Raw genomic sequence first — 144,179 nt, forward strand, 5'->3', positions numbered from 1 at the left:
GATAATTTAAACTGCTCTTACTAATTGAAATAGGTTAGAAATAGATCTTAATTCAATTAGTGTAAACTGGATGAAGATAAAGGAAGTAGGGTACAGCACAAAGTAGGCAAGGTTATTTTTAAACCATAATGTAGATTTAATATTAGGTGAATTGGCCATGCTAAATTGTCCTATGGTGGCCAGAGATGTGTAGGTAAGGAGGATTAGCTATGGAAAATGAAAAGTTATAGGATAGGTGAATGGGTCTGGGTGGGATGCTGTTCAGAGGGTTGGTCTGGACTCAGTGGATGAATAGCCTACTTCCACACTATAGGGATTCTCTGATTCTATCTCACACAGACAGATGCTGCATCCCTGCCTCTAAGCTGAAAGCTTTTGAGTTACAAACCCATTCCAGGAGCAATTGCTCAATGTCACACAGCCAAGCAGGTCAAAATTCATTCAGCTGGTTCTTTTAGTTTGAAAAGAGTGAGGACTGCAGATATGGAGATCAGAGGCAAGAGTGTGGTGCTGCAAAAGCACAGCAGGTCAGGCGGCATCCACGGGGCAGGCAAATCGATGTTTTGGGCAAAAGCCCCTTGTTGACGAAGAGCTTTTGCCCGAAACATCGATTCCCCTGTTCCTCAGATGCTGCCTGACCTGCTGTGCTTTTCCAGCACCACACTCTTGACTCTGATTCTTTCAGTGTGCCCATTGCAGGCAGAGAGCAGAACAGATTCCCTGTCAATCATTTACTGACAATGTGCCTTGGTAGCAAACCAGTGTATGGCAAAAATCCCTGTTAAAAAAAGCACGAGGAGGTCAACATCCAACACTGGCTAAACATAGCTGCGGAGGTAGAACTCCATAATTATACAATAGAGATTGAACTATTTATTTTGACTTTTATAAACTGAGATCTTGATGTGCGATGGTAGCATTGATACTTCTAAGACAAGGTCTAAATTTGAGACAAACAGGTCAATTATCAATCTGCAAGTGCCCCCAACCTGTGCCAGTATCAGGCAGTAAGAGGAGAAGCGATTCCCCGTCTGCTGTGCGACAGAAAAAAAGTTGGCATCATTTTCTGTAGTTCCACTCTACAACAAGCATGTAATGTTGCATGTTGCCATAGCAACTCAGTGTCCCTCAGTGAGCTGTAACACGCCATCATCATCATTTTATAGCTACATAAAGTATTCTTCATTTCCAATGCATTCATAATACAAGACTTTTTCTTGATTTCAAAGAAGACTGTGCAATATTACAACCAAATTAACGCTTGTTCTTGCTTGGAATTTGAACATCACATAAAATTTTATTGCCTGAGCATGTTCAATCAATGTACATATTCACATTGTCTTTTAAATTTGCAGTGAAAAGAGAATGTATAAAGTCATGAAATATGATACAAGTTGCATAACATCCAGGACATTAAATTCTAATACTTTATAAATTTCTGTGAAGTTTATTGTATATATTTCATTTTGAATGAGATATACCTGAGAAACAAATTTCATCCCTTTGGCACAAAGGTTACTGAGAACATTTATCCCAGAAATAATTGTTCAAAACTACATTAATAGTACAACATATTTTGTAATAAATATGCATCACCAAACAATTTGATTGACTGCTAGTTAGTTACTTGAGCATTTGTACAACAAGTTCTGCTGAACATATAGAGTAAATGAGCACAATGGCATGTATGAAGAAGTAATTGCTTTGTGAATATTAGTGGAAAACAACACTCCAGGTGCATATGGAAAGAAGCAAGTATTTGCAAAACATTCTTTGAAATCATTAGGATGTCTGTTGTCTTCTCAATCTTCTAATTAATTGAGCTTGTGTAGTTCATTTAACTTGGTCTTCCAAAACATTTCCTGACATTAAGACATTACGAAGAACTGTGGATGCTGGAAATCTGAAACAAAAACAGAAATTGCTGGAGAAACTCAGCAGGTCTGGCAGCATCCATGGAGACAAAACAGAATTAACATTACCAGTCCAGCAACCATCCTTCAGAACTGATAGAATCTAAGAAGAAGTATTATTTATGCTGATAACAGGGTGTGGTGTGGGGGAAAGGAATGAGCAGATAGGTGGATATTGTTTTCTGGGGATTCAGCTGCTTCCATTTGTTTTATAGTTTAATAATATCTTTGTTTATACATGTTAATATTTAAATAAATATAACCAGGAAACCTATGAGTAACTGAACCTAAAGGGATTTTCAGATGAAACATTGGCTCATCGTACATCAAAGGAATTCAGGGAAATTGATTCTTAAAAGGATCTTTCAATATGCTCTGTCATCCCAATCATGTATAGTCTAATTTGAACAGATCCTTGTGACCTCCTACCTTCTCAACTATCCAATTTATTAAACTTGTGTCCATACAACACTCCACATCAATATATAACTTATTAAACAGTACAGGAGGAGTAGGGGAACAAAAGAATTCTGCCAGATATACTCGAGTAATAGTCAAATTTATTGGCTGCTTTTTAAGGTTAAATTTATGGGGTCGATTGTTACATGGATACTACTTTTGAGGGGCTGTAATTCATGCCGGTTAAAATTCATAACTGTATCTTTAGCAGAAGCCCAACTAATCTTTAAACAAATAAGGGGGATAAAAAAAGATTTGTGGTAATTCTGAAATCCCGAAGCAGAACACAGCAGCCATTGAACTGGAAGACTACAAGTGGAGAACAACCAGCAAACTGGAAAGCTGGACTCAGGACAAAATGGCCAGCACACTGACTCATAAACGTTGATCTGTTATGTGTAAAGAACTAGAGTCTACATTTACATGAAATATACGGAAAATTCCAGATTATTTGGCCAAAAATCGGTGGTTGATTTTTTCATGAGATCGACTATTACTCGAGTAAATCCGGTAGTTAAAAGTTTAAATTTTTCTTTCCTGAACATCTTTTTGGTAAACATTTTTTTTTAGATTAGATTAGATTACTTACAGTGTAGAAACAGGCCCTTCGGCCCAACAAGTCCACACCGACCCGCCGAAGCGCAACCCACCCATACCCCTACATTTACCCCTTACCTAACACTACGGGCAATTTAACATGGCCAATTCACCTGACCCGCACATCTTTGGACTGTGGGAGGAAACCAGAGCACCCGGAGGAAACCCACACAGACACGGGGAGAACGTGCAAACTCCACACAATCAGTCTCCTGAGGCGGGAATTGAACCCGGGTCTAATGTGCTGTGAGGCAGCAGTGCTAACCACTGTGCCACCGTGCTGCCCTCATAAAGGCAAGAATTTTCCCAGGCCATGATCAACATGAACTGTCAGGTGAGAGGTCATGCAGATGTAAGTCAGAGTGGATACTGTTGTGATTAGAACGAGGTCAGCCAGATGAATCTCATAGAATATGAGTTCCCTGATTGGGGCTGTTAACCTGATCCAATCAGGGAGCCTTGGTTGACAGATATAAACAGGAGGATCAGAGGTCCTGTTCACTTGAGGTCCCACCAGGGTCAGTGTCAAGGACTTTGCACATGTAAATGCTGATGGGATATTGGCCTTTGTGGAGTTATTTCAGGTACCTAGTGAATCCAAATCACTGCTTGTTCTTCCAGACTGCCATCTTGATCACTGTGCATCAACATGGGTAACCACACATCTAGGAACATTGGCATCTGGCAAGTGCTGCATCATCATGTTACAATTCTGGTCCACCTGCAGTATGGCTCTACACTTTGGAGTGCACTAACACTTTTTATTGCAATGCTGCTACTAAGACACTTCACCCACTGGGACATGCACACAGCTCGTCGGCTGGACAAAGGAGCATAATCAGATAGCTCTCTTTGTGCACAACTACTGTGTGTGTACTTGAATGTCTTGTGTCATCTTTTTGCACTTTGCCCCCTCAGCCAGATAGAAAGGGCTTGCAGTAGATCTGTCTTGCCCTGATGTTCAGTGAGGGCAGAAAGGCAGGCAGCTTTTTGAGGTTGTCGACATTAAGGATGCAGGGCAGGTGGGGAAGGTCATGTGGAAACAATTTATTGATGCCAACAGATCTCAATGTCACACCTACAGCATGTGCAAGCAGCCAATGCTCAAACACATGGCATGGCATCAGCAAAATGATTAGATCTCAATGTCAGAGGGGAGTGGTTGGCACTCAAGCCTGGGGAGCCTCCATTCATTATGGAAACCCAAGTCAGCCATTATACAGTCACCCAAGGGACAGTTCATGCTTAGGTTCCTCACCTTGCAGGAGGTGAGGAGGTGAATGTTAGGGATCCTGTCACCCATCTTGGTTTTTTCTGCCTTGCAGTGTTTTTTTTCAACTGGAATTAGACAAAGGGAGGAGTTGAATGAGGTGAAAGTGACCAACAAAGCTGTTCGTGCTCATGTAGCCAGTAAAAAAGATACTAGTGAGTGAACAGGTAGAGCAAAGACCATCCAGAGTTTGGGGAGACTGAGTGACATCAAATGAGGGAAGATGTTGCCTGACCTTGGCAGGAGGAGGGGTGCAGTCACTAAGATAAAGTTTGCGTAGCAGAGACCAAGATGGTAGCACCTTCCAAGGCAGAGTGGCAAAAGTTAATGACCGTCCAGCAGCAGGACTGTGCATGTCTCTACGTTGTTGAGACTGCATTAATTTGATGGCAACTTTGGTCCAGGCTGGCAGTATCTACTGTCATTAATTTATCTGCCAGTCTTGGGAGAGATGGATGGACCTCCTCTACACCATTCTGTTCAAAAGGACTTCTAGGTCACTGTCCATGAATGGAGTGCTACTTATCCCTTGTCTGCCATACACATAGCAAATGGCATAAACCATGGAGGACAGCCACAAACTGACAACACCTGACTGATTGTACTCATGCCTTTTTAAAGGCAGTGCAAGAACCAGGACATCCCATGACATCCCAGCAGTAGCAACTACTTCTGGCTATGGGAAAATCAGGCTGGCATTGGACACGATGGATATCATAGGGACCTGGTAGGTAATTAATGAGGTCAGTTTGGGATGAGCCTGTGAGAAAATACATTGGACACCGCAGAGAAAAACCCTCCATGGAACTCGACAAAAATTACACTTTGCCAAAATATCATAAGATTCAGTCCATCATCCCAAGAATCTAAAGAAAGCCGAAATAATTCTAAAGCTACAAAATAAATTCAGAGAAGAAAACCAACATTAAACTGACCCAATCTCACTGAATAAGTATCTGTTGTACATAAATAATAAATAAACAGTAAGTAATTACCAATTAATTTCAAATCAAATTAATTCATCAGCTAATTAATACTAATCCTCAAGTGAATCAATTAGTTCTAGATATAAATTGCTGCTAATTAATAAATAAAGATTTAAGATTGCTTATTGTGCTATGTGTAGCACAATGTGGGAGGTGATTATCAGCAAGAGTATTTTAGATTACCACATCTGCAGCAAATTCTTCTGGTTTGAGAGATTCTTAACTAGAGCCTTTGAGCAAGAGTGCAAATTAGATTCACTCCAACGGGTGGGTGAAGGAGAAGAACTTTTTGATAGTTATTTTTTCCAGAATGTGTTACACCTCCGAGGAATGATGTGGAGGTGCTGGTGTTGGACTGGGGTGGACAACGTTAAAAATCACACAACACCAGGTTATAGTTCAACAAGTTTGTTTGGAAATACGAGCTTTCAGAGTGCTACTCCTTTGTCAGGTAGCTAGCTGTTTGCCTATAACCTGGTGTTGTGTGATTTTTAACTTTGACCTCCAAGGAAAGCAAAGGTACATGGATTGAAGAGTGTGACTGTTAGACAGCAGGCACTCAAGTAGAGAGAAAGAGTAGGAGAGTCCACAAACATTTACTTTTTCTCTGTTATGCTGACTATGTAGACAGCCAAAAAGCTAACAATGTTGCCACCAAATAGGAGTCAATGCCAGATGTGGGAGAGGGAACAGCAGAGAAAAAAATGTTAAAGTCATTTTGGATTTGATCATTATTGAGGTAGATCATGTCCTCTGCAGTTGCAACTGAGAGACCAGTGGAGTGTACTGTCTTTTTGGTGCATTGGTAAAGATAATTTGGAACAATAGAAAAAACTAAGAAAAGAGAGAGCACACAAAGAGAATTAAGGCACACTAAAGGTGTGAGCAAGAATATGGCAAATGCAATATCATATGAATGAGTATTGTGATATGGACTGAGGAAGGAGATCTTCAGAGTATTTCTTAAGAGGTGAGAAATACAACACAAAAGCCAAAGCAACCCAGCTTTGATTTGAGAGCTAGTACGAAGGTGCAATAAAGAATTTGGAAGACATTCGGAAGCCTTTCATAAGGTGATGTGAGTATAGGAGTGGCAAAATCTTGCTTTTGTTGTATAGAATACTGGTAAGACTGCATCTGGAGTCTTGTGCACAGCCCTTGTCCCTTGTCTAAGGAAGGATATCTTTTCACAAAGCGATTGCAACAGAAGTTCTTTGCTCTGATTCCTGTAATGGTGGGACACCCTGAGGTTAGGGATTGAGAAAATGGGCCTGTATTCTCTGGAGTTTTGAAGAGTGAGCTGCAACCTCACAGAAAGTTCCAAAACATTTGAAAGACTAGACAGGTTGAATCTAGAAAAAAAATGTTTCTCCTGAGGGAGCTGTGGAAGATCAGTTATTAAGTAAGTTCAAAACAAAGACTGATAGATTTAAAGTTCCTGTTGATATCAAGGGATTTGGGGATAATGTTGAAATATGATGTTGAAGTAGATTGTCAGCAATGATCTAGGCTGACTGGCCTACCCCTGTTCCTCCATTCCCATGTTCATTGGGAATATGGAAATACAAGGGAAGAAGTTTAAAAGAAAGCAACGGGAAAGGATAAAATCAAATGATTATAGAAAACAAAAATAGAAAGTAAATTATTCTATCTAAAGCTAAACCAAGATAGGGATTGGGCTATAAAGGAAAGCACATGAAAACCTCAAAGGGTTTGACAACATAAATGTCAAGAAGGTGTTTCCACTTGTGATGAGACATCAGCTATAAACATAAATATGAATAGGTATCATAGATAAAAATAAAAAGTTGTTCCAGCTTTGCGTGAAAGCCATTCCTTTACACATTGCCCGCTAAAGCCTCATCCTCGGTGTTTCCTTGGCAATTTTTTTGTCAGTGGTGGTTTGCCATTACCTTCCTTTCTCAATGGCAGGGGGTCAGGAGAGAGGTCACTAGGCTACTTCAAGAATATAATCCATGCTGTTGGTATTATTTTAGAATACATGTTAGCCATCAAGCTAACAGAGCTTACTAGCCCCCATCATCCCTAATAAATCTATAATCATTAAATACATCACTAATAAAGCAAATTTAGAAGAATCATCTTTATCTAGATAATGGCCAAAACATGCAACTCACTATCACAAAGAGTAGCTGAAATGACTCGAATAGATATAATTAAGAAAATGTTGCATATCAGGAAAGAGAGAAAACAATGGAAGGAAATGTTGAATGAATTATGATTTATTGTCACTAGTACTCTGTAATGAACAACACGTAAAATATACTGAAAGGCTCTGACTGTCACCTCAGTCTGGTCCATTTGAATACTTCAAGAATAAAAAGACAAAGCTGAAAGAAAGTCCATCTTTGCTCTGTTGCCTACAACCATGAGCCCAAGCCCTGAGCCAGCCAACCAATGACTCCTAAACTGGTGGGAGGGGCCTGTTAACAGGCCAACGATGCTGGGTTCCGTGCTGGACCTACACTTGCCCTGCAACAAGGAGCTCCCAACTCCGCTGCCACCGCTGCCTCACTGACAACCAAGAGTCCCCGCTCCGGGCCCACCACAACCATGAGATTTTGACACCACTATGTTATTAGCCAGGAGACCCTGGTCCAGGCCTATCACAATCAAGAGTGCCAACTCTGCCACTAGACCAGGCCACCGCTTCACCAAGAATCCTGCTCCAACTACTCTCTTCCATGGTTTCAGTCCCTCTGCTGTTGCTGACAGAAAGAAGATGAAGAAAGAGAAAAATAAACAGAAAGTAGGCAAAAATGTTAAGGAAAGAAGGGAGAAAGTAGCCACACGAGTGGGCAGGCCCAGGAGCCCAACCACTGCCTACCTTGTTGGCACCACCACCTTGGATGCGCTGATGGGCTTAGATGAATAAAGGAGGCTTGTGTAGATAATACGCATCAGTTTGGACAATCTGTCTATAATATAATTGTGTTGCAACTCATGGTCAGTATGTCAGCGTACCTTATTGAGAGGTATATTCAAGAATTTATCACTTATTGGAGTATATGACCTGAGGGTATACAGGTGTCATATTCCATCTTAGTTCAGATCATGTGCAGCATTAAAGTCTACTGGAAGCATGCTCCTCTGCTGTAACTAGTAGTTTAATATTATCTAGACACTTTGGTGCCTGAGGAATGCTATATTTGTATACAATAATTAGTTGTACTAAATATCTGTTTATGCTTCAATACCATAGTGTCCGCATCCATATTTTAATGTTACAGGTGATAACATAAGCAATGCCACATTAAGTAAAACACCCCTTTGGCAGCACATTCACAGCAATGAATGCCACATCATACAACTATGTGGTCTGACATTCGCGCACATCACCTTTGAAAAATAATAATAAATAAAAACAAGAAGTGTTGGAGAAAGTGTTGGCAGTGCCTATGAAGAGAGAAACAGAGTTACTGTTTTGAGTCTAGTGCTGAAAGGGGGTAGAAAATGAGCATTTTTATCAGGTTGTTAGAGGGGAAGGAGGAGTGAGTGCACACATTTTCTGCTTTTCACACCTTCATTTGCACACATTTTACATCTTTAGCACTCCTTTGCCACTGTTAGCACTCCCTTGGTCTTTGTTTAATGCATCCTCATAATGTGTTCTACTTGCTTCTCCTCTTCTCCTGTCAATGGCATAAAAACAATCATTTTCCACCTCTTTCAGTTCTGAAGAAGTGTCATACTAGTCTTGAAATATTAACTCAGTTTTTCTGTCTTTACAGATGCTGCCAAGGCTGCTGAGTTTCACAGAGCATAGAAAAGTACAGCACAGAACAGGCCCTTCGGCTCACAATATTGTGTTGAGGATTATTCCTAAACTAAAATAAAATAACCTAAGCTACGCACTCTTCAATTCCCTGCTGTCCATGAGCATGTCCAGCAGTTACTTAAATGTCCCGAATGACTTTGCTTCCTCACCCACCGCTGGCGATACATTCCATGCATTCACAACTTCCTGCATAAAGAACCTCCCTCTGGCGTCTCTTCTATACCTTCCTCCTAATCTCTTAAAATGATGACCCCTTGTGCCAGTCAGTCCTGCCCTGGGGTAAAGTCTCTGGTTATTGATTATACCTCAATCAGGTCACCGCTCTTCCTCCTTCTCTCCAGAGAGAAAAATCCGAGCTTAGTCAACCTCTCTTTGTAAGACAAACCCTCCAGTCCAGGCAGCATCCTGGTAAACCTTCTTTGCACCCTCTCCAAAGCCTATCTTTCCTATGATAGGGTGACCAGAACTGGACACAATATCCCAAGTGTGGTCTCACCGTAGTCTTGTAGAGCTGCAGCAAAACCTTGCGGCTCTTAAACTTGATCCCCCTGTCAATGAAAGCCAAAACACCATACGCTTTTTTAACAACCTTATTCACTTGAGTAGCAATTTTGAGGGATCTATGCACTTGAATACCAAGATACCTCTGATCCTCTAGACTGCCAAGAATCCTGTCTTTAATCCTATATTCAGCATTCAAGTTCAACCTTCGAAAATACACCACTTCGCATTTATCCAGGTTGAACTCCATCTGCCATTTCTCAGCCCAGCTTTGCATCCTGTCTATGTCACGTTGCAGTCTGCAATAGCCCTCGATACTGTCAACGGCACCTCCAAACTTTGTGTCATTGGCAAATTTACTAACCCATCCATTAACCTCCTCATCCAAGTCATTTATAAAAACTACAAAGAGCAGAGGCCCAAGAACATGGGCGGCACGGCGGCATAGTGGTTAGCACTGCTGCCTCACAGCGCCAGAGACCCAGGTTCAATTCCCGCCTCAGGCGACTCTCTGTGTGGAGTTTGCACATTCTCCCCATGTCTATTTGGGTTTCCTCTGGGTGCTCCAGTTTCCTCGCATAATCAAAAATGTGCAGGTTAGGTAAATTGGCCACGCTAAATTGCCCATAGTGTTAGGTGAAGGGGTAAATGGAGGGGAATAGGTCTTACGCTTCGGCAGGTTGGTGTGGACTTGTTGGGCTGAAGGGCCTGTTTCCACACAGTAAGTAATCTAATCTAATCTAAACAGAGCCCTGCGGCACACCACTCACTACTGACCTTCAGGCAGAATACTTTCCATCCACAACCACTCTCTACCTTCTGTCAGCCAACCAATTCTGAATCCAAACAGCCAAACCTCCTTGTATCCCATACCTCCTGACCTTTTGAATGGGACTACCATGGGGAACCTAATCAAATGCCTCGCTGAAGTCCATATACACCACATCCACTGCTCGACCTGCTTCAACCTATCTCATCACCTCCTCAAAGAATCAATAAGATTTGTGAGGCACAATCTCCCCCTCACAAAGCCTTGCTGACTGCCTTTAATCACACTATGCTTTGCTAAATAGCCATAAGTCCTATACCTTAGAATTCTTTCCAAAACCTTGCTGACCACAGATGTAAGACTGACTGATCTGTAATTGCCGGGGATTTCCCTATTGCTCTTCTTGAAAAGAGGAACAACATTCTCCTCCCTCCAATCCTCCGGTACGACTCCCATGGAGAGTTAAGAAGCAAAGATCTTCGCCAGTGGCTTAGCAACCTCCTTTCTCGTTTCCCGGAACAACCTAGGATAAATCTGGTCTGGCCCTGGGTACTTATCAGTCTTAATGTTTGCCAAAATTTCCAGCACACATATTTCTTTATATTTCTGGCTTGCAGCATCCTGAAAGTTTTCTTTGATTTATCTTTTAATGCTTTTCTGGAACTGTAATGTCATTTTTAACTGTCTCCAGCTAAGTCAATTTTAAACCAATCTGTTCAGAATAAAGGCTTTAGTTTTCAGTTATCTTGCCAAATGAGAAGAGCATGACTGACACTACCATGTACAATGAGACAATGTATAATGAGACAATGTACACTGTACAATGTACAATGAGACAATGTACAATGAGACAATATACACTGTACAATGTACAATGAGAAAATGTGTAATGAGACAATGTACAGAGACAATGTACAATATACACTGTATCTAAGTAATTGATTAAAATTGAATAAATGATATTAAATTATACATTGTAAATAAATAAGCCAAGTTATTCAACCAATAAATATTGCAACTTCTATTTTTTATCTTTCTGATTATACTAAATTTTAATTTATGACAAACAGTTAGTAAGGCACTTTTTCTGTTTGTTACTGAAGAAAATATTTTTTGCAAACATTGAGTTGTAAAGCACATCGAAGAAACAACAATTTTTGGAAAAATGGATAAAGCTGGTAATTGGGCACTGGGATTATGACACACAATTTATTTCTGCCCAGACCTACCAATACAGGCGGTATCCAGGCTTTATACCCCCGATAATTTAAATAATAATAGTATGCAGTGCCAATGGTTGGACATTGCCACATGGGTCCCAAGCAAGTTGTATTTTGACTGTAGAAAATGCTAAGATTAGTTAAAAACGAGAAGAAAAGGAGTTGAAACAGTGCAATGCTCCACAAAGTGCCCCAAAGGTGCTCCAATGCTGTATTTGTGGCCTTAGTGCAGGAGATGGATTGACAAAGAGATGTCCTTTTCCCATAGGCTGTCAGACAGACAACAGAACAGATCTGCAGAAGGCAGTTTCAGCAGATCGTCATTCCAGTCTAGCTCTGATGATTTAAATGCTGTAAGAATTTCAATCACCTCACACATTTGGTGAAGGCGGTGTATGATTTAAGTCATGTTTTATTGGGAAGTGAGGCTGTACACGGGGGTTAGGTGTCCTTGTTTGATCAATGGAAGTAAACAGACAGGTCAAACAATTAGGAAGGCAAAAGTTATGTTAGCTCTGATTGCAAAAGAATTTGAGTTCAGAGGTAGGAATGCCAGACTGCAGTTACTCAGGGCCTCGGTGAGACTGGACCTGGGGTATCGTGTGCAATTTTTTACTCCTATCTAAGAAAAATTATACTTGCTTTAGAGGGACTGCAACAAATGTTCACTCGACTGATGGCAGGATTGTTGCATGAGAAGAAATTGGTTTGACTGGGACTGTATTCACCAGAGGATAGAAGGTTGAGAGGAGATCTGATTGAAACATATACCCACCGAACTCATCTCCCAATACCTCGACACGGTCCTGTCCCCTTTAGTCCAAGAACTCTCCACCTACATTCGGGACACCACCCACGCCCTCCACCTCCTCCAGGATTTTCGCTTCCCCGGTCCCCAACGCCTTATTTTCACTATGGACATCCAGTCCCTGTACACCTCCATCCCCCATCACGAAGGACTCAAAGCCCTCCGCTTCTTCCTTTCCCGCCGCACCAACCAGTACCCTTCCACTGACACCCTCCTTCGACTGACTGAACTGGTCCTCACCCTGAATAACTTCTCTTTTCAATCCTCCCACTTCCTCCAAACTAAAGGAGTTGCCATGGGCACCCGCATGGGCCCCAGCTATGCCTGCCTCTTCGTAGGATATGTGGAACAGTCCATCTTCCGCAACTGCACTGGCACCACCCCCCACCTTTTCCTCCGCTACATCGATGACTGTATTGGCGCTGCCTCGTGCTCCCACGAGGAGGTTGAACAGTTCATCAACTTTACTAACACCTTCCATCCCGACCTGAAATTCACCTGAACTGTCTCAGACTCCTCCCTCCCCTTCCTAGACCTTTCCATTTCTATCTCGGGCGACCGACTCAACACAGACATCTATTATAAACCGACTGACTCCCACAGCTACCTGGACTACACCTCCTCCCACCCTGTCCCCTGTAAAAACGCCATCCCATATTCCCAATTCCTTCGTCTCCGCCGCATCTGCTCCCAGGAGGACCAATTCCAACACCGCACAGCCCAGATGGCCTCCTTCTTCAAGGACCGCAGACTCCCCCCAGACGTGATCGACGATGCCCTCCACCGCATCTCCTCCACTTCCCGCTCCTCTGCCCTTGAGCCCCGCTCCTCCAACCGCCACCAAGACAGAACCCCACTGGTTCTCACCTACCACCCCACCAACCTCCGCATACAACGTATCATCCGCCGCCATTTCCGCCACCTCCAAACGGACCCCACCACCAAGGATATATTTCCCTCCCCTCCCCTATCAGCGTTCCGCAAGGACCACTCCCTTCGTGACTCCCTCGTCAGATCCACACCCCCCACCAACCCAACCTCCACCCCCGGCACCTTCCCCTGCAACCGCAGGAAATGTAAAACTTGCGCCCACACCTCCACACTCACTTCCCTCCAAGGCCCCAAGGGATCCTTCCATATCCGCCACAAGTTCACCTGTACCTCCACACACATCATCTATTGCATCCGCTGCACCCGATGTGGCCTCCTCTATATTGGTGAGACAGGCCGCTTACTTGCGGAACGCTTCAGAGAACACCTCCGGGCCGTCCGAACCAACCAACCCAATCACCCCGTGGCTCAACACTTTAACTCTCCCTCCCACTCCACCGAGGATATGCAGGTCCTTGGACTCCTCCACCGGCAGAACACAACTACACGACGGCTGGAGGAGGAGCGCCTCATCTTCCGCCTGGGAACCCTCCAACCACAAGGTATGAATTCAGATTTCTCCAGTTTCCTCATTTCCCCTCCCCCCACCTTGTCTCAGTCGGCTCCCTCAACTCAGCACCGCCCTCCTAACCTGCAATCCTCTGCCTGACCTCTCCGCCCCCACCCCACTCCGGCCTATCACCCTCACCTTGACCTCCTTCCACCTATCCCACCTCCATCGCCCCTCCCCCTAGTCCCTCCTCCCTGCCTTTTATCTTAGCCTGCTTGGCTCTCTCTCTCTTATTCCTGATGAAGGGCTTATGCTCGAAACGTCGAATTCTCTATTCCTGAGATGCTGCCTGGCCTGCTGTGCTTTGACCAGCAACACATTTGCAGCTGTGATCTCCAGCATCTGCAGACCTCATTTTTTACTACTAGATTGGCTAGATACCTGGAGCATCTGTGTCCTCGTTGGGGAGTCTAGAACTAGTGGTAATGGTCTCAGGATGTATGGTACATCATTTATGAGTGAGATGAGGAAACATTCCTTCACTCAGAAGATGGCAAATCAGTGGAGTTCTCTATCACAGAAGGCTGGATCACTCAGTCTGATCAAGGAAGAGTCTGGTCTTTTGTTTCAATATTAAAGGCAACCAATCCAGGGCAAGAAAGTGGAAATATGGTGTTGAGATTAAGAATCATCCATAAAAACGCTGAATGGCAGAGCAGGCTCAAAGGGCCAAATGACTCACTCCAACTCAGACTTTCTGTATTCATATGAATGGACCTCCACATGCTATCAGCTAACAAATGAATGATTAGCCCACTAGGCAATACTGTTCCATCCACCACACTTCCTTTTCTCACTCATCAACAATAGCCATTAACTTTAACTCAGCTTACATTTTGGTACAGTTAGAGGCCTCTGATAGACATGCATATAACAATATTTGCTGCATTGGTTGGCCTGCTATTGAAAGCCTGCTGCCATCAATGGCATCCAACTCCAACTTAACATAGGACTTGAAGCAAAGTTTGGCATCTATCCTCTTGATTGTGGAGGTTGTGTCCAACTCCATGTGAGCATTTGTGGACCTGAGCATGAGTAGCAAATGGTAACCAATGTCTCATCATCCCTTAAAACACTAGTAAAAGACACTCAACATTTGAGTGTTGCAGGGAAATTGAAATCTGAGATAGTTGCCATCCAAGCCCAGTTTGGTGTCATTTAGTCTCATCTGACCACCATAGTGGCTACAAATCCCAACAATGTCTTGTCTGTAGAATATGTTTAATGTTATGAAACATCCCAAGATGCTTCACAGACATGTCATATAATAAATCTTGACACTGAGTCACATAAGGCAATGTTAGATCGGATTACCAAAAGCTTGCACAAAGACATAGGTTTTAAGGAATATCTGCAAGTATGAAAGTGAGGTTGAAGTACAGAGAGATTTATTCCAAAGTTTGGGACAATGGCACCTGAAAGCAGCCTAACCAGTGGTGCAGAAATGAAAATCAGGGATGCATAGAGGCTAGAATTCAAGAAGTGCTGGTATTTTGGAATTTGTGGAACTAAAGGCAACTGCAGAAATACGAAGGGGTTAGGACCACTGTGGAATTTCAAAACATGGCTGAGAATGTTCAAATCAAGATATTGCTTGACAGAACCAATGTAATTCAATGAGAATTGGAGTAATAGGCCATGGTTCTCGTGTATTCAAAGGCAGCCATGCTTTTGATGTGCTTCGGTTTACAGAGGTTAGAATGTGGAAGGCCAAGCAGGAGCCCTTCCTGATGAAGGGCTTATGCCCAAAACATCAAACCTCCTGCTCCTCAGTTGCTACCTGACCTGCTGTGTTTTTCCAGGGCCACACTCTCAACTCTGATCTCCAGCATCTGCAATCCTCACTTTCTCCCAGGCAGGAGTGTGTTGGAAAAGTCAAATTGTCATGCGGTAGTGGCACAGACGAAGGTTTCAGCAGCAGATGAGCTGTGATAAGGAGGAAGTTAAGCAAAATTGCACAAATATGCAGTCAGATGTTCATCTTCGGATCAAATATAACACCAAGGTTGCAAACAGACGATAGAATCTCTAACTGTCACAGGGCAGGGATGAAATCAGCAGCTAGGGAATGCAGTCTGGAACAAATGGTTTTAGCATTCTCAATATTTATAAGCTATCTGGTCCTCACAGCTCGTCAGAACTCTGAGCTTCAGCAGAGTAATAACTTTCTTGCTGAAAACCATGGCTGTTTTTGTGTAAACAAGCTGTTCTCTCACAGGATAGCAGTGTTCTTGCTCCTAGAATTACAACTCTGTCTGTGCTTTTGCTGTTGCCTCACTGCCAGCCTGTTGCCACCATGCAAAGGTTATGTTCATGGAATCCCTGTAAGCCATTCAGCCCATCAAGTCTACACTGTCCCTTCGAAGAGCATTCTACCTAGTCCCACCCTATCCCTTTAACCCTGCATTTCTTACGGCTAATCCATCCAACCTACATACGATGGGCAATTTAGCGTGGTCTTCCCACCTAACCTGCACATCTGTGGGAGGAAACCACAGAGGTAATCCGCACAGACCTTGGCAGGGACATCCAAATTCAACACAGCTAGTCCCCTGAGGACAGAATTGAACAAGGGTTCCTGTCGCAGTTAGGCAGAAGTGCTAACCACCGAGCTACTGAGCCACGGTGTTGTTTAAAACTGTGCTTTCTCAGTCTGGAGCTGCTGAGAACATCCCACAAATCATCTGCTGCCTCTATCACTGAAAAGCAGCTTCTGCCTGCCATATTGCTGGGGTAACACAGGGTAGGAACACTAGTCAGGGCAAAGGCACCTGACAGATTGACAATAATGGATGCACAAGGGTGATGAGTTGCCTTTTTAATGTAATCTTGAATTTATTTTATTCTTCCATGGGATCTGCAAGTCTCTGGCTGTTATTGGCCATTCCTAACTGCCCTTAAGAACTATCTATTTGAAATGCTGTCATCCCAATTGCTGTTCGGAAGGGAATTTCCAGGATTTTGAAACAGTGTCAATGAAGGAGCAGCTATGCAGTTCCAAATGAGGATGGTTGTAGCTTGTGGGGGTGATTCTGCAGGTGGTAGCATTCCAATGTATCTATGTATTTGGTGTAGGTCATTGTTTGGAAGGTGTTGTTGAAGGAGTTGCCATAGTGCAATCTCTGGATAGATTCTACTGCCATTATGTCGCTGGTAGAGGGATTGAATTGTGAAGGTAATGGTGGGGTCCCAATTAAATGGGCTGTTATTCCCTGGATGATGCCAAGCATCATGATTATTGTTGGAGCTGCAGCCATCCACAAATGGGCAGTATTCCATTACACTCCTGAGATGTTCTTTGTAGGTGGTGGGCAAGCATCGGCTAGCCAAAAGATAGGTTTCTCTCTGCAAAATACTCAGTCTCAGACAAGCATGCGTACGCCGGATCCATCTTTTATTTCTTTACATGTTCTATTGCCACGTCCTTTTCATTTGGCATAATCACACTTTTTTTGTTGTCTTTGTCTTTCATCCTAACAAAGACCTTCCGTTTTGTTCTTTCCTCTTTCAACTCTTTCCTAGCTCTGGACTTAAATAAAACAGTATGTTTCGAAAATGTTCCCATATTCATTGAAATAAATCAGCTTGAAGGATTGATTTTAGTCTTCTTTTCATATTAACCATCACAGCACATCTCTTCCATAAGACACGCAGGAAAGAGTAAAATTCAGGGTGAAAATGGATAGATACGATTCATGACCCCCAACATCCTGTGTAAATGCCTCTTGTTGTTTGCATGGAAGTCGATTTTGTGACATAAGTTTCCTGCCCTGAAACACATCATTAACATTGAAATCTGGTTGCCACAGTTCAATTGGGAGTGCAATTTATGTTACTATGTGAATTTTCCAGGGAGTTAAGAGACTTCTAAGTATGTAAGATAGAAAACAAAACCAAATCAGGCCTGAAATTGATAAAGGAGAAGTTGGCAATTAAAATAGCATCCAGGTCTAAGTCTAGATTCATTTGTTTTTGCTACCATCTCCTGATATAATTTCAAACTTAATCTATAGCTTTCTATGCCTCCCGTGGTTCTCTGCTGTAAACTGAACAATCTTATCTTTCTGTTGCTAATCAGGTTGCAGGTCTTCTAATCATTACTTTCCCAATTTAGTAAACTCCAACTATATGAGAATTAACTCAGCATCTGATGATGATTTTGCTTTTAATGTCAGAAATTGCTGCCTATGTGTTTCCAGCAGAGTGAGTATTGAGTTGATAAACAGCAATTTAATCACTCTCTTACTTGTTTGCAATTGTATTTTCTGCAGCCTTTCCACCACCAGTGCTGATGTTTTAATGGGGAGGTATTTGTTATATATAGCCAGCCACGCATTTCAAATATGCATATGTCCCTTGAAGCATTTCTGTTTTGAAAATATAGCTCAAATGAGACCACTCAGCAGAACAATAAAATGGGAAGGATCTGCTTCAAAAGATAATACTGTGCTACTGGTTCTTCCATTGATTTTTTGCTTAATTTTCACTTTAATATTTACTGTTCCTTACACACATTGCACAAGCTAAACTAATGAAAGTTTGATTTGTTCAAGTTGTCCAGTTGTTATATACCTGGCTTTGATTTTAAGTGAATAATTGATTCAAAAAAAGCTCCTTTTCTTTATCTTTGTAGTTTTCCTGAATTGTTTTCATGGCTTATAAAGGTACTCAATTACACTTTGCTCAAATTATTGTACTGTATTGAAAACCAAAATTGTTCTCAACTGCATATTGATTTCCTATGAGGTTTATATATTAAAGTGTTTCTTTGAAATAAAAACGTTGGATAGTTAATCTCAAGTCAGGAGTAGAGTGGAACAAATGGTGTTAATTTACTTTTCTATTGAGACCAAATCAACTATATATTGTCTACAACATCTGTGACTCACTTTACAAGATATAAAAAAGGTAAACAAAGTACAAGTCTGTAAAAGCTTGTTTGGGATGCAATATGGATTGAAGCAACAGAATAAAGAAACTGTAATAAAACGTTAAATAATTCATACTTTAATGTCAGTTCTGTATTACTGAAATATGAAGCCAAAGAGACCATATGATGCATATTCCTTTAAGTGTTAACATTTGTTATATTTTAAATATTTAGAAGTGCTCTTTTTATTGACAGGTAAATTGAATTCCATCATTTCTTTGGGAAAATAAATGTAATTTCGGTTGCTGCAATGAAAACCAAGAGACTTGAAAATTGCATGAGATGCATTTCTAAGCATTCAACGTACACTGCCATCTCATGGTAATATTCTCTCCAATCAAACCTTTCTAGACAAAAGGCCAGTTTTTTAGTATATTGTGGAAAAACTATATTTGAAAGAACATATATTATGTTATCTATGTGTGTGAACTGCTACACTTCTTTATTAATTTATTTCTCACATCAAAGAAAGCAATTTGACTCCTCCTAAAAGGACCTGTCAATGCAACAATGGCTGAAAAATATTGCAGTCCATAAAACATAAATGATTTCAATTGTTTAATGAAAAAGGAAGACGTGGATACAACGTACTAGATACTACTGTTTTGGCTTACTGGTGTTCATATGCCTGAAGTCATTTCTGAAAACAGATTTGTCGCTTTTCTTACAACGTTTATTATTGTGTATCATTTCTACTTTATCAGAAAGTTCTGTGGAAATTTTATTTCATTTTTCATCTGTGCAGAAGATAAACACTTGGCAGTTGAACAACAGCAATTCCCAGCCTCCCGATAACTCAGGACTTCGTGAAAATGGTGCCTCACTGAGAGAAATTCTCAATCCTTGTTTGAGTAGCATCAATACCATGTTATCGATAGTAAAAATATTGCAGAATGTTGAAATACAATCGTGAACCTACAATCTTCAACATGTTCTTTGTCTTCAGTAAACTAAAAATTAGATCCAGAGCAAATCTAACATCTTAAGGAATGGCATTGCTGGAAACAAATAAATGTAATCAATTTTTGCCTTTGGAGTTTTTTATGAAAGTTTCCTTTCACAACTGCATAACTTGTATAAACACTGGGGAAGGATTGTGCTAGTTGCTACATAATGCATACCAATACTGTGAGTACTTTTAAATATCCAAACTCACAGCACTGAGACTGTTGTGTATTTTCATGAAAAGAAAGAAAAGCATGTCTTCGTATTGCCTTTCACAGCCTTAAGAATATTCCAAAGATTTTAACTGTCAGTGAAATATTGCTCATTGAAGTGTCGCATAAGAAATGCCTCTACAGTAACAAGGGCAATTCTTCCACCAAAATTTGCTCTGCTCCTCATCTCAACATTACAAAAAATGTTGTTTAACTATCATAATGGACAAAAATAAAATGATGGTACTGTACATACCCTTCTATCTCATCTGATACAATAATGGAAGTAGAAAATCCTGTCAAAGGCAAAGACAATTTTTCATGGAAAGTAAGGAGGAGAGATCACTCAGGCACTTATTCCCTTTATTTTGTGTATTCAACTGACCCAGATAGAGGCCTGGAAATTATTCAACTGTCTTCCTGCTAGTCGTATACTTTATATCTTTGAAATTTGCTGTGATACAGTGTCGACAGTGTGGTTGACCACTTGATCAAGAAAGGCATTGCAGCTACCTCAGCATGAGTGAGCATCAGCAGCAGAGACATTTACCAATGACTAGAAAACAACCACCTACATCCATCATCTTTGACAGGTGGACATGTAACCTTGCAAGCTTGTGAGGAAAAACTATACATATGCTTTGAAGATCACAGCGACAATGAACTTCCTCGTCACCAAATCCTTTCAACTTCAGCTGGGGCCAAATGTAGGATTTTCCAGTCAATTGCCTGTGGACCCAAAGTGCCAAAAGCTGTGGGATTTGCAACCATCACCATTCAAAGGGACCATTGAATGCACCATGCAAAACGCAGAGCTCCGTGACCTCATCCAACCAGATACTTAAACAGGAAGGGTCTTTCTTCTCTCATTGCCTTGCTATTGGCAACCATAGGCAGTAATTCCTGCAAGTGTGCACCCATTATTCACACACAACACTTAGATTCTTCATATGTTCCCTCACAGACATCACCTCTGCACTGGCTTGTGAGTGAAAAATTGTATCCTAAGAAGGCATTACCAATCATCCTTGTGTGAAACCATTGGACTGATAGTGAACAGAGCTATGTTGCTGAAAATGTGTTGCTGGAAAAGCACAGCAGGTCAGGCAGCATCCAAGGAACAGGAGAATCGATGTTTCGGGCATAAGCCCTTCTTAAGGCTCATGCCCGAAATATCGATTCTCCTGCTCCTTGGATACTGCCTGACCTGCTGCGCTTTTCCAGCAACATATTTTCAGCTCTGATCTCCAGCATCTGCAGTCCTCACTTTCTCCTAGAGCTATGTTGCTGCCCATGCATCCCTCATTGAAGAGATTATTGGGCTGTGAGGGTTGATGTCCATTGCCTGGACTGTTAAGGAGGAGCAGGTGAAAGTGAGAACTGCAGATGCTGGAGATGAGAGTCAAGATTAGAGTGGTACTGGAAAAGCACAACAGGTCAGGCAGTTTCCAAAGGGCAGGGAAATCGATGTTTCAGGCAGGAGCACTTCATCAGGAGTGAGGCTGGAAATCTCGGGTGTGGAGAGATAAATGGGAGGGAGTGGGGCTGGGGAGAAGGTAATTGAGAGTGCAATAGATGGATGGAGGAAGGAGTAAAGTTGATAGGTCGGAGAGGAAAGTGGAGTGGATAGGTGGGAAGGAAGATTGACAGGTGGGTCAGGTCATGAGTATGGTGCTGAGCTGGAAGTTTGGAACTGGGGTAAGGTGGGGGGGGGGGAGGGGAAATGAGGAAACTGGTGAAGTCCACATTAATGCTTTGGGGTTGAGGGGTTCTGAGGTGGAAGATGAGGCATTCTTCCTCTAGGTGTCGGATGGTGAGGGAATGGTGGTGGAGAAGGCCCAGGATCTGCATGTCCTCAGCAGAGTGGGTGGGGCAGTTGAGATGTTCAGCCACAGGACAGTAGGATTGATTGATGCGGGTGTCCCGGAGATGTTCGTTGAAGCGCTCTGCAAGAAGACGTCCAGTTTCCCCATTGTAAAGCAAACCGCATCAGAAGCAATCAATACAGTAAATGACATTTGTAGAATTGAAACTTTGATGGATGTGGAAGACTCATTTGGGTCCTTGGATGGAGTTGAGGGGGGAAGTATGGGTGCAGGTTTTGCAATTCCTGAGGTGGCAGGGGAGGGTGCCAGGAGGTGAGGGTGGATTGTAGGGGGGGTGTGGACCTGAGCAGGTACTCACGGACGGACGGGTCCTTGTGGGAAGCAGATACGAGTAGGGAGAGAAGCATATCTCTGGTTTGTAAGTGGCAGAAATGTCAGCGGATGATGTGGTTTATGCGAAGGTTGGTAGGGTGGAAAGTGAGGACCAGGGGTGTTCTGTCCTTGTTACGGTTGGAGAGGTGGGGTCTGAGGGTGGAGGTGCAGGACGTGGATGAGATGCATTGGAGGGCATCTTCAACCACGTGGGAAGGGAAATTGCGATCTTTAAAGAAGGAGGCCATCTGGTGTGTTCTGTGGTGGAACTGGTCCTCCTGGGAGCAGATACGGTGGAGCCGGAGGAATTGGGAATACGGGATAGCATTTTTGCAGGAGGCAGGGTAAGACGATGTGTAATCAAGCAGCAGGTTTATAAAACATGTAGTTCCCTCCGTGACTACCTAGTCGGGTCCACGCCCCCCAACAAGTCACCCTCCCCTCCTAGCATCTTCACTGGCCACCGCAGGAATTGCAAAACCTGCGCCCACACCTCCCCCCTCACCTCCAAGGTCCCAAAGGAGCCTTCCACATCCATCAAAGTTTCACTTGCACTTCCACAAATGTCATTTACTGGATCCGTTGCTCTCGATGCGGTCTCCTTTACATTGGAGAGACTGGATGCCTTCTCACAGATTGCTGCAGGGAACATCTCCGGGACACCCGCACCAATCAACCCCACTGCCCTGTGGCTGAATATTTCAACTCCCCCTCCTACTCTGCCGATGACATGCAAGTCCTGGGCCTCCTCCACCACCACTCCCTCACCACTCAATGCCTGGAGGAAGAATGCCTCATCTTCTGCCTCAACACCCCTCAACCCCACAGCATCAATGTGGACTTCACCAGTTTCCTCATTTCCCCTCCGCCCCACCTTACTCCAGTTCCAAACTTCCAGCTCAGTACCATCCTCATGATCTGTCCCACCTGTCAATTTTCCTTCCCACCTATCCACTCCACCTTCCTCTCTGACCTATCACCTTTACCCCTTCCTCGATCCACCTATTGCGCTCTCAATTACCTTATCCCCAGCCCCACCCACTCCCATTTATTTCTCCACCCCTGAGGCTTCCAACCTGATTCTTGATGAAGGGCTCCTGCCCGAAACATATAATTTCCTACCCTCGGATGCTGCTAAGGAGGAGCACTCCAGTACTTATCAGATAGGGTTCCATGACTGTTTGCTGTACCCTGAACAACCTACTTCACCAATACAAAAGAGAGGAAGTGGACCAGCCAACTGCTTCCTCAAAGTAGGAAGAAGATGATCTGACAGAAATGTTGAGGGAGCCAATACTAACGTGAAGGATGTTGAAGAAGCCAGGCCAGCTATAGGATCAGGCAGATAGGCCCAAGAGAACCTGATACTATCTAGATTTGAAACTGAACAATTTTGTGAGAATATTTGTGGACAGTCAGCAGTAATGGCACATGGTAATGCATAAGCCTTAAATGCTTTTAGGAAACCTTGCTTTATAACAGTGAAACTCTACATTGCTCTACTTACGATACAGTGTGCATTTCTTTGCTCTCTTTGTACCAATGAATTCCTGTTCAGTTTGATGTCCAGAGCATCAGGATGGAGTTCTGTGGACTTTAATGGGTTCTATATCTCAAAAAAGCTTTTGTTGCAAGAGGCATTCGCCAATTACATATAGATGTAGAGCAGCCACAACATGCTGACCGAGTTACACAACACATTAATGAAGCTTCTCACTTGCCAGAGTTACCCCCTCCCAGATGAAGTGTGCGTTTGAGAACATTACTGCTCTTCGCCATGTTGGACCTGAAATGCGTGCAAATGTCAAGGTGATCATCACCTGTCAAGGCATTTCAGAAGATAATGCAACACTATTAAAAATATAAAAAGATTTCAGGAGATTACTGGAATGTAGAAACTATAGCGTATTAAAACCTTGTCACCTGTATACCAAAGTTCAATCTTCTTTAATCCTTCTATTTTTGTCCCTGCATCAGGGTGCCACACTGGAAATTGCAGCAGAGCTGATGGAGACTGTTGACTGTTTTGTCACATTTTAGGTGTCACATGGTACACAGGTATCCTCTGGCAGCCCTAGATAATGATAAGATTACTTACAGTGTGGAAACAGGCCCTTCGGCCCAACAAGTCCACACCAACCCGCAACCCACCCAGACCCATTCCCCTTTCAACTGACCTGACCCGCACATCTTTGGACTGGTGGGAGGAAACTGGAGCACCCGGAGGAAACCCACACAGACACGGGGAGAATGTGCAAACTCCACACAGTCAGTCGCCTGAGGCGGGAATTGAACCCGGGTCTCTAGTGCTGTGAGGCAGCAGTGCTAACCACTGTTGCCACCGTGCTGCCCACTGCTGGATGTCCCAACCTGCTGGAGATCCAGCCAGCAACATGAGCTAATGGAATCATTTGAGTCTCTGACAGAGGGTAAGTGGTGTAACAGACCATCTGCTGAAAGTCCAGAGAGTATAGTTCATGCCTGCCTTTCTGTTGCTTCTCATCCCTGATAGTGTGCAATGGTAGCTCCCTCTTCCTTTGAGTAGCTGGGGAAACTGGAGTGAGGGTAACGTCCCACTGCAGATTCTTGCAAAGCCAGTAAGTACTAGATTCCATGGCTTGAGTGATTGACTGGAGGACCAAGGACATTTCTGGCAAATACTGATCCTTTCTGGTGAATCTGCTAGTCCACAACAGCCACCATCCAGTCCATGGAGGCAGCCATGCACTCTCAGGCTAGAGACATGGCTTCAAGCAGAACCTGTGCAGACTCTTCTGCCCTTCACTGCAGTCTGTGCATGATCTCTAGCACCTCTGCCAGACATTTCAATGTCTGCCTCTGAATTTCTGTCAGCTCATTAACAGCCAGGTCCAGAGCTCACCATCTGTACTAGACTCGTACAAACAATCAGACACACAAGCATACACATTAGAAGCAAGAATTCGACTAACAGCCCCTTGAAAATAGATGTACTGTTTGTGTTGGAGTTCCATTTTGAGATGTACAACATGATTTGGATATGTCTGCATTGTTCACAAGTTTTACTTGTTTTTCCTTTCTCTCTGCTACATCGAGGGCTGGAGTTTAAATATGGTGCTAGGACTTTGGGAGCACACAAAGTCCTAGTGGGGAAGTAGAACTTCCTACTCATCTCCCAATAACATTTGGTGATTACCTACAGCTTTAAAGAACATAATTGCACAAGAAAACCCGATCCACCCCCAAATGGACGGACCTCCTGCTTTTTCATCACAATGTCACAGCCTCAGAAAACACCGATCCTCCCATTGTGTGTAACAGGAATTTGTTCACAGTTCTTTATAATAGCAGCTCTATGCTTACAGCTCTTTGCTACCAGCAATATCTACTATTTGCTTCATTTTCTCCAATCCTACAGCCAAGATTAACCAAGCAAGCACAGTAAGCATCAATAGTAAATTGAAAAATTGAATTCTACACCCTCCATTATTTATATTGTACTTGGTGGTAGGAAATCTAAGAGAAGGGAAGATTTTGTTTTAAGTAACTCATACAACAATTGATTTAAGCTGGAAGGATAAAATTTAATGTTACAGCTCTAAAAAAAATCATCAATTCTCCCATAAATCATTTATCAAGAGTTGTTGAAATCAATTAAATGGAATGATTAGGTTGGAACTAAATTATATTCTTTTCAGAAAGCTACTCATTATCTGAAACATGTGGCAATTCACGTAAATACAATGGACGTTTATGCTTGCCCAATCAATGTTGTCTACAATGGAACGATTATATTGAGAAAGACACATTGAAGTAATGGCTGGATTGTGATGCAAAGTGATGCCAACAGCATGGATTTAATTCCATACTAGCTGAGGTCATAGAGTCATAGAGTCATAGAGATGTACAGCATGGAAACAGACCCTTCAGTCCAATCTGTCCATGCTGACCAGATATCCCAACCCAATCTAGTTCCACCTGCCAGCACTCGACTCGTATCCCTCCAAACCCTTCCTATTCAGATACCCATCCAAATGCCTCTTAAATGTTGCAATTGTACCAGCCTCCACCACGTCCTCTGGCAGCTCATTCCATACACGTACCAACTTCTGTGTGAAAAAGTTGCCCCATAGGTCTTTTTTATATCTTTCTCCTCTCACCCTAAACCTATGCCCTCTAGTTCTGGACTCCCCGACTCCAGGGAAAAGATTTTGTCTGTTTATCCTATCCATGCCCCTCATAGTTTTGTAAACCTCTATAAGGTCACCCCTTAGCCTCTGATGCTCCAGGGAAAAGAAGGTCCCACCTTTTCAACATCACTCCTTAGCTAAGGTGTGGTGGCACTCAGGTTAAACTCACCAGCAGTCATCAAGATTTAAGAAGAAAGCAGCATTGACCTTCTCTAGGTCTAGGACACTACATATAATAAAAATAATTCCCTTGAATTCTTATTCTTGTACTGTATTTCATACAAAGGATGTCTGTTGTGCTTAGACGTCCAAGTCCAGGAGCTGAACTTTACCAATCAGCCCACATATAAAAATAGGTAAAAACAATGACTGCAGATACCAGATTCTGGATTAGAGTGGTGCTGGAAAAGCCCTTGCTTTGGCCTGAAACATTGATTTTCCTACTCCTTGGATGCTGTCTGAACTGCTGTGCTTTTCCAGCACCACTCTAATCCACATATAAAATTGACAAGGTAGATTGACCTCTCATTATGGAGACTGCATGATTATAAATTAATTGATAAAATCTATGTTGTACACAATTTAAATATTCCAATAGACCTTAATGGCTTCTTAAAGAAGAAAAATAGATTGTTGCTCATGGAATTTTGCAATCTCAGCAAGTCTTATGCTAAAATTGATAATATTGCAATTCAAAGTCAAATGGTCAAATACTTTATTGAAATAAATAATATTCATAGTTTGTCTTCAAAGTAACATTGGCAAGAATAACATAATTGATTACATCATACAGAAATGACAAACACATAAATCATGAAATGCTGATTAAGATCAATAGAATATCCTTGTGGGTCTGTGGGTAGGGAGATAGAAAATGGTGCAGGACTCAGTTGTCCTAAGAATCCATCTAGAATTTTCCTTTTTGCTCATTTTTAGTGAAGGATTCTTGCATGAATTTTCTGACTGCCCTCTATTCTCATCCCACCCGATGGTAATACTAATCAAATCAGTTTCCAAAAGCATAGACCATAATAATAGAAGCAAAGTACGTGTAAGATGGTTGATATGAATTAAATGTAGAAAATGTGGAGAAATTCAATTGGTCTGGCAGCATCTGAGGAGAAAGAAACAAAGTTAACATTTACAATCAAGTATGACTATTCATTAGAACCTCAGGTTTTAAGGTGCTAAGCATCTTTGTATGTTATAAGTAAACCAATCTTTTTCTCAGCACATTATAGGATTTGACAATACATCTGGAAAAGTTTTTTTCAATTCAATCATGGGATGTGAGCATTGCTTGCTCAGCCAGCTTTCATTACGCATCCCCAATTGCCCTGAGGACAGTGAAAAGTGAACCAAGTCTATCCCAAGCCAGGCCAGGTAAGGATGGTGGGCTTCCTTCAGTAAAGAACATTATTGAACCAAACAGGTTCAACAGTGGTTTGTGTGAACAAATAAGTAACACAAAGGCAAGACATGAATAGTATTTCAAAGCATGGAATAGTTAAAAAAATGCACAAGGAAATGTTAACAATGATAATACAAATACAGTCTTAGAAATAAAAATAATGTGATTATGCAAATTTCACGATGGACTAGTAGAACACTCCAGAAAACAAATAAGCAGGATACAAGAGTTTGTTGCCATCCATCTGGTTGGATCAAAATATCACAAAATTCAATATATTGTTATATGTAGAGTATATCTCAATCTTTATCACTGCCAAATATCAGATTGGTTTACTCTTGAATTAGCAAATAATGTCCAAGTAACAAATTACTGTTGCTCAGTCCCCACTCCTCTTACTGTTAAAGAGAAAACGCACCTGTCATGAGAAGGTCAGTTTGCAATAGATGGAGAATACTTGGCAGTAAATGATATACTCTGAATATTATCACCAATGAATTGAGGGGAAAACTGTTGGAGTAGGTCAGATATAAATTGAGACAAAAATTGAGGGCCATTCTCTAGGAGATGAATGATCTGTCCCATCAAATAATCATCTCATATGAAGTCAACATCTATCCAAGAAGTCTAAATGTGTGTACCATCATTGTTGAGTAACTTGTTTATCATATATCTCATGATGTCATGATCATACAATTATATTATTACATATTTTACAAAGAAGGCTAATTTCACTTTAAATAATTGATAGAGGATATAAAAAATGGCTGCCAAAGGTTGCATGGCTGCTACTTATTGATTCACATGGGCCATCCTATGAAAAACACAGACTGATACATTATCTCAACAGCAGTTGAGCATACACTACAAAGGTAACAGTTTGGAGTTGGATTATCCCTTTCAACAACATAGTGGGTTTTTGCAGATGTGAAAATTTAAAACCTCTGAGACAAGCAACAGACAGGAAGGATGACCTGCAGAGAATTCCAGCATAATTGTGGGTTAATTATTCATCAAAAGTTACCATTGCAGCACCTTATGTTTGATTTCTATAGAGATATAAAGCCTCATTAAAAGCCAGAATGTCCCAGAAAGAAACTGAGTAGTAACATCTCTTTATCTCTCTCTCAAAACTTGATCTACTTGCTGAGCTTACCTGCAGAAGAAAACAACTGTTCAACGATAGGTGCTGTCACATTTGCTGGATCTGACTTCAAGGGTCAACCTCTTCATTTCAACAAGAAGATACTCAAAAAAGACACAACAATAAGATGCAATGGAAATTTACTGGAACTTCTCATCATAAGCATTATTTCATCTTACCTGTATTTGTTATTATTTTGGTTCGTGTAATTTCTTAGATAATAAATTTATCTCCATATTTTGAAAGAAGCTTCAACAGTAACTTTTAATAAAATAACCTTTTTAAGCAAAGGCTTAACTTCTGGTCCACTTTAATTTAAATGATGCAAATGAGAAATGGTTTAAACAAGCTTTATTAACCACACCAGAAGCATGCTTGATAGCCACAACTAATTATGTTTATGCATCCATATTTTATTGGGATAGAAGAGTGTATTTAAATACAACATTGTACACAAATGAATATTTGCTCTGGTGAGAAGACACATGTCTGAAAACATTTTTTCTCCACAGACTCTGTCTGACTCATTGAGTATTTCCAGCATTTTCTATTTTTACGAATTGATTGCTTGCTTACATTTTCAGAATGCGCTATGTGCTTTCCCATTCTTGTTATCTACAAGGTTGGGCTCTGAAATGATTAATGCTGAGGAGTGCATTAAGTACTACCCAATATATTGATGTCATTCAGATTTGAGTGAGAGAGCAGCTTTTGAATTTGAAAGAGGTATACCAAACATCTTATTCTCCCTCATGGTCATAGTAACAATGTTTATCATACTAACGTAACCTTATCTGATTGTGATCATGACATGAATTACATCTTGATGGATTTGAAAACATTATTTCATTAGACAATCAGGTGGATTTTCCCTACCAACACTAAACCGCTCAGCTCTATGAATCCCAATATGAAAGGACATAGCATAAATATATTGGCAGCAAATCTACCTCATGTACCTTTCAACAAGGTGACTGTTGTAAGGTACTATCATACAACAATGCTTTCTCTTCACAACAAAAAAAAATCTTACTGGTCAACTCTTCAGTGAACATATTGTATGCAACGAATGCTCAATAGTCACTGCAAAACACCAGAAGAAATGGGTGACATGGTGATTAGCATTGCTGCCTCACATCGCCAGGACCTGAGTTTGATTCCACCCTCAGGCACATATCTGTGTGGAGTTTGTACCTTCTCCTCATGTTTGCATACGTTTCTTCCAGATATTCCAGTTTTCTCCACAATCTAAAGATGTGCAGGTCAGGTGGATTGCCCAGAGTGTCCAGGGATATGCAAAGCCCAGTAGACTAGCCATGGGAATTGCAGGGTTACAGGGATGGAGTGGGTCTGATTGCGATGATCTTCAGTGGGTCGGTGTGGACTCAATGGGCTGAACAGCCTGCTTCCACACTGTAGGGATTCTGTGACTGTAAATAACTTAGGTCTTTGGTTAGCATTGTCCCTACTTAGGCTAGCCAGGATTTAAACTAGTAAGGTGGGGTAGGGGTGGAGATGGGGAACAGAAGCGAGTCAGGCAGTCAGGGCAGACAGGGACAAGGTAGGACTAAAAAATTAAACTGCATTTATATCAATGCAAGGGGATAACAGGGAAGGCAGATGAACTCGGCATGGTTAGGAACATGGGACTGGGATCTCATAGCAATTACAGAAACATGGCTCAGGGATGGGCAGGACTGGCAGATTAATGTTCCAGGATACAAATGCTACAGGAAGGATAGAGAGGGAGGCAAGAGAGGAGGGGGACTGGTGACATTTTTTGATAAGGGATAGCATTACAGCTGTGCTGAGGGAGGATATTCCTGGAAATACATCCAGGGTGGAACTGAGAAATAAGAAAGGGATGATCACCTTATTGGGATTGTGTTATAGACCCCTAATAGTCAGAGGGAAATTAAGAAACAAAATTGTGAGGAGATCTCAGCTATCAGTAAGAATAATAGAGTGAGTATGGTAGGGGATTTTAACTTTCCAAACATAGACTGGGACTACCATAGTGTTAAGGGTTTTGATGGAGAGGAATTTGTTAAGTGTATACAAGACAATTTTCTGATTCAGTATGTGGATATAGCTACTAAAGAAGGTGCAAAACTTGAGGAGAAAGTGAGGACTGCAGATGCTGGAGATCAGAGCTGAAAATGTGTTGCTGGAAAAGCACAGCAGGTCAGGCAGCATCCAAGGAACAGGAGGACCGACATTTTGGGCATAAGCCCTTCTTGACCTACTCTTGGGAAATAAGGCAGGGCAGGTGACTGAGGTGTCAGTGGGGGAGCACTTTGGGGCCAGCGACAATAATTCTATTAGATTTAAAATAATGATGGAAAAGGATAGACCAGATCTAAAAGTTGAAGTTCTAAATTGGAGAAAGGCCAATTTTGACGGTATTAGGCAAGAACTTTCGAAAGCTGATTGGGGCAGATGTTCGCAGGTAAAGGCTCGACTGGAAAATGGGAAGCCTTCAGAAATGAGATAATGAGAATCCAGAGAAAGTATATTCCTGTTAGGGTGAAAGGAAAGGCTGATAGATATAGGGAATGCTGGATGACTAAAGAAATTGAGGGTTTGGGTAAGAAAAAGAAGGAAGCATATGTAAGGTAGATAGAATCCTCAGTATAAAGGCAGTAGGAGTATGCTTAAGAGGGAAATCAGGAGGGCAAAAAGGGGACATGAGATAGCTTTTGCAAATAGAATTAAGGAGAATCCAAAGAGTTTTGACAAATACATCAAGGTCAAAAGGGTAACTAGGGAGAGAATAGGACTGCTAAAGATCAGCAAGGCAGCCTTTCTGTGGAGCCACAGAAAATGGGGGAGATACTAAATGAGTATTTTGCATCAATATTTACTGTAGAAAAGATGGAAGATATAGACTGTAGGGAAATAGATGGTGACATCTTGCAAAATGTCCATATTACAGAGGAGGAAGTCCTGGATGTTTTGAAACGCATAAAGGTGGATAAATCCCCAGGATCTGATCAGGTGTACCTTAGAACTCTGTGGGAAGCCAAAGAAGTGATTGCTGCGTCTTTTGCTGAGATATTTGTTTCAATGATAGTCACGGGTGAGGTGCCGGGAGACTAGAGGTTGGCTAATATGGTGCCACTGTTTAAGAAAGGTGTTAAGGACTAGTCAGGGAACTATAGACCAGTGAGCCTGATGTCGGTGGTGGGCAAGTTGTTGGAGGGAATTCTGAGGGACAGGGTATACATGTATTTGGAAAGGCAAGGACTGATTAGGGATACTTTTGTGCATGGGAATTCATGTCTCACAAATTTGATTGAGTTTTTTGAGGAAGTGCCAAATAGGATTGATGAGGGCAGAGTGGAAGATGTGATCTATATGGACTTCAGTAAAGCGTTCAAAAAGGTTCCCTATGGGAGACTGATAAGCAAGGTTCGATCTCACTGAATATAGGGAGAACTAACCATGTGGATACAGAACTGGCTCAAATGTAGAAGACAGAAGGTGGTGGTGGAGGGTTGTTTTTCAGACTGGAGGCCTGTGACCAGTGGAGTGCCACAGGATCAGTGCTGAGTCCCCTACTTTTTGTCATTTACGTAAATGATTTGGATTCAAGCATAAGAGGTACAGTTAGTAAGTTTGCAGATGACACCAAAATTGGAGGTGGAATGGACAATGAAGAGGGTTACCTCAGATTACAACAGGATCTTGACCAGATGGGCCAATGAGCTGAGAAGTGGCAGATGGAGTTCAATTCAGATAAATGCGAGGTGCTGCATTTTGGGAAAGCAAATCTTAGCAGGACTTAATGGTAAGGTCCTAGGGAGTGCTGCTGAACAAAGAGACCTTGGAGTGCAGGTTCATAGCTCCTTCAAAGTGGAGTCGCAGGTAGATAGGATAGTGAAGAAGGCATTTGGTATGATTTCCTTTATTGGTCAGAATATTGAGTACAGGAGTTGGGAGGTCATTCAGCGACTGTACAGGTTGGGCCACAGTTGGAATATTGCATGCAATTCTGGCCTCCTTCCTATCGGAATGATGTTGTGAAACTTGAAAGGGTTCAGAAAAGGTTTACAAGGATGTTGCCAGGGTTTCAGGATTTGAGTTATAGGGAGAGGCTGAACAGGCTGGGGCTATTTTCCCTGGAGCGTCGGAGGCTGAGGGGTGACCTGATAGAGGTTTACAAAATTATGAGGGGCATGGATATGGTAAATAGGCAAAGTCTTTTCCCTAGGGTTGGGGAGTCCAGAACGAGAGGGTATAGATTTAGGGAGAGAGGGGAAAGATATAAAAGAGACCTACAGGGCAACGTCTTCACTCAGAGGGTGGTATGTGTATGGACTGAGCTGCCAGAGAAAGTGGTGGAGGCTGGTACAATTGCAACATTTACGAGGCATTTGGATCGGTATATGGATAGGAAGGGTTTGGAGGGATATGGGCTGGGTGCTGGCAGGTGGGATATCTGGTCAGCATGGACCAAAGGGTCTGTTTCCATGCTATGCATCTCTCTGACTCTGTGACTCTAACTTTGTTAAAAATGATTTGCATTTAACAAATCCACCCTGGCTGTCCTTAATTGATCCATATGTCTCATTGAATATTAATCTTGATCTCAGTAACTAGATGGAATCTTATAGAACCTCTGAACAGTATAGGTTAAGGTGATAAATCTGTGAAAATTGCATCAGAAGTCCAGCAAGTCCTTTTTTAATGTTGGGAACAACTGGCTGCATTTTTCAAGTAAGTTTTGGGTATTGAGACAAGATTCTATCTAAGCAGCAGCGAGATGCCTCTTAAGCGGGATTATTGCCTCTTGTTGGACTCATTAACTATATGTCTCATCCTTTCTATATGCAGCTTCCTATCCTTCCCATCATCGTAGGGAAACTGAAATGAAGAATTCCCAACATTAAAGTCACAACATGTACCTGATGACTCCATCTCGCTGCTTTGCCGTCTTGTACACCCAGCAACATCTCAGGGCAAGCTCCAGGGCACTGGTCGTCTAGTTTCCCCATCTACGGATACCTGTTTGTCAGGACCCTCATAGCACTTCTCTGATTCACTCACATAGAACATAGAAGGGTACAACACAGCACAGGCTGTTTCGCCCTTGATGTTGTTCCAACCTTTTATCCTGCTGTAGAGATCATACAAATTTACCTACCCTTCATTGTACTATCATCCATGTGCCTATTCATATTTAAAAGTCCCTAATGTATCTAACTGTATTACCACCACTGGATGTTCATTCCATACACGCATCACTCTCTGTATAAATAACCGACCTCTGACATCTCTCCTAAACCTTACTCCAATCACTTTAAAATTATGCCCCCTTGTGATAGCCACTTCTGCCCTGGGCAAAAAGTATCTGACTATTCACGCTATCTCAGCTTCTTATCACCCTTATCAAGTCACCTTTCACCCCTCTTCACTCCAATGAGAAAAGCTTTAGCTCCCTAATATTTTCTTTATGAGACATGCCCTTCAGTCCAGGCAATATCCTGGTAAATCTCCTCTGTAACCTCTTGAAAGCTTCCATATCCTTCCTACAATGAGGTGACGAGAACTGAACACAATATTCCAAGTGTGGTCTAACCAGGGCTCTACAGAGCTGAAGCATAACTTTATGGCTATTAAATTCAATCCCCCTGCTAATGAAAGCCAACACATCTTCTTAACAGCCCTATCAACTCTGTGACTCTAAGTTTGTTAAATATGGATATGGACCCCAAGATCCCTCTGTTCCTCCAGCTGTCAAAAATTCTGCCTTTAACCCTGGAACCCTGTATTCTGCATTCAAAATTGCAGGATGCTTCATCATTTTAATGCTGGACTTCAGGGTGCACCTGCAACTAGCATTGCCATGTTACTGCAAGTCACATAGTGGGTAGGCACAGAGACTCAGCTCACACACCGGACAGGCTTCACCTCAAATAAAAGTTAAATACTGCAAACGCTGGAATTCTGAAACAAATACAGAGAATGCTGGAGGAACATCAGCAGGTCTGGCAGCATCTGTTGAGAGAGAAGCAGAGTTAACATTTTGAGTGCAGTGTGACCCTTCTTCAGAACTGAAAGCACTGGACAAACTCTGGGAAGTAATTACGAGGTGCTGGGGCTAAATTCAAAAACAGAACCATAGAAGTAGTCATCTCAGGTTTATTACATGAGTCACATATAGATTAGTATTGGGATACATAAGATTAGAGAGGTGGATGCATGGGTCAAACATTAGTATGGGAGAAATTGGTTCCAATTCTGGGACACTGGCACCAATATTGGGGAAAAAGAGCTGCTTCACAGGGATGGGCATCATTTGAAGCAGGCTGAGATCAGTGTCCTGGTGAATTGGATAACTATGGTGGTAGATAGGTCTTTAAACTAATTAGTGGGAGTTGGAGGTGTGGCAGGTGGATGGAGGGTAGGAGAGAGGTTTAAAATAATCTGAAAGAAACAAGATAGTCAAAGTGAGACAGGAAGGGATAGAAAATATAAGTAGAAGAGAAAAGAAATTGGAACCAGAATAAGTAATAATTGTAAAAAGGCAAAGCTTAAACACTTGATCTGAGTGCGTGTGACATTTGCAACAAGATAGATGGATAGATGCCACAAATAGAAATAAATGAAGACAACTTGTTAGTTGTTACAGGAATATGACTATTAGATGACGAAGACTAGGAACTCAACATTGAAGAGTGTTTGACATTACAAAAAAAATCAAAAGGAGAAAGAAGTGGTGGTAGCTTTGTTATTAAGGGAAAATCTCAGGGCAATCAGGTATCAGTGGTGAGTAGTAATATCGGTGCAATACATCTTAATGAACATAGAACATAGAACATAACAGCAGAGTATACGTCCTTCAGCCCCCGATGTTGTGCCGACCTGCAAAATTAATCTGATACCCATCTAATATACAACATTCCATTATTATTAATATGTCTATCCAGTGCCTATTTAAATGTCTTTAATGTCGGCAAGCCTGATACTGTTGCAGGCAGGCCATTCCACACCGCTACTCCTCTCTGAGTAAAGAACCTACCCCAATATCTGCCCTAAATCTATCACCTCTCAATTTAAAGCTATGTCCCCTTTTGTTAGCCTACACCATCCGAGGAAAAAGACTCGCACTGTATACACTACCTAACCCTCTGATTATCTTATACATTTCAATTAAGTCACCTCTCAACCTTCTTCTATCCAACGAAAACAGCCTCAGTCTCTAAGCCTTTCCTAGTAAGACATTCCTTCCATACCAGGCAACATCCTAGTACATCTCCTTTCCAAAGTTCCACATCTTTCCTAAAATGCGGTGATCAGAACTGCATGAATACACCAGGTGCGGCCTTACCAGTGTCTTTTACAGCTAAAGCATAACTTCATGGCTCGAAACTCAATCTCTCTACCAATAAACGCCAACACACCATATGCCTTCTTAACAACCCTATTAACTTGAATGGCAACTTTCAGGAATTTGTGCACCTGGACACCAAGATCTCTCTGTTCATCTACACTGCCAAGAATTTTACCATTAGCTCAGTACTCTGCACTTCTGTTACTTCTTCTGAAGTGAATTACCTCACACTTTTCCACTTTATACTCCATTTGCCACTTCTCAGCTCAGCCTTGCATCTTATCTACATCCCTCTGTAACCCATAACATGTTTTGGCACTATCCACAACTCTGCCTACCTTAGTGTCATCTGCAAATTTACTGACCCATCTTTCTACGTCCACCTCCAGATCACTTATAAAAATTACAAACAGCAGTGGCCCCAAAACAGATCCTTGCAGCACACCACTGGTAACTGAGCTCCAGGATGAACATTTCTCATCAACCAACACCCCCTGTCTTTTCTCAGCTAGCCAATTTCTGATCCAAACTGCAAAATCACCTCCAATTCCAAAACTCCTTATTTTGTGCAATAGCCTATCATGTGGAACCTTGTCAAATGCCTTACTGAAGTTCATATACATCACATCAACCACTTTATCTTCATCCACCTGTTTGGTCACCTTCTCAAAGAACTCAATAATGTTTGTGAGGCATGACCTACCCTTCACAAAACCGTGTTGACTATCCCTAATCAAATTATTCCTTTCCAGATGATTATAAATCCTATCTCTTATAACATTTTCCAACAGCTTATTCATAAGGGAAGTAAGCTCACTAGCCTATAATTACCAGGGTTGCCCTGACACCCCTTCTTAAACAGGGGAACAACATTTACTACCCTCCAGTCTTCTGGCACCATTCCTGTCGACAATGATGATATCAAAATCAAAGCCAAAGGCTCTGCAATCTCCTCCCTAGCTTCACAGAGAGTCAGAGGATAAATCCCATTTGGGTCAGGTGTCTTATCTATTTTCAGATGTTCCAAAATTGCTAAAACCTCCTCTTTGTCAACCTCAATCCCATTTAATCTTGTAACCTGCATTTCCGTCACATTGCCCTTCTCCACTGCGAATACTGACGAAATGTGTTCATTTAGTGCTTCCCCTATGTCCTCAGATTCCACACACAACTTTCCACTACTATCTTTGATTGGCCCTAATCTTACTGTAGTCATTCTTTTATTCATTATATACATATAGAAGGCCTTAGGGTTTTCCTTGATCCTATCCGTCAACATCTTCTCAAGTCCCCTCCTGGGTTTTCTTAGCCCTCTCTTTGGATCTTTTCTGCTAACTTCTAACTCTCACGCCACCCAAATGAGCCTTCATGCCTCATCCTCACATAAGCCTTCATCTTCTTCTTGGCAAGAGCTTCAATTTCTTTAGTAATCCATGGCTCCCTCTCACGACAACTACCTCCCTGCTTGATAAGTGCATACCTATTAAGGACAGGCAGTAGCTGTTCCTTGAATAAGCTCCACAATTCAAGAGTGTCCATCTCCTGCAGTTTCCTTCCCCATCACATCCATCCGATATCTTGCCTAATTGCATCATAATTGCCTTTCTCCCAGTTATAACTCTTTCCTTGTGGTACATACCTATCCCCGTCCATTGCTATTCTAAACATAACCAAATTATGGTCACTATCGCCAAAGTGCTCACCTACCTCCAAATCTAACACCTGGTCGAGTTCATTCCCCAAATCCAGTGTGGCATCACCCCTTGTTGGCCTGCCTACATACTGTGGCAGAAAACCCTCCAGTATACATTGAGCTGAAACAGACCCATCTAAACTACTTGAACTATACTATTCCCAGTCAATATTGGGAAAGTTAAAGTCCTCCATAACAACTACCCTGTTACTCTCGCTCCTATCAAGAATCATCTTTGCTATCCTTTCCCCTACATCCCTGGAACAATTCAGAGGCCTTCAGAAAATTCGCACCAGGGTGACCTCTCCTTTCCTGTTTCTAACCTCAGCCCAAACTACCTCAGCGGATAAGTCCTCAAACGCTATCTCAGCTGCTCTAATACTACCCTTGATTAACAATGCCACACCCCTCCCCTCTTTTACCATCATCTCTACTCTTACTGAAACATCTAATTCCTGGAATCTGCAACATCCATTCCTGTCCCTCCTCTAGCCATGTCTGTGAAATGGCCACAACATCAAAATCCCAGGTACCAACCCATGCTGCAAGTTCACCCATCTTATTCCGGATGCTCCTGGCATTGAAGTACACACATTTCAATCCAATATCCTGATTGCAGGTGCCCTCTCGCGACCTTGTAAACCTATCCTTGACCTCACTACCTTCAACCTCCCGTACACTGGAACTACCTTCCACTGCTGCATTAGTTTAACCCACCCCCCCCCCCCAAAAGAGCATTAGCAAATATCCCCCCAGGAATTTGGTACCCCTCTGGTTCAGGTAAAGACCTACCTGTTTGTAGAGGTCCCACCTACCCCAGAATTATCCAAGAAACCAAAGCTCTCCCTCCTGCACCAACCCTGCAGCCAGGTGTTCAGCTCCACTCTCTCCCTATTCCTCGCTTCACTAGCATGTGGCATGCGCAACTAACCAGAGATAACAATTCTATTTGTTCTACTCTTAAGCTTCCACCCTAGCTCCCTGAATTTCTGCCTTAGATCCCTACCTTTCTTCCTACCTATGCCGTTGGTGCCTATGTGGGCCACGACTTGGGGCTACTCCCCCTCCCCATCAAGAACCTCAAAAACATGATCAGAACCCTGGCACCTGAGAGGCAACACATTAATCTTGAGTCTCTCTCTCGTTCCCACAAAACCTCTTATCTGTCTCCCTAACTATGGAGTCCCCAATGAAGAATCAGTTTTAGTGGAAATAAGGAAAGACAAAGTATAAATCAGGAAATAAGAAGGGCATTCCAACTGTCACTGACGATTTTAATCTGCTATTTACTAGACATAAAAGGAAACAGAGAAAAATAATTTATGGAGTGCGTCAGGGAAGCAGTGTATTGGACAATCGGCCTAGGAGAAGGCTATATTAGATCTAGTAATGTGTAATAATGTGCTTTAATTAGAGACCTCATTGTTCAGATCCTCCAGGATATAGTAATCACAACATGGCAGAAGTTCTAATTCAGTTTGACAGTGTAGTGATTGTAACAAGGTCAGCCAGGTGAATCGCATAGAATATGAGTTCCCTGATTGAGGCTGTTAATCTGATCCAGTCAAGGAACCCTGGCAGACAGATATAAACTGGAGTGTCAGTGGTCCTGTTCACTAGGAGAGCTGGCTCTGAGGAAGCTAGAGCACTGTCAAGTACTATGCACGTGTGAATGAAGGGTGACTTGATGACAGGATACCAGAGTGAGTGTGACTAAGATCTCAAACCAGTGCCCTCAAATAAAGGCAATAGCAGAGTCATGAAGGAAGAGTTGTCAAAAGTGAGTTGGGAAACAGATTAAGAATGAAGGGGTTTGTAACCTGAGTCTGTGGATCATATTGTGAGCTCCTGTTTGATTGTGCAAAACATGGAGGACGTTCAGAACAAGTAGTGCCTTACTACTGGCTCTGATTTTCATGTCAATCTTTCTCAGTGTCTAGTTTGTTTGGTATGATTTTGAGATAGACAGCTGAATATTAATGAGACAGGTTAGGCCATTAACAAGGTGTTTAATGAGGAATAATTCCCCTTTATTGGCAACTCACTGTTGCCGAGCAAGAAGCTCGCCTTGCCTCTCAGCAAAAGCATGAAAGATGTAGGGAGATGTGTCTGATGTCAAGGTCAGCCTCACCAGATATATCATCTGATCTTGTTATAAACCTCACCATAGCCCACATTGCTCAGATCCTGACAAGATTCGGCCCATAAAATTAAGCCCTTTATTTCTGAAGCTTTCCCACCACTGAGATGAAATTGACTGCCTTTAATTTCAGGAATAGACAGGCAGGATGCTGGAAGACCACAGCAAGCCAGGCTGCATCAGGAGGTGGAGAAGTCGATGATTCAGATGTAACCCTTCTTCAGGACCCTTCTTCTGTCGACTTCTCCTCCTCTTGATGCTGCCTGGTTTGCTGTGCTCTTCCAGTCTCCTGCCTGTCTATTTTGGATTCCACCATGTGCAGTTTTTTTTTGTCAGTAATTTCAGGAAGGCATCCTTCGGAGAATTGCTTTCTCCTTGCTTTTTGTGCATCCATTCGAAACACATCTTTGGTTTCTTCAAAATCCATTTCTCGATTGTTCCTGTAAAGAGAGGGCGTTGCATTGCATCATGCATGTTTTCATCACATGTCCTGCAAAGATTGGAAATACAAAGCCCAGAAGTCAAAAACTAATGCCTCAATCAATCTGCATTTGACCCATTGACCTACTTAAGATTTTGTGCAGGCAAATCATCAATCACACATTCCCCCATCCCTATCAGAAAAGCACCTTCATGCTAATATCTGCCCAGAAGTGACTTGCTTTATATTTTCTTGAAACATTAAGCGCTTTTTCTAATCTTGAAATGTAATTGCACCATAGCTCCAAGGCTCCACTACTTATGACTTGTATAATTGGAATAAAACATGCAGTATTTCAAATTATGCAAAGTGAACTAATGGGAAAAGTGAATAATAATGTCATAGGAACAAGCAAATCTTGCTTGAATTTCACAAATTAAAGCTGTCTTTGTAATTCTGAAGGCAGTTTAGAGATGTGATTAATAAATCCTTTAATCACTGTGGCCTGTCTTTTGAATATTTCCTCACTGGTGTCCAAACTTATAAAATGAAGTCATAACATAGCAGTCATGTTATGGACATGGGTGAGAGGGCATACCTTGGCATGAGGGCCATGGGGGTGGATTGAGAGGCACATGGATAGGGAATAGTTTTGTGTGTGAAGGCTGAGGACTCCAGAATCTTGCTTTTTCTAATTAAAACTGGGATGATGTCCCACAGCACTAAGACAAGCCTTATAAAGAGCCCACCTCATACCTAGTAGCGTCATTGTGGTTGCCTGTAATCTCTTTCTGGGTCAGATTGCCTAAGTAGAGCCTGCAGCCAGTTCCTCAGAATGGAAAGTGTGCCTCTGAAGCCACTTTCTACTGAGGATGGCACTTGAAGCAAGGGATTTTCTGAGCTTCCACTACCTCCCTCTAGGATGAAAATCCAGGCCCAAGTATATTTTGATATTTTCACAATAGTAAAGATTACAAATGTGGCATGGAACAATTGTGAAATTGATACTCTGCGACTTTTATTTTAATTTACAACTGTATAACCATACTAATACTTTTTTCTTAAAGAGCAGTATCTGGTCTCAATCAAATTGCAAATTTGCTGTCAAAATTGATTCAATGCCTCTATGTTTAATTTCTGACTTGCAGAATTAAATAAGGAGGATTTACAAAAGGTTCAAATGCAGACTGAATAGTAATGAAGCCAAAGTATTGGAAATCCACTATGAAAACGTTTGTCTCAATGCCATATCAAATTTTGAATTGAAATCTAGTCTTAATGATGGTGATCATGAAACTGTCAATAATTGTTGTAAAAACTATCTGGTTGACTAACATCTTTTAAAGAAGGAAATATGCCATTCATACCCATCTGATTTGAATGTGACTTCAGATCCACAACCAAGGTTGACCCTTGATTGGCCTCTGAAGTAGCTGAACAAGTCACTCAGTTCATGAGCAGTGAGGGAAAGGCAATTCCAGCTTTCCCAGCAATGCCCACATCCCTTGAAAGAATAACTTAATAGTAATGACAGCTAAAACACAAAAGCCACCAGACCCCCATATTAAAAGTCTCCATGTGCAGGTTCTTGCCATAATAAGTGCCATCCTGATTCTGAGGGACCACTGCACACATAGACAAACACAAATAGTGGGCATAATTCTGTTTTTGCTGAGCTTTTACTACATAGCCATCATTCAAATTTTGCCAAGCAACTCTTTCCATACATTTTGAGATTAGGATTGTCATGCCATGTTTTGTTCACAGAAATCATCACCACTTAAGACGTAATATGAGATATTTTCTATCCTTGTCTCAACTCATTCTGATCGCAAGAATATTTTAACAAACATTGACCATTACTTAACTTGTGATAGTGTGCCAAGAAGACATAAAAACATCTTTCTATAGCTGAAGTATCATTTCTGCAGCTTTAAAGAACATACTATGTTCTCTGTTAGGTTTAGCCATCAATTAAATTGATGAGCAAAATATAAGCAAATGAATAACTAACACGAATATATATGTTTGAAAATATAAAGTAGCTACCTAACTCCTTTCAGAGAAAGAAAATTGCAGTTTCCCTATTAAATCGCCATTCTCTTGAATTAACAATATCAATGATAATCTTTTCTGCCTTTTGTCATTCATTGTATGGGAGTTATGGCCTTACGTATGACTAAGATATTGGTCAAGCACCCATCCTCTCACCATATGCCGGCAGTTAGAGGACTTCCAAAAGGCACAATTATAACTTGCTGCTAGGAGGTTAAACAATCTAAATGTGGAACTTGTGCTCTTCAGTGGAAGAAAGTCCCACTATTGGCAGCAGCCAACTAAGTGGCACCTCTAGCCTGAACAGCACCAGCACTGAATAGTGGGCACTGCTAGTACTGCAAGAACACTCAGAAAGAACTTAAATGGATCCTGGGGGAGGAGCATCCCTTACTTTTAGTGAGGTTGACCAGAGGGTGAATGTGAGGGGGTTAGGAGAGGGTTGGAACAGGCAGAGAGAAAATATTAGGGGTGGCATCCCCAACATCCCTGAATGTTGAACCCTCCCCAATTTTCTTCCCCACTTCCCAAAGATGTTTTTTTCCCAAAAACAGGCTTCCCACACCTGCTCATCTATCCACATAGCATTTTATGGAATGGTAGCTTGAAGAACAAGTCAATTTTTATGATAATAAGCTCAATTGACCATTAACTATTTTTTTGAGACTGTCTGTCAGGCTATTGATTTGATTGCCTAGCCACCTATTGTATTTTGGTGACAGCTCAGGGATGGGCAGGGAGGTGGCTTGCCACTTCTCACACGTTATTTGCCCAATCTGCCAAAGTCATGCCCAGATAAGAGAGGGAAAGGGAGGGAAAGCCATAAAATGCACCCCATGCAGTAGAAAATTGTTCTCTTCGATTTAAAGAATTAAAGTTTCTGATGGAGATATTGGAGCTGCCCAGAGTGAAATGAAAACAACAGTTCAAGTCAAGAGAAAAGCTAGAAATCACATAATAGCTAATTGCATATCACTGCATTGTTCAGGCTTGAATGATGTAGCTCCACTTCTCCCTTAGGTTTATAACTTTAGGATAAAGTTAGAAATTTAAGAAAGGTGGTAAAGACAAGCCAGGGAGCTATAGACCAGTGAACCTGTTGGGCAAGTTGTTGGAGGGAATCCTGAGGGACAGGATGTACATGTATTTGGAAAAGCAAGAACTGATTAGAAGTAGTCAACATGGCTATTGCATGGGAAATCATGTCCCACAAACTTGATTGAGTTTTTTGGAGAAGTAACAAAGAGAATTGATGAGAGCAGAGGAGGAGATATGATCTACATGGACTTTGGTAAGGCATTCGACAAGGCTCCCCATGGGACACTGATTAGCAAGGTTAGATCTCATGGAATACAGAGAGAACTAGCCAGTTGGATACAGAACTGACTCAAAGGTAGAAGACAGAGGATGGTGGTGGAAGGTTGTTTTTCAGACTGGAGGCCTGTGACCAGTAGAGTGCCACAAGGATCGGTGCCAGGTCAACTGTTTTTCATCATTTATATAAATGATTTGGATATGAGCATAAGAGGTATAGTTAGTAAGTTTGCAGATGACACCAAAATTGGAGGTGCAATGGACAGCGAAGAAGGTTACCTCAGATTACAACAGGATCTTGACAAGGTGGGCCAATGAGCTGAGGAGTGGCAGATGGAGTTTAATTTAAATAAATGCGAGGTACTGAATTTTGGGAAAGTGCATTTTAACAGGACTTATACGCATAATGATCAGGTCCTAGGGAGTGTTGCTGAACAAAGAGACCTTGGAATATAGGTCCATAGTTCCTTGAAAGTAGAATCACAGGTAGATAGGATAGTGAAGAGACATTTGGTATGCTTTCCTTTATTGGTCAGAGTATTGAGTACAGAAGTTGGGAGATCATGTTGTGGCTGTACAGGACATTGGTTGCTCCACTTTTGGAATATTGCGTGCAATTCTGGCCTCCTTCCTATCGGACGGATGTTATGAAACTTGAAAGGGTACAGAAAAGATTTACAAGGATTTTGTCAGGGTTGGAGGATTTGAGTTATAGGGACAGATTGAATAGGCTGGGGCTGTTTTTCCTGGAGCATTGGAGGCTGAGGGGTGACCTTATAGAGGTTTATAAAATCATGAGGGACATGGATAGGATAAATAGACAAAGTCTTTTCCCTGGGGTGGGGGAATACAGAACTAGAGGGCATAGGTTTAGGGTGAGAGGGGAAAGATATAAAAGGGGCAACTTTCTCATGCAGAGAGTGGTCTGTGTATGGAATAAACTGTCAGAGGAAGTGGTGGAGGCTAGTATAATTGGAAAATTTAAAAAGTGCCTGGATGACTCCATGAATTGGAAGGGTATGGAGGGATATGGGCCGGTGGCTGGCAGGTGGGACTAGATGAGGTTGGGATATTTAGTCGACATGGATGAGTTGGACCGAAGGGTCTTTTTCAGTGCTGTACGTCTCTGTGACTCTAAATGTCCTTATGTTTGCTTTAATCCAGAGTAGGGATATGGAATTTGGCTTGAGTCGGCCTTTAATGTGTTCTTTCGAAAGAATTTGTCTGAGCTCCATAAGTAACTCCTGCAACAGAATGGCAGAACCCTGAGTGAAATAACTGTTTGTGACAGTGGAATTTTGGACTCTTGTTCGTAGTTGCTGAATTTAAAGTAAAAGTCAACAGATTAAAATTGATCAAGAAAGGAGGGTCAAATGCAATTGTAAAGTTTTCAAAAGTAGCTGCTTTTAAAATAACAACAGTGCACAGCAGTGGTACTCTACTACAATAAGGCCAGAGCTGGACTACTGTGGAACATGCATGTAATTTGAGGCTTTGTTTCCTTCTCCATCTCGAAACCGCAGGAAAGAATTGCCCCTCAAATGTGAGGCCACTGCTCATCAGCAGACTGCTATAATTCCCTGCTGCCAATGTGGAAATGTGTTAAGTTGAATAAAAATGATTTATTAGATTCTTACTCAGCATCTGCAATGTCCACTTCATGGCATAGAAATAAAACAGATTTACTGCTCCCCATATGCACAATTTTGCTTACCATTGACATTAGAAGCAATGTCAAAAAACAAATGCAATTTTTCTGCAGGAGATGTTCAATTGCAAACGAGGTAAGATCTTTTTCCCCATCATCATAGTAATGACTCACAATGAACTTAATTTGCATTTACATAATGGTGACACTTCATAACAAGAAAGCCATAGGCCATTATCTGCACAAAACTTAGAAATCCAACAATAACAATACAGCATACCTAATTCAGGGTCAAGGAAAAATAGATTCCTTGCCACATTGGAAGCAGAAATAACATGTTGTGATGAGCAATGCATTGCCTGAAAGGGTGGTAAGACAAATTCGATAGTAACTTTTAAAGTTGGACTCATACATCAAAAAGAAAAAGGAAAGATCTGTATGCCTTCTGGGAAAAGCAAGGGAGTGGGACCAATTGTATAGCTTTCTCAAGGATTTGTCAAATGGCTTCCTGTGTTGTAAAATCCTAAGATAGCAGTTAATAGTTTGATGGCAACAAAAATGTGATGAGAAAACCTTAGAATATTGAAATGTAAATGAAATAAGTGTTAAAACTAATGGAAAAGAAAGAAGAAGATTTTTGGAAAGGTGTATAATGAGATGTGAGGGCAATATCAGGTCAAGAAATTTTAAGCTCGCTTAGGTTGCTTTCCTACCTTATTTTATAGATGTTATCTGATTTTCCAACGGAATTTTGCATCAACTGGATTAAAGCATATATCTGCTTATACTTCATTTTAACAGACTAAGACCATTCAGAGACATCTTCAAGAAATTACTAGCTATTGTGTTATTTGACGGTTTTGAACATCAGCAGTTTTAAGATCACTTAGAAGCTGCCCTAAGCACAAAGCTACTGAGTATGTTGTGTAAAAGTGATTATCCTTAAGTACAGATGACTGGAGTTCTCTTCTGCTAAGGTCAGTGTAAATGTAGTAAAGGAAAATAGCCAATGTTACACAGATTTTAAATTGTACTTTGGATTACTGACAAAGTAACACTGACAAGTAACAAGAGATGACAGAAATTATTTTCAGGCTTATTTTCAGATGGAAATGCGTTGATTGATGAAATTGACATGCATTATTTACTGCGCCATTTCCACTGTTGTTCAAAGTAATGTCACTTTCATCAAGACCTATTGGCAGAGAGACTGAGAATAACAGCACACTGACTTTTAAAGTGATTGTAAGGAAGGAACTGTAAGCAAAATGAGGAAACATTATTTTATGCAAGATCTACACTAATACATTAACAGAATGTAGAAGATGCACATTCAATCAAGCCTGTCAAAATGGAATTTGATAACTAATTGAAAGAAATGCAGGGCTAGAAGAAATGAAAGGAGGGTGTTATGGACTAGGCCAGACCTCTCAAAACATTTCAAGAAGGTAGCCCACACCCTAACGTTTCTAGTTGTTTTAAGCAGGTATAACACGGATATTCCAGGAAAAATGCTGCTAGTAAGCCATTTAGTTTTAAACAAAATACAATTTATTTACAAGATTACCAAATGAAACATAAATATAAGAGAACAGAATACCAAATAACTTAACTTATCTGAAAACCCAACAGATCATTCCAACTTCATGATGCTGTTCCAAATGCTCACAACAATCCCCGTAAACAGCTCTTGGAACAAAAAGTAAATTCAAACTCAGGGTCTGACAGGAGAACTATTAGAGAGAGAGTACCAGCCTGGACCTGCTTCCTTGAGCCCAGCAGGCCCGAAACGTCAATTCTCCTGTTCCTTTGAATTCCTGAAGAAGGGCTTATGCGGAAACATCGATTTTCCTGTTCCTTTGATGCTGTCTGACCTGCTGCGCTTTTCCAGCAACACATTTTTCAATTAGAGAAAAGCTGAACTGGCCCTTTCATTGTACAAGTGTTTTATTTAAAACATGAAAGCCTCTGCCTCTGGCAGTATTGTTAGCTATAATCAAATTGACCCTAAAACACTTCAACCCCAGACTTTTCAGAGTCTATATCTTTTCTGACATCTCTTGGAAAAAAATAGTCAAGGACAACATAACCCTTGTTAAAGGAGCAGGCTTGTCACAAGTGGGATTAGCTGAATAGCCTATACAGAACAAAAACTCATTTTCTTTGTAAATAATAGTCAGGTAGAATGGGTTCACAGTCCCACGTTTGCTGTATGCCCTTTAAGTGTAGACACTAAAAGGGTCCCTAAAATTGCAGACCTAAGGTGGATGGCAGAGATGCCATTTGTGGTCACAGCTATCAAGTCACCCCAATGGAGGGCAAGTGTTTCATTCGGATGGAGCCCAGTTCAAAATAATGTTCTGCAGATCGATATTGCTCTAGTGGCAGGATGGGGGAGGAACTAGAATAGGATCTCCATAGCCAGTAAGCAGCAAATCACATCCGTAGCTCAGCGTGTAGTACTGTGTTTATTTGATAATGTAAATATCCCAGGAACATGCACAACCAGCTCTCAAATGGGCAGTAAATTATTACTTATTCATATTGACTACCCACCACCGTGGGATGAGTACATCTGTTGGTAATAACCTGCCTCTAAGGAAATCGCTCAAAGTTGGGAATGTGTACACCTGCTGATCCAACAGTAAAATTTTGGACTTTCCTCCTCTGCTTTCAAACTCGCTCCCAAAGAAACAGGAGGATTCCACCCACAGGGAGCCAACACAAACATGGCCGGTTAAGGGTTTCCTTTGGTGCAAGTAACATTCAATATTTCAATAATCTACAACCACAGCACGAGGCATGTTAAAGTATATAAATAGAGGACTTAGGAACATCAACAAAACCGTGAACTATTTCCTTTAACGTTAGTCTGGATGCTGGACTTGACAGTAAATCTGGGCTGAGCAAGTTGGTTACAGTCATAACCAGCACCATAGAAATAAAAGGGTCTAGAATTTATCAAATCCTCTTCACGATTTATGACATCTCTAAGTGTGTTATAGTCAATTAAATACTTCTGAAATGTCATCACTATTGGAAGCATGGCAGCTAATTTGCATTCAGCAAGTTCTCACATTTAAAGGGGCAGCACCCTGCAAGGGCTCGGATAATTGCAAACTGCCTGGAGATCTAGAGGACCTTGTCTGAGAATATTATTGTGTCAGTTTTCAACAATATTTTGAATCAATCATTCTGTTAACACAGAAAAAAGCTTAATTTGCTGAAGCAATATGCATGACCTGCTAGCTGCAGAAAGAGATTATAAAACTATAGCTGCTACAGGGGCAAGTGTCACAGGAAGCAACATATGGCCATTCAAAGAGTTCTTTAAGGAAAAGGGCTACTGACAGAGGCTTTATCACTGCTCATTGCCTGCAGAATAAAAAATAAGCAAATTATATTTCAGAAGGAATGCAGGAGGAGATTGTACATTTGACTCAAGTCCATATCATATTGTTAAACTTGATTCTGCAAAGTGACCACAACATAATTCCAACAGGATCATTACAGGATGCAAAGAATGATATTTATAATATGTCAATGTGCTGTCATAAACACAACCATAAATATGATGTTTGTTTGAGTTAAACGGTAATGATTTTTTTTGTAGTGGAAATGTAAAGCACGGAAACAGACCCTTCAGTCCAATTCATCCGTGCTGATCAGATATCCTAAATAAGTCTTGTCTCATTTGCTAGCATTTGACCCAAATCCCTCTAAACCATTCATATTTATGTACCAATCCAGATGCCTTGTAAATGTTATAAATGTTTCCATCACTTCCTGTGGCAGCTCGGTCCACACACTCACCACCTTCTGCGTGAAAAGGTTGCCTTAAAGTCTCTTTTAAATCTTTCCCCTCTCACCTAAACCTATGCCATCTAATTTTAGATTCCCCCACCCCAGGGAAAAGACCATGTCTATTTACACTATCCATTCCCCTCAGGATTTTATAAACCTCTATAAGGTCACTTCTCAGCCTCCGACGATCCAGGGAAAATAGCTCCAGCTGATTCAGCTCCTTCTTCTAGCTCAAACCCTCCAATCCAGCAACATCCTTGTGAATCTTTTCTGAACCCTTTCAAGTTTCACTACATCTTTCTTCTTGCAGGGTGACCATAATTACATACAGTATTCCAAAAATGGTCTAACCAATGTCCTGTACAACTGCAACATGACCTCCCAACTCCTATACTCAGTGCAGTGACCAATAAAGTCAAGCACAAAAAATGTTTTCTTCACTATCCGATCTACCTGCCGCCCCACTTCCAAGGAACTATGAACTTCGACTCCAAAGTCTCTTTGTTCAGCAACACTCCCCAGGAGCTTATCATTATGTGTTTAAGTCTTGCCCTGATTTACCTTTCCGAAATGCAGCACCTCACATTTATCTAAACTAAATGCCACCTGCTATTCCTTGGCCCATTGGCCTGTCTATGTGTGGGATGTGGGTATCATTGGACTGGCCAGCATTTATTACCTAGAAGGCAATTAAGAATCAACCACATTGTTGTGTTATGGGAAGGCCAGAGCAGTTAATACAGCAGTTTCCTTTCCTAAATGACATTGTGAATGTCATTTACAACAATTAACATCTGCCATAAGATTAGCCTCCCTAAAGCAAAACGTGGGAATCAATATTTGTTGACCATAATGAATGTGTCCACTAAATATCCAGGGGCCATTTTGTTAAGCAGTATCACAGGTAAAAGGATTGTAGAAGAATTTCTCAACACTTTTTTTTCCAGATACACACAACCCACAGAAATACAATTGGATCAAGGGCCAAATTTTACATCCAAATTATTCAAGGATGTTATAGATAGCTTAGGAATAAAACAATTCAGATCCAGAATCACAGGAAACATTAGAATGGTTTAATCAAACTTTAAAGGCCATGTTGAGGGCGTATAGTCAAGACCATCCAGATCATTGGGATAAAGGAATTCCATTTGTATGTTTTGCAATTGGGGATGCACTAAATGAATCAACTAAATTCAGTCCATTTGAGTTACGTTTTGGGCATGAGGTGAGAGGACAACTGAATTTAATTAAGCAGAAAATGTTGAGTCAGAATTCAGAGACCACATATTTTGACTATGTGTCAAATTTTAGGGAAAGATTAAATAGAGTGGGTGAGTTAACTAGACAACATTTGAAAGTTGCACAGCATGTGATGAAACAGAAAGCAGACAAAGAATCAAAAATTCACAATTTTGCTAGTGGTGATAAAGCATTAATGTTACTCCCAGTGGTGAGTGAACCATTAAAGGCAAAGTTTAGTGGGCTTTATCAAATTGAAAGGAAATTGTGTGAAGTGAACTATTTAATAAGATCACCAACTAGAAAGAAATCTCACAGAATGTGTCATATTCATATGTTCAAAAGGTATTTTGACAGAGAAGAAAAGTAAAAGGAGAGTGTGTTACTGATTACAAGACAAAGTGAAAAACCAAGTTCAGATGATTCTGATTTGGACATTCCTCAAATTAAATTGGACAAATTTCTCAAAAATTGAGATAAACTATTAAGTTACTTGTCAGAGGACTATCAAAATGGCCTGAAAGAGTTATTACTATTGTGTGGGGAGTTACATGGAAATAAACTGAGAAGTACCAATCTAATTGCACATAATGTAGATACAGGAGCTGATGTTCCAATTAAACAACATCCTTATGGACTTAACCCTCCAAATTGGCACAGGTTCAAAAGAGATTGAACTCATGCACAAAGACAGTAAAATTGAAGTGAGTTGCAGTGAATGCAGCTCATCCACTGTTAAGTTGTCAAAACCAGATAGTATCCAAGAATTATACATGGACACTCACAAAGTCAATGCAGTGACAAGATCTGTTTCATGTCCAATTCCATGTTAAGAAGACTTTATTGAGAAGGTGGACAAGCAACTTATATTTCTAAGTTTTACTTATTCAGAGGATACTGGCAGATACCTTTATCCAAAAGAGTAAAGGAAATTTCAGCTTTTGTGATGTCATTTGTATTGAAAAATGCACCAGCAACACTTCAACAATTAACCAACAAAGTATTTTCAGGAATGTCCAATTGTGCGAAGTATGTTGATGATTGGGAGAGTTTTAGTCACACAAGAAAGAAACATTTGGAGCATCTATGGGAATATTCAATTAACTTCCCGAGGTAGGCTTAGTGATAAACCTGGCTAAATGTGAATCCACAAAAGCCCAAGTCAGATTTCTGGACCACATTTTTGGACATGGATAGATGGTCCCATGGGATGTGAAAACAGATGTTACTAGAGAGTATCCCATATCAACGACAAAAAGGGAAACATTACAATTCCTGGGACAAAGCAGTTTTTATCGGAAGTTTGTACTGAATATTAGCAGTGTGGTTGCTCCACTGATTGTCATGAAGAAGTGCAGAAAATTTCAGGGGACAGCCAACTGTCAGAAAATATTTGACAGTCTGAAAGTTGTGTTATTCACACATAATTTCACAATGCCATTCATGATGGCTATTGATGTGAGTGATGTGGGTGTTGCTGTTACACTCTTGCAAGAAGATGATGAGAAGATCGAAAGACCTATTGGGTATTTTTCCAGATAATTGAATAATCATTGGCTGAAATATTCCACAATTGAAAAGGAAACCTTGAGTTTGGTGTTGACACTGCAACATTTCAACATTTATATTGCCAGTTATGTGTCTACAACAATCATATATACAAATCATAAACCCTTTAGGTTTTTGGAAAAATGTAAGGATAAAAATACCAGATTGTTTAAATAGAAACTATTATTGCAGTTAGTTCATTTTAAAGTTGTACACATGGCAGGACAAGAGAACATAACCACCGACATATTGTCGCAGCTTTGATAAAGGAAGACAGAGGTGTTCGATGATGGCAAAAAAGAACTGAAATGGACAGTAATCATAAATGCTTGTATACTGATGAAGGGCTCTGGCCCGAAACGTCGAATTTTCTGTTCCTTGGATGCTGCCTGGCCTGCTGAGCTTTGACCAGCAACACATTTTCAGCTGTGATCTCCAGCATCTGCAGACCTCACTTTTTACTTGTATGCTTAGAGTCAATGTAATGCATATGTATTGTAGTGTACTAATAGCATAAGACTGACTTTTTTAAAAAATGAAACCATCTTTATGTATTGGGTTTTTTTAGCAGGGAGGTGTGAGAATACTGCTGATTCAAGATATGTATTTTGTTCTGGATTTTCAATAAAGAAAGGTTGAGACAAAAGTGCTGAAGACTGCTCAAAGCCATTAAAGTAGACAGCCTGTGAGACTTTGGGTTGTTTTAAAATTGAAACAATAGAAGCAGCCTGTAAGGGTGAGGCCAAGCATCCCCTGAAGGAGGATTTTTAGTTTTAGTTTTCTGCAGTTACTGGAGTCTTGAAGCTGGACATGAAAGCTCTTATTCCTCTCTCTGTTAGAGCTAAAAGCTGGGATTCTCTTCCTGTTGCTAGAATTGCACATGCCACAATCTCTTTTACTGAATATGCCTTTGTCAAGTGGGTGTCTATGGGATGTTACAACAGTTGGAACAGTTAATTAGTGGTAGTTAATATATTCATGTTTTAGCTAAGCATTTTGATAGAGGTACAGTTAAGCTGATTTTTAAAATTATTTTTATTTTGACTGCATTTTAACTGCAGTGTAATGAAGGGTTTGTTTTGCTTAATGTTGAGTAGTTTGACCAATCAGTTTGCATGTGAATTGCAATGCCTGACACTTACCTTTAAAATAAGAAGAGATTATGGTCTAAGCTATCTTCTTGATGTATTTTGAGGGGTTTGATCTGGTCCAAAACAATATGCACCTGCACCTCTATTTCTCTTTATTCAACAACACACCCCAGCGCCCTACTATTAAATTGTATAAGTCCTGCCTTGGTTTGCCTTATCAAAATGCAATGTCTCACATTCTAGTTCTAGAAGCTCATCTAAGACATGATTGTTCACCAGAAATTGGCAGTGCAACATGTTTTTTTAGACAAACATCCTGCTTATCTCTGATTTAACTTGCTAATCTTCACAGGTAAAATTAGGTTTTGCCACTTGTCAACATCAGCATACACAAAAGGCAACCAAAGGCTCATTACTTTGTTAGCCTGGCTTGATTGTAACACTTCCACCATTGAGTTGTGAAGGAAAATGTCCAAACCATGCTGTCGGACATGAACAGATAAATCAAGCTTCATAAGTTAATGCTGTACTGGACCAACTTAGGAAGTATTGAGAATGTGAAAGACAATGTATAAATGCAAATTTATTGTTCCTGTACTCATGGATTCAGAACTCCCTTCAGATTTTAAATGTATAATCCAAGTTGACACTGCTGTTCTATACTGAGGGAATGCTAACACCAATGCCTTGTTCAGTTGAAAGTGAAATATTTTCTGGCATTATTTGAAGAGGAACAAATTGTTCTCTCAGAGTCCCCAACAATATTTATTCTTCAAACAACACCACCAAGGACAGATTAACAGGTCATTTATCAGTCGATGTTGTGAGACCCTGCTGTGTGCAAATTGGCTGCTCAATTGTCCACAGAACAACAATGCTTACATTTCAGAAGTAATTTATCAGACATCAAGCACTTTCAAATTTCCCAAGGATTTAATAGAATTATAAAATAATAAATCTTACTCATTTTTTCCTTGTTTGTTTTGCCTATTGAGATATGATTGCGTCATAAAATGATGGCTTTCTCAATCTTTTCATAGTCTACACATTCTATTATTTGGTAGCATATTACAGGATGTACGTTGTAACTATGCTCCTCCATTATTTATAAACAATATCAACATTGTTAATAATAAACCTCTTAAACATTTTATCCATTCCTGGAACAAATGTTTATATCTTCTGACTCCCTAGAGCCCCTACCAAATTTCAATGTTAAAGTTGAGTGGAAGATTGTGTACTTCTCACTATCCCACATGTAATAATAGATAAGAAGCTTTATCTTTCAGGCAGAATGGTGGCTCACAGCACTAAGGTTGAATTCCACCTTCATGATAAATTGCTCATAGTGGCCAGGAATGTGCAGGCTAGGTTAGTTAGGCATGGGAAATGCAGGGTATTAGGGTAGGGGTGTGGATCTTGGTGGCATGCTCTTCAGAAGGTAATTGCGGACTCAAATGGTCTGCTTCCATGCTGTAGGGACTCAATGATTCCTCTGAGACATTGTTATTTGACTATTAAACCTATGCAACCATTTTTTTTAATCAAATAAACCCTTTATCACTGATACACAAAACTGTTGTGTACAGGACAAAAAGTCAAGTAAAACTAGAGAAAACACAAAGGTGAGATTTGAATGAAGAAAGAAAACATTGGCTGATTAGAAACCAAAAACTGATGTCTAAAACATAAGATGTGGGTTTAGTTATTGCTGAATAGTTTCTTTCTGCTCTCACAAAGAACAGGATGAAGTAGACATTGCATTTACGAAGGAGGCTGTGAAAGATTTAATGGGATAAACGTAGTGAGGGAGGAGATATTGAGACGTTTAGCATCCTTGATATTGTATAAAACATCAGGCACAAATGAAATGGATCTCATATTACGAAGAGCAGAAGGGTCAGGTATGTTGTGGTGCTGCCCTTTTGGCGCCGATCATTTGGCCCCGCCGATTTAGCTCTAAACTGTTTTAGTGTTCATTACTTTGGCGCTGAGCTGTTTTGGCGCCAATTCAGAATTTTTAAAAAGTCTTGCTTGGTTCAAGAAGAGAGGATGACTAACGACCCAATGTAATTTTCTCAACTAGCAAGAGCTGATAGTCAAAGCTGTAATGAGCCGCTGAAGATTCAAATCTCGTTTTATAATCATTTTCTCATTTAACAATTGTTAATAGTCTTCCACTGCCTTGATGATATTTAAGCCCTTCTGTCTTCACATTGGAAAGCTGTAATACAATTTTCTTTCTATTTTCTTGTACAGCCCATACCACAAATGGCTGAAAACATTCTAAGCAAGAGAGACAAACCAAAATTTTCACATGATGGTTATCTATATGTATTGGTGCCAAAGCAGCTCAGTGCCAAAGTCATGATTGCCAAAACAGTTTAGTGCCAAAATGGCGGAGCCAAATGATCGGCACCAGATAGTCCCATTCCGAGAGCAGAAAGAGAAGGTTAAGTCCATTTGTCGTGTGCTATTTCAGAACTCGGTTGCTATGCATCTTATTTACCTGATTTGAGCAAAGCAGAAATAACTCTAATCCTAAATTTATTTGTAGAATGTTAGAAATGCAAAGATGGTTCACATACATGCATTTTTGCAGGATTACCAGATTCTCCAGAATATTTCATGGAGTCTGTCACAAGACTCACTAACTTTCATGTGTAAGTCTAAGTAATCAAGCACCACACAGGAATAAGTGGTCGGACAAGCACAACCAGACACAGATAAAAATAAACCATTAAACATTATTAAACTGAGGCATTGACTATCATTTTCCAATCCAGATTGGTGAGGTGCTGAAGGATTGTAGGACAATTATGTTTGAATATTTATTTAAAAGGGGACAGCGGGATAATGCAGGTAATTCCAGACGAGTAAGCTTAATTTCAGTAGTGGTCAAATTATTTTTAGAAATGTGAAAAGCAATATCAATAGTTATTCAGAATCACATAGATTAATCGTGGATTTGTTCAGGAAAGCTTGTGTCTGACTAACAAAGAGGGTCAATGAATGTAGAATATTTATTGCCTCAAATTTTTCATCATATCTTAGCAACTTGTCTCATTAACGCCAATCCTGCTGTTATGGCATTCCTTACATCCGATTCTTTCCCTACATTACCATGTGTTGTTCTTGGAACAACTTATCACTCATTGGATATCCGCATAAAGACCAATATCAATGGCTCCTGCACCTTATTCAAAACGATCACCAGGCACCCTGCTGAGCACTGGCATTCCAAAGCTGCTCATTGACAGACAGAACTTGAACATGATGGAAAAGGGAAAGATGGAGGTATGGTTCTCTGACAGAGACTTGGAGGTCCTAGTGGGTGGGATCATGCAAAGGAGGAGCATCCTTTTCCTGGAGGAGGTTCCAAGAAGGCCACATCTCCAGACCTGGGCAGCCTAGTATGAGGTCGCCAGCCTGGTCAGTGCAGTTGTCAAGATCTGGAGGAATGGCCAGTAGAGGGCAGCACTGTGGCTCAGTGATTAATACTGCTGCCTGACAGTGTCAAGGACGTGAGTTCAATTCCGGCCTTGGGTGACTGTCTGTGTGGAGTTTGCATATTCTCCCCATGCCTGCATAGGTCTCCTCCAGATGCTCCAGTTTTCTCCCACAGTCCAAAGGTGTGCAGGCTAGATGGATTGGCCATGGGAAATCCAGAGTTATTAGGATAGGTGGGTCTAGCTGTGGTGCTCTTCAGAGTGTCAGTGTTGACTCGATGGGCCGATTGGCCTGCTTCCACACAGTCGGGATGTCAATGGCCTTCTCTACTCCAGCAGTGTAAGTGTCACACTTCTCTCTGCTACTTCACACTCACTGTAGGTCTGTTCCAGCACCCAACTCTCACCAAGGCTCTTGCTCTGCCACTCTCACCGTCCCTCATATTTCACCCCAACCTCCTGCACTACCACACTACAATCCATTGCACAGTCTTTGCGTTGTCTACACATTCCCTCTGAATATCTCATCCACTCACCTATCCAACAGTAACAGTCAATCATGTCCTCCTTTTCTTTCATTGGTGGAGAAGTCAGCTCACAATGGAACAGAAGAGGTCAGGAGGGATGGAGGGCTGCCTGATATTTGACTTCACATCCTCTACCAGGACAGAATCCTGTTAATTGCAGGACAAGATCGAGACCACTGCTGCAGGGAAGATTAGAAACCCATGACTTGCCGAATGAGTGAGTACCATTCTTCATTCTAACTCTCATACTGACCATTTTGGCAGTTTCATTGATTACACTATGCTTCTGATTACTGGCCACAATACTGGAAGGGTGTTCATCACCTCCGCAGAGAAATGGCAAGGTCCATCTGAGAACAAGAGTACCAAGGTTTCTGACGAATACCCAGCAAGGCAGCATCCTACACAGTCTCCAGCTCAGATACTGACATCTCAACGGGAGCATGCGTCTTAGAGGGATTAAGAGTACAGTCTGGTAACTCCCTCACTGCGGCAGCTCCACAGGTGGTCATGAAAGGAACTCCTGAATTTACTGGCACTCAGAGGATCACCAAAGACCAAGCACCTGCTCAGCCACAGGCAGAAAAGAACCCTGTGGTGTTAGCAATCAGAGACTTCATCCACATGGACAGGGTGGAACAAGAGCAACAGGGAGGTGGGGGACAATGGCCCGAATTACCTAGAGGCTGTAGAAGTGCAGCAATACATTCGACTGACTCACTGCCTCCATAGATAGGTTGGCACCTACTATTCGGAGCCACACTTGGAGAGACACACATACATGTGGTCCTCAAGACCAAAACCATGGCGATAGACAGACAGAGAACCTAACATGCTCTCCAGGTTCCCTTTCCTCACCAGGACCAAAAGCTGTGCCAGAAGGTACGCGGCTGGAGCAGGAACCACACTCTTTCACCTCAGAGATTTTGCCTTCCGCCAGTTTATTGATGGCTGCCCTGCCGGTCATCTCCAACCCTGGAAGGTTAATCTGAGGAATGTTTCACTTGCCCTTAGCATGTCAGGGCCGTCCAACACAAATGTTCCCACCATCTCCAGACCAAACTCTAGGACTAATGGGTTCTGCTGTCAATCAGGCTCATTGCATATTAAGTTGAAGAAGGAGGAAGGGAGCAAAGGAAACCTATTGAAGGCACCTTGGTCATACAAATGTCATTGTACCAGTTCTCCTTCTCACTCCAGAGTAGGCCTATGATCATCTGGGATGATGGTGACTTTGCTTTTAATTATATGAGGCCTCATATTAAAATACATCTTTGCGCAACTTCAAATGTTAGTGCCCCAGCATGATTTCTCACTTCATGTACACACAAGCTGTATCGTGGATTGATATCTTTGTTAAAATGAACACACATATTCGAAGCAATGGGTTTTGCTGACACCACTGCTGTCATCCTAATACATCCTTATTCTTTCCCTCGCCTCTGTTTCCAAAAGTACTAGTGTGAATGAACACTGTCAGCAATGTCTGCGACACGAAGATGTGCACCATACAGACAGCCAATGCATAAGGACTGCTGAGGATTGAGATCCTGCAGGTTTGTGTCCAGTAGAGTGTATCAGTATGTGCATCGGGCCATTTCCCTTCACAGAGCCTCACAGGGCTCCGCCTCTCAGGTCCACATATTTCCCCATCCCCTCCAGGTAGATCACATTTTACTTCCCATTGTGTACTTTCAAGTTTCAGCACAATGGAAGGTGACAGTAAGCAGTCTTTGACCAATCGTTTCTAGCCTCCACCTCTATATGTTGTTGAGGCCACAAGCATCCAGATCCCCTGCCTAGCAGCTGGAAAAACTAAGCAGTTTTGGCAGCATCTTTGGAGAGAAATCAGAGTTAACATTTCGAGTGACCCTTCCTTCTCACTTTTTATCCCACAATTTTCATCTTCCCGTCAGCCTGCAGCCTCTCAACCAAAAGAATATATTCTTGAGCCTTCTGACCAGACTCTCCTTTTTGCTCCTATATGCTCTTTCCATAAGTTTGATGCTTTCCCTAACTCCTTTTGTTTACCATGGATGGTGAATCATTCCTTTATAATTATTGTTGATAGTAGAAATTATTTATATATATATATGTATTCTGAATACTCTGAAATATCCCCTGAAGGCCTATCATTGCATCTCTATTGATCTACTTGCTAGCTGGTATGTCAGTTCACTTCAGCTAACTCAGATTCCATATCTACGTAGTTGTCCTTATTTAAGTTAAAAATGTGAGACTTGATCATCTCCATTTCAAATGGCATGTAAAATTTAATCGCAACGTGGTCTCTGCTACTGAGGAGGACCTTTATTCTGAGACCATTAATTAATCCTATCACAATACCTAAGACCCAGGAACATCCTTTCTTGTCAGATCCAGAACATTTTGCTTTAGAAGTCTACCTGAGAGAGCCATTGAGTCATACAGCATGGAAAAAATCCTTCAGCCCAACTTGTCTATGCCAATCAGGTTTCCTATATTGAACTCGTCCCATTTGCCATCATTTGACCCCCTATCCTTCTAAACCTTTCCTATCCAAGTACCAGTCCAAATGTCTTTTAAATGTCATTGTACCTGCCTCTATTATCTCCTCGGGCAACTCGTTCCATATGTACACCATCCTCTGTGTGAGAATGTTGCCCCTCAGGTCCCTTTCCATTCTCACATTAAACTTATGCCCTCTAGTTTTGGATTCTCCTATTCTGGGGAAAAGAGCTCGGCTATTCATCTTGTCTATGCTCCTCATGACTTTATAAACCTCCATAAGGTCACCCCTCAGCTTCCTACACTGCAGGGGAAAAATTCCCAGCCTATCCAGCCTATCCTTATGACTCAAGCCTGCCAGTCTCGCTAACATCCTTGTAAATCTTTTTGCAGCCTTGCCGGTTTCGTAAAATCCTTCCTACGGCAGGGTGACCTGAATTGTTGCTGTACACTAAATGTGGTATTACCAGTGTCTTATACAGCCCTAACATGAGATCCCACCTCCTGTCCTCAATGCTCTGACCAATGAAGCCAAGCATGTCATCAGCCAACCTGTCTACATATGACACCATTGTGAAGGAACTATGTACTTGCACCTCTATGTCTCTCTATTTGACAACATTCCCCATGGCCCTACCATTAACTGTGTAAGTCCTGCCCTAGTTTGTCTTGCCAGAACGCAACATCTTGCATTTATCTAAATTAAACTCCATCTGCCATTTTTCGGCCCACTGGCCCAGTTGATCAATATCCTGTTGTACTCTTAAATAACCTTCTTCACTGTCCACTGTAACAGTTTTGGTGTCATCCGCAAACTTACTAACCATATCCCATACATTCTCATCCAAATTACTCACATAAATGATGAACATCAGTGGACCCAGCACTGATCCTTGTGACACACTGCTGGCCACAGGCCTCCAGTCTGAACAACAAACCTCTACCACTCCAGTCTGTTTTCTGCCATCAAGCCAATTTTTGCATCCAATTAACTAGTCTCCTGGATCCCATGTGATCTAAATAAAAGCAAATTACTGCAGATGCTGGAATCTGAAACCAAAAGAGAAAATGCTGGAAAATCTCAACAGGTCTGGCAGCATCTGTAAGGAGAGAAAAGAACTGATGTTTTGAGTTTAACTGACCCTTTGTCAAAGCTAAAAAAAGGGGAGAAATAGGGAGGTGAGGCTGAGGGAAGGTGAGTCATGGCTCCAGAAGCAAAGGTAGCAATAAAGAGATGGTAATGATAGTGCATAGAGAGATTATAGTGAGATTAGGAGCTGTGAATGACCTAGGCTGAAGCCAGTGCTATGTGATAAAAATATGTGGGGGATGGGGGGGAAGGAGTGAAGCAGAGGCAAAACGGAAAACAGGAGAGGAGTAGCAAAGGGGGAAGTGGAGAGAAAAAGGTGATGAGAGAGTAGAGAGCGAGGGAAAGAGAGACAATCAAGATATAAGAGGTACAGAACAGTGAAAAAAATTTTTAAAAATAAATAAAAATAAATGATATAAAATTATCTACAGTTGTTGAATTCAGCAGGCTGTAACGTGCCTAATTGGAAGCTGCGATGCTGTTCCTCAAGTTTGCATTGAGCTTCACTGGAACATTGCAGCAGGCCAAGGACAGACATGTGGGCATGGGAGCAGGATTGTGTGTTGAAGTGGCAAGCCATAGGAAGGTTCGGGCCCTGATTGCGTACAGACCGAAGGTACTCAGCAAAGCGATCACCCAGTCGGCGTTTTGTCTCTCCAATATAGAGGAGACCACATTGGGAGCAGCGAATGCAATAGACCAAATTGAAAGAGGTACAAGTGAAACGCTGCTTAATCTGAAATGAGTGTCTGGGGCCTTGGATGGTGAGCATGGAAGAGGTAAAGGGGCAGGTGTTGCACCTTCTGCGATTGCATGGGAAGGTGCTGTGTGTGATGGGAGAGGTGTTAGATGTGATGGGAAGGTGCTGTGTGTGATGGGAGAGGTGTTAGGTGTGATGGGAAGGTGCTGTGTGTGATGGGAGAGGTGTTAGGTGTGATGGGAAGGTGCCGTGTAGGTGAAGGTGATGGATGGATTGAAACTGGAAGCGAAGTTTATGAATTTTTCCAGGTCAGGACGAGAGCATGAAGCTGCACCGAAATAGTCATCGATGTACCGATAAAGCAGTTGTGGGAAGGGACCCGGGTAAGCCTGGAACAAGAAATATTCCACATACCCCGTGAAAAGGCAGGCATAGCTAGGACCCATGCGGATATGCATTACTACACCTTTGATTTGGAGAAAATGGGATGAATTGAAGGAGAAGTTGTTGAGAGAGAGAGGACTACAGCTCTTCTCACCCTACTTCTTGTAAGGACTCTATCCCTTTCTCTCAGCTCCTTCGCCTCCATTGCATTTGTTCCAATGAGGCCACTGTCTAAAGTGGTGCTCTTAATATGTGCTCCTTCTTCTCCGAATGTGGCTTCCCACCTACAGTTGTTGACAGGGCTCTGAACAGCGTGCGGTCCATCTCCCACGCCATGCCCTCACCCCTCCCTCCCCTCCTAGAACTAGGATAGGGTCCCTCTTGCCCACCAGCCTTCACATGCAAAGAATAATCATCCGCCATTTTCGCCAACTCCAACACGACACCACCACTAAACACATCTTCCCTTCCCTGCCCCTGTCTGCATTCCGCAGAGATCGTTCCCTCCGGGACAACCTAGTCCACTCCTCCATCACACCTAACACCTCTCCCATCACACATGGCACCTTCCCATCTCACCTAACACCTCTCCCATCACACACGGCACCTTCCTATGCAATCACAGAAGGTGCAACACCTGCCCCTTTACCTCTTCCATGCTCACCATCCAAGGCCCCAGACGCTCATTTCAGATTAAGCAGCGTTTCACTTGAAGCTCTTTCAATTTGGTCTGTTGCATTCGTTGCTCCCAATGTGGTCTCCTCTTTGCTACCCTTCTCCCCTGTTTTCCATTTTGCCTCTGCTTCACCCCTTCTCCCCCAGCCCCCACATATTTTGTCATATAGCACTGGCTTCATCCTTGGTCATTCACAGCTCCTAATCTCACTATAACCTCTCTATGCATTGTCATTATCACCTCTTTATTGCTACCTTTGTTTCTGGAGCCATGACTCACCTCCTGTCAGCCTAGTATAAATACCTCCCTATTTCTCCCCTTTTTTTTAGCTTTGACAAAGGGTCAGTTAGACTTGAAACATCAGCTCTTTTCTCTCCTGACAGATGCTGCCAGAACTGCTGAGATTTTCCAGCATTTTCTCTTTTGGTCCAACGTGATTTAACCTTACTAATCAGTCTACCATGTGGAACCTTGTCAAACGCTTTGCTCAAGTCCACGTAGACAATGTCTACCATTCTGACTTCATCTATATTCTTGGTCACCATTTCGAAAAACTCAATCAGGTTTATGAGACACAATTTCCCATTTGATGAACCTACTGACTATCCCTAATCAGTCCTTTCTTTTCCAAAGATCTTGTCTTTCGGAATATCCCTCATCACTTATCCACTGCTGATGTTAGGCTCACCAGTCTGTAGTTCCCTGGCTATTCCTTGCAGCCACCACATTAGCCAACCTCTCGCTTTCTGGCACCTCACCAGTGGCCGTCAATAATACAAATGTCTCTGCTAGGGTCCCACAATTTTTTCCTGAGCCTCCCCAAATGTCCTGGGATACACTTGATCAGGTTCCAGACAGTTACCTACTTTTGTTCATTTTAGGACATCCAGCCCCTCCTCATCTGGATCTTTTCAAGACATCACTGATTATTGCTCCAAGTTCTTTAGTTTCCATGTCCCTCTCTACAGTAAATAAAAATCTGAAATATTCAGTTAGGATCTTACCCATCTCCTGTGGTCCCACGCATAGAAGGCCTCATTGAACTTTAAGGGGCCCTAGTTTCTCCTCAGCTACTCTTTTGCCCTTAATAAATCTGTAGATTCTCTTTGGATACTCCTTGACCATATCCACCAAAGCTGTCTCATGTCCCCTTTCTGTTGTCCTGATTTCCCCATAATATACTCCTACACCCTCTATACCCCTCAGGAGATTTACTTGATCCCAGCTGACTATCTGACATATGCCCCTTTCCTTCTCCTGACCAGAGCCTCAATTTCTCTTGCCATCTAGTGTTCCTACTCCCACCAGCCTTGCCTTTCACACTAGCAAGAACATAGTGTCCGTGAACTCACATTTTCTCACTTTTGAAAGTCTCCCACTTGCCAGATGTCACTTTACCTGCAAACAGCCTCCCTCCAATCAATTTTTGAAAGTTTCTGTCAAAAAGCATCAAAATTGGCCTTGCCCAATTTAGAACTTTAACCTTTGGATCAGGCCTATCCTTTTCCATAACTATTTTGAAACTGAAAGAATTATAGTCACTGGTCCCCACTAACACCTCAGTCACTTGTCTTGAGTAACGTTGAGTTTTTTCCTTCTCTGGTCAGGTCATTTACATATTGATTGAGAAAGCTTTCTTGAACAAACTTAACAAATACCTCTTCATCCAAGCCCTTAACACTATGACAATTTCAGCCTGTGTTTGGAAAGTTAAAATACTCAACTATGACAGCCCTATTTTTTTCGAGGCATCTGCGACCTCCCCTACATATTTGCTCTTCAATTTCTCGCTGACACCAGAGGGGATCGGGGTTGGTGGAGGTTATCCTACAATCCCATCAAAGTGATTAGCACCTTCTTATTCTCCACTGATATGGCTTCACTGGACAATCTCCCAGGAATATTCTCCCTAAATACTGCCATGTTTTTCCTAACCAAAAACGCCTTTACCCCTCTCTCATGCCTCTCCCTTTCCTTCCTATAGCCTCTATATACCAGGAGATTGAGCTATCAGTCCTCATAGAATCATAAAATCCCTACAGTGTGGAAACAGGACATTGCCCCAACAAGTCAATGCCAACCCTCTGAAGAATAACCCACCCAGACCCATTCCCCCTACCCTATATTGACTAATGCACCTAACCTACACATCCCTGAATACAATGGGCAATTCAAGCTTGGCCAATTCACCTAATCCGTACATCTTTGGACTGCTCTCCCCGCTCCCCCCCCCCCCCCTCCCCAAGTCATGTTTTGGAAATAGCTATGATTTCCCAGTTCCTACCCATTCCCTGAATTCATCTGCCTTATCTGTCAGGATGTTTGCACTGAAATAAATGCATTTTAATTCCTCAATCTTGCCTTGTTCTCTCACATGCTCTTGTCTGCCTTATCTATCTAACTTGTACTCTCAAACTCATGAGCCAACCTCAACTTTCTCTCTTGTCCCACTACTGTTTAAGATCCCAACCCCCTGCCATACAAGTTTAAACCCTCCTGAGTGGCTCTCGCATGTCTGTCTGCCAGGACATTGGTCCCCCTCCAGTTCAGGTGCAATCCATTCCTCTTGTACTGGTCACTTTTGCCCCAGAAGGGATCCCAATGAACCAAAAATCTGAATCTCTACCCCCGAACAAGTTCCTCATCCGTGCATTCATCTGAAATATCCCCCAGTCCTACTCTCACTATCCAGAGATTGCTACCCATGAAGCCTTGCTTTTTAACCTCCTTCCTAACTCTTTTTATATCTATGTCATTTGTACAAACGTGTACAACAACCTCCAGCTGCTCAAGCTCCCCTTTGAGAATTTGCTGAAACCAACCACTCTGAGACATCCTTGACCTTGACACCAGGGAGGAAACACGTCATCCTCACTCGTGGCCATAGAAGGACCTGTCTGTTCCCCTGACTAGAGCATTCTCCTACCAAATTGCTCACTTGGACTTTGCCATACCCTGTTTTACAGCTGAGCCAGCCATTGTGCCAAGAACCTGGCTGCTACTGCTTCTATTGTCCCTTGAGAGACTATTCCCACCTGACATTATCCAGAATAGTACATTTGTTTGAGAGGGAGATAACTCTAGAAGACTCCTGCAATATCTGCCTACCTCTCCTGGCAGTCAACCAACCTAGCCAACTGTACCTGAGATGTGACCACGCCTCCTGTATGCACCTCGGTGCATGCAACTGCTACTCCAACCGATCCACGTGGTCTAAGAGGAGTTGCAGTCAGACACACTTCCTGCAGACATAATCACCGGGGACAGTCAACTACTCCCCAATCTCCCACATCTGATACCCATCTCTGCCTCTTTAACAACTAGTGGACTTCGGGGGGGGGGAAGGTCTTAATTTTAACTTGTTGCTGCTTGCCCTCCTCAACAAAGCCTGGTATTCACTAGGCCCATTCTTTGGTCTGACCAGCAGCACCTCGACCACAAAGGAGCCCATTGCAAAAGTGGCTGGATCAAGTCACAGCAATGCCTTCTTCCTCCATTTGTCTAAACTCCTACACTTTGCTCAACTCCCAGTGATTGCACACTCTTGCTGGTTGCACACTGTGCTGAAAGCATTCTATGAATTCCTCATCCAGGCTACTGCTGCCAATCTGGCTTTAACACTTATAAGCATAGTAACCTATGATTGTTTCCATCCATTTATCACAGACATTTAATATTGATTATTCCCAATGAGTGACTTCATTCCCTACTATTCCTCCCCTCCTTCCAAACTGATTTTGTAGCCTTCTCCTGCACAGTAATACTTCTGTAATATTTAGTTTATCATGATTGCTCTGTGTATTCAGATACAAAAGGGATAGTTCCGTCTCTTTATTATTTTAAAAATATTTAGTCTTGATTTTTGGTTCAATTTCTGTCCTTACCTGCAAATCTCTGACCCTCATTTCCCGTATTAATATATTTCCCTCTTACCTTTTCTCCATCCCTTGATAAACCGCATTTTTCTACATTTGATTCCTTTCCATTTTAATTAGTTTATTTCCTCATTTCTGGAGTTCTCAAGGAAATTGATGCCAGTATGGTTCAGGTGTGCATGATCCCAGCGAAGAGTAGTGAAGCTGATATTGTTTTCCGAATAGTGTTATTCAGAATTAGGAAAGAATTTGATGAGAGTAAAAAAGACAAGGATGTTCCACCCATTTAAAAATAGAGGATACAAATTTAAGATACTTCACAAAGTAAACAGAGAATAGACAAGAGGATTATTTTCTTAAAAACATAACATGCTGTCATAATCTGAAAGTACAGCCTGACATGACATTGGAAACATATTGAATGATAACTTCAAAGAGGAATTAGATAAATAATTGAAAAGGAACATTTTGCAGGACTCCTTGACTATGTTCTCTTGCTGATCCCATATACTAGTACATGTTGTCTATGTGGCATATTACACCATCAATAGCTTTCAGTCTGTTGTGTTATGACTGAGAATAGCTTCAGTCTCATTATTCCATGGGATACATCTAAAAATAAAAATATGTTTGCCAATTAAATACCTTATCTATACCAGGTTTAAATTAAAAAAGATCAAACAACATGGCTTCTTTCATGAACACATTCGTGATTTATTATCAAAACAAAACTTATTCAAGGGAGATGCATTCACTGATTAACATATACTGTTGGTAATATGGAAATCAAAATGTTTATTCCTCTAAATAATCTGAAAACATGTAGACAAACTTTCACACCACCATAAATGATTTTTTTTAAAATTAGATTTCTCTGCATAGATTGATTTTCTCAAAAAGTCTTTGGTCAATGGATTATTCTTGAAGACAAAAAGAAAAAGACAAAGAGTGTTCTGAAGTTTATTATTCTGCTGTGGTTAAGTGACTAATTACTCACAGTTGTCTCTGGAGTCTTGGCAGACACAGCTTGCTCAGGAAATACAATATCAAGAAGTTCCAGCAACTACTCTTTCAGAAGATCAAAAAGATCTCACACTGAACTCAGCAACTTTCAAAACAGAAGCAAACTAATCAGCACCTCTTTCTCAAAAACTTCTTATCTCAAAGCTAATTTCAGATACCAAAGCACTTTCTATCCACTTTCTGTTCAAGCATCTACAGCAGGAATCTCTTGCGGAAGAGTTATCACCAGTCACGTGATTTCAGGGAAGCCTTATTAAGTGAAATCTCCACATGGCAATTTTCGTGACCTCTTTTAAAAATCCATCTCTGGTACTTCTGCAAAACTTGAAATAAATTCACCCATCCATAGTTTTCAAAGCATAAGTCACCCCAATAATATCAAATATGAAATATCTTCATAACATTATTCTCTGAAAAGCTTCTGGAATGGATGTTACTTCAAAACATAATCAGTTAAAGTAATAATACTTATAAGGTGTAATAAATCTAGTCAACCTTCTGGAGCCTTCATCTGGAATTAATTGTTAAAATCTACAGTTAGGATCCAGTTTGGCAAATGAGTTAATTTTGCCAGACTGCCATTCACTTAAATCATCGGATGAATCTCATGCTCAATTCCTTTGCTTAATTGAGTTAGATCCACACATATTCATATTGAACCATTTTGTTTGGCACAGTAACTATATTTGAAAATCATCTTGTTGGCATAGCAAACAGTGAAATTCTTCATTGTCTGAGCTTGTGCTATACTTCTTCTTTAACTTTATCCAAGAAAATCTTGCATTGCCCCTGAGGGTAATGTGGTACTCTGTCTTTAATTTCCCCAAGCCTGAGAACAATTTTGGGAACTCAACTCAAAATTCACTTCCTCAGTCTGCAACTGTAATTTCATCAATGTTGAAGATTAATTTCAGCATTAAACATGCCTTCTGACTTTGTAGAAATCATTCTTGGCTCTGAATAACATGGTGAGTTTCCACTATTTTTTTTTCTCTTGTACTTGTGCTTTATTATGAGTCAGCCTTTTATTTTCAATTATATTTTTCCAGGATGTTGCAATTTCATTGAGGATGGCTGCAATTTGATCTCCTTCAGCCATTTAAGCAAATCCAGTGACACTAAAATTCTAGCTCCACTACCAAGTTTCAACTCCATGGGGAACCAATTTACTTTTGCTTTAAAACTCAGGTCTTCCTCATTACAATCATTGATTTTGTGCAAAAATATTTTTAAAAATCTGGTCTTGTGGTATTTCCACCTCTTGAATATGCCACTGTTTAAAGTTTTTTTTAACTTTTGTTTCACAATTGTTTGCATTCTAAACCAATATGATATTCTCAACAGCCCTATTTTTCTACAGTAGTGACACTGTGACCTTCCTTCTGGACTATCTTCCCATCCATGTGACTAGTTCCCTCCACGTTTTTGGTTGGTGCAGTTTTCTCAGTTTTAATGGACTGCAATTTTCCTGTGACTCCTCCATTGCAGTCTACCAAAGGAACTGCCTCATTTGTTTTTCGACATGTCCCATTTACTTTCCCTCAAATGAACACCCTGTTTTGCTTTCAAAGTTCTGATTGTCATCTGCGCCTCCACTAGAATCAGGTAACAATTTCATTTTTTTGCTTTTCCTCCTTAGTCAGAGCTTAAAAGCACAATGTTTCTGTCTCACATCCCTGTTTTAGCAGACATCAAGCCACTTTGTCACCGTTAATGATCAGTAAAGTATTTGGACATGTTGCAGCATGAACCATACCATGTCAATCTCACATCTTCACCATGGTCAGTAGCTCAACTAACAAATACACTGCACGTGCTTCAACCAAAAGGTCACATTTCAAAGTTTAAAGGAAGCAGTCCTTATTCAAGTCAAGTGAAGCAGCTTTCAGAGGGTCCCAACACAATAAATCAAGGGCAGCATCTCCTATTAGTTTAGGGCTGAAAATGTGTTGCTGGTTAAAGCACAGCAGGTCAGGCAGCATCCAAGAAACAGGAAATTCGACGTTTCGGGCCAGAGCCCTTCATCAGGAATGAGGAGAGGGTGCCAGGCAGGCTAAGATAAAAGGTAGGGGAGGGGCGATGGAGATGTGATAGGTGGAAGGAGGTCAAGGTGAGGGTGATAGGCCAGAGTGGGGTGGGGACGGAGAGGTCAGGAAGAGGATTGCAGGTTAGGAGGGCGGTGCTGAGTTCAAGGGAATCGACTGAGACAAGGTGGGGGGAGGGGAAATGAGGAAACTGGAGAAATCTGAGTTCATCCCTTGTGGCTGGAGGGTTCCCAGGCGGAAGATCAGGTGCTCTTCCTCCAACCGTCATGTTGTTATGTTCTGGCGGTGGAGGAGTCCAAGGACCTGCATGTCTTCGGTGGAGTGGGAGGGAGAGTTAAAGTGTTGAGCCACGGGGTGGTTGGGTTGTTTGGTTCGGGCGTCCCAGAGGTGTTCCCTGATGCGTTCTGCAAGTAGGCGGCCTGTCTCCCCAATATAGAGGAGGCCACATCGGGTGCAGCGGATGCAATAGATGATGTGTGTGGAGGTGCAGGTGAATTTGTGGTGGATATGGAAGGATCCCTTGGGGCCTTGGAGGGAAGTAAGGGAAGAGGTGTGGGCGCAAGTTTACTATTAGTTCAGGGGCTTGTACACAGTCAGTCAGCTGCTTGGGGCTAGTCCAGGTCAGGAGGTTCATATCACAACCGTCTAGAAAGTGGGCCATGGTCAGTCTTACTGGTCCAATGCAACCAACCCAGACAGTCACAGTTAGTCACTTAGTGAGTTGCACAGAGATCAGTCAGGGGTCTGGTCAGTAATCGGTTGAGCTGTCTGTCCAGGTCACTCATCTTGATCCTCATGGCAAGCATCATGTAAAAAGCGGTTTGGGCAAGCAGTAATTGAGGTTTGGGTTGTAAACAAACTGCAGCCCAGGGGTGTGCATAGTTGTGGCTGGGAGGCCCCCAGAAATTGATTAATCTATGAATTAGTGAGTAATTATGACAAAAGGCTTTTATTCCTGGCAACAACTGTGTGATTTATTCTCAGGTAAACAAACAGCTTGAAGATGGGGACAAGATGCAGAGTGATTTGATTTACACTAGCACTGTAGCTGTCTCTCCTTTCTCTGTAGTCAAAACCCACTTTAAGCCTGAAGAAAACAAGTTCATCTTTTCTGCAACAGTTGTTTTAAGTCGAGACTTCTGGCTGATAAGTCAAAGACATTTTATAAGTGGGCCAGCCACCTTCTGACTCTAGCAAAACAGTGGAAACATCCAGGGAAAGACAACTCAAGAGCAATGTGCTTACCAGCATAAAAATCATAGGGATCATCTCATCAACCCAAGAGTAGCAACCACTGAAATGTCTTCCCAGTTTTCCACTGTCTGTCTGTCGATGTGTATAAGGGGGTGGGTTTATAAGGAAAATTGAGTTTTAATTTGTAAATGACAATGGATTATAACTGTTTACCTGGAGCTAGAGTCCTATTACTTGCAATAGATAGTAATTCTAAGTACAGGAACCTGCTGTATGCTTTCTGTCAACCTTAGTCTGAAAATTGGAGAAGTCAGAAACTTTGGTGTGCTCATTTTAAAATCTTTAACTTTTGTGATGACTCTGAGAATTGCACACCTTGACTTCCAATGTACTACCTGAGTGAGCTGTGACACCTATATCCCCATCTGTAGATTATCTCTTTTTTTTACTCATTCATGGAATGACAGTCCCACTGACTAGGCCAGCTATAGTTTCCCAGAGGCCAGTTAAGAGAACCACATTGCTGTGAGTCTGAGCCAGATGTAGGCCAGACCAGATAGGGATTGCAGTTTCCCTCCCTAAAGGACATTCACGAACCAGATAGATTGCTGGTCAATGGTTTCATGATCATCATTGGATTCTTAATTCCAGATTTTTTTAATTGAATTCAAATTCCATCATCTGCCATGGCAAACTTGAAACCTTGATCCCCAGAACATTAGCTGGGTCTCTTGATTAACAGTCCAGCAATAATACCATTAGACCATCACCTAGATAACTTGATAATGTTCCTTATTTATTTACAGGAATATTATTAATTTCATAGTTATTTGCATGTAAATGTATACAATTTAAAAAATGAATCATGCATGTTCACCTAAACTTTACGGAGTTGACATTTTCCTAGGTAACCCTCGAAATTATACCAGCCCCTAATTCAAATATCAGGGGTTTTATGTGACAGTATTTTACATTTATTAATCTTTAAATTAAATTAAAAATCCTTCCTTCTTGATACTCATAAGCCATCTATACTAATTGTTTAAATTTTTAATTAAAATTTGTTTTTCTTTTTAAACTCAAAAGATTTTTTTTCCTTTCCCTTTGAATGCTTTGCAATGTAACTCATATTAATCTATTTTATCGATTTCAATTTCAGAACAAATATCTCCAGACTTTGTGACTTCTAATTAATTTATCAGAAACAGAAACATCTATGCTTGTAACGAAGTCAACAACAACTAACAGCAGAGTGGTGCTGGAAAAGCACAGCAGGTCAGGCAGCATCTAAGGACCAGGAAAATTTACCTTTCGGCAAAAGCCCTTCATCAGGAACAGAGCTAGGAAGCCTCCAGGGTGGAGAGATAAACCTCACCATCAAACCAGCAGATAAAGGGGTGCAGCAGTATTTTGGTGCACTGACCTCTACACTGCTGAAGCCAGGCGCCAACTTGAAAACACCTCCTCCTACCGCCCCCTCAACCATGACCCCACACCCATCACCAAACCATACAGAACCTCATCATCTCAGGAGATCTCCTACCCACAGCTACAAACCTCGTAGTCTGGGAACACCGCACTGCCCGATTTTACCTCCTTCCCAAGAACCATAAGCTTGACTACCCCAGCTGACCCATTGACTCAGCCTGCTCCTGCCCCACCGAACTCATTTCCACCTACCTCGATACTGCCCTATCCCCCCAGTCCAGGAACTCCCCACATACGTTCGAGACACCATCCATGCCCTCCACCTCCTCCAAGACATCAGTTTCCCCAGCCCCCAAAGCCTCATCTTCACCATGGACATCCAATCCATCTACACCTCCATCCGCCATGACCAGGGCCTCCAAGCCCTCCGTTTCTTCTTCTCCCGACGTCCCCAACAGTACCCTTCCACTCTATTCGTTTGGCTGAACTGGTCCTCACTCTTAACAATTTCTCCTTTGAATCATCCCACTTCCTCCAGATGAAAGGGGTAGCCATGGGCCCTAGTTATGCCTGCCTCTTTGCTGGCTACGTAGAACAATCCATCTACCGCACCACTCCCCACCTCTTCCTTCGCTACATTGATGATTGCAGTGGCGCCACCTCATGCTCCTGCGACAAGTTTGAGCAGTTCATCTACTTCACCAACACATTCCACCCAGACCTTAAATTCACCTGGACCATCTCTGACACTTCTCCCCCCTTCCTAGACCTCTCCATCTCCATTAATGATGCCCGACTTCACACTGACATTTTTTTACAAACCCACCAACTCCCACAACTACCTGGATTACACCTCTTCCCACCCTACCTCCTGCAAAAATGCTATCCCATTTTTACAATTCCTCTGCCTCCGCCATATCTGCCCCCAGGAGGACCAGTTCCACCACAGAACATACCAGATGGTCTCCTTCTTTGGAGATCGCAATTTCTTTTCCCACATGGTTAAAGATGCCCTCCAATGCATCTCATCCACATCCCGCCCCTCCACCCCCAAACCCCACACCTCCAACCATAACAGGGACAGAACGCCCCTGGTCCTCACTTTCCACACTACCAACCTTTGCATCATCCGCCGACATTTCCGCCACCTCCAAAAGGATCCCACCACCAGGGATATATTTCCCTCCCCACACCTTTCCACTTTCCGCAAAGACCATTCCCTCTGTGACTACCTGGTCAGATCCACGCCCCCCACCAAACCACCCTCCCATCCTGGCACCTTCCCCTGCCACCGCAGGAGTTGCCAAAACTGTGCCCACACCCCCTCCCTCACCTCCATCCAAGGCCCCAAAGGAGCTTTCCACATTCATCAAAGTTTCACCTGCACGTCCACGAATATCATTTATTGTATCCATTGCTCCCAATGACGTCTCCTCTACATTGGGGAGACTGGACGCTTCCTCGCAGAGTATTTCAGGGAACATCTCCAGGACACCCGCACCAATCAACCACACAGCCCTGTGGCCCAACATTTCAAATCCCCCTCCCACTCTGCCGAGAACATGAGGGTCCTGGGTCTCCTCCACCGTCGCTCCCTCAACACCCAACGCCTGGAGGAAGAACGCCTCATCTTCCGCCTCGGAACACTTCAACCCCAGGGCATCAATATGGACCAGTTTCCTCATTTCCCCTCTCCCCCCCGACCTTACCCTAGTTGCAATCTTCCAGCTCAGCACTGTCCCCATGACCTGTCTAACCTGCCTATCTTCCTTTCCACCTATCCATTCCACCCTCCCCTCTGACCTATTACCTCCATCCCCACCCTCATTCACCTATTGTACACTTTGCTACCTACTCCACCCTCCTCTCTGACCTATTACCTCCATCTCCAACCCCATTCACCTATTGTACTCTTTGCTACCTTCTCCCCAGTCCCAGCCCCTACCCCCACCCCCGCCACTCTGGAGGCTTCCTGCCTCTATTCCTGATGTAGGGCTTTTGCCCGAAACACCGATTCTCCTGCTCCTCAGATGCTGCCCGACCTGCTGTGCTTTTCCAGCACCACTCTGATGTAAACTCTGGTTTCCAGCATCTGCAGTCCTCATTTTTGCCTAACAACTAACAGCAACCAATTTATCTTGAAAGATAACAGATAGTAAGAAATGAAAAGGAAAGAACTAAATGAGATTGGGCCAACTCATTGTTGTTTAGAATGGTAAAGCTTTCAGTCCAAATCATAATCATGTTGTGCCAAAGTTCTGAAATTCTTGCTAGCTATGATCATATGGTCACCTATTCAGAGAAATTAGAACCACTAGATCCATTCAAATGAGTTAATTCAGTTTCGGCAAATTTGTCAATTGAGAAACTTAAAATTCCATAATATCCATTTCATTCAGCAAACTGGATACAGTAAAGTTAGCCTGCTTGTGGAAAGAGTTAACTTTATTTTCTGAAAAGTGGATGAGGCCAACATTATTTGAATGAAATAACATTGTCCTTTTTTTTGTAAAGCCCAAGGACAAAGAAATCACATGTTCAAAACAATTTAAACTTTTTTTGGGTGGCACAGTGGCACAGCGGTTAGCACTGCTGCCTCACAACACCAAAGGCCCGGGTTCAATTCCCCACCTCAGGCGACTGACTGTGTGGAGTTTACACATTGTCTGTGTGGGTGTGCTCCAGTTTCCTCTCCCAGTCCAAAGATGTGCAGGCCAGGTGAATTGGCCATGCTAAATTGCCCATAGTGTTACGTGTAGGGTTGCAGGTCGGTGTGGACTTGTTGGGTCGAAGGGCCTGTTTCTACATTGTAAATAATCTAAACAAAGGGGGATCATTAAAAGGCCCCATGATTTTTACTAAAACTGGTTTCCCAAATTTGAAATTTTTAGATCCATTTTCTCTATAAATTCACATTTCTCCCCTGTTTCTGACAGTTTTTGTGTAAGACAGCTGACTGTTGCAGTGTCTGCTTAAAATTGTATAGCTTTCTCAGAATTTCAGATTCCAAATAATCTTTCTTTTTAAAGACCATTTGTCTGTTATGAAAACTGAGTCAAATATTAAATTCCCAAATACTGATCACTTATATTCTCAATCAGTGATTGTGGCCAATAAACTCAAGATAAATTACACATGGTTTTTAATAAAACTCACAATTCTTCCTTATTTTTAAGTTGACATTTTGTCATTATGATTGCAAAGTCATTGTGTTGGGAAGGAAAATACATATTAAAACTTGGTCACTCAAACACATCACAGGAATACATTTGTCACACACTTTCAGTTGAAAGCTCCAAATACTATATTCTGCAATCTCCATTCATACAGTTGAACAATTCAAAACTAAGTCAAAACTAAAAAATATTACTTAATTTTTAGAAAATAGGAAACCAAAACCAATTTGGAATCCAGTGCTGTCTCAGCCCAGATCCATTTGGGATTCACTATGGTCCAATTCCATATCATTTTGGGATCCATGTGGTCTCATTCATTTCTATCTACTTGAGTGTTTCACACCTGATCTTAGGACAGACAGTTAATCCTTAGGAATTTAGAACCCTCATAACGACTGAATTTCCTGCAATGGCCATGATAGCATCTGTTGCCTTGTTAAAGACTATGGCTGCTACTTCAGATTCCTTTTTTGATCTCTAATCTAAAAGCCCCCAATCTTCCTTCAACCAAACTTTAACTATCTTCATGTCTCTAAATGTCTTTAGGAAATCTTTTTATGTTACCTTCCAGTGTCTCGTCAAAATCCCTATTGGATTCTCCTTTTTAATCTCTTTTTGAACTTTTTATGTTCAGCATGTTTCTTCATTGTATTTCCATCCTTTCACATGTCAGAAAAATGCTTCATCTTCTTTTACTTAACACAGTAGATGTGATCTACATAGACTTCAGTAAGGCATTTGACAAGGTTCCCCATTGGAGGTTGGTTTGCAAGGTTAGGTCTCACTGAATACAGGAAGAACTAACCATGTGGATACAGAACTGGCTCAGAGGTAGAAGACAGAGAGTGGTGGTGGAGGACTGTTTTTCTGACTGGACGCCTGTGACCAATGGAGTGCCACAAGGATCGGTGCTGGGTCCTCTACTTTTTGTCATTTATATAAGATTTGGATGCGAACATAAGAGATACAGTTAGTACGTTTGCAGATGACACCAAAATTAGAGGTGTAGTGGACAGTGAAGAAGGTTACCTCAGATTACAACAGGATCTTGACCAGATGGGCCAATGGACTGAGAAGTGGCAAATGGAGTATAATTCAGATAAATGCGTGGTGCTGCATTTTGGGAAAGTAAATCTTAGCAGGACTTATGCACTTAATGGTAAGGTCCTAGGGAATGTTGCTGAACAAAAAGACCTTGGAGTACAGGATCATAGCTTTTTGAAAGTGGAGTCGCAGGTAGATAGGATAGTGAAGAAGGCATTTGGTATGCTTTCTTTTATTGGTCAGAGTATTGAGTACAGGAGTTGGGAGGTCATGTTGGGGCTGTACAGGACATTGGTTAGGCCACTATTGGAATATTACATGCAATTCTGGTCTCCTTCCTATCGAAAAGATGTTGTGAAACTTGAAAGGGTTCAGAAAAGATTTACAAGGATGTTGCCAGGGTTGGAGGATTTGAGCTATGGTGAGAGGCTGAACAGGCTGGGGATGTTTTCCCTGGAGCGTCGGAGGTTGAGGGGTGACTTGATAGAGGTTTACAAAATCATGAGGGGCATGGATAGGGTAAATAGGCAAAGTCTTTTCCTTGGAGCTGGGGAGTCCAGAACTAGAGGGCATAGGTTTAGGGAGAGAGGGGAAAGATATAAAAGAGGCCTACGGGGCAACTTCTTCACACAGAGGGTGGTACATGTATGGAATGAGCTGCCATAGGAAGTGGTGGAGGCTGGTACAATTGCAACATTTAAAAGCATTGGGATGGGTATATGAATAAGAAGAGTTTGGAGGGACGTGAGCTGAGTGTAGGTGGGACTAGATTGGGTTGAGATATCTGGTCGGCATGGACAGGTTCGACCGAAGGGTCTGTTTCCATGCTGTACATCTCTATGACCTAAACTGGAGGGGTACTGATATCCTTACAGGGAGTTTCATTAGTGCCACTAAGAAGGGTTTAAACATGAGCTTTACCATATCAGGTAAAATACTCTGCTGGAGGTAGACTCACACCTTTTCTACAGCAGTTTATATCTAGTTCAATGAGTCAAGCATTGTAGCTAGATGCATAGTTTCGTTCTTAGCAATGACATAAGAACCTGAACATAGACATTGTGGTATTGAAGAATCCAACAGACATTTATTAGAACTTATGACTTTATACAATCATTATGTTCCTCGGGCTCATTGAAGTCTTGGCTAATTTTAGTTAATCATTTATAGCATAAGAGTATGCTACTGTGCAATTTCACGCTTCAAGTAATTCACGATAAGATTGAGTGTGAGATCTTTATACTCTCAGGTCACGTATTATGATGCACTGAAGATATCTTGAACATGTCTATTAAAGGCATGCTGACATAACACAATCAACCATTTCTATCTACTCATTACATTACTATTGATCCAGTCTATAGATGAATAATACAGGTACCCCATTATGAATACTCCATAAATTTGCAATTCTGTCATGTCTTTGCAAATTTGCTCCTCAACATACTTCCCAATTGTTAATGCCTCGAAAAAGGTAAAAGGGAAAGTTGCCATAGTCACACTAAACTATTGGACTACTCTCACATTAGAAGAGAGATGACTGGTGATGGGGTGACAGGGTGAAAGACATCACAGACAGAGTGTAGGAAATCCTCAAGGACGAAGGTGAAGAGCTGGAGGTGGTGGTACATGTCAGCACAAATGATGTTGGGAAGAAGAGGAGGAACATACTACAGCAGGACTTCGGGGAACTAGGAAGAAGGCTGAAAAGCAGGACGTCCAAGGTGGTTATCTCTGGTTTGCTTCCAGTTCCTCGGGCTGGTGAGGCCAGAAACAGGGAGATAACGGACTTGAACGTGTGGCTGGGGAACTACTGCAGGAAGCAAGGATTTAAATTCTTGGAGCACTGGGGTATGTTTTGTGGTAAGCATAAATTCGACAAGAGAGATGATTTGCACTTTAATAGGTTAGGGACCAGCATTCTGGCAGGCAGGTTTGCTACTGCAACACTGCTACATTTAAACTAAGTACTGGGGGGAGGGGACAAACTGGATGTTTAAGAAGGAAATTGAAGGGAAAGTTAGAACAAGGGAAGTCAAGAAAGACAACTGTATCAATGAGGCAGAAAACTCAGAAAGGGATCATGCTGTAAGGTTGAGTGAAATAGGAGTTGATGGGAAGGGTAAGGGCAGTAACAAATTAAAAATACTATACATAAATGCACGAAGCATTAGAAATAAGATGGATGAGCTCGAGGTTCCTTTGGAAATTGGCAGATACGATATTGTGGGGATAACTGAGACGTGGCTTCTGTGGACAGGGCCTGGGAAATGAATATTCAAGGCTACACGTGCTATCGTAAGGACAGACTGATGGAAAGAGGGGGTGGGGTGACCATGTTGGTATAGGGATGATATTCAGTCCCTTGCACGGGGGGACCTAAAATCAGAGGATGTAGAGTCAGTGTGTTTACATCTGAGAAATACTAAGGATAAAAAGACCCTCTTGGGAGTTATCTACAGGCCCCAAACAGTAGTCTGGATGTCGGATGTAAGTTGAATCAGGAGCTGAAATTGGCCTGTCGCAAAGATGTTACTATAGTTGTTATGGGGATTTCAACATGCAGGTAGACTGGGAGAATCAGGATGGTTTTGGACCTCAAAAAAGAAACTTTGTGGAGTGCCTCAGAGATGGATTCTTAGAACAGCTGGTGCTGGAGCCGACTAGGGAGAAGGCAATTCTGGATCTGGTATTGTTCAACGAACCAGAATTGGTCAGGGACCTCAAAGTGAAGGAGCCATTGGGAAGTAGTGACCATAATACAATAAGCTTCAATCTGCAATTTGAGAGGGAGAGGGTACAATCGGAAATGACAATATTTCTGTTGAATAAAAGCAACTATGGAGCTATGAGGGAGGAGCTGGTCAAAGTTCAATGGTGCAATACCTTAGCAGGGATGACATTGGAGGAACAATGGCAGATATTTCTGTATAAAGCAGGATATATTGCAGGATTATTATATATTTCTGTATATTGCAGGATCAGTTCATTCCAAAAAGGAAGAAAGATCCTAGGAGGAGGCATGGGTGGCCGTGGCTGATGAGGGAAGTTAAGAAACATATAAAGTTAAAAGAGAAAAAGTATAACATAGAAAAGATAAGTGGGAAAATGGAGGACTGGGAAGCTTTTAAAGAACAACATAGGATTACTAAGAAGGAAATACGCAGAGAAAAAATGAGGTACAAAGGTAAATTGGCCAAAAATATAAAGGAGGATAGTAAAAGTTTTTTTAGGTATGTCAAAGGCAAAAAAATGGTTAAGACTAAAATTGGGCCCTTGAAGACAGAAACAGGGGAATATATTACGGGGAACAAAGAAATGGCAGAAGAATTGAATTGGTACTTCAGATCTGTGTTCATTGAGAAAGACACAAGCAATCTCCCTGAGATAACAGTGGCTGAAGGACCTGAACTTAAGGGAATTTATATTTGCCAGGAATTGGTGTTGGAGAGACTGTTAGGTCTGAAGGTTGATAAGTTCCCGGGGCCTGATGGTCTACATCCTGGAGGTGGCTCGAGAAATGGTGGATGCTTTGGTGATTATTTTCCAGAGTTCGATAGATTTGGGATCAGTTCCTGAGGATTGGAGGGTGGCTAATGTTGTACCACTTTTTAAGAAAGGTGGGAGAGAGAAAACAGGAAATTATAGACCAGTTAGTCTGACCTCAGTAGTGGGAAAGATGCTGGAGTCTATTACAAAGGATGAATTTACGACACATCTGGATAGTAGTAACAGGATAGGTCAGAGTCAGCATGGATTCATGAAGGGGAAATCATGCTTAACTAATCGTCTGGAAATTTTTGAGGATGTAACTCTGAAGGTGGACGAGGGAGATCCAGTAGATGAAGTGTACCTGGACTTTCAGAAAGCTTTTGATAAAGTCCTACATAAGAGGTTAGTGAGCAAAATTAGGGCGCACGGTATTGGGGGCAAAGCACTAAATTGGATTGAAAGTTGGTTTGCTGATAGGAAACAAAGAGTAGTGATAAACAGCTCCATTTCGGAATGGCAGGAAGTGACCAGTGGGGTACCGCAAGGATCAGTGCTGGGATCGCAGCTTTTTACAATATATGTTAATGATATAGAAGATGGTATCAGCAATAACATTAGCAAATTTGCTGATGATACTAAGCTGGGTGGCAGGGTGAAATGTGATGAGGTTGTTCGGAGATTACATGATGACCTGAACAAGTTAGGTGAGTGGTCAGATGCATGGCAGGTGCAGTTTAATGTGGATAAATGGATGGTTATACACTTTGGTGGCAAGAACAGGAAGGCAGATTACTACCTAAATGGAATCAATTTAGGTAAAGGGGCAGTACAGAGAGATCTGGGTGTTCTTGTACACCAGTCAATGAAGGTAAGCATGCTGGTACAGCAGGTAGCGAAGAAGGGTAATTGCATGCTGGTCTTCATACTAAGAGGGATCGAGTATAGAAGCAAAGAGGTTCTTCTGCAGCTGTACAGGGCCCTGGTGAGACCATACCTGGAGTACTGTGTGCAGTTCTGGTCTCCAAATTTGAGGAAAGACATTCTGGCTATTAAGGGAGTGCAGCGTAGGTTCACGAGGTCAATTCCTGGAATGGCAGGATTACCTGACACTGAAAGACTGGAGCAACTGGGCTTGTATACCCTTGAGTTTAGGAGACTGAGAGGGGATCTGATTGAGATGTATAAGATTATTAACGGATTCCACTGATGGGTGAGTGCCGAACCAGAGGACACAGCTTAAAAATACGGGGTAGACCATTTAGGACAGAGATGAGGAGAAACTTCTTCACCCAGAGAGTGGTGGCTGTGTGGAATGCTCTGCTCCAGAGGACAGTGGAGGCCCAGTCTCTGGATTCATTTAAGAAAGAGTTGGATAGAGCTCTCAAGGATAGTGGAATCCAGGGTTATGGAGATAAGGCAGGAACAGGATACTGATTAAGGATGATCAGCCATGATCATATTGAATGGTGGTGCAGGCTCAAAGGGCTGAATGGCCTACTCCTGCACCTATTGTCTATTGTCTATATGGCCTATTTTTACAATGAACAATATAACTGCACCTTGTTTTGGTCCTTGGCTCAAGCCAAGTTGATTTAACTTGAGCTTGAGCCAAGTCTCTTATTGCCACAAAATCATTATTCTAGATGACAATCTGCACCTGTAACTCTCCAAACTGATTTCTCACACTCAGTGCAACAACATACATGCATTGTAACCTCGATATAAAATATCTTAATTTGTCTCTCATTCCAATTCCTCGTATTAATCACTATTTTCTAATCTAAATGGTCTCTCTCCCAATCTCTGATGCACTTTGGTATTCAGAGATGAAATTAAGAACAGCAAAGTGATAAAAACTTATTTTGGGTAAAACTACAATGGAATTATCATGTAGCCATAATGGGGAACAAGCTCTAATTGTCAAATAAAATAGCTATGATCTGCCAAGGATGTTCACAATGTTCAAGATATGACATTAGCATTACTGTTCTGTTTTGAATTAGCATTTCCAACAGTTTGCAGCACCAATACAGTGTGATCCAATGAGGAAAACATCAAATTCTTATGAGGTAACTGCTCTGGCTGCATCCAATGTAATATTTTACAGTGGTAAATATATAAAGCTCAGGTTTTTTGATTGTTTGTTTCTTGATTTTTAAAAAAAAATTATGATTGTTGCATTGAGGACATTCACTATTTGTAACAGGGTGTGACCCATTCAGAACAACAAAGTCTCAGAACTGTTTCCTTTCTTTCCTCACCGTTAGCAACCATGCCTTTGAACACCTCAGTCGCAAGCTTTGGAAGTACCTCTTTAAAACATTCCACCATGATTTCCTTCCTGACAGCAATCTTTTAAGATTTCTCTACTGTCTCATTTTTGACTCTGTTAGTTTTTAACTGATTATTTTCACTCCTGTGAAATATGTTAAAGGTGCTCCATAAATGTGCGGTTGTTACTGTTGGCAAAGTTGACCTCAGTCAGGTCTGAAGCAATACTTATACAGTAGAGTGACTTTCAGTGATTCAGAGCTGAAGATTAACTTCAGCCTGTGATCTGAATCCTCATCGCCATCCAGTGGTCCTTGACATAAGTGCAGATCTGTGGACATCTTTTACATGTAAGCACTCAGAATAACAGCCTTTTTATTACAATGCAATGTGTGAAGCCAAACAATTCTGCAATGGAACCTATGTTCAAATACTCACTGGTCAACATTATCCAAACTGAAAAGGCACAGCTCACGTTCAGATGGTTGGACTACACTTACAGTACTGTGAACAGTTTTGATCACCGTATTATAGAAAGGGCATAGAGAAGATTTCAGAAATTAAAACTTATACCTAACAGGACAGATTTAATAAGTTGGGGTATTTTTCTCCAGGAAAGGGAAAACTGAGGGAATATGGAAAGGATTCGGGAAAGCAGATAATTCCACTTATGGTGGTGAGCAGAACTGGGCCATAACGTATCAAGTAATCACCCAAACATCTGATGGAAAATTTGGAAGAAACTTCTTTAATCAGATAGTGGTTAGAGTATGAAACTTGATACCATAAGGACCAGTTGACTTGAATAACATTGATACGTTCAAGGGGAAGCTTGATCAAAACACAAGGCAAAAAGTAACAGAAATGTATGGACTTGAATAAAGAGTAGTGGAAGGATGTTCATCTGAACATAAGGACAGGCTTGGACATTTTGGAACAAATGGCCTGTTTCTGTGCAATAAATACTTTACAACCTTGTCATTTGTAATGACATTCCAGCACAAATGATCACCATCAAGAGACAAAGAGAAAAAGGAGAACACTGAATTTTTTAAAAACCTGAAAGAAAGTGATTCATGATAAATTAATAAGGAATACAATGCCAACTTCTTTTTAGTTGTTTATGTGATAGAGGGAAAACTGGCTTAGCCAGCATTTATTGCCCATCTCTTGAGAAGACTGTGGTGAGCTAGCTTCTTGAATTGCTGCAGTCTGTGAGGACTAGTTGCACCTACTGTCCTGTTACAAAGGAGACTCCAGGATCTTGACATACTAACAATGACTGAGCAAGTGACAGAAACAGAAATGGCTGGAGAAACTCCAAAGGTCTGGTAACATCTGAGCAGAGAAATCAGTTAATATTCAGTCAATTAATAAGAGTCGGGTGACCCTTCTTCAGAACAGTGATCTAGTTCCAAGCCAGGATCGTGTGTGCCTTGGAGAAGAATTTGCAATTATTGGTATTCCCGTGTATCTGCTCCATTGTCCTTCTAGGTGGTGGAAGTCGAGGGTATGGGACGTGCTGTCGATGTAGCCTTGCTGAGTTGCTGCAATGCATCTTGTACATTTTGCCACCATTGTGATTGATTATGAAGACAGTGAATGTCGAAGGTGGTGAATGGGATGACAGTCAAGCTTTGTACTGGATGCTATTGAGCTTCTTGAGTTCTATTGGAGATTCCTCCAACCAGACAAGTGAAAAGGAGAACAGAACCAAATTAGATTACTGGCTACCTCACTCCAGGTGGAATATATTCTGGTAGAATAGAATCCCTACAATATGGAAGCAGGCCATTCAGTCCATCGAGTCTACACAGACCCTCTGAAGAGCATCCCGCCCAGATCCATTCTCCTATCCTGTATCCCTGCATTTCCCATCACCAATCCACCTAACCTGCACACATCCCTGGACACTATGGGGCAATTTAGCATGGCCAATCCATCTAGTACATCTTCAGACTGTGGGAGGAAACCGAATTTTATACCTTATTGATGGTGGACAGGGACAGAAGAGATGTGAGGTGAGTTACTAGCACAGAATTGCTAGCCTCTAAACTGTTCTTATAGCCCTAGTGTTTGGCTGATCCAGTTCAGTTTCTACTCAATAGTAACTCCATGGGTGTTGATAATGGGGCAGTCAGCGATGGTAATGCAACTGAATATGAAAGAGAAATAGTTGAATTTTCTTCTGCTTAAGATAGGCATAGCCAGGTATGAATGTGGCATGGGGAAAATGAGAACTGTAGATGCTGGAGATCAGAACTGAAAAATGTGTTGCTGGAAAAGCGCAGCAGGTCAGGCAGCATCCAAGGAGCAGGAGAATCGACGTTTCGGGCATAAGCCCTTCTTCAGGAATGAATGTGGCATGGGTACGTATGTCATTTGTCAGTCCAAGCCTGAATGCTGTTCAGGTTTTGCTGCTTATGTATTAGCATCTCAGGAGTCACAAATGGTGCTAAACATTGCACAATTATCAGCAATTAGCCCCACTTTTAATCTTTGTTGAAGAGAAAGTAGTTGATGAAGCAAAGGACTTCTATTAACATTACATGATTGAAATAGTCTAATGTATTTCAGGATTGCTTTGAAGTATCTTAACTAATCATTGACCTTTCCTCATTTGGATTCTTAAGTAGCAAAACTGTCAATTAAATATAAATGATAAAACTAGCCGGCATGAATTATGAATATGAATTCCCAATAACTTCAAAATGAATGTGCATGTGTTTAATATCCGTTCTAACTCAAAGATTATGATTAGAGAATTCTGCCAAAAACTCTATAAACAGATACCATGTTTGGGTTTTTTTTAAAATCTAGATTTCTTCCAACTTACTACTTAGCTGAAAAAAAACATTGTTTTTCTCTCATATGTCTTTGTTTTATTATTATGGTGTTACTGCTGTAGGTGAATTTTTAAAGCAAGAAAATATACATAGGAAACCTTGATTTCTGGGCTGTGAAATTGTTGCTGAGTCAAATGATCTCAAATACCTCCCGAGTTGATTCATGTGTGCTGACAGCTCATGGTCACCTTACCATAATAAACTATAAAATGTAATCTAGTTCCCATCTAGCAATGGGATCTTATTTGTGTTGACTATCACCATTATATTTGACATTTTAATAAAAAATTACAACTAGATTCCAGCCTCACAAATTAAAGGCAAACACCTAAACATAAGTTTAAAGAATCACAATGTGATCAGTCTTGAGATTTCTTCTGTGTAAACAATTAAAGAGGTTTTTAAATTGTTGAGAGTATAATAGAAAGCTTGAATGTATACGTTCGTGATGCCTGACCCCATATTTGCCATTTCTTTCATAATTAAAATAATTTATTTTTAGCATATTTTGTTTAACATGTCCAACACTTGAAACTCTACAATGTACTTCAAAGTCTAATTAGTAGGTATATTGTTCCTTCACGTTAAAAATCCTGACTAAAATGTGATGAGGCAGCCTCTGTTTATTGTGCACCAAATATTATGCATCTTGTACGCTGGGCAAAGAGAGAATACACCTTCAACCTACCCCCCCCCCATCACCATACCCCATCCCTCCCCCCCACCCACTCCCCCCCATCCTCCACCTCCACACCAATGCAAACCAAAGGTGTGCTATCCACAATACTCAAAAAAAAAACTCAAATCACCTACCATGCAATAGGTCTGTCTTTTTGAGGCCTTGTCTCTGATTTTGAGTTCTATGTGACAGGCTCCTGTACTGCTGCATTCAGGAAGACCTAGTCATCATGCAGCTAATCAGACTGTTTAAACAATGCACTGCACGTGATGTAGATCACCACAGAAAGGACATGCTCTGATGATAGACCTAGCTTAATGACATCCCTAGCAGGAATGAGCAGAAACATCCCAGTTTTTGCATTAAACCATGTTGGACTTTACAACTCAACACAGTCTTCGCACATGATCCCACTATCCTGCACCCCACCTCAACTCTGTACCTGTTGATTTCTTCCCCACTGTCCTGTCCAATGATCCTCTCATAATCTCTTCCAATGCCGACCATTCCCTTTTCTTAATCCCGTCTCCAATACCAACTGTCACTTTCCTGTCTCAATTCACATCAATGTCAGTCGTAGCACTCAGCAACTCTCCATGTCATTGCTCAGTTAGTTTCTTCTCAAGCCATACTGATCCCCCTTTCACAGTCACCAGGATTATCCCCCTCCTGATTCCCATTGTTGAGTTTCTCCTAGTCAAACCCCTCTCCCAACTCTGGATGGCTTTTATTACGTAACTTATGTTCAATGCAGGTAGTGTGATGCCCCAACTTTCAAATCTTCTTCTGCAGTGAGGTACCTGGGTATCTCTTTGGTAATAGGTCTGTGATTTGATGATAATGAGACCAAAAGGGTGGCACGGTGGCTCAGTGGTTAGCACTGCTGCCTCACAGCACCAGGGACCCAGGTTCGATTACAGCCTCGGGTCACTGTCTGTGTGGAGTTTGCACATTCTCCCTGTGTCTGCATGGGTTTCCTCCGGGTGCTCCAGTTTCCTCCCACAGTCCAAAGATATGCAGGTCAGGTGGATTGGCCATGCTAAATTGCCTATAGTGTTAGGGAACAGGGGAGTGGTTTGGGTGGGTTACTCTTGGAGGGTCGGTGTGGACTTCTTGGGCCAAAGGGCCTGTTTCCACACTGTAGGGAATCTAATCTACCAAGACCTTTATTACATAATCCTCTTGCTGATATCTTCAAACACAGAAGGTAATATTTATCAGCCCTCTGCAACATCAAACAGGGACGTGTTCAGACTGCGCTATGGTAACATCTTTATTATAGAAGAACCTGACCACCCTGTCTAGACTTACATTGAAAAATAACCACCTGGTACATAATGAATTTCTTAAAATTTCAGCTTTACGATTAGCTGTTTTGGAATTTATGTTACAAACACAAATATCTGAATGTCTACAAAAACAGTGACAATTAAATCATTTCCAAAATGCAACAGTAAAAGGACTTATAAACAAAGAAGGTAAAAGGTTGTTATAATACATGCTTCCACACAGGATCTGGGAATGATACTGTATGTAACTACCAGCTAAAGATGCCCATGATAATTACCAAGTCATTAAATAGGAATTGATTTGAAAGCTTTCCAATACAGGATCAAATGGGATTGAAGGTATACTAAGGTGATAGGAGACATATCAGGGAGATACCTCAGCACTGATACCAGGTTATCGTTGACAGGTCCTTGGCTCATTGTTTACTGATGCTTCACCTTGAGCTGCTTTCTTGTTAAATTTTGTCAATGGCAACTTGCCATTGCCTCTCGCTGTCAAGGACAGAGTGAGCTGAACTGGGATGCAAACTCATACTGTTGGTGTTATTGTGAACCACATGATAGTCATCCAGCCAACTGAACTAACTAGAACCACCTCTCACTTATTGTACCACCAATCCCATCCAAAGTCCTTGGCATACCTAGCAATCAATAACTGAAAACAAGACCTTCTCCAAGTCAGCTGGAAATCAATTCCAGAATTGTGCCATCTACACAAATGTGATCTATAACCATTGTGCATCATACAAAAGACACTTCAGGCAGTTAGTGTCAGCTTTACAGCATCAAGACCAGTGTAAGGATAATCTGCTGTATCGACCAATGCACTACTTCTATAGACATCACTGATTTAATGCAGTAGTTAGTATGGAGAGTGCTTTCAGCACCATTTCCTCTGAAGAGCAACAAAAACATGGTTCAACCATTTCATTTCACTTTTGAAAGTAGAGGTGTCATTCCTGGCAGGCCATAGGTTCTTACATCACACTAGTTTTTCTCAGCTATGCAAAGTAAACCATCTGGTATCATCTCCTCAGTCTCCCTGATTTCCATCTTCTGGGATATAAACATAGCACTGCTGCTTGCAGACTGGGTTAGCAAAGTCAATCCATTTGACTCCCCCATTACCCACTGATTTTGGACCTAGTTCACCGTGTATGCAGACTATGATGATATTCTAAGGCATGTTGACATTAAAAAGGAGGTGGTGTTGAGTATCTTGAAAACATTAAAGTAGACAAGTCCCCCAACACCTGATGAAATCTATTCTATCAGAAGGCAAGGGAGAAGATTTCTGGGGTCTTGACAGAAACCTTTGTATCCTCTTTAGCCACAGGCAAGATCCCAGAAGACTGAAGAAAAGCCAATTGTTACCATGTTTTAAATGGCAACAAGGATGATTCAGGAAATGATAGGCCGGTCAGCTTTACATCAGTGATAGGGAAATTATTGGAGAAGATATTGTGCAGAAGAGGTCTAGACTACAAATATGACTGAATTTTTCGAGGAAGGGACAACAATGATTGATGAAGGTCAAGCAGTGGACATTGTCGCCATGGATTTTAGTAAAACATTTAACATTCTGGCTGATCCAGAAGATTAATTGATATGGGATCCACGGTGAGTTGGTACGTTGGATACAAAATTGTCTTGGTCACAGAAGAGAAAGCAGTATAGAAGAGTGTTTTACTGACTGACTGTCTGTGACCACTGACGTTTGTCGTGGAGAAAATGTAGAGAATTACCAGGAGACGCGGAGAGTTCTTCAAGAAGTAGCTCTTTTATTTGCAACCAAAAGCCTTGACAACCAGAAAGTGAATTTTTGATTGGTCCTGAACCATGGCTCTTTATACCTTTATACCATTTTGTTATCGTGTTTTGTAGCTTATCAGCATGCCCAACTGTGTTAGTCAGAGTTATCTCTCTCCAGATGTATCATAAACCAGTGATGTTAGTTCCTGTTATCTCTCTACTTCTACCACTATGATTTTTTTCTAACATTCTACTTAATATTATTCTAATGTCATGATTAGATATTTTACTCCCACCTCTGCCATAATGGCACCTTTTCTCTCCCAGGTTGACCCTGCTAACTGCTGATTAGACATTTATTGTCATGTCCTAACTATTTATCGTCCCGACCTGTCACAACGTACTATGATGGTATTTAGCAGACAATGGTAGGCTAACTTTATTAATTGTTGTTATCTCAGCCTACCTTTGTGACCTTTCAGCCCCAACCTGACTCTGCTAATTGGTGTTGCAGCATTCCATTATTCTCATCTCATCCTGCCATAGTGATTCCCCCATCCTGCCAAAGTGACTTTTTGACTAGTGCAACATTCCACATACCCCTTGTAACAGATCACCAGTGGTCTTCATGCTTTAACCCTTCCCATGTTTTCATGTTCTTTATTTTTCATATGTTCTGCATGGATCAATGTTGGGGCCTCTGTTGTTGCAATTTATATAAATGATTCAGATAAAAATGTGGGTGGTCTGATTATTAGTTTACTAATGACATGAAAATTGGAGAAACTTTGGATAGAGGGGAAGTCATCAAAGGATACAGCAGTATATAGATCGGTTGTAAAGTTGGACAGAGAAATGGCAGATGGAATTAAATTCAGACAAGTATGAGGTGATGCATTTTGGGAGGTCAAATGCAAGAGCAAAATAGAATAAATGGCATGGCACTTAGGAGTATTGATATACAGACAAATCTTGGGATGTAAGTGCATAGTTCTCTGAAAGTGGCAGGCACAAGAGGATAAGGGGGTAAAGAAGGCATTTGGCATGTTTGCCATCACCAGATGGGCCATTGAGCATAAATGTTGGCAAGTCTTGTTGCGACTGAATAAAACTTTAGTTAGACTATATCTGAAGTATTGTGTGCTGTTCTTGTTGTCACACTGCAGGATGGAGGTGAACACGTTGGAGAGGGTGCAAAAGAGGTTCACCACAAGTTGCCAGGATTGGACTGCACTAACTATAAGAAGACGATGGATAAGCTTGGATTGTTTTTGTTGGAGCATCGGAGGCTGAGGGGCAACCTGACAGAAGTATATAAAAATTATGAGAGGCATGGATAGGAATAGTTTGAGTCTTTTTCCAGGGATGGAAATGTCATATATAAGTGGGCATAGGTTTGAAGTGAGAGAAAAAAAGTTTGAAGGAGATGTGCAAGGCCAGTTTTTTTTTAACATCGAGGGTGGTAGATGCCTGGAATGAGCTAAAGGAGAAGTGGAGCAGGCATGATAGCAATGTTTATGAAGTATTTTGACAGATAAGTAAACAGGTAGGAAATAGCGGGATATGGATCATGTAAAGACAAACAGGATTAGTTTAGAATGGCATCATAGCTGGGACAAACAAGGTGGGCCTGACCCTGGGCTGTACTGTTCTATGGTCCATTTTCTTAACTTGCAGTGCTAAGGTTCTGTCAGTTATTTGTCAGCGCTGACAACAGATCTAGATAGAATAGGAACAAATATTATAGTTCAGACAACCACCTGATGAAGGAATGGCACTCAGAAAGCTAGTGTTTTCAAATAAACTTGTCGGTTTATAACCTGGTATTGTGTGAGTTTTAACATAATTCAGAAGCCAAGACATAAAATCTTCACTTTGCAAAATATTTTGTGCAATACTTACGTAACTGTATCCATACCTGAGTGGAAATGAACAAAAAAGGCACAAACATAAAAGCTGCATGGTACTGGCACTGAACTTGATGGATGACTACCTTTTGAACTTCCCCATTCTTCCAATATCCTTATAAAAGAACATCTAACTCTCCAAGGCAGTAATGGGTTAGAAATTTCAGTACCCTTTTCCGATTTAAATCTGCTCCTTTACGCAATGTATAATTCAAGAAGGTAAATAATCTTAAGATGTGGTAAATTGAGAAGCATGTACAGAAATGTAACATATTGTGCACCTCATTTCAGATGTCAGTGCATTGCTGTGAGATTTGCAGCCACTTGCTGTTGGTTTGAAATATCGAAGGATAGTTGTTACCAGTGGCGCTGGATCCCACTAAAGATTAAGGTGAGGAGGAGGAGGCTAAGGTGGGGATAAATATAATGACAGCATGGGATCATATCTCATTTTCTGCACTTTTTACGTTAGTATTAAATCAGACCACATAATGTTTTTGCTTTGATATTATGATTAATGATTTAATGAAAGCCAATGGCAATTGATTTTTTGACTCAGCTAACTGAGAGAATACAATGTGCCAGTGTAGGTGGATGAGATGAAATTGATAAACCTTATGAAAAAATGTTTCAAGCAATTTGAAGAAGTTGCAGGAACAGCAATAATTCATCTACACTGTTTGCAAAGGAAACAATGTGTCACTTTAGGTATAATCATTAGTCTTTCAGGAAATCAAGCAGATCTGCTCTTGCACATTATATGTGCACAGTTTAAAAGAGAAATGAAAATGTGTCTTGATTTATTTACATAAGCAACTTAAGGTAATGCCCTAGAGGATTCCTTTAAATGTTATTGGCAGAAAGAGACCGAAAGATCTGTGTGATTTATAATGCTCTTGAATGAACGTGTAGTTAAATAGGACTGTGATATATTACGCAATGCCACTGATAATTTCCTGAAATTCGATTAGGCAGTGATAATGGACTGCATGTCATAACTCATCAGAAGGTTGATGCCATTTCTTTGCATCATTGTAATAAGATGGTCTGAAGTGTTGCATAAAAACAATACTGAATTTGAAGGTTAGCATTATCTATGATTAATGCACTTCAAGGTTAGGTTAGGTACATAGAATTACCTTCTTTCCAAATGGGTTCTTGCCACCATTAATCACAATGAATGTATCTTCTAAATTATTACTGCTTACAAGTCACTGCTGATAACATAACAACAGAGGTTACAGCACTTTCATACTCATTCCTTACTAGTGATAGCATTAAACATGATGTGACTTGATTGATCTCATTGGGAGGTAACCAATGTGTCTCTAGGTTTCAAATTGTATTTCTGGACAGGGTAGATTCACCATTTCTAAAGACTGTTGGAACTGACCTCCGCCCTTGCCCAGAGCTAGTTCTGTCCTGAGTCACTCGTTATGCTGATATTAACAGAAATCAAAAAGATAATTGGAACACTTGAAAGCATGGCTTAGATTTCTTCTGAAGATATGAGATGTGCATTGTATTTTTACAACTCTGTAAAAGACTATCCATTCACTTACATTAGTATACCATCCAGAATTATTGCCAAGACTGCAGGAAAGTTCCACTTCAGAGCTGGCAGTTTTCCTCCAAAGTAATATTCTTTATTTTAAAATGTACTGAACCAATTTTAGTCTCTGTAAATCTGATTATTTCTCAACAGGTGTTTCCAAATCAAGTCTCTTTGAAGAATACAAATATGTATCAACATGTTCCTTTGGTTTCCTTTGTTATTTTAAATTAATTAATTTGCCTGAGTCAGAGTCTAATGTGACTTCCAAACACTGCTCATTGAATTAGGTTTGGAGATCATATTAAAGTTAAGTTAAGAGGTCTGGGACCAGGTGTCACACTTTCACCCCCAGACTTTGTTCAAGTCCAGCCTGGAGTATCAAACAGAAAATCTCTGTTGGCTTTCATGGTGATTTCTAAATTGAATCAGAACAGTTGCAACCAATTAAAGCCTATAGTTGTCAATATAACTACTGTAAAGAATTTAAAAATTCACTGTGGAGGGTGATTCATGAATATTGCTTTAGAGGAACAAAGCTTTCTTCAGCTTCTGGGTGCGAGATACATAAAATCATACAAATTCATAGAACTAAAGCATAGCACATACATGACTATGTCTACCATGTCAAGCCTGACTCTTTGAAAGAACTATGCAATTACCTCTATTCTATTGAACAAGAATTTTTTGCCCCTTGGATAAAGTATTTATCCAAAATATTTTGCAAGTTATTATTGAAAATGTTTCCATCACCTTTGAGCCACTGCAGTCCAAATCACAACATTTCACTGCATAGAACAATTCTACTCATCACATTTCTGATGTTTGCCACAGATATCTTAAATTTGTTTGTATAGCTCCACAAAATCAAATCAATGACAACTTAAACAGATTTTTATTGAAATCAATACCCATTTGACCCACAAGATTGCAATCAGGATTCTATGTAAGCCATATATTATCCAAGATGTACTTAAGAGGAACAACCAGTCTAAATAGGCTGCAATCCCAAAAGGCACTTTCAAAATTTGTAGTGCTTACAGTGACAGTATAATCAAGTCGCTAAGAGTTCTGGTTATATTTATGAGCCATTCTTGCCCAATCTACTCGAGGTATCCCATAGATTCCCATTCTCACCTCACCTGAATGATTGTGGCACTGGTTGGTGTGCTGAGCTGCTGTCTATTCTTTGAGAGCATTGTCTACACACAACAGGAGACTCCTGCAGCATTGTTTGCCAATGGCATTGGACAGACAGCCTGCTGTTCTTACAGGCAGGTGGCATCTTAGAAGAAACAGCACAGAAACATACTGCCGCAATGGAAATTCTTGTATGAATGCCAAGGCAGACTGAAGAACCCATGGCAATGAAAGCTTTTGTGGTCGCGGGTAGGGGAAAAATGCCATTGTCCACTGGAAACCAAAAAACACTCATAGACCACTCTCAGAAGGAAGTGGAAACACTGATCAAGAAAGTCAACACTCTGAGTTTGGACCTTGCAGCAGCATCACAAGAGATCAAATGGCTTGTCAAAGCTTGTCAAAGTTCACATGATATCTACCTGTTGTAGATCCAGCCTCTCACACTGTTCCCAAATAACACGTCCATCAGCAATGGAACAGCAAAGCCTAACACCCAGGGCACAAAGTTAAAAATCACACAACAAAAGGTTATAGTCCAACCAGTTTACTTGTAAGGACTAGCTTTCGAGGTGCCGCCCATTCATCAGGACAAAGAGAGAGACAAGGACCTATCCTGGTGTTTCTCCTGTTTCCTGGCTCTTTGTTCTACACAACACTCCCTCCACAAACCCAACTTTAAACCTTACCCCCATACCCTGCGGGTGCCTAGAATTAGGAACTACAGTCACAGTGCCTTCGAAATGTTTTATATTGATTTGGCAAAGCTTCTAGGCATTTGTACTTTTTCTTTTCACTATTTACAAAATCCCATCGAAAGATCACAGGTCAGTAAAGTATACTTTACAAGCATTCCTTTACCAGATATTTGTGCACAATTTGATTTCTTACACTATCCACAGTCAGAAGTCACACAACACCAGGTTACAGTCCAGCCAGTTTATTTGAAATCACAAGCTTTTGGAGCATTTCGCCTTCGTTGGGCCTCATCTGAAAGAGCAGTGCTCCGAAAGCTTACGATTTCAAATAAACTTGTTGGACTATTACCTGGTGCCATGTGACCTCTGACCTTGTCCACCTCAGTCCAACACCAGCACCTCCATATCATGGCTTATTATGCAGCCAGTTCTGCGTTATTGAACCTGAGGCATGAGTCTGGAGAATAACATGCATAAGATTTGGACAGGAAGGTTACAATTTGCATTGAGTGAGAAGTATTTTCTCATTTTAAATTGCAAGTAACCACACATATCAATGCTTAGCATAAAGCATATAATAGAAGCAAAAAGAACTTTTAGTGCTGGAAATCTGAAATCTGGGCCAGAATCTTATAAAGGTGTGAGTGACATGGGATAGGCTGAGATGTGCGGCCAAATTGGAAGAGGAATCTGGAAAGGTCCATCTCGACATTGAGTTCATCTCACCCCATTTTTAAATCATTCATGAGCAGCATGGAAAAGTTCTCACCAGGGAGCAGTAAATTGCCAATGGACATGGATTAATGCATGTTAAGCTCTTTGTTGATGGTTCAACTTGCCTCATTAATATTATCGCAGCGATCTTGCTAAACTCACCAAAGCAGCCATCAGGAAAACCCGATATAAAAACCAATGGAAATCAGCCATCCACCACAGATATTGGCAGCCAGTTTCCAAGCAGTCATCTCAACTATCCTGGCATTTTTCCAATGCAATGGCAGTACGCCCTGCAAATCCAGGATTATCCAGACAGCTCATTAGCAACTAGCAGTATGCGGCTGAATCAGATATGATTACTGCACCAGGACAGGCACCCAGATCACTGTGTGGGTTAGATTGCCTACCAGGGCTCAGTGCACATTCACCAGCCTACTCACAGCATGTACATCTTGCCTTGGCCAATGTGTTTTGCAGTTGCATTTGGTGCAGTCAACATCCAGGCAAGTTGCCATGCAGTTGTAGGACTGGCTACACTGAACATAGAGCATAGAACATTACATCTCAATACAGGCCCTTCAGCCCTCAATGTTGCGCTGCCTGTGGAACCAATTTGAAGCCTATCTATCCTACACTACTCTGTTTTCATCCATTTGTCTATCCAGTGACTATCTAAATGCCCTTAAAGTTGGCAAGTCTACTACTATTGGGGGGAGTACATTCCACAGCCCCTACAACTTTCTGAGTAAAGAAACTACCTCTGATATCTGTCCTATATCTATCAACCCTCAATTTAAAGATACATCCCCTCGTACTAGCTATCACCATCATAGAGAAAAGGCTCTCACTGTCCACCCGATCTAGCCCTCTGATTATCTTATATGTCTAAATTAAAGTCACCTCTCAACTTTCTTCTCTCTAATGAAAACAGCCTCAAGTCCCTCAGCCTTTCTTCATAAGACCTTTCATCTACACCAGGCAATATCCTAGAAGATTTCCTCTGCATCCTTTCCAAAGCTTCCACATCCTTTCTATAATGCAGTGAGGAGAACTATATGCAATACTCTAAATGTAGCCACACCAGAGTTTTGTACAACTGCAGCATGATCACGGAACCAATAAACGCTAACACACCATACGCCTTCTTAACAATCCTATCAACCTGGGTGGCAACTTTCAGGGATCTATGCACGTGGACACTGAAATTTCTCTGCTCATCTCAACTAATAAGAATCTTACCATTAGCCCAGTACTTTTTATTCCTGTTACTCCTTCCAAAGTGAATCAACTCACATTTTTCTGCATTAAACTCCAGTTGCCACCTCTCAGGCCAGTTCTGCAGCTTATCGATGCCCCTCTGTAACCCACAACATCCTTAGGCACTATTCACATCTCCAATGACCTTAGTGTCATCCACAAATGTGCTAAGTCATCTTCCTACACCCTCATCTAGCTCATTTATAAAAATGACAAACAGCAGTGGTCCCAAAACAGATCCTTCTGGTACATCACCAGTAACTGAACTCCAGGATAACTATTTCCCATCAACCACCATCCTCTGTCTTCTTTCAACTAGCCAATTTCTGAACCAAACTGCTAAATCACTGTCAATCCCATGCCTCTGTATTTTGTGCTATAGCATACCATGGGGAACCTTATCAAATGCCTTACTCAAAACCATATATACCACATTAACCACTTTACCATCTTCCACCTGTTTGGTCACCGTCCCAAAGAACTCAATAAGGTTTGTGAGGCATGACCTACCCTTCACAAAACCATGTTGACTATCCCTAATCAACTTGTTAGTCTCTAGATGATTATAAATCCTTTCTCCCTTAATCTTTTCCAACATTTTACCCACAACCAAAGTAAGGCTCACTGGTCAATAGCTACCAGGACTGTTTCTTCTCCCCTTCTTGAGCAAGAGGACAACAAATGCTATCCTCCAATCTTCTGGCACTATTCCTGTAGACAATGATGGTATAAAGATGGGCGGCACGGTGGCACAGTGGTTAGCACTGCTGCCTCACAGCGCCTGAAGACCCGGGTTCAATTCCCGACTCAGGCGACTGACTGTGTGGAGTTTGCACGTTCTCCCCGTGTCTGCGTGGGTTTCCTCCGGGTGCTCCGGTTTCCTCCCACAGTCCAAAGATGTGCGGGTCAGGTGAATTGGCCATGCTAAATTGCCCGTAGTGTTAGGTAAGGGGTAATGTAGGGGTATGGGTGGGTTTCGCTTCGGCGGGTCGGTGTGGACTTGTTGGGCCGAAGGGCCTGTTTCCACACTGTAAGTCTAAAAAAAAAGATCAAAGCCAAAGGCTCTGCACTCTCCTCCCTGGCTTTCCCAGAGAATCCGAGGGTAAATCCCATCCAGCCCAGAGGACTTATCTATTTTCACACTTTCTAGAATTGCTAACACTTCCTCCTTGTGAGCCTTAATCCCGTCTGGTCCAGCAGCCTGTATCTCAGTATTCTCCTCAACAATATTGTCTTTTTCCAGTTTGAATACTTTCAAAAAATATTCTTTTGCACTTCCCCTATCTCCTCAGATTCCATGCAGAACTTCCCAAAAGTGTCCTTGATTTGCCCAAATCTTTCTCTAGTTATTCTTTAATTGCTGATATACAAGAAGTCCCTGGGTTACGAACGCCTGCCTTACAAATGTTTCCTACTTATGATCCGATCTCCAGATTCTCATTTTTAAAATTTATTTTTAAAAATCCAAGTTACGTACAATGTTTCATCCTAACAAACGGGTGGACTATCTGTTCTGAAATACACACAAATTTGGCTTATGAGAAAACAAAAGAGGACTTCCTATACCTATATAAAGCCTTAGGGTTTTCCTTGATCCTATCTGCCAGCAACTTCTCATGTCCCCTCCTGGCTCTTCTTAGCTCTCTCTTTCAGTCTTTCCAGGCTAGCAAATAACTCTTAAACGACCTAACTGAGCCTTCACGTCTCATCCAAACACAAGCCTTCTTCTTCCTCTTGACAAGAGATTCAACTTCTTCAGTAAATTATGGTTCCCTCGCTTGATCACTCCCTCCCTCCCTGACAGGTACATAGAAAAGGTCACACAGTGGAAGTTCCTTGAATACGCTCCACATTTCAATTGTGCCCATCTCCTATGAATCCTCAATCTTGCCTAATCACATCATAATTGCCTTTGCCCCAGCAAAAACTTTTGCCTTACAGTAAATACCTATCTCTTTCCATTGCTCTAACTTCTGAGCAATGGCAGCCAGTACATTGCAGGACTGGCTGCCTCACTCCAACTTTTCAACTACAAGGGCGGTGCAGCACTTGTAGCCAGCAGACATCTGTCTGCTGCTGCTCCCTTTGCATTTCTCAGAAGTCCCTGACTACTGCAATCCTTGGATTCTCTCCTGCCAGGTACCTGGTCTCCAATACTCATCCAGGTGATGTTTCTCCCTCACTCACCTTTGCAACAGCAAGTGTGAGATCCTGAGCAACCTCCAATTCCACACTCCATTCACCTATTGACTTCACTAATACTTCAGTCTCAGAGCTGGTAGCAGAGTCCAAGACAGAGCTTGTTGCTGCTTTCCCCGAACCTTGGACACTGTCATCCATAGAGGGTAAGGACAAGCTCCGTGGAGCAACAGGCAGCTGTCTCTCCACATGAACTCAGGACACTAGCTGCACTTGGAAGTCATGTCCGATGCATGAAATTGACCATCTGACAAATGTGAAATTTCAGGGAGACCGCACATGGTCCTTGAATAAAAGGCAAAATACTGCAGACTTTAGAAAGCTGAAACATAGAGAATGCTGGAAGAAAGAGTCAGATCCCTTGAGTTTCTCCAGCATTCTGTGTATTTGTGACTTGGGACTTGAATGACTCTGCATCCCACCAAGAGCAGTGCCAGTCTTTTCCTTTAAGGGTGAGGATCCTTTATTCATACCACATTTATGGGGATTGTTGCCTGACGTCTGTCATCATATGGCACAGTGGCCCAGAATGTCTGTGTGGAGTTTATACATTCTCCCCATGTCTGTGTGGGCTTCCTCTGCATGCTCTGGTTTCCTTCCACCATCCAAAGATGTCTGGGTCAGATGGATTGGCCATGCTAAAGTGCTCATAGTGTGCAGGCTGTGTGGATTAACCATGGAAATGAAGGGTTACAGGGTTGGGGTGGATCTGGGTGGGATGCTGTTCAAAGGGTCAATGTGGACTTGATGGACACTTGAATGACCTGCTTTTACACTGTACGGATTCCATTTTACATTTGCATTTTGCATCTGAAGAAGAATTTTTGAGGTGCAACTAGCAGTGTAGTTTAGACCAATTTAACAACAATTATGTAAATGGTAACTTTGTATGTAAAAAGCTTATCTTAAGTCTCTAATTAGAATTGAAGAACATCCATAACCTGTGGTCTGCAATTTGGAAACTCCAAAATGCTTCAAGTCCTCCAGAGGCTGAGATGACCTTCCAGTTTCTGGAACACACAATGAGAGGTCTGAGCCTGTGAAGATATATTTGTTAAAGCCATCTCATGTTTGGCTGAACTGAGTTTATGTTAACTACAGTATTAGAGAAAGTGAATGAAGGCAGTGCAAGTGATGATGTGTATATAGACTTTCAAAAAGCATTTGATAAAACAATTTAATAGGCTTGCTAGGAAATAGAAAAAGAAGTGCATTAGCAATATGAAAGGTGCAAGGTAACATGTTCCAACCAGAAGAACGACTATGTTAAATTGTGTAATTTTAAAAGATTTTATTTCAATAGAAACAGAATCTTTAACAGAAGATGGTAAGTGATGAGTATTTGTTGAATAATCTGTGAAGGTTGCAGGACCAATTTTTAAAAAGGTAATAAATTACCTGATATCACAGGCTTTATAAATAGAGATATATTGCACAAATGGCAGCCAGTTGTGCTAAATTTATGCAAAATGTTAATCCAGCCTTTGCTGGAATATTGTGTTTCATTCTTAGTGCCATATACACTGTCAACATAGGAGATGAGTAGGCCATTCAGCCCATTGAGCATGTTCTGCCATTTAATACGATCACCGCTGATTAAACACTTCAATATCTTTCACCCACACTATATCCATATCAATCTCTACTTTAAACACACTCAAAGACTGAGCTACCATAGCCTTCTGTGATGAAGAATTCCAAAGGTTCAAAACTCTGAGCAAAAGTATTCTCCTCATCTTCGTCCTAAATAGCATCACCCTTATTTTTAAATTGTATTACTGGTGCTAGACTGCCCAGCCAGGGAAATAATCTGTATTTGCATCTATCCTGTCTATCCTTTCATGTTTTTTTTGAGGATTCAATGAGATCACCTCTCATTCTTCAAACATTTAGAGAATAGCCAATCTCTGTAGGACAGTCTCACAGTCCCAGGAACAAGTGAGCTGAGCCTTCAAAAACCAAAGACCTGCAGATATTGAAAATCCAAAACAAGAGATCTGAAGAAGGATCACTGGTCCTGAAATATTAACTCTCCACAGATGCTGCTAGACATGCTGAGTTTCCTCCAGCAATTTCTCTTTTGTTTCTGGTGAACTTTCATTGCATTCCCTCTTTGACAATAATATTTAGTTAGATAAGGAGACCAAATTGTACACGGTACTCCAGGTACAGTCTAATCAAGCTGCTATGCTTTTGAAGTAAGACGACACTGCTCTTGTGCTCAAAACCTCTCACAATAAAAGCTAATATTCCATGAGCTTCCTCATAGCTTGCTGGACATTAGCCTTCAGTTATTAAGTGACAAGAACATTCAAATTCCCTCACATATCTCCATTTTCAAACTACTCTGCACATATGTTCCTCCAACCAAGTATTGAGTGAATGCTTTACAATTTTCCACATTATATTCCATTTGCCATGTTCTTGCCAATTCACTAAGCCTGTCCAAGTCTTCCTGAAGCTGCTTTACATTTTCCTCACAAAACGAACTCCCATTTAGGTTTATTTCACCTGCATATGTGAGATATTATATTTGGTCCCCACATCAAAATCATTGTTATATATTGTGAACAGCTGGGACCCAAATGCTCATCCTTTTGATGTCCCCTTAGTCTCAACTTAGCTATGCAAGAAAGACTCGTTTATTCCTAACCACTGTTTTCTGCCTGTCAATTAATCTTTAATCCATGCTACAACACTATTCCCCATCCCATGTACTTTATATTTAATAACCAACCTCTATGGGGCACCTTATCAACTGGCTTCTGAAAATCAAAGTAAAATACATCAACATTGTCAATAAACTCTAACAAGTGGATGGATTGGACTCAAGGGTTTGTTTCCATGCTGTACATCTAAGTTAATCAAACATGACTTCCCATTCACAAATCTATAATGATTACATAATCAGATAATTACCATCCAAGTGTCTGTTTATCACTTCCTTTGTAATGAACTCTAGCTCATACAAACATCAGATTAACATCAGATCTGGAGTTTCTGGTTTTCTCTCTCACTCCCTTGAAGAAGCTAAAATGATTCCTAGCATACGAATGACTGATGGTGTTTGACAGAGCTGTTTAAAATCATGAAGTGTTTCGATCAAGAAAATAAGGAGAAGCTATTACAAATGGCAAAAGCGATAATTACCAGAGGGCACATAATTGGAAGCAATAAAAATCTGTTTAGTGTAGGTTTTGGAATGCATTAATTGATAGGTTGATGGATACAGGTTCAATAATAACTCTCAGAAGGAAATTGGAGAAACATTTGGTGTTGAAATATATTCAAAGACATGGGGAAAGAATGAGGACGTGGAACTAACTGTAATGGTCCTTTATCACGGCACCAATGCAGACTTGATGGGCCAAAAGACCTCAAGTGCTGTGCTATTCCAGGACTCTGTGAAGAAAAGAAACATTAAATAATATCTGATGTGAAGAAACATCAGAATCTGTAAAATAAGAAAAGTGGCAAATGCAAAAACACCAATTTATTCTTTCTAACAAGTTAAGTAGTTTACAAATCTGCAGACATTAGTAGGTTTTTTTGTGTTTCTCAAGTTTAAATGTTTGTTATTATGCTAACACTTATTTTTTTATTAAAGGTGACTTGCTGCTTGCATGCTCTTGTCCAGTGATCTTACCTCAATAAAATGCAATTCCTTGAGAAATTTCTTACCATGGAGCATAAGTATGACAAACTGCAGGACACAAAACATCCGGATCACAGAATTTATAGAATGCGAACAATTAACTGGCAGCAGTATTAAGAAAACATGAAGCAAAGCTGAGCAGGATATGGTATGCAGTTAAGAAAGTAAGCAAGCAAAGAAGTACCAACTGAAGTAATGTTTGACTAGTATTAAGGAGCAATGAGAGCAATAAGACTACTGAGAAACAACAGCACAAATGGAAATAAGTAAAGAAAAACACAGCAAAGATAACATCAAAGTAGACTGCTGGGAAGCCAACTATACCTGAAAAAGCTCATATAAGCCTCAAGTTAGCTTAAAACCAATTACTTGTACAAAAAAATGAAATATATCAATTCCTCATAATCCATGAGGAATAGGGACATGGACTTCCTGCAGATAACAAAAAAATGCAGACACCGCTCCACCATACTGCAAAGGACCATGTTATCAGGCTGGATGAGTCAATGAGAAAAAACAAGGGATCTGGGACTGACCTTGCGAGTATGTAGACCTGTGGGTAGCAAATCACAAGGAGTGAGTGCTCTACGTTACAATGCAGAAACATTAGGATAATGGCTGCAAAGTATATTGGCAGCACACCTGTATTTTCAACACTAGGGGTGCAATTTCTTGTCCAGAGAGATGCCGACAAGTTGCTGGCTAGTGGCTATTTTGGGCATGTTATACTGACTTAACTTTAGGAATGCTAGTTTCAATCTCAATGCTTCACCTAACACTGTCTTTAAAACTTACAAAGCTGAATATGTAGTAGGAAGGATCTTTCACTGTTGCTACAGAAAGGAACCATCAACCACTTTCAGGTTAACTGCTGATGGATTTCTATTGACTATGAATGAATGGAAGTGTTTGGTGTTGTCTTTAATAACTGCACTTAAAAGTTTGGAAACCTGACAGGGAATGGTGCGGTATGTGGTGAATGTTTTGAAGCTTGCTGCAAAGTTTCTTTTCACAGCAGTTAGCAGCAGCTATCGATGCTGTAGCTTCTAACCTGAAGATCAGCACCAAGACATGGAAAATTACCAGAGGCAACATCGTGAAAGGCGAGCTGCTTGAAAACAAGGAGAATGAGGGGAAGTGTTCTTAGCACGTTTCATGCCAGAGTCTTTTGTGGACATCATTTTTCACTGAGATAGGAACAATGTGTACATCCTTCTTGTTTCACATATATTGCAGGCAGTTTTACAATCCAACAATAAGGTACGGTAATATTATCGGTGACTGGAATAGACAGTATTCAACATTCTGCAGCGTTCTATCCATTGACTAGAGTTTGCAGACACAATGCATGGCTGAAGTGAATTGGTCAGGAAAAGGAATGGTGGCCAGGTTGCAGTTTCAGAGACCCTAGTCTCATTTCCAAAGTTGGCCATATGACCACTCATTCTAGATAGCTCTGCATGAGGAAGCATGCTCTCAATGTTTACTTGTTCAATCTCATTTAGAACCTTACTCACCTCCACTTGCTTGGATAAATGCAACTCCATCAACACTTAATAAGTGTGAAAACATCCAAGTCAAAGCAGCACGTTTGAGTAGCATCACATCACAAGTGTTCACTCCCGCTACCATCAATGTTTAGTAGCAGCAGTTTGTACCATTTACATAATCCATTGCAGAATTCACCAAGACTACTTAGATAGCTCATTCCAAAGCACAATCACTGGAAGGACAAGAGCAGCAGATACACCAGCCTCAAAGTTCCCCTGCAAACCATTCACTATCCTGACTTGTAAGTGTATCACCATTCCTTCAGTCTAGCTGACTCAATATGCTGGAATTCCCTGCCCAAAGTCATTGTGAATGTACCTAGAGAACATGCTCAGCAACACCTTCTTAAGGGTAAGTAAGGATGGGCAATAAGTGCTGCTCTCACCAACAAAAGCTCATATCACACAATTGAATAAAAATATAGAATCTTCTTTGTATTTTTGTAAACCTCCTTCAGATCATAGTCATAATTCAAGAGTGTTTCACTAATTTTAGTTTCCCGTTCTCTGTTGCTGGAGAAACACACCTTATAGATGGACAGGATAAAAATCCACTTAACAAAAACTTGGAATGTATCCCACAACTGAGTAAGAAATAAAACTATAAGCATACAACAATTCTAAAAGCTATGTAGATAACTTCTTTTCTGGAGATAATGTCAAAAAAGGTCATACAAGCTTCTATTAATCATGGTGCCTTATTTATCACTACTTAATAAAATTTTACATGAAAATTTAGGTTTAAAGTATCACAGAGAATGCAATTTGACTCGGATAAGGAAGCAAAACAAGCAATATTGCATATGCTGTTCGTTAGAACTAAACATCAGGCACGGCAAATAACTTGCAGCAGATGTGAAACTGTCTGCTTTGCATTCATATCAAATTTTAAATCACTTTATAAAATTTAATGTCGGGCTGTTGTAGTGTCATGGTATGATTCCAGGATTTATCCTCCAGAGGCCAGATTAGTGCTCTGGGGACATAGCATCAAATCCCACCATGGCAGCTAGTGAAATGTAGCAACTAATAAATCTGGAGTTTAAAGATCTAGTCTCAGTAATGGTAACCATGACAACTAGCACCAACTGTTGGTTGAGGAAAAAGAGCCTAGTTAGTTCACTCACACCTTTAGGGAACCGATTCTGCAGTCCTTTCCTAGTTTTGCCTGTTTGTTACTCCAGACCTACAGCAATGTGGTTGACTCTTAAACCACACGGTTCAAAGGCGATTAGTATGGACATAAAAGTTGGTCTTTCCAGTGACACACACATCCTGGGTAGAATAAAGAAAAAACGTACGTACATGGAAATGAGGAGATGTGGTCTCCTGGGTTGAATTGAAATGCTTCCAACTACTTATCCCTTTCTGCTGACAGGAATTAATTAAGGCAAAGTTCAGTACTGCTGCATCAAGCGCCAGGGGCCCGCTCAGGCGGCTGTTGGTGTGGAGTTTGCACGTTGTCCCCGTGTCTGCATGATTTTCCTCTGGGTGCAAAGAAGGCAGGTTTGGTGGATTGGTCATAGCTTCCAGGAATGTTCAGGCTGGGTGGGTTACACATGGGAAATTCAGGTTTACAGGAATAGGGAAAGGGGGAGGTGGGTCTGGGTGGGACGGTCAGCATGGACAAGATGGGCCAAATGGCCTGCTTCCACACTGTATGGATTCAGTGATTTGCCAAAGTTGGAAGCTGATTTTCACTACAGTGAGCGATATATATGTAGTGCTGACATATGGCAAAGCAGTGTATTATTAATGGTTAAAAATCTCCATGCTTGCCTTGACATGAATGATGGTAGAAGTGGGTACTGCAGATGCTGGAGATTAGAGTCGAGATTAGAATCAAGGTTAGAGTGGTGCTGGAAAAACATAGCAGGTCAGGCAGCATCCAAAGAGCAGGAAAGTTGATGTTTCAGGCAAAATGATATGAATGATAACTACATCACAGATAGGGTGATTTACACAAAATTACTATTCAATAACATTATCAATATCAGTATCAATGCCCATGATTATGTCATGAAGATTTACTGCATAAGCAAAGAGTAGAAAAGCAAAACTAAGTGTAAGAATACTGAAATGATGTAATGCAGTATTACACTACATTGAAGCACTTACACACGTGCTAAATTCCTGCACTATTCCTGATACGACCCCTGGCCAGTTTGGGAAATCCTGGAAAGAGTACAAGTATGTGTCCCAAGAAAGGGACAGAACATCAAAGAGATATTCCAAATTTATTGTATCAAAATTATAGCTTGTAGACCATATGAGTTCTGACAATCTGACTTTTGTCTTCAGGCAAGTCACTTGCCCTGGTTCAATGGAGAGTACAGGAAGATCTGCAGGAGCAGTATCAGGCATACATTCTATTTAGATGTAGTAGAGCTGGAGGTTTGGAGAAGCCTGTTACAGCAATGTTGCCTCAGTACAGGTCATTCTGCTATAACACATGCTTCATTAAAGCCAATTCAGTATAACACATTGGGAATGCTGTTTCTAAATAGCAAGGCGAGGAACAGGAAGCAGGCGCAGCTTAACACATGGTTGCGCAGCTGGTGTAGAAGGGAGGGCTTCAGATATGTGATAATTGGGATGCCTTCTGGGGAAGGTGGGACCTGTACAAGAAGGACGGGTTGCATCTGAACTGGAAGGGGACCAATGTCCTGTGAGGAAGGTTTGCTCAAGTAGTTCAAGAGGGTTTAAACTAGTATGGCAGGGGGGTGGCAACCTGAGCTGTATACCGGAGGTGAGAATTGATGCAGATGAGGCAAAAGCAAGAGGTAGACCAGCTAGTGGGAAGGATTTTCCTGGGAAGGAACCAAGGGATCAGTTAAAGTGTGTTTGCTTTAGTGCAAGGAGTATCAGAAATAAAAGTGATGAACTTAGAGCATGGATCAGAACCTGGTGTTATGATGTTGTGGCCATAACAGAGACATGAGTTTCTCAGGGGCAGGAATGGTTGCTGGATGTTCCAGGGTGTAGAGCGTTTAAAAAGAATAGGGAGGGGGGAAAAAGAGTAGGGGGTGTAGCACTACTAATCAGAGAGGATATCACAGCTACAGAAGCTTCCATTGTCGAGGAAGATCTGCCTACCAAGTCAGTATGGGTGGAAATTAGGAACAGTAAGGGAGCAGTCACCTCGTTAGGGGTTTACTACAGGCCCCCCAATAGCAGCAGGGAGATTGAAGAAAGCATAGGTCTGCAGATTTTGGAAAAGTGTGGACGTAGTAGGGTTGTTGTAATGGGTGATTTTAACATTCCCAATATTGATTGGAATCTCCTTTGAGCAGAAGATTTGAATGGAGCTGGATCTTGATCTTGTGGTGGGAGAGCATTTTGGTGATAGTGACCACAACTGCCTCACATTCTACATAGCTATGAAGAAGGAGAGGATTAGGCAAAATGGGAGGATATTTAATTGGGGAAGAGGAAACTATGATGCGATTAGACATGAGTTAGGAAGCATGGATTGGGAGTAATTGTTCCATGGTAAAGGCACTATAGACACTGTTTAAATATGTCCCTCTGAGACAGGCAAGAAGGGGTAAGATAAAGGAACCTTGGATGACGAGAGCGGTGGAGCTTCTCGTCAAAAGGAAGAAGGTAACTTACATAAGGTGGAGGAAGCTAGGGTCAAGCTCAGCTCTAGAGGATTAGAGGCAGGCGAGGAAGGAGCTCAAAAATGGTCTGAGGAGAGCCAGGAGGGAGCACGAGAAAGGCCTGGCAGAATGGATTAGGGAGAACACAAAGGCATTTTATACTTATGTGAGGAATAAGAGAATGGTCAAAGAATGATTGGGGCCGATCAGGGATAGCATAGGGAATTTGTGTGTGGAGTCTGAGGAGGTAGGAGAAGCCCTAAATGAGTTTTTTGCTTCTGTCATTACGAAAGAAATGAAAGAAACCTTTGAAGAGCAGGTGTGCATGCTGGAATGGATAGAGACAGAGGAAGCTGATGTGCTGAAAATTTTGTCAAACATTAAGATTGACAAGTCGCCAGGCCCGGACCAGATTTGTCCTCGGCTGCTTTGGGAAACGAGAAATGCAATTGCTTTGCCACTTGCGAAGATCTTTGCATCCTCGCTCTCCACTGGAGTCGTACCTGAGGACTGGAGAGAGGCAAATATAATTCCTCTCTTCAAGAAAAGAAATAAGGAAATCCCTGGCAATTACAGACCAGTAAGTCTCACATCTGTCGTCGGCAAGGTGTTAGAAAGGATTCTGAGGGATAGGATTTATGACCATCTGGAAGAGTATGGCTTGATTAAATGCAGTCAACACGGCTTTGTGAGGGGTTGGTCATGCCTCACAAACCTTATCGAGTTCTTTGAGGATGTGACTAGAAAATTCGATGAGGGTCGAGCTGTGGATGTGGTGTATATGGACTTCAGCAAGGCATTTGATAAGGTTCCCGATGGTAGGCTCATTCAGAAGGTCAGGAGGAATGGGATACAGGGGAACTTAGCTGTCTGGATACAGAATTGGCTGGCCAACAGAAGACAGCAAGTGGTAATAGAAGGAAAATATTCTGCCTGGTAGTCTGTGGTGAGTGGTGTTCCACAGGGCTCTGTCCTTGGGCCTCTACTGTTTGTAATTTTTATTAATGACTTGGATGAGGGTATTGAAGGATGGGTCAGCAAGTTTGCAGATGACACAAAGGTTGGAGGTGTCGTTGACAGTATAGAGGGCTGTTGTAGGCTGCAGCAGGACATTGACAGGATGCAGAGATGGGCTGAGAGGTGGCAAATGGAGTTCAACCTGGATAAATGCATTTTGGAAGATCGAATTTGAAAGCTGAGTACAGGATTAGGGATAGGATTCTTGGCAGTGTGGAGGAATAGAGGGATCTTGGTGTGCAGGTACATAGATCCCTTAAAATGGCCACCCAAGTGGACAGGGTTGTTAAGAAAGCATGTGGTGTTTTGGCTTTCATTAACAGGGGATTGAGTTTAAGAGTCATGAGATCTTGTTGCAGCTCTATAAAATTTTGGTTAGACCGCACTTGGAATATTGCGTCCAGTTCTGTTCGCCCTATTATTGGAAAGATGTTGATGCTTTGGAGAGGGTTCAGCGGAGGCTTACCAGGATGCTGCCTGGACTGGAGGGCTAATCTTATGAAGAGAGGTTGACTGAGCTTGGACTTTTTTCATTGGAGAAAAGGAGGAGGAGAGGGGGCCTATTTGATGTATACAAGATAATGAGAGGCATAGATAGAGTCAATAGCCAGAGACTATTTCCCAAGGCTGAAATGACTAACACGAGGGGTCATAGTTTTAAGCTGGTTGGAGGAAAGTATAGAGGGGATGTCAGAGGCGGGTTCTTTACTAAGAGAGTTGTGAGAGCATGGACTGCATTGCCAGCAGCAGTTGTGGAAGCAAGGTCATTGGGGACATTTAAGAGACTACTGGACATGCTTATGGTCACAGACATTTGAGAGTGCATACATGAGGATCAGTGGTCGGCACAACATCGTGGGCTGAAGGACCTGTTCTGTGCTGTACTGTTCTATGTTCTATGTTAAAGCGCAAACTTTTAAAGTGTGCATTGGTTATAACGTGATTCTGGCCCCATTGGTTTAAACAGTGCTGCTATTGCACAATTTTCTCATTACATGGGACTACATGAGAACAGAACTACCATGTTATAGCAGAATCGGCTGGAGTGATAAATCCTAAATTGGAGTCGTAAAGCCCCTCAAGTTGAAAGTCTCCATTGACTGTTCCTTCCAGAGTCAGCTCCATTCATTCCTCCTCAGTGAAACCTGTTCTTCCCTGGTGCCTGTTGTTCAAATGTTGCTTTCAACATTTAGGCTTTAGTTCAGCCAATGATCAATTGTGCCATGTGTCTTTTGTACAGTTATCACCCATCCTGCTTGAGATATTAAATTAGTACATTGCCTCTGCCTTTACTTGAGATGACCAAGGCAGCAATAAAGGAGGAGCCAGTAACAATGTCAGATACCATAGAATTAGATGAAGTCAGCTTACTTTAAAGCTTGGCAAACCCTAAATAGAAAAGTCACCTAGTCTGGGTTTGATGAATTCCAGTTTATATGGGGAAATATAAAAATAAAATTGTAGAACCTCTAGCTACAATCTTCCAATGTGGAAATTGGGTCTTATAAGGGTGAATGAAAGTAATGCACATGATATTGTACAAGTGGACGTTCAAAGGTAATTTAACAACATACAACTTAATAGATCTCTTCAAAAACAAACAGAAGATCAGTGGATTCAAGGAAAAATGGCATAAGGTCACAAATACGTGAAAAATGTCGTGGTGATCATTTGCAGATTGAAGAGAGGTATACATTGATATTACAAAGACAGCGGCAATATATTATAATAAGAAGAACTAGAAGTAACAAATGACATAATTTTAAAAGAGGTTCAGGAATAGAGAGATAGAGATGGGGATATTGTACATGGATCTTTGAAGACTGCAGGACAAGTTGAAGAGATGGCAAAAAAATGATATGGAATCCTTGGGTTTACTCAGGGAGGAATACAGCAGAGCAACAAACATTTATAAAACACTGGTTAATCTTCAACCAGAGATTTGCATTCAATTCTATGTACACATTTTAGGGAGGATGTCAAGGTCATAGAGAGTGGGCAAAGAAACTCTACTGGAACTTGTGAGGTATGTGTAACGTCTCCAATGAATTGTTTGCAACATCTATTTTTATTAATTTAATGATTTGTATATTTTGGATCCTCGTCAATTTGATTTGAGGGCATTTGTTTCTGACAGAACAAGAATGGAGCCAATTGTTGTTCAGGTTCTTAGATGAAGTTCACTGGAGCATAAGGACATAAAGATAAAGGGAGAAAAGTTCGGATCAAACACTCTATTCACAGGGCTCACATTTGGACTTCTTAAAAATTTGGACGGTTTTAACTGATCCAATATGTTCACAGGAAGTTAGTGAAGTAGGCTAATAGATCACCAATAATTTTTCACAGTCAATGGTTTAACTGCAAATTAGTAAATGGCTTTTATCCTGCATATCCGCAGGGAGACAAGGAAAGGATGTTCATTATTGGTATGCACTTGAAACTCCACCACCCCGATTCTCACCTGATTCTCACCCCATCTCACCCCACCTTGATGGGAGCATGAAATGAGTTAGATGAACTTGGGTACCAATGATGAGGCATTAGGATTGAATTGTTAAGGTACTGAAAAATTATTGAATGACTCAGTTCAGGGTTTTACCTGTTAGGTTAAGGAGCGAGGGTCAGAAATTGGCATAAAGTCCATGACAACAAAGACAATTGGGCAGCAGGCAAAGGGAAACGACCTGGTCTGTCACCAGAAGACATTCATTGGGATGACCACCTGAGAATGAGCTTCTGCTTTAAGTTTGCTAAGTTGGGGGGATTTTACCCCCAACCTCTCAATCAATCATTTGAAAACAGATCAGCTTCAAAATTAAAGCAGATGGCCTTCTCACTGCCTACCTGTCTTCCATGTCACAGTGGGGCAGCCCACATCTCAGGATCATTATGTGACTAATTAAGGGCATCTTTCAGCTTCCACCACTATTTCGCACACACGAGAAGAAGGCAGAGGCAAGCCAGATAACACAACTGTTTTCACCAAGTGAGCTATTGTCATGGATATATTTTTTTGCAGTGTTGGTGTGTCCCTTGCATCTATTGGAGGTCCCACTGTCAAGATTGAAATCCCCCCATTCCCTTATTGCTCCCTCACTTGGCCTTTCAAACAAGGACCCAAAACATCCCTCTCCACTTCATACCCTGGGAATTCTTAGCCATGTTCATCCAAAATCCTAAACTTGGCTTTAAGTCTTCAGGAGCGGTGGCCTCTGCTCAATCCCGATGCTGTTGGTGCTATAGTGCTGACAAACAATCCAATTTCTCTCAAAGGTGGGATTTCCTCTCAGATATTGATGGAAAATAATGTGGGATAACTGAGCTTCGCATGGGCTGGCTGATGATTGACCTTTTGGTCAGAAAGAGGAGACACAGTGTCTATAAATAATCAGGCCCATGTTTATATGACTATTCCAGTTCAGTTTCTGGTCAACAGAAATGTGTTAGTGGGGATTTACTGCTGGAAACATCACTGAATGTCACAGGATATGGTTAGATTCTCTCTTAATGGTATTGGATTAAAACATCTCAAGTAGGTGGGCAACTGTCACCTTCTCAAGGGCACTTAGCTAAGGTTAATAAATGATAACACCCAAAGAAAAAACTTGAGCAACCAATGATATGAGGTCAAGGCCCATTTGATGAGATTGCACTCTTGGCTCTTTAGTTACTGACAGTTCGCCCCAGTCAGAACTGTACTGCTCAACTCCCTGTTTATTCTGGAGGAGGATTCTCCAGAGAATAAATCAACCTGGAAGGGATGAATCACAAACAATTGGAACAACAGAGCACCATATTCCATCCTCCTCCGGGACATCTTCATGATGGGGAACTGTTGGAAGGCCACAGTAGAGCAGTGGGAAGTATATCAATAATGAACCACTTGCAGATGTTGAAGTAGTCGTTGAAGACAATGTGAATCCCTGTGATTATGATCAGGAGGAGAGCTCTTGCTCTCTTGATCGTTATTCAATGTCACTTTGGCCCTGAATTTCTATGCCCAAGTTCATTCCGAGAGGGCACTGGAGAGATGTGCAGCATTCTCCGATCAGCCCTGTACGTTTCTGTATCAGGACAGAAAATCAAAACAAAGTGTTCATTTCAAAACCAATCAGGCTGAGAGAAGCAGAAGGTTCTGTTGTCGTGGCAACTTGAAGAGCTAGTATTAGTGGCGGAGGAGCTGAAGAGCTGCTATCCACACTCTGAATACAGTGAGAGAAATATACTGAAGCATTCAATCTTCCTCCCATGCAAGGTGTATTTTTACCTCCTTGCTAACCAAGATCAAAGACTCCAGGCATCTCACCACACTGTTGCCTTGCCACTGATCCATTGAGGTGAAGATATGCAGTTCTGCATGTCCATACAGTATATACTGAGTACTCTGCTGGACCGGGTTGCACTAACTGTTGCTAAACTCTCAAAGGACAAGGTCACTTTTGTAAATAAGAAGGAACCAACTGCCCATTTGGAACCCTTCACTGTCTGAGATATGTATCCAGCTGCTTGAAGCTCCGCCCGACCTTCACACAATTCATGCTGCATATTAAGCAGCTACTGCCTTACAACTCGAAAACCACATCATCAGCCTGGTGCTCAGCATGACCCTGGCCTCCCAGGGTCCTCTCTGTATTAGTTGTCTTGTCTGCCACTACCTTTAATATTTGGCCATGCGTATGTGGTTTTTGGACTTGGCTTTGACCCTGATTCTGGTCACAAGTACATGCCCACCCAAGTGGTTATCTGAGCTAGTGAAAGTTATGTGGGTGACTGCGTGACGTGGCATCTTCTGCGGCACCTTCCACCTCCTCAGGGATAGACAGGGTGTCTCTGGAGACAATAACACACTGTTTCCATGTGAGAGATAATAGAAAGATTCAAACTTGCCTCTCTTATCAGAGACTGACGCAGTTAGCTACAAATCACAATGACGTCTGCATATTGGTGCACAAACCATTCTTCATGTTCCCATCGAGGTTTCTAATGGCCTTGTTGATGAGATGGCTCACCTTTCCATGCGTGCCCTCTGCCTCACTGTCCCCAGTGCAATAAATGCCCTAAATCCTTGTCAGCTCTTGATCCTCCTCCTCCATAGTATCAAGATGGCAATGATCAGGAACAACCAGGTCAGGCCCTCTCCCTAGCATTCTCAACCATCTTCTCCTGTGGGAGCATGGGAGAATAATGCACAAGAACAAACATAATCAATCACCTCACAGGCTGCACTCTGAAGCAACCTTCAGAGGACTGAAAATGCTATGTTAATGTCTTCTTAAAGAGCTTTCACCACTTATACTGAAGAAGAGCTGTCACTTTCATCCATCAGCACCAACATACTGGCTTCCTCTTCCACAGTATTCTGCACCATTTCACATATCTCATTACATCTCCCTAAAAGCAATCAAGTTGCAGTGTTCACTATTACAGAGCAAACAGGTTGCTGATGTGATTGCAGTTCTGCAGCCAGGTTTCCCAGATGCCCTTGTAGCTTACTGCTGTCCACCTTGATTTCTATCTGGGTTTCTATATTTATGAGGGAAGTCCTTTCCTTCTGTCTCTGGACAATTGGTCTCCTATCTTGCCCAGTTGACTTGAATAAAACATGCAGGAAATTGGCACTGAAATATGGGAGCACCCAGTTTCTGGCATGTCCACAAGTGCTTGTTGATTGTGGCTGTCTTGCAAAAGGGTGTTGGATATCAATTGATGTTGGGGGTGGGGGGGTCAATGATTGCTTGGGCTGATGGTTCCTGAACGTTGGAAAGGTTGAATTTTTCATGGCTGCAATAATAAAGAGAAAAGAAAGAACAGAATTTAAGAGGCAATCCAGCCTATTAAGACCATTCCCACACAGACCTTTTATAACCTCTCCTATTATGGCTTCAATCCTTTATACTCTTGAAAAATGACATCAATGAGTATTACCAAATTTCTCAAAGATTATCGTGAACAATTTTAACTGATTGTTACATCCCTCCTGTAAAGTTTGGACTGCAGTCTTCCACAGAAAAGTCCCTTTTCCCAAATTGCCTCTCGCAGGAGTACAAAGGTTTAATACATCATTACAGATTATTACTGAAAAGGAAGAATTATTATGTGATTTTCAAAACAGCAATGATAACCAATTCTGACCAGCTGATCTTGTGTTACTGGTACCTGTCCAAAGTCTGATGACATTCACTAATGCCAATAATGTTGAAAAGCAGTAAAAAAATAAATCTGTCAAAGAATTTTTACAAGGAAGTGGGATGTTTCAGACTAATCCATAAAAATAGTAAATCATTTAACAGTATTCAAAGTGCACAAAGTCTTCACTTCTTAAATGTACCTGGATCTTCAGTTAATTTTGTATACTACATCCATCAAATATATTGAACACAAATTGCCTGTGAGACACTGCTTCACAATCCAATATACTTGTGCATAAGGCAGAATCACACTGCATTAAAACACCAACAATGCATGCTTATATTCAGCTTGCTGCCATACATATGTGAAATTCTTCATTTATTTGTCTAAGGCATTCTAATGTCAATAATTAGTGTAGCTCAAGAATCCCAGAGAATAAAATTTATATTTTAAAAAAGTGAATAAATTATGTCCAAAATGTTCATGTTTATAAGGCAATGCAAAGTCACAGCCTATGATTTACTTTGGTGTAGTAATTCATCCACTAAAGCAAAACAAATTACAGTCAGCAGTACATTGTCATTCATTTGTGGATTTAGATGTTGCTGGCAAGGTCAATACTTATTGTCCATCCAAATTGTCCTTGAGTAAGTGGTGGGGAGCTACTTAATTGAACCAGTACAATTTATGTCAGAGGCTGAGGGGTGACCTTTATAGAGGTTTATAAAATCATGAGGGGCATCAATAGGATAAATAGACAAGATATTTTCCCTGGTGTAGGGGAGTTCAGAACTAGAGGGCATAGGTTTAGGGTGAGAGGGTAAGATATAAAAGGGACCTTAGGGGCAATTTCTTCACACAGAGGATGGTGTGTGTATGGAATGAGCTGCCAGAGGAAGGGGTGGAGGCTGGTACAATTACAGCATTGAATAGGAAGGATTTAGAGTGTTATGGGCCAAGTGCTGGCAAATGAGCCTAGATTGGTTCAGATATCTGGTCAGACCGAAGAGTCTGTTTCTATGCTGTACATCTCTATGACTCTGAGACATGGTGGTTGCAACAGATGCGTCATTTAAATGGAACCACTGTGCCAAATTATGCCATTGGTAAAGGTAAGAAACATAAAAGCAGTGAGTGGGATGCCAGGTAAGCTGGTTGCTTTGTCCTGAATGACAAATTTAGTATTTTCCTCGATGAACACCCCTAGTACTTTGTGGTATTTGCCACCCATCAATCCTCCTGTCTTGTGTTTACTGATGGAAGAAGAAACACTGTAGAATAAATAGAGAACAGGCACTTTTTTTTAGATAACAAGAAGGGTTATTGCATGATAGTAATAAAGTACAACTGCATTTGGTCTGCCATAATTACTAGGATCTTAGGGAACTGGTCTGCTCCCTCACAGAGCCAAAGTCGAACTCCTTGTCTCCAGTCAGATATCATATGTAACTTCAGTAGGATGGGTCATTGTAACATGAAGATTAACTCCTCTGGAACCATTACCTGGCACAATATCTCCCCCAAGTTTATTTCCCCATAGTTAAATCATTATACAATCATGTGTACAACTATACTAGATTTGCTAATACCCCATCTCCCTAAAGATGTCTAACTTCACAAATGCTGGTTGTATGGACGTTGTACACATTTCTCAGACTTAGTCCCCAAGAAACTTACCATTTTTCTAAGTCTGAAGAGTGGGCATTCTAGAAAAGTGTGCAACATCCATACCACCTGTATTTATCAAGTTAGAGATTTTGGGGGAAACAATGTTGTTCAGGACTGTTGAGGATTACTGAACCCAGTCCTGATCTGTGGACTATTTATCTGCTGGAGGATCTTTTATCTCTCAGATATCCTTTGCAGAGGATTTTGTTCTTTGTAGAACTTGTTGTTCAACCATTACTTCATCTGGATTACCTTTAATAGCTTGAATTTGCATCATGGAAGACAACTGTTCGGTTGACACAACATACTTTCTTCCTGTAATATTCTGAATTTTGAATCAAATATTTTCTTTCTAGTTGGAAAAGGCATTCTCTTTCTTTTTAGCAGTTCCCTTAATGCTAAGAGCCAGCAATTTCTTCATGTCCATATTCTGAATCCATAGACACTGCTCTCACTCCCACGGAGTTATGTTCGCTTATCTCCCGTAGCTGTTGATCAGACTAGATTTCTTCATCAATTTTGGTTGTTTGTCTGGTTAAGTAGCCTTTTTCAGGCTCTCAGTTGTGTTATTGAAAGATTACTTCACACTCAGCACAATATCTGTTGTTGTCACTGAATGTTCTGCTTCATCAGTGTGCGGCAGACTGTTGTACTCATGGGATATGTTCAGTTAAAGATCCATCAGTGAGCTGGGTGGATTGTACTGTGCACTTTTTTTGCTAGTATTTGCATCACCTGGTAAACTTTGTTCTGTTTTACACTTTATCTGGCAGCAGTGATACCAGGAGAGGTTTCAAAACTGACAATCCTGCGTGTAATCACAGATTTCACAATGAGTTATGAGACCTCCAATCTCTTTAAAGGTCTCTGACCATCAGATCGCTGATAGAGCCTTGGCTGCACCTGGCAATGCCCAAGTGTCTCCAGTATATCCTTTCTTACACATCTTCCCGAAGAGGTGCCAGAATAACTTGCCTACTATAAATCATCCATGATTGTGAAATACTGTCTTTGCTCCATTTATTCATTGTCTGCCAACTTAATAGGCCTTGGTCTAGCCATCCTTCAGTGCAATGCTAGCAAATGGTAGCACAGCCTTGAACACTCTCCTGTTCTTGCTCAATTTAATTGCGTCCCTCTTGGTTTACTGGCCAAGTTTTTCTCTTGGTCCTTTGAAATATTTATATAAATAAAGGTGGATAAATCCCCAGGACCTGATCAGGTGTACCTGAGAACTCTGTGGGAAGCTAGAGAAGTGATTTTTGGGCCTCTTGCTGAGATATTTGTATCATCGATAGTCACAGGTGAGGTGCCGGAAGACTGGAGGTTGGCTAACATGGCGCCACTGTTTAAGAATGATGGTAAGGACAAGCCAGGGAACTATAGATCAGTTGGCCTAAGGTCGGTGGTGGGTAAGTTGTTGGAGGGAATCCTGAGGGACAGGTTATACATGTATTTGGAAAGGCAAGGACTGATTAGGGAAATCATGTCTCACAAACTTGATTGAGTTTTTTGAAGAAGCAACAAAGAGGATTGATGAGGGCAGAGTGGTAGATGTGATTTATATGGGCTTCATTAAGGCATTTGACAAGGTTCCCCATGGGAGACTGATTAGCAACATTAGATATCATGGAATATAGGGAGAACTAGCCATTTGGATACAGAACTGGCTCAAAGGTAGAAGACAGAGGGTGGTGGTGGAGGGTTGTTTTTCAGACTGGAGGCCTGTGACCAATGGAGTGCCACAAGGATCAGTGCTGGGTCCTCTACTTTTTGTCATTTACATAAATGATTTGGATGCGAGCATAAGATGTACAGTTAGTAAGATGACACCAAAATTGGAGGTGTAGTGGACAGCGAAGAAGGTTACCCCAGATTGCAACAGGATCTTGACCAGATGGGCCAATGAACTGAGAAGTGGTAAATGGAGTTTAATTCAGATAAATGTGAGGTGCTGCATTTTGGGAAAGCAAATCTTAGCAGGACTTGTACACTTAATGGTAAGGTCGTTGAGAATATTGTTGAACAAAAAGACCTTGGAGTACAGGATCATAGCTCCTTGAAAGTGGACTCACAGGTAGATAGGATAGTGAAGAAGGCATTTGGTATGCTTTCCTTTATTGGTCAGAGTATTGAGTACAGGAGTTGGGAGGTCATGTTGCAGCTGTACAGGACATTGGTTAGGCCACTGTTGGAATATTGCATGCAACCCTGGTCTCTTTCCTATAGGATAGATGTTGTGAAAGGGTTCAGAAAAGATTTACAAGGATGTTGCCGGGGTTAGAGGATTTGAGCTATAGGGAGAGGCTGAACAAGCTGGGGCTGTTTTCCCCGAAGCATTGGTGGTTGAGGGGTGACCTTATAGAGGTTTACAAAATTATGAGGGGCATGGATAGGGTAAATATGCAAACACTTTACCCTGGGGTTGGGGAGTCCTGAATTAGAGGGCATAGGTTTTGCGTGAGAGGGAAAAGATATAAAAGAGACCTATGGGGCAAGTTTTTCACACAGAGGGTGGTACGTCTATGGAATGAGCTGCCAGAGGAAGTGGTGGAGGCTGGTACAATTGCAAAATTTAGGAGGCATTTGGATGGGTATATGAATAGGAAGGGTTTGTAGGGATATTGAGCAGGTGCTGGCAGGTGGGACTAGATTGGGTTAGGAAATCTGGTCAGCATGGATGGGTTGGACTGAAGGGTCTGTTTCCATGCTGCACATCTCTATGACCCTACTGTGGATCTGTATATTCATAAGGCTAGATCAGGTACCAATGACAGATTTCCTTCCCTAAAGTTGACCAGATGGGGTTTTAACAACAATGACAATGGTTACATGGTCAGCATTTGGCTCGCTTTTATACAGTTGTTCTTTGGCTGGATTGTTGACAGTTTTGCTGCTGGATTATTGATTTAGCAACTGTTTGGATCTGGACCACTTGTTCCCTTAAGACTAATAGAGCACCTTCTGACTTCTTAAAGAAGTTGAGATTCAAACATGAATGGTAACTTAAAAGTGAGGATTGTTGATTGCCAATTACATGAACATTTTCAACACTCATTGTATGGCATTGTAACTTTTGTAGCTATGTGTCTGATTAACCTTCCACTTTCTGACACATAGTCACATCACTATAGTTCCTGCTTCTTCAGCCATGGTAACAGGCATGAAAGGATAATGAGCTCGGTGCTTGTTGAAGCTTAAATTCAATGGAATATTCATTGACATGAACATGTTCTGTAAACAAACCTGTTTAAGGATCAAACCCTGGACATACCCAGATACAGACACTGTTGGCTGGAATCATAGCTAAATTACACTATTAATTGGATAATAGTCAAGTTGGGTTGTGAGGTTTAATTTGCTTACTTGAGGGGTTTATTTTGGTTGCTAGATACAATAAAGTTTAAATAGTTGTTTCAGTATTTGATTGTCTGTGATATTTCTTAATAGGTGGCTGAATTAAAGACAGCTTGTAGTAATCAATATACAATAGCATAATTGTTAGGGCTTTTTAGAGCTGGAACAGACAAACTCATCTTTCTAAGAGCTCAAGTAGATCTCCTTGTTTACACACACTCACGCAGAGTTTCTGACATCAGTGAAGTGGATGTAGCCATTATATCTTGAACAATACCATTCTCACCCCACCCAACCCTACCTAAGAGTGAAGAGCCTATTGAATAGTGCAAAGATTCTTGAGTCTTATGGAGCTGCACTCATCTAGGCAAGTAGAGATTGCTCTGTCTTGCTGTTGACAAAATGAATTGCAGATGGTGGACAGACGTGAGGAACTGAGAGCTTTGTTATACTTTGCGGGTTACCCAGACTGATCATTTATGTGGTTGATCCATGAAGACTGCAAGGGTGGTGCTGGTGAGGGATTCGCAGATAATCCAGTTGAATGTCATGGGGAAATATTCGGTTCTCTCTTGCTGGTGGAAGTAATTAATTCAAAATTTTGTTGGATGTGTATTGCTTCCCACCATATCAATCCAAGTCCGAATGCTGTGTTGTCTTGCTCATGTAGACTTTGACTGCTTTATTATCTGAAATGTTTGATTGAAAATGAATACTGTTCAAATAACATTGAACAACACCATTTTTGATGTAATGAGTTAGCAAAGATCATCAATGAAGCACTGAAGATGGTTGAGCCAAGCTAATTCACTACCGTAGGAACTCTTACAATGAAGTCCAAGACGAGAATAGTTGGTCTCTAACCATTGCTACTATCATCCTTTGTGCTGTGTACACCTCCAAGAGTGGACGAATTTCCCTGCATTTCTATTCTTTGGTCTCATTAATGCCAAACCCAATCAACTGTTGCCTTCATATCAAGAACTGTCACTCTTTCACCTTATCTCTTGAATTTATTTTATAGTGGCAAAAATGGTGTATCGAGTTTTAATTTCCATCATTTCATTTTCATAACTAGGACTTTCATGAACTAAAATGGCTTGGAGAAAGGAAAATTTTTAATTTAAATGGCCACAGTAGTCACCTGACCAGCTTGAGTCAAGCACATGAAACTAAATGAACAAGACTTAGTCTAAGCTGCAATTAGCATGTCATCAAAACAATTGAAAATACTCACTTAGATCTCTATCTCCTGTTAGATTTACATTTTTTTGGAAATTTCAAATGTTGATCTGCATTGTCTGCAGATTATCCTCATAAAAATACAATAAAACCAGAGATAGTAATACACAAATTAACAGTACTTTGGGCAACAGCTTTTGAACTGAGTGGAAAGATGATGGGTTTGCAACAAGCCAGAGGGCTTCATCTCTTTCTCTCAAGTTCTATAGACAATATCTAATGAAAAGCAAATTGAAGAAATATCTATTCACTGAGAACTCAAAGATTGCTACAAGTTTCACTATTGAGGAGGACACAAGTCATCACTTAAACACTTGAAGTCCCAAGGCCTTTAAAACTGCATGTTGTTGCTCTTCCCTTTTACATTCAAAGCTCTCCCTCTTTTTCAGCATTATGCCTCTGATTGTTTGCATGTTTGATATCATGTTTTATTACTTCCCTTATGGTTATTTCTTTCACTTAATGAAAAACTTGTAATTAACTCCTTTAGCTTTGACTAGTTGATGTGCTTTAATTCAGAAATCATGCGACACAAGGTTAGAATCCAGCAGGCTTATTTGAAATCACAAGCTTTCAAAGCACTGCTCCTTCGATAGGTGAAGTGAGAGGGAAGCGCACAGAATTTATGGCAATGAGAACAAAGCAAAGCAGGTTCATCCTTCATTTTGGTTCTCCCACTACTTCAGGAAAAGAGTGAAGGTAGCAGGGTGGTTGTTATGGGGGACTTTAACTTCCCAGATATTGACTGGGAGAGCTATAGCTTGAGTTCATTAGATGGGTCGGTGTTTGTACAATGTGTGCAGGATGGTTTCCTGACACAATATGTCGACAGGCCAACAAGAGGGGAGGCTATATTGGATTTGGTTCTAGGTAATGAACCAGGCCAGGTGTTAGACTTGGAGGTAGGTGAGCACTTCGGGGACAGTGACCACAACTCGGTGACTTTTACTTTAGTGATGGAGAGGGATAATCGTGTGCCGCAGGGCAAGAGCTATAGCTGGGGGCAGGGAAATTATGATGCAGTGAGGCATGACTTAGGATGTGTGGATTGGAAAAACAGGCTTCAAGAGAAGAACACTAATGAGATGTGGGGAGTGTTCAAGGAGCAGCTACTGCGTGTCCTCGATAGGTATGTACCAGTCAGGCATGGTGTAAAGGGCCTTGTGAGGCAGCCGTGGTTTAGTAAGGAATTGGAGTCCCTTGTGAAAGGGAAGAAGGCGGCATATGTAAAGATGAGGCGTGAAGGTTCAGTAGGGGCGATTGAGAGTTATAAGGTAGCCAGGAAGGAGCTAAAGAGGGAGCTAAGAGAAGCGAGAAGGGGACATGAAAAGTCTTTAGCTGGTAGGATTAGGGAAAACCCAAAGGCTTTCTATAGGTATGTCAAGAATAAAAGGATGACTAGGGTAGGTATCGGTCCAGTCAAGGATAGTAGTGGGAAGTTGTGTGTGGAGGCGGAGGAGATTGGAGAGACATTAAATCAGTACTTTTCATCAGTATTCACTCAGGAACAGGACACTGTTGCTGATGTGAATATGGAATCACAAATAATTAGAATGGATGCCCTGGAAATATGCAGGGAAGAGGTTTTGGGAATATTGGAAAGGATGAATATAGATAAGTCTCCTGGGCCTGATGGCATTTACCCCAGGATCCTATGGGAAGCTAGGGAGGAGATAGCAGAGCCATTGGCCTGGATTTTTATGTCGTCATTGTCAACGGGAATAGTACCAGAGGACTGGAGGATAGCGAATGTGGTCCCATTGTTCAAGAAAGGGAGTAGGGATAGCCCTAGTAACTATAGGCCAGTGAGTCTGACTTCAGTGGTGGGCAAAGTCTTAGAGAGAATGGTAAGGGATAAGATTTATGAACATCTGGGTAGGAATAACGTGATCAGGGATAGCCAGCATGGTTTTGTGAAGGGCAGGTCATGCCTCACAAACCTTATTGAGTTCTTTGAGAAGGTGACCAAGGAAGTGGATGAGGGTAAAGCAGTAGATGTTGTGTATATGGATTTTAGTAAGGCGTTCGATAAGGTTCCCCATGGTAGGCTAATGCTAAAACTTCGGAGGTATGGCATTGAGGATACATTAGAGGTTTGGATTAGGAATTGGCTGGCTGGAAGGAGACAGAGGGTAGTAGTTGATGGATTATGTTCATCTTGGAGCGCAGTTACTAGCGGTGTACCACAAGGATCTGTTTTGGGACCATTGCTTTTTGTTATCTTTATAAATGATCTAGAGGAAGGACTTGAAAGCTGGGTAAGCAAGTTTGCGGATGACACAAAAGTCGGTGGAGTTGTGGATAGTGAGGAAGGAAGTGGTAGGTTACTGCGGGATATAGATAAGTTGCAGAGCTGGGCGGAAATGTGGCAAATGGAATTCAATGTAGCTAAGTGCGAAGTCGTTCACTTTGGTAGGAATAACAAGATGATGGATTACTGGGCTAATGGTAGGCTACTTGGTAGTGTGCATGAGCAGAGGGATCTTGGTGTCCATGTACACAGATCTCTGAAAGTTGCCACCCAGGTAAATAGTGCTGTGAGGAAGGCATATGGTGTACTGGGCTTTATTGGCAGAGGAATTGAGTTCCGGAGTCCTGAGGTCATGTTGCAGTTGTATAAGACTCTGGTGCGGCCTCATCTGGAGTATTGTGTGCAGTTTTAGTCGCCATACTATAGGAAGGATGTGGAAGCTTTAGAACGAGTGCAGAGGAGGTTTACCAGGATGTTGCCTGGAATGGTAGGAAAATCTTATGAGGAAAGGCTGAGGCACTTGGGGCTGTTCTCATTGGAGAAGAGAAGGTTTAGGGGAGATCTGATAGAAGTGTATAAGATGATTAGGGGTTTAGATAGGGTAGATACTAAGAACCTTTTACCGCTAATGGAGTCAGGTGTTACTAGGGGACATAGCTTTAAATTAAGGGGTGGTAGGTATAGGACAGATGTTAGGGGTAGATTCTTCACACAGCGGGTTGTGAGTTCATGGAATGCCCTGCCCGTATCAGTGGTGAACTCTCCTTCTTTATGGTCATTTAAGCGGGCATTGGATAGGCATTTGGAAGTTATTGGGCTAGTATAGGTTAGGTAGGATTTGGTCGGCGCAACATCGAGGGCCGAAGGGCCTGTACTGCGCTGTATCCTTCTATGTTCTATGTTCTATGTAATCTGTATTTAGTCCACCAGATATGTTCTTCAGACTCAACTAGCCCCACCAATAGCAGAGATACTGAGCCACTTTTGCTGATGAATCCTGAAGTCCTGCATCCAGCATACATTGTACCCTGCTATACTCAGTGCACCTTTAAAACAATGTCAAACATGGAGGCATTGAACATCAGCTGAGGAAGGGACCTAAGTTTCCTCGACTATGCTTGCGATGTCAAATGACTTCACCCTGTCCAGGCTCAGTATTTTGTATTCCCAAGGGGTTTCCCTCTCGACCATGTACCCCTACATCACTATATCTGCTTCTCTTTTCATCTTGAGATGTTTAACATGAATAAAACATGAAGTAACTTTCCATCCTTCATCACAATATTAGCTTGATATGACCAATAAGCAATATGATAAATATTCCTGATATTCCCTCTATTCCTGATGAAGGGCTTTTGCCCGAAACATCGATTTTCCTGCTCCTTGGATGCTGCCTGAACTGCTGTGCTTTTCTAGCACCACTCTAATCTAGAATCTGGTTTCCAGCATCTGCAGCCCTTGCTTTTACCTAATATGGTAAATACATCATATTCACATTCTTCATGGAAAATGCAACAGACCATATCAAATGCAACAAAGCAATTTTTTTGTCATCCAAAACATTTAAAAGCAGAACACTGAAGGTCAATAAGCTGATCTTGAGGATGATGCTTCTCTTAATAACTTTAGTGGTACAGAATTTTTAAAATGGGGCAACATATATAGTATTAATTCCAACAGATCAAAATTATAGAATTCTAACCACTTTCTGTTACTCAGTAACAAGTCTTAAACAATTACTGGTTAAAGTGTAGTCAACATTAGTTTGGCAATACAACAGCTTACACAAGTTGACAAGACTTTCTTTGGCCTATTTTTAACAGTACTGCAAAATATACATTCATGTTTTTAATCCCTATTGAAAGCTCCCAGGGCTTCTCTTATTTACTTAACTATGTCACTTTTTAATATCAGTTTTGGAAGGGTTGTCTAATTGAATTATTAGCAATTGTGTTGTTCACCTTGTTTCATTAAAAATATTTACCGCTGTCAATGTATCATTAAATAAAGATATTTCAGGAGGAGTCTTAATTAGTGGACTACATTTTGAACTATTTGGAGCACTTGAATGTCAAATTGTATTTCTGGTCTGAAACTAATTTGACCATTTAAAAAGGTTACATATTCGCTGATGCTATTTGAAGTTACATTGGCTAAAGTAATGTTGTTTTTTTTAGTTCACCACCTAGCTTCAAGACAGCATGTAAATGGGAATATGTATTTATGGAACAGCAGAAACAGCATTTTCCTGTATATATTTGGAGTGGTATTCTTTGAAAATCTGCCACATTGTACACCATAATATAGGCCAATCGTTGTGTTGTGACATACAGTAATATTTTTAACTGGAGCATTCTGACACTTTTTCTGTTTCTATTCAACCATTGCATAACTGTGGAACTCCATAACTTCCCTACTCATTGCGTTTCTGACTTTCAGGCTTTCGAATCCAAGCTTGGCAAAACCTACCAATTCCCAGACTTCTGCTTTATTCTTTTCAGTCATGGCGGGTACCCAGCAGAGCGGACCTTGGCATTTCACGTTGATTATACGTAGTCTTCTTTACCTCGGGTTGTAACTAAGCTAAGCAAATGATTTTGAGTTGTACATTTCCCTCTGATCTGAGCACCCATGCTGGGATCATTCTAACAAATCACTAAACCAATCGTGGGATTTCTAGGGACCCTTTTTTCTCCATAATGGTTTGATGCTATGGTTATAGATTTCATCTGAACACTTAAATTGTCATAGTTTGTCTTGCTTACTTCCTCAGCAGTCGCCCATCCATGTGTTAAAATTAACATTGGCATTGTGTAATAAAGTGATAAGGTCTCCTTTGTCAAGTTCAGGATGAATCATTTGAAAGGTAATTAACTGCTGATCCCTCTGATTAGATTACTTCCATCCTAAACAGACATCAGTTCTTGTCCCAACAGTCTTCGTCAGAGAGTTTGTCTCTGTAGAGGTTATCACTTGTTGTAATACATACCTTCCAGCTTCATGGTCATAGTCATTGGAATAGATTGTGACTCTTGAAAGATATTGTCCCACTCCCCTCCGTCTCATACCAACTCTGAGTCTCCCTGGCATACCTTCCCACCATCATTCTCATAGGAGGCTGGATACCTCCCATAGTTACTGCAGATAAAATTGCCTATTATAATTCCAGCCTTTCTTGCTGCTTATGAACTTGTAAGGACTACTGAACATGATCATTTTCTCACCAACGATCTCATTTCCGTGAGATCCTATCAATTTTTGCAATTCTCTTCTTTTAAATACTTGGTCTCCTAATTTTATCTATCCCGCAAGGTAAACCTATCCAGTCAAGTGCATTGTCAGCTTAAAACTTCAACTCAGAGAAATTTGCACAGTTATAATGCGGCAACTCAAGCATACCACATGAGCTGTGGATTTTCATAAATGACCATTGTGATTAGGAAGAAGCAGGTTCAAGAGGTAACAGGATGTACTTCATATGTGCAGTGACTATATAGAGCAAATCATTTTGGTGAGACTGAAAGCCATCAGGTGCTGGTAAACAGTATTTCAGCATGAGGGAGGAAGTGAGCTAAGGAAGAGGGAAAATAGGATTTCAAGGTAGAAAGCAATTGTTTTGATGCTACTCTGCACTGATTTAGCCAAGCTTTATGCTTTAGTTTGGAGTGTGGATTTATGCTGTATCTCTGCACACAAATATACAATGTAATTAGGAGAAGCAGAAGTATGAGAGAATGTGTTCTTTGTGACTTTACAGGCAGTAAATTATAGAATGGTCATTCCAAATCCATTAAAGGAGCTTCATTTTACCAAGGGAAGATTGGATATTTAAACAAATGTCCTCCTCTTCAAAATTCTCACAGCAGAAACATTAGATACGATATATTAGAGGGAAAACAATTTCTTTTTGTTTAGTTTTACTGCTATTAGAACTTAGAATTCTAGGATGTTGTTATCTAGATATGGACGCATGAGGAATTAATATATGGCTACAACTTTTCTATAATTGCTTCAGAATATTTATGGTAAAAATCAATTCTAAATTACATTATAGAAATGAATGCTATATGATAGAATATTAAAGATGTTATAACAGAACTATTTGACTTAGAATTTGTGCACAACGTTTACATTCACCCTAAAGCCCCTTTTATTCAATCTTCAAAACAAGAAGATTTAATGAAAGTGGAGACTCTCAATCCAGTATAATTCCTTTAGAGTGACTTTGTCTCAATCTTCAAGAGGAGTTAATGATAAACATTGACATTTTGTATCCTAAGATAACTGTCCTCAATGTCTCTGTCCATGTGTATGTGTGCACTGATTTTTATTTTTCTGTTTAAAAGTGTTTGAATATTTTACAACAGTCATGTTTTTCTCCATCTTCGAGGCAAGAGAGATGTCAGTGTCAGTGTCGGCGCATGGATCAGAACCCATGGCAATGGTAGGCCCTGGAATCTTGGCAGCAGCAGGAGGCCAAAAGCCAGGATCTCCTGGGGCATCAGCATCATTATTGCTGTTCCCAGAGTGGGTATCCTTGAAATCTGGAACACATTGCTGAGACTTTGCCACCCTGGAGCAGTGCTTAAGATCCATTTTGAATAAAAGATGAACTCTTCACAGGATCAAAGAATCCCTACAGCATGTAGGCAAGCCATTCAGCCCATTGAGTCACATCGACCCTCTGAAGAACATCCCACTCAGACCCATCTTCCTACCCTATCCCTGTATTTCCCATGGCTAACCCAGCTAGCCTACACATCACTGGGAACTATGGGTAAGTTAGCATGGTCAATCCACCTAACCTGCAAATCTTTGGACTGTGGAAGGAAACCGGAGCACTTGGAGGAAACCCACAAAGACACAGGGAGAACATGCAAACACTGCATGTGTCTGGTGCTGTGAGGCATTATTTAAGGAACTTATGTAATTTACTTTTAGTCTTTTTGTAACTCAAATTTGCATTGGACTGTAGTGTCAAAACATTTCACTGTATCTTCAAGATATGTGACAACAAAATGATTCATTTATTCATGCCTTCAAGGTCACTAAAGCCTTGCATTTGTTTTGTATTGTGCTTTCTTGTTAGCTTCTTGGCACTTATTCAAATGCTGAATAATGCATTTTATTTTCAATGGTTTCTATGAATTTAATGAACACCTTAACTTCTTCATAAAAATGGTTGCTTCCTTTACACACTTGTTTTCCCACTTCTTTTATTTCGACTGTCTTTTATCTTCCTAAGCATCAAGCACAGCAGCCCCAATATTCAGGTTAGAGACATTGCAACAAAAGGGTCAAATGCTGGTATAATCATTCCATCTTTTAATCTTTCTGAGCCACAGTCTCCTGGATCTGATGATTCTATCTCCTTATCTTTCTGATTAATAATCCCATCATCCCTCTGATCAGAAAAGTGAATGCTGTAGGTCAGGAAGTCTTTTTGTCTTCTCTATCTTTAATTTCCTCTGGCCTGCCTCAACATGAATGAAATCTATAATGGTTTTGTATAGCTGCCAGACAGCCAGCTATTGGTTCTTGTATCTCATTGTCAGGAAATTTATTAAATTTCTGTCGAAGACCCATTTAAGATCGTTGGACAACATCCTTTCTGTTCTTTATCTATTCACATATATCTTAATTCTTAACTCTTCCCTGGTGAATTCACATTCCCAAAAGAGCTTTTCCCTCTCAAGATGGTTGTTAGCCAAACTCAGAAGCTGGATCCTTCTTTCCTCAGAAAAAGCACAACTCGACAAGCTCCACATCGTAATCAGTTGTCAGAACTGGCGAGTCTTGCAACCACTTCAAGGTAAGAGCAAAAACACCTGTTACATGGAAATAACATCAGATACAAGTTTCCCTCTTGCCACACACCATCCTGACATGGAAGCATACCACTTTCCTTTCACTATCACTGGGCCAAAAACCTAGAACACCCTCCCTAACAGCACCCTGGGTGATCTAATGTGGCAAGGACTGCAGCAGTTCGAGAAGACAATTCAGCACCAACTTCTCCAGGATATTTATGTTTGGATAATGATCTAGAAGGAGAAGGGCAGCAGACATATAGGAGAACAATCATTGCAAGTGTCCCAGAAGCAGCACACTATCTAGACATGGAACTATGTCACCGTTCCTTCATTTCTTCTGGATCAAATTCATCAACCTCCCATTCTAAAAGAACTGTGTTCATACTTTTTTTTGTATCAAGTATTGGTTCTGAAGGTATTAATGTTCATTTTTTATATATTAGATCCATTCATTCTACTACTGACGCAAATGATCTGTGAAGAGAGACAAGGATTTTTACTTTCACTTTCAGAAAGAACTGATGTACCTGTACATATTTCCATCATGTCCAAATCATGCTATTATCCAAGAACAAAGGCTGTTCTATAGAAGGCTACTTGGTAAATTCTTCAACAATTAATAGCCGAGTCTGAGACAAAACAAAGATAAAGGTGGACTGCAGGCAGCAAGCAAGTACCAGATATTTGAAGAGATGGGAAATATCACAAGATCCTGGGAATGGATACCTGGGAAAATACCTAGGCTGCAAAGATAGCAGCAGTTCAAGAAGCCATTCACCACCCTCTTCTCAAAAGCATTTAGGGATGGGCAAAAAATACTAATCTAACCAGTGACATTCCCATCTCATGGTTGAGTATTTTAAAAATGTGTCAATCGATACTTTACTGAGCACCAGGGAACTCAGGGTGAAAGGAATTCATGACGATGTAGCAATTTTCCAGGAGTGATCTCCGATAACATCTGAATGGTGAAACTTTGAACCAAGATGATTTGCAGAACAGCGGAATTCTTGAGATTTTGAGTTTGAATTCCAAGGATGCTCAGCAAATGACAATGGCAAAACAATGAGTGATAAGTAATTTCTCACTTTGACCAGACTTAATTTGTTTAATGATATATAGGATGAAGAAAGCTTTGTTGGAGTAAAGGGAGGCCATTTAGTAAGAAACCAAACTAGTCAACTTCAACTTGTGGCACATAGCTCAAGTTATACTGTACTATAACTCAAAGGTGTTGATTTGCAGATTTTTTGCGGGGTACATATTGCAATTGCTTGCTTCCTTTCCTCAGGGAAAACATCCTAACTTCCACCAGACATTTGAACTTTTTTTCTCGTACACTACTGTGAGATTAATTGGCAACATACACCAAACTAAATGCAGTAGCCTGGAGAGAATAACACTCACGCTGTTTTAAAATATTTCATGTATTGAGTTGGTTTAGAGTTCATAAATGTGATTTTTCTTCAGCTTTCAGGTATAACAGCCTTTGGACGAAATAGAACTCTGTATATTCAAAGGCAATTAAACACTAACTAGTAAGACAAAACAGTTAGTGCCAAGTATAGAACTATATTTTTACTTTTTATCATTAGATTTAAGACTGATATTGGTAAGTTAGTAAGTGAAGAAACAATCTCATTGCAATCTTACTCACATCTCATGGTTCATCCCTAGGCAAGATGTTAGCTCTCCAAGGTTCCAACGGCAACATTCCAGTTTCTCACTTCTTAATTTTACGTTACTCAGAGAGAATCTCACAGAAATGTTGAAAAATGTAATAAGTACTCTGGACTCAGATGCAAGTAACATTGCCTCAAAGGGTAGCAGATTTGATCAGGTACATATGCAGTGAACTTGTCGGAAGCCCTTGGAAGTTTTCACTGAACATTATTTTGGAAAGTGGACTTGAAGGTTTATTTCTGTGGTCCGACATTTTTACATGTTTTCACGTTGAGTCAAGTTATGGAATGGAAATTGGATAGACATCTTAGCATGAACTAACATATTGAAAATCTAGAAAATTAACAGCCCTGATCCTGCAAACTCTGTTTTACCAACATCTAAGAACTAGAGCCAAAATTATGAGACATGCTTCACAGACTAGTCAGGCAAAAGCCTGACATGCTCATACTCCCAGTGTTAGATCTTGCATACAATGTCTTAGTTAACATCATCATCATCACTGAGCATGTCCTATCTCATCAGCAGGGCAGTCCCAGCAGAGGTGGAAACACAGAAGTAGACAGTTGAGAAAGAATTTCTCCCAGTGGAGTTGGGAGTCCTCAAGTTCAATGTGGACCTCAAGGTGTCTCATGGCGTCAGATCAAACATGGTAAACGAAGCCTCCTGTTCTTGTTGGTGGTGCATAATCAAATCAGTACAGACCCAATAGCTCAAATGGCCTCCTTCTGCACTGTGAGAAAATGAGGACTGCAGATGCTGGAGATCAGAGCTGGAAAATGTGTTGCTGGAAAAGTGCAGCAGATCAGGCAGCATCAAAGGAGCAGAAGAATCAACGTTTCGGGCATAAGCCCTTCTTCAGGAATGAGGAGGGTGTGCCAAGCAGGCTAAGATAAAAGGTAGGGAGGAGGGACTTGGGGGAGGGGCGTTGGGAATGCGATAGGTGGAAGGAGGTTAAGGTGAGGTTGATAGGCCGGGAAGAAGATTGCAGGTCAAGAAAGCGGTGCTGAGTCCGAGGGTTAGGACTGAGATAAGGTGGGTGGAATTTCCCCTCCCCCCACCTTATCTCAGTCCCAACCCTGGGACTCAGCACCGCCTTCTTGACCTGCAATCTTCTTCCCGACCTCTCCGCCCCAACCCCTCCCCAGCCTTTCACCCTCACCTTAACCTCCTTCCACATATCGCATTCCCAACGCCCCTCCCCCAAGTCCCTCCTCCCTACCTTTTATCTTAGCCTGTTTGGTACACCCTCCTCATTCCTGAAGAAGGGCTTATGCCTGAAACGCAATTCGCCTACTCCTTTGATGCTGCCTGACCTGCTGCACTCCTTCTGCACTGTAACAATTCTGTGGTTGCTACAAACTGCCTTCCCTCAGGCAGTACACTTCCATGTTGAGCACCATGTGAAGGAAGCACTGAGGGTGGCAAGGGCACAGAATGTACTCAGGATGGGGGACTTCAACATCCATCATTAAGTATAGCTCAACAGCACCACTATTGATCAAATTGGTTGAGGACTGGGAGTGCAGTGGGTGCTGAGGTAACCAATAGGAGGGAAAAACATACTTGACCGCATTCACATATATCTGGCTGTCACAGATGCCCTTGTAAGAGGGATCATCAACACGATGGGGAATCGTGTTGTGTGGTGCTATGCATGCTAAATATGATGGATTTTAAATAAATCTAGAAAATCAAATCTGGGCATGCTTGAAATATGATGTATCTCCCATTCTACCAGTACTGAAAATGTCAGGGGAGCCACACTAGTAGATCAATAATAAATCAAATGTACAAGTAGGAATTCTACAATCTTCAGTGAGAAAATCCAAATGCAATGTTATGTTCATTGTTTGCCCCAGAGATGCTACAAACAAAGTTCAGTTATTCAGGAACATTAACATTGAAAAACAAGGCTGAATCTGGACAAAAGAACACCAAAATGCAAAGACAGAAAGGTTAGAAAATGTAGTCACAGATAATATCAAAGAGGTGGTTTATGAGGTCATCTGTAATGACTAGAGAAAGGCAGCAAACTTAGGAAGGAAGTTCCAGAGCATCTTGTTCAGTAGTTGAAGCACAGCCATTAATTCTTGGGGAGACCACACTTTGCGTTCTGTGTAAAACTTTGTTCTCCTCATTAAGGAAGGATTAATTTGCCTTTAAGGGATTTGCAAACATGTTCTCCAGATTGAGTTTGGAATGAAAGGGCTGTTCGATGAGAAGCTATTGATTAGAATGGACCAATGTTCCATGGAGTTTAAAAAAATGAAGGACGATTTATTGAAATACAAAACCTCCTTAAAAAGACAAATGCTGAGAGGTTGTTTTCCCTCGCTAAAGAATTAATAATTAATATTCACAATCTCAGGATAAGGGGATCAGCCATTCAAAGCAGAGCACAAAAGAAATTTCTTCACTCAGATTTATCTTTTAATTCACTCCCCACCGAGCTGTGAATGCTGAGTCATTGAGAATAATCAAGACTGAGAATATTAGATGGTTAGACACAAGGGAATCAATGAAAAGAGCAGTAATATGGAATAGAAATTCAAATGTGTTCTTACTAAATGGCCTCGCTTTACTCCATTGAAACTCAATTTGGCTGAAGCCCCACTGAGAAGGATAAAATAGTATTCTTTTCTGAATACGACATGCATATAAGTAAAGAGTCTTTAATGTTGTCAGTTGACCTTATTTGCTGCAACTCAATCTGCCCTGTCCCATTGTGATTGTCATTATTGAAACAGCTGCCCTACAGCATTGTGGTACCCTTTGTAAACCTATGTCTCCCCTCTTCTGAATCCTCCTCCACCCTCATTTACTTTAGAGCCATCTCCACAGCCCTACTTACTCAATTCGACAGGGCATTGGTCTCAACATTGTTCAAATGAAGCCTATCCCAGTAGAACAGCTCATTTCTACCCCAGTACAGGTGCCAAAAACAGGAACTGAAATACAATATTTGAGCCACTCATTTAACTCCTTGACTTTATTTACCCTCATTTGCTGTTATAGTGGAAAGCAAAATAAAGAATATGTCATTCCGACTTCCCAATATCAATGGTATCAATAAGCTTGGCTACTTGTGATTGAAAAGTCCAACAAACTACATTGCTTTGATTACCAAGACATCAACATGCTGTGTGATGTGAACAAAAGTGTCTGAATGACATCCAGCATTTGTAAGGCAAGGATCACAAAGGTGGACAAAATTTATCGACAGAACAAGAGGAAAGATGCTGTTAGACTTGAAAGGGTTCAGAAAAATATTCATAAGGATGTTGCCTGTGTTGGAGGGTTTGAGTATAGGGAGAGGCTGATCAGGCTGGGGCTTCTTTCCCTGGTGAATCAAAGGACGAGGGGTGACCTAATCGAGGCTTATAAAATAATGAGGGGCATGGATAGGGTGAATAGTCAAGAGCTTTTCCACAGAGTAAGGGAGTCCAAAATGAGAGATCACAGGTCTAAGGTGAGAGGGGAAGAATTTGAGAGGGACCTAACGGGCAATGTTTTCATGCAGAGGATTGTGCATATATGATATGAACTGCCAAAGGAAGTGGTGTAGGCCGGTATAATTACAGCAATAAAAGGCATCAGGATGGGTATATGAATAGGAAGGGTGTAGACAAATACGGGTTAACTGCTGGCAAATGGGACTAGATTAATTTAGGATATCCGGTTGACGTGGATGTGTTGGAAGGAAGTGTCTGTTTCCGTGCTATTCAACTCAATGACTCTAAGCAGATGATTATCATCTCAATGACCTTGAAGAGTAAAGTATTTCTTTTTTGGTACGATGGTAGTGACCCTACCTTTGAGACAGGAGTCCTGGGTTCAGGTTGCCCTGTCATAACATCTCTGAACAGGTTGATTAGAATTTATCTGACCCTGAAGAGTCCAATAAATGTTCACCCTTTTACCTGCCTTTTTCATTAGCTAAGCCAGAGAGGTTGTATTGATGCTTGAAGTTTCACATTGCAACGCAACAACACCGAAAACATGTTTGACTGCATTGACAACATGACAGACTCGCCCAAAGACATTTTGGTAAACGAAAAAAAATTACTAAGTATATGCAGAGCTAACTCTTAATATAGAACATAGAACATAGAACAGCACAGAACAGGCCCTTCAGCCCATGATGTTGTGCCGAACATTTGTCCTAGCTTAAGCACCTATCTATGTACCTATCCAATTGCCGCTTAAAGGTCACCAATGATTCTGACTCTGCCACTCCCACACGCAGTGCATTCCATGCCCCCACCATTCTCTGGGTAAAGAACCTACCCCTGACATCCCCCCTATAACTTCCACCCTTCACCTTAAATTTATGTCCCCTTGTAACACTGTTGTACCCTGGGAAAAAGTCTCTGACTGTCTACTCTATCTATTCCCCTGATCATCTTATAAACCTCTATCATGTCACCCCTCATCCTTTGCCATTCCAATGAGAAAAGGCCTAGCACTCTCAACCTATCCTCGTACGACCTATTCTCCATTCCAGGCAGCATCCTGGTAAATCTCCTCTGCACCTTCTCCAAAGCTTCCACATCTTTCCTAAAATGAGGCAACCAGAATTGCACACAGTACTCCAAATGTGGCCTTACCAAGGTCCTGTACAGCTGCAACATCACCTCACGACTCTTGAATTCAATCCCTCTGCTATTGAATGCTAATACATCATAGGCCTTCTTACAAGCTCTATCCACCTGAGTGGCAACTTTCAAAGAGCTATGAACATAGACCCCAAGATCCCTCTGCTCCTCCACCTTACTCAGAACCCTACCGTTAACCCTGTATTCCGCATTCTTATTTGTCCATCCGAAATGGACAACCTCACACTTGACAGGGTTGAACTCCATCTGCCACTCCTCAGCTAAGCTCTGCATCATATCTAAGTCCCTTTGCAGCCGACAACAGCCCTCCTCACTATCCACAACTCCACCAATCTTCATATCGCCTGCAAATTTACTGACCCACCCTTCGACTCCCTCTTCCAAGTTATTAATAAAAATTACAAACAGCAGAGGACCCAGAACTGATCCCTGTGGAACTCCACTTGTAACTGGGCTCCAGACTGAATATTTACTATCTACCACCACTCTCTGACTTCGACCGGTTAGCCAGTTCTCTATCCAACTGGCCAAATTTCCCACTATACCATTCCTCCTGACTTTCCACATAAGTCTACCATGGGGAACCTTATCAAATGCCTTACTAAAATCCATGTACACTACATCCACTGCTCTACCCTCATCCACATGCTTGGTCACCTCCTCAAAGAATTCAATAAGACTTGTAAGGCAAGACCTACCCCTCACAAATCCGTGCTGGCTGTCCCTAATCAAGCAGTGTCTTTCCAGATACTCATAAATCCTATCCTTCAGTACCCTTTCCATTACTTTGCCTACCACCAAAGTAAGACCAACTGGCCTGTAATTCCCAGGGTTATCCCTATTCCCTTTTTTGAACAGGGGCACAACATTCGCCACTCTCCAGTCCCCTGGTACCACACCCGTTGACAGTGAAGATGAAAAGATAATTTCCAACGGCTCTGCAATTTCCTCTCTAGCTTCCCACATAATCCTATATCCCATCAGGCCTGGGGGACTTGTCTATCCTCAAGTTTTTCAAAATGCCCAATACATCTTCCTTCCTAACAAGTATTTCCTCTGGCTTACCAGTACATTTCATACACTCCTCTTCAACAATACGGTCCCTTTCATTTGTAAATACTGAAGAAAAGTACTCATTCAAGACCTCTCCTATCTCTTCCGACTCAATACACAGTCTCCCACTACTATCCTTGATCGAACTTACCCTCGTTCTCGTCATTCTCATGTTTCTCACACATGCATAAAGGCTTTGGGGTTATCCTTGATCCTATGCACCAAAGGTTTTTCATGCTCTCTCTTAGCTCTCCTAATCCCTTTCTTCAGCTCCCTCCTGGCTATCTTGTATCCATCCAACGCTCTGCCTGAACCTTGTTTCCTCAACCTTATGTAAGCCTCCCTCTTCCTCTTTACTAGACATTCAACCTCCCTCGTCAACCAAGGTTTCCTCACATGACCATCTCTTTCCTGCCTGGCAGGTACATACATATCAAGGACACGTCGTATCTGTTCCTTGAAAAAGTTCCACATTTCAACGACATCCTTCCCTGACAGCCTATGCTCCCAACTTATGCTCCTCAGATCCTGTCTTGCAGCATTGTATTTGCCCTTCCCCCAATTGTAAAACCTACCCTGTTGCACGCACCTATCTCTCTCCATAACCAAGGTGAAAGTCATAGAATTGTGGTCACCATCACCAAAATGCTCACCCACTAACAAGCCCATCACTTGTTATTTCTCAGTGCTTTTACTGCACAAGGTCAGGCCATTGTAAATTGTGAACAAATGGATAAATAAAGGCACTTTTCTCATATTTATTGCATCACAATATTTTCATTAGTTTTTTTGACATAGAGCATGTTTGTGAGTGCACAAGGATACATACAGACTTTTTCTGCTATTCTGAAGCTCTGTTGAACATAAATTTATGGGCAGGCCTCCTGTGGTTCAATGTTTGCAATTTTACTGTCATTTTCTTTTTGATAATGGTTTAAAATAGTGTCAAAGAAAATGAAAATTGGATGTCATTATTCAAACTTATGTTGCTCCGTCAATGATAGGGTTTTCAGTGAAATTATTTCCGTTAACATTGTATGTAGTACAATTCTGGGCAAGCAAAAGTGTCCATTATAGCTAAGTTGATGAACGGCCAATTTGTAGATTTTTTAATCAAACTACTCAGACACATGATGACACATATTTTGAGCATGTGGAGCTTAAACTCAGATCTTCTCAGCCAGAGATAGGAATGTCATCACTGCGCCACAATAGCACTAAATGATCAAATTGTAAAGAGAATGAAGTTTTGTCCTATCCTTTTACCGTTTGAGGTCTCTAGAAGGTGAAAACCAGGATGCAAGGTATATGTTAGTGTTCTTTGACTCTTAAAAATGTTGACAAGATATGCTGCACGTGAAAGTGCACAACCAATTCTAATTCACATGCATACAAAAAATAAAGATGACAAAAATTGCAACTTTGATGATTTCCAGCATCAATTGTGTAACCTGACGCAAAATAGTCAGGATTCAAGTGTTGTGCATACCGGAAGGCAGCACAGACTGGTCCAAAGATTCACTCCATCTTGATGTAAACATATTGCATATTGATAGCAAAGGTCAAATTGGATCAAATTAGTTCTTTTATGTGCATCAAATATTTCAGCTTTATAATGGGTTGGTAAGTGGTTATCGAAATGGTAAAATAAGTACGGCATCCTCAGAGTGTTACAGAGATCAGGATTAGCCACTCTAAGTTTTGCACTTTCACACTCCATCTCACTGTAACCTTGCATGAAAGAAAACTCGGACGCATATAGAAGTAATTTTCCTTCAAATTATCAGGCAATATTAGGCAAGAAATAAAGAGAACTAGGATAGCAAGGCCTTTCACTGAAGTCCTGCCATCTCACCCCATCTCCTAACGGATTATATTTGTTGCCCATTTCCTGCACCTTTGAGCTGGTAAAACTTCCTTCACCACATTTTTCTTTTCAGGGCTACCTTTTGACTCAATAAACAATACTACCAATTACCAAAATTATATCAAACAAATTTTAATACCAAATTCAAAAAGCAATTGAAAACTATGGAACTTATATTTGGAATTTGTTTCGTTCTGCCTGGAAAAATATTTTCTCCATGGCGAAGATCAGGACAATGAGCGAATGCAGATTAAACTAACCCAGCCCTATAAATGCAATCCAACCTCCAGATACAGATACACATATCAGATAGTGTATATACTAAGGTGGTCTTTCATCGATTTATCCGCAAGGTGCCAACATCTGTGAAGCTTGCATTTTCAGCAGAAATAAAGCTCAGCTAAGGTACTATCTAGATTACATGATCATCTGACTCCTAGATTATATTTGCATGAAATTTACATGCCTGTCCAAGGCTACAACAATTGTAACTGCATTAAGCTCATATACACTGCATCTTTCAGTGCAGTTTCAGGACCACAAATCTCACCAATAGGTCTGCTACAAATCATCGTATCGAAACCTATGCGGTATTAGACTCCAAATGATCATCCAATGAACAATAACAATATAAAAGATTTTTATTCACTCAATATCCAACTATTGTGCATGTGATACAAGCATCATTATTTTCATATGAATTACATATTGTCTGGGAGGTTACTCAATATTTTGCAAACCAGTGCTAGGAGGCTTATTCAATCAGCAGTATATTTTTCAAAAGCTGCTTCATGTTTTGGGATAACCTCCATAGCCATTGACTGAAGACTTGTTTCAGATGTATAGAAAATCACTGCAGTGTTGAGAATCATGCGGTATGCCTCATGCTGCTGCTATTTTTTTCTTTCTACAAATGAGAGGAAAAAAAGCAATCTCACATTCACCTTCAAAAAGAGGTTGCAAATGAATGGGAAGTAATGATACAAGCTGACATTGTCACATTCCTCCATCACTTCCCCATCATCTCCTCCAATTACCCTCTCCTCCATGCCTAAGAGTTGGTCCTTTTCTGCTTTCAGTCCTCCGACACCAGAAGCTGCACCTCTTTTAGACATTGCTACAATTTGATTTCCGTTTCTGAGCACCACTTTCCCAGTTAATTATCTGTAACAATTTAAAGAGTGTGTTTGGATTGAAAAGCCATCATGCACAATTGTCCTTCTTCATCTGCCATAGTCAAGTAAAGTCTATCGTGAAGCACATACACTGCAGGGAGCCACCTCACAAGCACTTTAGTAAAATATGCATGTTGAACACTCGGATACATTGTAAACAGTGTCAGTATTGGAACTGAAACTGTGCGTCAGAAAAAGTACAGCAATTAAGAAAGAGACACAGAAAGGTTCAGAGCTCTGGAAATTGTCATTAAAAGAAAAAGAAAGAAAAAGAATGAAAGCTACAGTTGAATTACTGGTCAAGAGAATATAACTGCTGTTTTTCCCTGCCAACTCTATGTGAAAAGAAAGGGATTTATGAAATGGAACTGGCAGTTTTTTTTTCCCAAGTGCAATGGGAGAATTGCTTTTAACAAATTTATTTAACAAACTAGTGTAATTACAAATCACTTCTGTCTTTGGGAAAAGATTATTCTAAAGTGAATACCACTACATATCTCTCTAAAGAATGTAAAAAGCAGATTTAAGGAATTTGATGACATGCTTTGAACCTTAAATGAATGCTATTTATGAATGATCATGTTCAAGGTGAAAGAGCAAACTGATCAGTATATAACTACATTAATTCAGCTTGCAGACACATGTGAATTTGTCCAGCTAAAAGATGAGGTAATCAAAGATCGAATCATTTCAGCAATAACAACCATAACATACAGCATGGATGCTAAAAGAGGAGATTCTGACCTTTGAAGGAGTTACGAACATGTCCACAAGCTCTGAGCTTGTAAATCAACTGCTACAGTGCAAACATGGCAGATTAGGCACGTGTGTCCACAATGTAGAGAAGCAGCCCAATCCTGTGCAAATGTTGTTAAACAGCCAAGAGTTGGCAAGTGTAAAAAAACTACAAGCATCCACAGAATGGCCAACAGAGGGACCAAAGTTGAAGGACAAGTTGCAAATGTTTCAGAGGTTATCGCATAAAACAAAACAAACATACCCAGCATTGGGAATCAGTATTTTAATTGCAAGAAGCTAAATCATGTTGAATGTAAATAGCTAGCTAAGAAGCACACAAACAAGTTTTTAAGGGTATAGAGTCAATCACTAGAGAAATGTTAGACAAAGATTTGGATGATTCAAACAACACCTTAGAGCAGGTTTGTTCTAAGGTGAAAAATGGTTTGTAGCTATTGGGATGAAGACAATACAACAAGAACATCAAATGATTGTAAGAAACAAAATCAGAAATTGCTGGAAAATCTTGGCAGGTCTGGTAGCATCTGTGGAGAAAAAGCAGAGTTAGCTTTTCAGGTCCAGTGACTGTTCTTCACGAATGAATGAATATAAGTGCCAGAAAAACACTGGTGTTCCCTTTAACAGTATAAGTTTTGCACACCTGGAGATTATCATATAAAATATCAATTCAAAAGTGAAATCCTTAAAGTTAAACTTGAGACTTTGTGACGGAACGATGTTCACACCAAGAGGATAAATTCATCTGTGAGCCCAAAGTTATAGCAGGATTGATTTTCTGGAATTCCAAATGTTAGACACCATGCTAAAACCATTTGTCTCAGCAGAAGTCAGATGAGACTCAGACTAATAAACCTAAATGATCCAGAAAAAGTTTACAGTGTTTTTCAGGCCACAAACCAACAAACAGATAAACAAATAGCATATGACAAAGAAGGTCTGACTGCAAGAACACAAAGGAAACTGGATGCAACAGTCAAAGCCTTGCTGGGCATATCTGATGCAAACAAAGGAAGTAGTTGTTTTATTCCACAACAGAAATTAACAGAGACAGCTGATAAGATTTTGAAATTGAGTCAGAGAGCACATCATGCCAAGCCGCAGACATTGAAGCCACATAACAAGATCCAAACACTTTAAAGATTGTGCATATCATGCATATGAATAAATTGACAAAACTTACATTAGCTAGAATAACAGACAATTCCTAACACATGCAAGCCGTTGTTTGTATAGTGCATAACTTGTGCAGTTCACCGTTACAAATATTTGATGTGCATTTGTTGTTTTCTTGTTTGTTCTGAATACAAGAATGTGTGAATTGAAATGTAGTCAGGTACAAAAATAAGGTCCTTGGTCTGTCATAGCCATGTGACATCTACCATGAGGCATACATAGTACATGAGCCATCTTAGAAACACTTCAAAAAAGACATTGTGTTTAACTTATGCTGCATGGTACACAGGAAACAGAGTGTGCTGATAATTCAAAAATATAGCTGACAATTGAGGAATATTCTGGATGAACTTTGTGAGACTCCTTCAGTCCAACACAATAGAAAAATATTGTTGAGTTCTTGCATTTAAAGGTTCAGCATCAAATTTGGATTGTGTGAATTCCTATCCTTGCATAAAATCTCATTCAAATTAATTGTTGAACACCAAATGTAACCTTATTGAATGAAATGAAATATATTGAGCTAAAATTATGATTTGAGAGAATGGTTAAGGACAGATATTTGAGTACTATGTGAAGAAGAGTAAGCCACAATTTATCGTTGGATTGACCTTTATTAAAAGACCAGGATTTGAGATTTAGAACTGATGGTGTAGAAGTGACAGAGATCTGAGCCACTGACAAGATACAGTGAGAACCCCACCTCTCCTGTTCATGGGAAATGCCATCTCATTTTGTGCCACTCAGATATTTAACCAGTTAGAAGCATGCCTGCCTAAGAATCAAGGATCCTGGGGTTGATGTTTCCACTACTGTCAACTTCCCAAAGCCTGTCAAAGATTGGCAGCTCTCCGCACTCATTTGTGCCACTGGGGATGGCAGTGGCTCCTGCCAGTATTGAATGTATTTGGTGCCTCAATTCAGGTGAGTGATGACAAGCAAGGGTGTCAAAGTGCAGTGACAAGGCAGAAGTGAGGAGATCAATGGCTAGAGCTGGTGCTCAGTTTTGAGCAAGGACCCCTTTCCCAATGCTAGGTCCCTCAGTCAGGCACTGAGTGCCTTTGAATGAGGGATTCTTTGGATTACCACAAACAAACACACCAGGTTTTGCTTGTTGTGGTCCTTGCAAGGCAGGCAGTGTGCCTATCAATGCCAGCCATAGTGGGATCAAGCCTTTAAATGGGCATAAATTGTTTACTTAAGGACCTTAATTAGCACCAGGGTGGCCAGGTCCATGGGCTTTCTTGCCATGAACTCAATCAGCATGAAGCCAGGAAAGTGGCAGAGTCATAAAGTCATAGAGTCATAGAGATATACAGCATAGAAACAAATCTTTCGGTCTAACTTGTCCAGGCTGACCAGATATCCTAAATTAATCTAATCCCATTTGCCAGCATTTGGCCCATATCACTCCAAACCTTTCTTTTTCATATACCCTTCCAGATGTCTTTTAAATGTTGCAATTGTACCAGCCTCTGCCACCTCCGATGGCAGTTCCTTCTATACACCACACAACACCCTCTACATGAAAAGGCTGCCCCTTTAGGTTCCTCTTACATCTTTTCCCTCTCGTCTTAAACTTGCACCCTCTAGTTTTAGACTCTTTACCCTGGTATAAAGATCTTAGCTATTCACTCTATCCTTCCTCCTCATGTTTTTATAAACCTCTATAAGTTGCCCCTCATCCTCTGATACTCCAGGAAAAAAGGCTCCAGCCTATTCAGCCTTTCTCTATAGCTCCAATACTGACAATATTCTTGTAGATCTTTTCTGAACCCTTTCAAGTTTCACCTCTTTCCTTTGCAGAGAGACTAGAATTTAACATTGTATTCCAAAACTAGCCTAAACAATTTCCTGTACAGCTGCAGCATGACCTCCCAACTCATACACTCGGCACACTGACCAATGAAGGCAAGAATACCAAATGCCAGTCTACCTGCAACTCCAACTTTAAGAAACTATGAACCAGCACCCCAAGGTCTTGTGTCCCCACCTGTCAGCCTTCTGGCCTGTAAATGCTCTCTGCCAGCAAACTCACACCAGGAGCAGATTAAATACTCTTCAGTTTCCCTGGTATGGTTTTTGTGAAGTAGTGATTTCTATTTTCTACTGCTTTCAGAAAAGAGATCCATTCAATCATTTGTCACAACTTTTACCTGTAAATTCACACGAAGTACCAGAATATATTTTGGATCAGAAGCAGGCTCTTACTGGTATTATTGCTGCTTGACATAATCTGACATGAATTTAATGCAATGGTAAATATTTTTCAGCCAAGAACTTAAAACACCAACTTATCCAATTATCATTATTGGCTACCAATGTAATACATTTAAATATGGCTGAAATATTCCAATATTCCTAACCCCTTATTCTATCAGACTTATACATAACAATTAAATAGGCAGTGTTATTCCTTGAAGATTTAGGATTAATATATATTTGAAAAGAGTTTATACTTTAATATGAGTATTCAAAAGTTACTGATGTGCTATGAAGCAACAGTAATGATTTTTTTATAGCACTGTGGCTTAATCTAATATGTGCAATGAACCAATTCACTTTGCATTATATTGCTCAAGTGTACTGAACAGGCTCTAAGGAAAAGTTTGTAATTGCAATATTTTTGCGGCAACGGTAAATTAAGTGCTTCAAATGGTGCGAAACAAGCCCGTGCTACTTGCAAACAGCAATAAGTGTAGAACCTGGAGAATAAAACAACAAAATAAGATTTATTATATTCTCATTTTAGAATTAAAGAGATATGCGGACATATTTTATGAGTTCCAGCAGGGAAGGGAGGTAAAACAGGAAGTGCTCAGAGATTCATTCCTACCCATCCACTTTGACATGTGATTCAAGAGTCAGCCAGCCAATACCCGCTGCATAGCAGGATTGCCGGGCAATTCATTTTGTGAAAGGGGACCCCGTGCTCAATCAGACACAGAGGGCAGTGCACATGGAGGAGTGTGGCTACATTGTAAACCAGAAATCAGTCTCTCACCCATTTAAGTGCATGCTGGCATTGGACGGTACTTGGCAGCTGAAGGTCCTTTGCCCATTGACCTAGTACAGGACAATATCTTCCACTATGGGTTGGCTTTTGTTGCTGTCAATTTGTTTGTTGAAGTCCCTCCTTTAGCAAGGGGTTCCTTCATTGTCTGGGCCACAAGGCACAGTTGACATCCTCTCTCACCTTCTCGTCATTTCCTTCTTAGTTCCCCATGGGAACAGTGAGCTATGGTTCCTGTTCTGGAGTCCTCACCTTCTAGCGTACCTCTGTCTCCAGAATCCTTTCTTTCTCAGTTTTACATTAACTGTCCCATCAGCCTGTAAAAACTGAAGAAGTCGGTTCTATCACAACTAACTGCTGCCACTTTTAGCAGCAGATTCCACATGGTCAGGCCTTTTCATCCATCCTTTGCAACCTCCTCATACCTGGTTCAAATTAGTCTAAATATTTTTCATGTATGACCAACGATAGATGCAGTAGACAAAATAAAATTGCAGTTGATTAGCTTTTAACAAGCTAATTATTCTTTTAAAGCATGATGGGTAGGCTTCTGATTTCAGGAAGATTGCTGATTATTTATTGACTCGAA

The sequence above is a fragment of the Hemiscyllium ocellatum genome, chromosome 4, assembly GCF_020745735.1.
Source record: "Hemiscyllium ocellatum isolate sHemOce1 chromosome 4, sHemOce1.pat.X.cur, whole genome shotgun sequence".
Lineage (NCBI taxonomy): Eukaryota > Metazoa > Chordata > Chondrichthyes > Orectolobiformes > Hemiscylliidae > Hemiscyllium > Hemiscyllium ocellatum.